The sequence below is a fragment of the Bufo bufo genome, chromosome 2 (genome assembly GCF_905171765.1).
Source record: "Bufo bufo chromosome 2, aBufBuf1.1, whole genome shotgun sequence".
In the NCBI taxonomy this organism is placed as follows: domain Eukaryota; kingdom Metazoa; phylum Chordata; class Amphibia; order Anura; family Bufonidae; genus Bufo; species Bufo bufo.
The window spans coordinates 105,969,543-106,113,721 of record NC_053390.1 but is presented as its reverse complement, the minus strand read 5'-3'; the positions used below and the strand labels follow the sequence as shown (position 1 = coordinate 106,113,721).

The 144,179-nt window shown below is 45.4% G+C and overlaps 1 protein-coding gene and 1 long non-coding RNA gene across 2 annotated transcripts; one reads left to right on the top strand and one right to left on the bottom strand.

Annotated features, from left to right (window-relative positions):
- The first annotated feature begins 62,044 nt into the window (after window positions 1–62,044).
- Window positions 62,045–127,669, top strand: SCAMP1 (secretory carrier membrane protein 1). The gene is made up of 9 exons (XM_040421393.1): window positions 62,045–62,490; window positions 90,143–90,220; window positions 92,967–93,068; window positions 97,554–97,665; window positions 99,176–99,304; window positions 112,296–112,455; window positions 124,068–124,169; window positions 124,744–124,861; window positions 126,246–127,669. The coding sequence occupies exons 1-9, from the start codon at window positions 62,434–62,436 to the stop codon at window positions 126,408–126,410; spliced, it is 1,023 nt and encodes a 340-aa protein (XP_040277327.1). The 5' UTR covers window positions 62,045–62,433; the 3' UTR covers window positions 126,411–127,669.
- Window positions 127,670–130,364: 2,695 nt separating this feature from the next.
- LOC120992418 lies at window positions 130,365–131,573 on the bottom strand. The gene is made up of 2 exons (XR_005776970.1): window positions 131,204–131,573; window positions 130,365–130,949 (listed from the first exon to the last, which is right to left on the bottom strand). It is a non-coding gene; the product is annotated as an uncharacterized LOC120992418 (long non-coding RNA).
- Between the last annotated feature and the right edge of the window lie 12,606 nt (window positions 131,574–144,179).

Here is a 144,179-nt window from a genome sequence, read left to right as displayed (position 1 = left end):
GGTTCAACGGTACAAACAATTTCTCTGAGGGGTAAGAGACCGGGGCGTCCCCCTGGGCCTCTAACACCTTCCCCTCCAGAACAGAGTGTACCGCAGAAACAACCACTCCTCTTTGAAGAATGGGCACCGGATTACTCACATTACCCCCTCCAGGGAAACAACGAGATAGTGCATCAGCCTTGGTATTCTTTGCCCCAGGACGATAGGTAATCGCAAAGTTAAACCTGGTAAAAAATAGCGACCACCTCGCTTGTCTAGAGGTGAGACGCTTAGCTGATTCGAGGTACAGAAGATTTTTGTGGTCCGTAATCACAGTGACGGGGTGGACTGCCCCCTCTAAAAAGTGATGCCATTCTTCAAACGCTTGTTTAATAGCTAATAGTTCCCTATTGCCAATATCGTAGTTCTTTTCTGCTGCAGATAGTTTTTTAGAAAAGAAATCACAAGGACGCCATTTGCCAGAAGACGGACCCTGAGACAGCACCGCCCCCACTCCCACCTCTGACGCATCGACTTCAACAATAAAAGGCTGAGAGACATCAGGTTGGACTAGTACAGGTGCTGAGGTAAACCTCTCTTTTAGAGAGCAAAAAGCAACTTTAGCGGCGTCAGGCCATTTAGAAAAATCTGTCCCCTTCCTAGTCATGTCAGTAAGGGCTTTTACAATAAGTGAATAATTTTTAATTAATTTCCTATAGAAATTCGCGAAGCCCAAGAACCGTTGCAGTGCTTTGAGGTTCTCAGGAAGATCCCAATCTAAAATTGCCTGGACCTTCCTAGGATCCATACGGAAACCTGAAGCAGATAAAAAAATAACCTAGGAATTGTATCTCCTGAACGGCGAAGACACATTTTTCAATTTTAGCATATAATTTATTCGTCCGTAGGACCTGCAGTACTTGTCTGACATGCACCTCATGTGTTCTCAGATCAGACAAATAAATTAAAATATCATCTAGGTATATTACCACAAACCTGCCGATGAGATGACTAAAAATGTAATTAACGAAATGTTGAAAGACGGCAGGAGCATTGGTCAGACCGAAAGGCATTTCTAGATTTTCATAATGCCCCTCAGGGGTGTTAAAAGCTGTCTTCCACTCATCCCCCTCCTTAATACAAATCAGATTGTAGGCCCCCCTAAGATCAAGTTTGGAGAACCACCTAGCACCCGCAATCTGGTTAAACAGGTCAGGAATGAGAGGAAGAGGGTATGGACGATAAAAGAAATGCTCCAGCACCAGAAGGACGTAATGAAAAAAATTCCCGGTCTTTATTCAAATCACCAGCATATCGGTGCATACAGCGACAGTGACACAATGACCCACTTGTCCCCACGATCTACGCGTTTCGGACGATGTTGTCCTTAGTCATGATCTTCATAGTCATGAAGAGGGTATGGGTCTCGGATGGTTATCCAATTTAATTCGCGAAAATCTAGGCAAGGACGCAGGCCCCCATCTTTGTTTTTAACTAAGAAAAACCCTGCAGCCACGGGTGAAGAAGAGGGTCTGATGTGTCCCTTAGCCAAGCTCTCGGAGATATAATCTTTCATGGCTTGTCTCTCTGAAAGATTATATAACCTGGTCTTGGGTAATTTTGCGCCGGGAATAAGGTTAACCGGGCAATCATAAGGACGATGAGGTGGTAACTTCTGACAACCCTTTTCATAAAAAACGTCCTCAAAATCCGAAATAAATGTAGGTAGGGTAGTTATGGAGGCGACTAAGCAATTGCTATTTAAGCAATTTTCTCTGCACTGCTCACTCCACTCCAATATCTCCCTGGCCTGCCAATCCACCACTGGATTGTGCGCTACCAACCAGGGAAGACCCAGCACTACCGGAGTGGGAAGCCCCTCCAGAACATAACATGAAAGCATCTCGTTATGGTGGTCCCCTACCCGAAGGTGTAAATTATGAACAATGTGGGTGAGGTTTCTCTGAGACAGAGGAGCAGAATCAATAGCGAATATGGGAATAGGTCTCTGTAGCGTACAGAGAGACAAACCCATAGTGCGGGCAAAATGGGCATCTATCAAATTTACCCCTGCTCCACTGTCTAGAAAGAAAGAAATAGTCTCCGTTTTATCACCAAAAACAATAACCGCTGGCAACACAAATTGCGATGTACGTATGGAGGAAACGTATACCCCCCGGCTGACATCCTCCACACAGCCCGGGGTCAGCAGTTCCGACGGTCTTTTGTTTCTGAGGAAAGAAGGACAGACATCAATGAAATTACCCCTCTCCCCACAAAAAAACAAACCCCACGCCTATGGCGAGCCTCAGGAGGACGGACCTGACGAGTAGTTCCTCCTAGCTGCATAGGCTCGTCTAAGTCCGTACAGACTAACTGCTGCTTGGGAGGGGTTACCAATTGCTCCGGTTTTTTCAACCTGTCCCTAAGGCGTCTTTCTATTCGGATAGAAAGGGACATAACCGCATCAAGGGAAAAGGGGGTCTCATATAATGCAAGCGCATCCTTAACCCTTTCGGATAACCCAGAGCAGAACTGACTCCTGAGAGCCGGGTCGTTCCATTGGGTATCCGTAGCCCACCTACGGAAGTCAGAGCAATACTCCTCTACCGGCCGCACTCCTTGTAGGAGTCTCCGTAATCTTGATTCAGGCAGTGCGACTAGGTCAGGGTCGTCATATATTAGACCCAAGGCCCTGAAAAACTCATCCACTGACCGAAGAGCCTGGGAATCAGTAGGTAAAGAGAACGCCCAGGACTGCGGGTCCCCCTGCAGCAGGGAAATAACAACCCCCACCCGCTGTTCTTCATTACCAGAGGAGTAAGGGCGCAGTTTAAAATATAATTTACAGGCCTCACGGAATGTCAAAAACTTGTCCCTTCCCCCAGAAAATCTGTCAGGGAGAGAGACCTTGGGTTCCGCAACAACCTGGTTACCAGTAGCAACCGCTGGGCTTGCGGTCAGTTGTAATTGCTGCTGTTGCTGGAGGACCGACGCCTTCAATCCTACCACCTCCAAAGACAGGCCATGAAATTGTTTGGACAGAGCAGCAATTTGATCCATACTGGATTCTAAGTAGGTAAAATTATTATTATTTTTTTTTTACCTACACAAAATAAGGGCCAGATATAATGTAATGGCCGGCATCACGCACAGGGAGGGAAAAGGGAAAGCCCTGCCCAAGGGAGAGGGAAAGGTGGTAACCCCTTACTCACCTTGCGGCTGGCACCTGACTGCCCTGACGTCCCTAGACGGGTTCCTCACCCGTGCGGCGATCACGTGCCTAAACCCTGGCTTTCCCTAAAATGAGCCCTAGATAGTGAACGGGCCGGTGGGATTGCTAGTCCGCACCACTGACACTAAGAGGGAAACACCAGGGAGAGGACAGACAACACAGACAAACACATACACCCAGGTGGGCAACCACAGAAGACCAAAAAGGTCCAACAGGGATCCGGAGGGTAGCGTTCTGGACCAACAACCAGAGAACGCAGCAACACAGCTCCAGAGGGTCAGAATAGATGTCCAGGCAGGAAGCTCTATATCTGGCAACCAGAGAAGTGTGAGAGGGGAATATAAGGAGGTTGGGAGTGCTGGACAAGGAACAGCTGAGGAGAAAGAGCTACGGATCCCTGAGTGAGCCAAAAGGGTTGCAAAGCAAACCCAGAAAGCTACCATAAGGAAGCAGCCCTATCTTACATAGAGCGCGCAGCCAACCGCTGCGACTTCCTGACCCCGGGTATAACGGAGTCAGGCGTGGTTCTTGACACCCATTAAATAACATTAGATTAAAGAACAAACCATTTGCACAAACCTCCTGTTCTGGGGTACTGCACGGACAAAGTCAATATGGCCACTCTCATCATTAGAATCCTGACAGATGACCAACTTTCTTGTGATGTCATAATGGGGTATAAATTGAGGTGACGCACTGACCCCAGCCTCAGTCTACCGGGCTGGCTCTCACCATTAGGGGGACTCTGACAAGCAGCACAGGACCAGATCGGGTAAGTTTGTCTGCTTTTCTCCTCCCGTATGGGAACTGTTTTGCTGATCTTTATTTTCTTTCTTTTCTGTACAATGTGAGAGCTGCGTGTGACTCTGTCTGGCCCCCGAAAATCCAATGGAAGAATCCCAGGAGAAAGTGAAGAAGGAGCTTTCACCTCTCTTAAAGGGGCACAGCCACAGAAATCCAAAACCATTTTATAATAAATAAAGATTTTTGTGTGTGTTTCTTTAAAAAAACAAAAAGGATTGTTTTTTTTCTTAAATATTACATTTCACAATTTCTCCTGCCCCCTTGTTTTCTATAGGTATCCTAGGGGTGTATGGAATATGTACAGACTGAATCCCTTCATTCACTGCTATGGGACTTCCAAAAATTGCCAAGGAAGTGTGCTGCGTATCTAATCCCATCATGTGTGATACCGTCTGCTAATCTGCTGTATTTAATCCTATAACATGTGATACTGTCTTCTGAGCTGTATATGTAATCTTCTGACAGAGTGCCCTCAGTAATGGTGCCCAAAGTACTTACAATGCCCCTAATAGTTCCCCAGTATTAATAATGCCTCCCTATAGTTCCCCTGTAGTTATATTGTCCCTTGTAGTGACCCTAGTAGTTATAACAATCCCTATACTGCCCCATAGTTATAGTGCCCCCAGTACATTTTAGGGTGTTCTCAGGGGGAGGGGCATAGACGCTCCAAATTTACCAGTTAAAATGTGGTAAGTTATCTCCATGACTCCAAGGCCGGTAAGTGAGTCTCTTGCACAGCAATTACCTTTTTGTACACATGTCAGTGGGCGGAGCACACAACTAAGCCTGAGAGACATAAACCTGAGGTCATTTTACATCTATCCCTTAGTTCCCCCATACAGCAGAATGCCTTAGTGCCCCCCAACATTATCATCCTGCCAGGCAAAAAAGAAAGAAGGGGTCCAGCTCGATTAAAATGTTACCTTTATTTTTCAGTGCGGGTAAAAGCCAGTTACATGTTTCGGATCAGGAACAATAGCGATCCTTCCTCATGACATACACATACTGAGGAGGAGGTTGGATATATAGCGCCTCCACCTAGAAACAGGTGGACGCACTAACTACAAGCTCCTCCTCAAATGAAATTAACAACACATGCTGAAAGGCATGGTGAATAAAAACAAAAGAACACACATGGCTTATGGATCAAAAAATCAATAATGTAGCATCAAATCATGTTTCCGATTAAGTCCACTTGGTACAGTGGATCCCATTTTGAAGATCCAGAATGACTCACGGTTCAAAAGCTTCTTTTTATAATTACCACCCCTGGATGGTGGAGTAACCCTTTCCAAGCCTTGCACAATTAAACCCTCTGTATCACCACCATGCACCGCTGAGAAATGCAGGCTGACTGCAGACACATTTCTGGCATGTGAATGAGGAATGTCAGAGATGTGCCTGCACAGTCTAACCTTAAGGCCATCAGTGGTGCAACCAATGTACTGCCGTTATCCCTAATACTGTGCCCGCTGTGCTCCCCAATGCCCACAAACACAATACTGCAGAAACAACAGTACCATAGAGATAGTCCCACCATAATAATAGTGCCCCCTACAGTGACAATTCTCCCTGAGATTGCCCACTAGCAGGGGTGCACCACCAATGAGGCCAGGTGAGGCGATCACCTCAGGCAGCACCAGGTGGGGGCAGCGCCAGCACCATGTGGAATGAGCGCTTTCATTGGGGTGGCAAAGGGGTTAGGTTAAGAAATTGGCATTTGGGGGGGGGGGTGCCGTTTCAGCAGAAAGACTAGGTACACCCCTTCCCACTAGTAGTGTCCTCCATATTGTGCCCAATAAAAATAACCATTCCCGCACAGAACCCTCGTTAGTAAAGATGCCCCACAGTGCCCTCAGTAAGGATAAAGCTCCCAAAAGTGCCCCCAATAGTAATAAGGCCCCCTAAAGTGCCCACAGTAGTAATAAGGCCCCCTAAAGTGTCCCCAGTGGTAATAAGATCCCTAAGGTGGCCCCTTCAGTGCCACCAGTATTAATAAGTCCCTCTATAGTGCCCCCAGTAGTTATCATTTCTTTTATAGTGCACATGTAGCTATAATGCCCCCTGTATTGCCCTCAGTAGTTATAATGTCCTCCTGTTGTGCCCTAAGTAGTTATAATGTCCCCAGTACTTGTACTCTTCCTCTGTATTGTCCACCTCCTGTATTGCCCCAAAAGTGACAGAAAAAAAAATACTTTTCTGAGCCCCGCTTCTTGCGTCAGTGTGCTCAGCAGGCCTCTTCTGTCAAATGGCCTCACTTCCCTACATCCTGATGTGATGGCATCATCGCAGCCACCTGAGACCCGACGCAGGCGGTCGCGATGATCTAATCACTTAGCAACCATCTGCCCTTCCTCTTAGGTTTCAGGCCTAGCGGCCTGTGGCCTATGACAGGGAACAGCAAGGCTGGGAACCATTGGCTTCTGTGCCCCGCCGCACCATTCAACTGTATCACCGTAAGGAGGATGGCAATACAATTGTATTTGCAGTTGGGCACTACTTTTGGGGTCCTGGGCAAAACATCTGGGGCTCAAGCCCACTCCAGCTTGGCTTAGTGACACCTGGCTTAGTGACACCTGGGGCAACCCACTCCAGCTCCGGCCCATCTGGCATTTTCCAGATGGGCAGTCCAGCCCTGACTATGGCCTTGGGTCCTCAGAATTCATAGTCTCTTGGGAAGGATATTTGGCCTGGATTGGAAGTGGACAAGCAGGGTACTTCATGTGTCTGCACATTTGTGTGACTGTGCGGTCCTGTTTGGGACCACCAGAGTGTGACATCTGGACCAGCAGAGAAAAGACTGTGGCCTTGGGTCCTCGAGATACAGCTTCAGGGGTATGTTTAGCTTGATGGTTTTATTGTGGGGCTAGGGAGAAGCAGTACATCATGTCTTTAAACACAGAAAAGGATGCCTAGTGTATGGAGCGACTACAAAGGTGGCCACCTCCCATTTGTGATTGTTGCCAGGATTATTTTAAATTTAATTTCATTCCCGCGAATATCAAGAAGGACATACCTGAGGGTAGAGACGTGAATCTAGCTTCCTTACTGACTGCCACTCGAGAAATCTGACAACTGTATGGTCGCCGTACCAGTTTTGCAGACAAAAAACTAGAAAAACTAAAGCTCATAAACACCCAATTTATGAAAAAGTACTTTATTGTTACATAATAAATAATGTGTATAATACCATTAAAAAGGAGGGTAGGGAACAGAGAAAAACACCATCCCGGCACAATACAGATCACTAAATCCAAGTAGATGTATATACAGTCGAAAATTACAATTCATTACTCAATAACAGGATATGCAATACTTCCATATACAATGATACAGCGCAAAAATAAAATAAATAAACAATTAGATGAGCCATTATGCTGCAAAATTTCATAAATATATACGAATAAAATGAATTACATTCAATTCATAAATAAATAACCCGATAAAATGTGACATAATAAATATGATATAAGAGCAAAGATATTATAATAGTTAATTATGTGTGATTTTTGAATGTGATAAAGAAAAAAATAAAGAAACACTAGTGCAAAAAAGTAGTGTGGCAAACAATGTGCTGAAAATTGTAAAAATATCGGTGTATCACACCAAACAATTCAAGTGTTAAAGCAGAGAGAGATTTGAAATAAATAATGTGATGACATTATTGCCACATAAGTAATATAGACGTGTGTGCAAGGAAAAATACATGATTCATCTGAGTGAACAGAAATATGTGGGAGTAGGTGAAAAATAAATGAGACAGTCTCAAATGGACAAGTATGAAGGCCGATTTATTGGCCTGTATTTGTGGGAGTGGCGGCATCTGCCTTCATTAATCTGACAGGTGTTCCCCTCCGGGCTCAGTGTCGGTGCTGTGTACTCGTGTGCAGCCAGAGCCTCGGTGCAGCTCATGTGTTGAACCAGTCGCTTCGGTGTCCAGTCGGCGTCCAGGAACCAGCTGAATTCATTCCGGTCGGGTGAGTTCGCTGCAGGTTCGCGCAGCACCGTCTTCTTTCAGTCCAGTTGGTGTTGTGTCGGCTCCTTAGGTGAGGAGGAGCAGCACTGGAACGATTTGCCTGGCAGCCCGCGATTGGCTTCCACGCGGCAGTACAATTAGGGCGCAGGTTCCTCCTGTTTAATTTCCTACACGGGCCGCTATGAGAGAGGCAGGGTTGGGAGGGGGGTGGTGAGACGGGAAAGGTTTTCAGCCCGTGTTGCAGTGGTTCCTTTTCTGCGTCACGTAGCGGCACCAGCTGTTTTAGGTTATGGCAGTATGGTCCATGCTTATGTCCAAGCACGCCGCCGTGGCCCATGCTGCCCTACCACCACCCTCCCCGTTTGCTGGGGGATACGAACTGATAGCTTACCCAACTACAGCAGCATTGGTCCATGTTATGTAAGCTTTGTGGTCACATACGGTTCCTGTCGAGGTCTGCATGCTCCAGAGCTAAGGTGGTAATAGTATATCTTTATTTTCAGGTCAGCGCTCTATTTTCAGTTGATTATCAAATACGCCTTTGGATCAGGTAGAAGAGGAAAAAAAAAAATGGGTGGGGGGGAAATATTTGATGTTATTAGCTTACACGTTTTCTTCTTATGGGTGGGTTGTCTCATTAGGTTACTGGCCTACTTACCGTTTCTTCAGGTTGATTTACGTCAGGTTCCTGGTAAGCCTCATTTAGTTTCACTTACAGTGTCATGAGTTCGACTTGTCATGTCACGCCTGTCACCGCGGATTCGTCTTTTGCATGTTTCTCGGCAGCTCCGCTGCGCTCTCCAATGGCCGTTGGTAATTCACTTATGGTGGGTCACATGTTTGCTCACTCAAAAAAAAAAAACTTAGACAAAAAAATAAAAAATTACACAAAAAAAGGGATTTTTTATTTTATATACAAGCATATGCTCAGTGGTAGACAAGGTGTCACTCTGGTTCATCACTACACCCTCACCATATTCTATGCATGTCTCACTTCCACGGTTTAAACCGAGCCAGTGAGTAACGGTCACGGGGGCCCGCTGTAGTCGGGATCGTGTTATTTCAGGGCTTTCCTCCGCTTCCGTCGGTCAGCTTTCTTGGTGGCAAGTGGCACTTGTTGGTTTTCGTTAGTCACGCATACTCGAGTTGTCCAAAATGTCTGTTTAACATCAACAGTTGCAACATGTCACATGCGTCTGACATAGTGGAAGCTTCCGTGGATGAGAACGTCGCCAGGATGTCAGAGGGTGGCAGTGTTCCGTCGCTCTGAAGCTAGACATTCCCAGGCTCACGTCTGAGTTGTTTAAAAGGGGTATCCCTTTCTCGGCCACTGCTAGGAAGGCGGACCTGTACCGCTTGCTCGTGGCGGGTACAGCTGGTCCTAGCCAAGAGGAGGTATCTATGGCCACAGTACAGACTTCTCTTTCACAGTTGCATGTCATGGTCAATAACTTGACGTCCTCAATCACCAATATTCAGGCGAGGTTGGAGACAGTGGAGTCTCGGGGTGCAGTTGTCGCTCATCCTCCACCAGATGTACCTGTCGCTTCCACATCCTCCACAGGTTGCTCAGGTACAATGTCCCCTGTGCCCAACGTCACACCTGCTCATTTCATTCCCGTGAATATCAAGAAGGACATACTTGAGGGTAGAGACGTGAATCTAGCTTCCTTACTGACTGCCACTCGAGAGCTCTCCGTTTAAGTGGTTCTAAAGAGCCGCGACCAGAGGCTCAATCGGAAGCTAATGATTCCGGAATTCGTTCTGGCGTTCAGCTTGTACAGGGATGTAATTTGCTCTGTTCGTCCAGACAGGAGAGAGGAGTTGGATCTCTACTTTTATAGAGTCACTGATTTGGAGCATAAGTATAGCGGTGCTGTGTTTTACGACTATCACTGTTCTTTTTCTGCGAAAGAAGCAGCAGCACTTTGTTTCAGTTTACCACTAATTGGGCCAACATAGACACTGAGATCTTCTGCAGACACTTTGCAGGGCTTAAAGCCCCATCATGTTCTCTGTGTCAGTCTATATTTCATACGGCCGAATTGTGTCATAGTGCAACCGTCGGCTCGGAGTCGAGTTTTAAAGTCCCTGCAGCAGGTCCGTCGGATGCTCACAGGGGTACCGGCATGGTGGATAAGTTAGGTCGCCCTATCAAACATTTAGGGAGATCCCAGATTTGCAACAACTTCAATTTCTCTGCTTGTATTTACAGCCAATGTCGTCTGCTTCATGTTTGCACCAATTGTTTCAGAGCTCACCCTAAGGTAGCGTGCACATTAAAGTCAGATAAAGCTTACACAAGTGTCATAAACACTGATTATTTACAGTTATTTCTGCAAGGTCACCGTGACCCTAAGTTTATCAATTTCTTGATCACCGGGTTCGTGGTAGGGTTCCATACAGGACTGGTCGCCCTGCCAGTGCAAAAATTTACAGTCTGCTGAGAGGGCCCCAACTTCAGTGGACAATTTGTTAGAGGCTGAGTTAGAGAAAGGGTTTCTCATAGAGCCTTTTTCGATGTCTCCATTCGACTGCTGGAGGGCTAGCCCGGTAGGGGTAGTCACAAGTAAATTTAGCAGAAAGGAGAGGCTGATCTATGACCTCTCAGCCCTGCATGCTTCTTACATTGTCAGCCCCAATTCCCTCAATCCGTCAGAGGAAGTCATTATGAAGTATTCTATGATAGATCAGGCCATAGCAACCATCATGCAGTTAGAGCCTGGGACCTACTTGTCTAAGGCAGACATATCCGATGCTTTCAAACTCCTTCCCATCATGCCTGCCCTCTGGCAATGGCATGGTATAAAATGGAGGAGTTTGTACTATTTTGCCACAAAGCTAACGTTTGGCTCCAAGAGTAGCCCTGGATTGTTCGATCAGTTTGCGCAGGCCCTGCATTGGATTTTGGAAACAAAGTTCCACTGCGAACATGTCATCCACTATCTGGATGATTTTTTGCTGATTGAACGTCCAGGACGTACACCTCAGGGGCTGGAAACCTTATGAGCAGTTTTCTCCCAGCTAGGTGTGCCAGTGTCACCCAGGAAGGTTGAGGGCCCATCCACTGTTATCACGTTCCTGGGCATCGTGCAAAATTCATGTTAGCCAGACTGCCTGAAGACAAACTGGTGAGGATTAAGGAAGTCATCCACAAGTTCACAGTAGTGAGGATGGCGACGAAGGCGGACTTACAGTCGTTATTGGGGATGTTGAACTTTGCTATGCGTATTATTCCACAGGGTAGGTCATTCATTTCCCGTCTGTTGGCTCTTCTTCCCGCGGCACCACATCAGGATTGCCCAGTACAGCTAGATGGCCAGGCAGTGGCAGATCTACTCATGTGGGAAAAGTTCCTGAGTCAGTGGAACTGGATTTCTTTTTTCATCCCCACTGCTTCTAGTTCGTCTCCCATGGTCTTTCCTGATGCTTCCACTGTCACTGGTTTTGGAGCCATTTTTGGCGCCCACTGGATGGCCGGGACATGGCCCACAGAAGTTAGACAGATCCCGGATTTTCTACAGACTTCAGCCTCGTTTGAACTGTACCCCATAGTGGCTGCCGCATACGTTTGGGGTAGCTCATGGGCCAGTTCCACGGTTGTGTTCATTTCAGATAATTCGGCTACAGTGGACATTTTAACAAAAGGTAGATCTAAATCCCCACACGTTATGTCTTTCATGAGACGTTAAGTGCAGCTCTCGTTACAATGCAACTTTCACTACTGTTGTTCCCATGTCCGAGGTACACAGAACGTGGCGGCTGACGCGTTGTTACGGGCTAACTTCTCCCTTTTTTCACAAGTCATGCCAGAAGCGGACGTCATAGGGGCCTCGATTCCTCCTTACTCAGCGTTAGTTCTGGACTAGCAAACCATCTGGTTACTGCACACAGCCTGGTAGCCAGGTCACTGTCATCTAACATGGCTAGGAGTTACAACACAGGTTGGGATCTGTTTGGCAGGTTTCAGGAGAGATACCCCCAGGGAAATACTAGCTTTATAGATTATATTTTGGCGTTCATAGGATACTGCCACTCGGAATTGAAGTTGTCCCACAACACTGTTCGGTCCTACCTGGCTGGGGTACAACATTTCTCCGCCATTAGTCATCCGGAGCGGGGGTCCCTGTTTTCTGCTCATGTTCTCAAGGCGGCCTTGAGAGGTTTGGGTAAATGTAGTATGGGAGGTCAGCCTCGCAGACAGGCCATCACTGGTAAGATCTTTCGGGACCTGTCTGACATGTTGGATAGAGCCCCTTTCGGTGTACTCCCCAGTTTAGTGCTTAAAGCCATCTACTTAGCATTCTACGGGTTCATGAGGCCGAGCGAGTTTACGTGCACTTCCACCAATAGCAGGTTTGTCAGCCTCAACCAGTTGAGCCTGAGCCCCGACAGTTACAACCTGTCCTTGCCCATCACCAAGACATCTCAGACAGGACCCCCCACTCAGGTCATTTTCTTTCTGACGTCTCATTGGTGCCCGGTTCCGGTCTTTCAGCAGTTAATGACAGCCTTAGCAGACAGAGACCCAGACAGTCCTCTTTTGCCGTTTCCCACAGCACCACTCACCACCTCTCAGTTTGTATGTAATGTTCGTATGCTGGTGTCCAATTTAGTGTTGAACCGTGTTGGGTCACTCTTCCAGGATAGGTGCAGCATTCGCTGCCTCCAGGAACAGAGTTCCGGCCCATATTACCCGCAAACTGGCACTCTTCATGTTTTAATAGGTATATGCCTCAGCCCAATCAAGAGATGTTGATTGCATTTCAGGATTTGGTCATGTAGTGTTGGTTTGTAATAAAGTATTGCTAATCATTGAGTTGTGGTGTTTTGCCCTCTTTTAGGTGTCCCTCCTACTCAGCGGTTATGGCACAATTCAAGCCGCTTAGATCTAGCTAGTTAGGCAGGTTGATGGTCACATCTCTAGTTGCCTTCATCGCACAGGTAGCCATGACCACAAGTGGAAAAAGACAGGTGAAAACCGCATAGATGAAGTGACTCAACATTGTACAATTACAGAGAAAGAAACAGGTATGGTAAAAAAGTAGCAGAGCCCGAAGATATACAACAAATCTGAAATAACGCATAGCACAAAGAATGTGTATGTGTATCGCATCCCACGAAGAACACTTGCGGATAACATAAATGGGCATCAATGACTATCCTCACTGACCAATTACCTAGAGCAAGAAAAAAACTGGAAAATACCATAGTTAAAAACAATAATTGATTAGTTAAAAACATAAAGGGGGGGTATAGGGGGAAACCACAGTCGTGGTCCTGGCAATGAGAGGAACGACGAGAAACCCAGATTCTCATTTAGACCTCTTGGATGTAAAGTTCCAAGTGTCCATATCCAACGGCTCTCTTTTTGATCCAGTTTTTTTTTTAAACATTTCCTGCCATTAAATTCAACCCAATACAGTCAATCCCTTTCACTTTTAAAGGGAACCTTTCACCAGGATTTTGTGTATAGAGCTGAGGACATGGGTTGCTAGATGGCCGCTAGCACATCCGCAATACCCAGTCCCCATAGCTGTGTGTGCTTTTATTGTGTAAAAAAAACTATTTGATACATATGCAAATTAACCAGAGATGAGTCCTGTATGTGAGATGAGTCAGGGACAGGACTCATCTCAGGTTAATTTGCATATGTATCAAATCTTTTTTTTTTTACACAATAAAAGCACACAGAGCTATGGGGACTGGATATTGTAGATGTGCTAGCGGCCATCTAGCAACCCATGTCCTCAGCTCTATACCCAAAATCCCGAAGACAGGTTCTCTTTAATAATCTGGGGTTGCACGCATGGAACTCCTTAAAATGTCTTGCTATAGGTTTCAGGTCCTCGCTTCTTTGTGTATCATCTGCTGCTTTATCTCTTTGAATATTTTGTGTAATCTTTGTATTTTTCATATTTTTCATCCTTTCCTGCTCTCCTTTTCATGCTTTCTCCGCTCCTTTATTTATTTTTACCTTACCTGTTTCTTTGGCCTCATGCACACGACCATATTTTGTTTCCGTGTCTGTTCCGGTTTTTTTTGCGGATAGGATGCGGACCCATTCATTTCAATGGGTCTGAAAAAAACGCGGACAGCACACCGTGTGCTGTTCGCATCAGTATGTCCTATTTTTTTCTAGTTTGCGGACAAGGATAGGCATTATTACAATGGGTCTGCAAAAAAAATGGGTCTGCAAAAAAAAAACGGATGCCATACGGAAAGTCATCAGTTTTTTTTGCAGATCCGCAATTTGCGGACCGCAAAACACATACGGTCATGTGCATGTAGCCTTTCTCTGTGATTGTGCAATGTTGAGTCACTTCATCTATGCGGTATTCACCTGTCTTTTTCCACTTGTCCATTTGAGACTGTCTCATTTATTTTTCACTCCCACATATTTCTGTTCACTCAGATGAATCATGTATTTTTCCTTGCACACGTCTATATTACTTATGTGGCATTAATGTCATCACATTATTTATTTCAAATCTCTCTCTGCTTTCATACTTGAATGGTTTGGTGTGATACACTGATATTTTTGCACATTGTTTGCCACACTACTTTTTTGCACTAGTGTTTCTTTATTTTTTTCTTTATCAAGTTCAAAAATAACACACGATTAATTATTATAATATCTTTGCTCTTATATCATATTTATTATGTCACATTTTATCGGGTTATTTATTTATGAATTGAATGTAATTAATTTTATTTGTATATATTTATGAAATTTTGCTTATTGTTTATTTATTTTATTTATGCGCTGTATCATTGTATATGAAAGTATTGCATATCCTGTTATTAAGTAATGAATTGTAATTAATCTATTTTATTTATAATGTTGCCGTATAATAGTTTATCCATTAATTTATTTATTTGTGCGCTGTATTACGGCGCATTTAAATATGACATATCCGGTCATACCCATGTTATGTATTTCCCGGTGATGTTTCCTTGCCTGAACAAGGCGCGCACGGTGACGCGGGGCAGCACTCTGTGTCCTTCCTCCAGTGCGTCTCTATGCCAACCAGATGCATCACATGATGACCATCATGTGATCCACCGCATCATGGCATGACACCTGGGGGCGCGATCACAGAGCTCCGGCTGGCGTGCTCGGTGCGGCCACATGCATGCTCAGGTGAGCGAAACTATATATCATCAGGGCTCCCGTTGGCTAGAGGCAGGTTTAGATAGTGGTCTCCACAGTGTTGGCGTTACCCCCGGACGAAGGCACGCCGAAACGCGCGTCGGGGTAACGCCATCCCAGGCACTCAGATCCTATCATCAGTGGGTGAGTCTCTCGCATCTATACACTGTGTAGACTTTCAGTCTATCTTTAGGACACCAGGCCACACTATATTCCTCTGTGACTTGGACAGTATATACCCTAGCCAAAGGTGCTTTACACCATAAGGTGTCTTACATGAGGACTTCTGCATCGTGGGCAGTACTGCCATTTGTTGTCCTTTTTATGTAATTTATTATTGAGGGCTCACCTCTACAATTTATCATGATGCAATGTAATTGATGAATTTTCGACTGTATATACATCTACTTGGATTTAGTGATCTGTATTGTGCCGGGATGGTGTTTTTCTCTGTTCCCTACCCTCCTTTTTAATGGTATTATACACATTATTTATTATGTAACAATAAAGTACTTTTTCATAAATTGGGTGTTTATGAGCTTTAGTTTTTCTAGTTTTTTGTCTCTTATTTAGTGAGCTCTTCCAAGTTATATGTATATTGGGTAGTCCCTATATATAGCCACAATACTTTAGTGGTCACTGTTTTGTCAGGGACACCCATGGTCGAATTTGTTTTCATTGTTTTCCAGTGTTGCAGACAGCAAATAGTGGACCACAATAACCGTCTTCAGCCTTGTGAGCTCCATGATGAAGATGCGGACCCATTGACTTGAATGGGTCCACAATCCGCAAGATACGGCAAAAGATAGGACATGTTCTCTCTTTTGCAGTGTGGAGGCATGGACCCGAAAGCCCACGGAATGGGCTTCCAAGTCATGCCTTCACTCTGCAAAAGACACGGCGATCACACAGTCATGTGAATGAGCGCTTAGGCTAGGGCTACAAGACGACATTTGTTGCACGATTAATTGTCACAGTAATATCACACAACATTTTCTGTAATGATAGTCTATGGTGTTGCACTGCAACACGACAGTCACACAAAAGTCCATCCAAGTTGGATTTTTGTGTAACTGTCGTGTCGCAGTATGTCGCAAGTCACAGTGTGACACCTTATTGACCCTTATTACAATAAATGTCGCGCAACACATGTCGTCATGTAGCCAAAAGCCTTATACTGAAGTTCAGAATACCAGCAAATAATCACAGGGCATAGAAGAGTGGAAGCTGTAGGTTAGGCCTCACCTTCTTCAGTAGTATATTAGACAGTGGCACCGACCTTACCAAATTGGAGACAAAATTGGTATACTTGAAATAGTGGTACTTTAACACGTTCTTAGAGCCCATTAGCTGCCGTCCATTTGTTTTAGTGGCACAACTGATTGGATGAGAAGCATGTTCCTTTCACAGAGGTGGCAGGCAATGCCTCCTAACTCCAGGTCAGGGGTTAAAAGGAATTGGTAAAGGACAGGATTACCTATTCTACCTATTACCTAATAGGATTACCTATTCTAATTAATCATTAGAGAGTCCTTCAGATTCCCTAATGAATAATTATTTAGTTGGGTTGTTAGACATGCAGCCTCCACGCTGCATAATTTTCATTTTGATTTAAAGGTTAATTTCAGGGCTTCCCCAACATAATATTAACACTGCTGCCAGTTCTGTTGGTCTAAATTTCTGTGGCACTACAATTTCCATCTGTCTTTCTGCTTGTCCACTGCCCCTAGCTTCTAATGCAGTCACAATGCCTACCATGTGACCGAACCACTTTGGTTGGCAATCATGTTAGTACGCAGGTCCGGTGCAAGGATTTTTGCCAACACAAGCGAAGCTACATTTTGGCGCCGCCCACCAGAACTCGGTGGGGGTGATGTAAAAAGGAGGGGGTGATGTGACATGGAGGGGGAGAAATGTGACATGGAGGGGGAGAATTGTGACATGGAGGGGGAGAAATGTGACATGGGGGGGTGATGTGACATGGGGTGGAATGAGAAATGAGACACGGAGCAGGTGATGTGACATGGAGGGGGAGAAATGTGACATTGAGGGGGTGAAATGTGACATGGAGGGGGAGAAATGTGACATAGGGGGGTGATGTGACATGGGGGGAAATGTGACATGGGGTAGGATGAGAAATGTGACACGGAGCAGGTGATGTGACATGGAGGGGGGAGAAATGTGACATGGAGGGGGAGAAATGTGACATGGAGGGGGGAGAAATGTGACATGGAGGGGGAGAAATGTGACATGGAGCAGGTGATGTGACATGGAGGGGGAGAAATGTGACATTAAGGGGGTGAAATGTGACATGGAGGGGGAGAAATATGACATAGGGGGGTGATGTGACATGGGGGGAAATGTGACACAAAGGGGGTGATGTGACATGGAGGGGGAGAAATGTGACATGGAGGGGGAGAAATGTGACATGGAGGGGGAGAAATGTGACATAGTGGGTTGATGTGACATGTAGGGGGAGAAATGTGACTGAGGGGGAGAAATGTGACATAGTGGGTTGATGTGACATGGAGGGGGAGAAATGTGACATGGGGGTGTGATGTGACATGGGGGAAATGTGACACAAAGGGGGTGATGTGACATGGAGGGGGAGAAATGTGACATGGAGGGGGAGAAATGTGACATGGAGGGGAGAAATGTGACATAGTGGGTTGATGTGACATGGAGGGGGAGAAATGTGACATAGGGGGAGAAATGTGACATGGGGGGTGGTGATGTGACATGGGGAAATGTGACACAAAGGGGGTGATGTGACATGGAGGGGGAGAAATGTGACATTGAGGTTAAAAAATGTGACATGGAGGGGGAGAAATGTGACTCCCTCTATGTCCCATTTCTCCCCCTCCATTTCACATTTCTCCCCCTCCATGTCACATTTCTCCCCCTCCATGTCACATTTCTCCCCCTCCATGTCACATTTCTCTCCCCTCCTATTCACATTTCTCTCCCCTCCTAGTCACATTTCTCTCCCCTCCATGTCACATTTCTCTCCCCTCCATGTCACATTTCTCTCCCCTCCATGTCACATTCCCCCCCATCTATGTTACATTTCTCCCCCCTCTATGTCACATTTCTCCCCTCCCTCATCACCCCCCCCCCTCTATAAATGTTGTGTAAAAAACATTATGCTCACCTGGCCCTGGTCCCATCTGCAGCTGCTTCCCTTCTCCTCTGTGTGGTCCTGGTGTCTTCTCTCTGTGCTCCCGACAAGTTTAAGGAGCTTTCCCACTCAGCCAATCAGTGGCCGCAGCTGTGTCACGTGTCGGGCCAATGATTGGTTCAGCAGGAAATCACTGGCCTGACACATGACACAGCTGTGGCCACTGATTGGCTGAGTGGGAAAGCGCCTCAAACTTATCCGGAGCCCAGAGAGAAGATACCAGGACCACACAGAGGAGAAAGGGCGGCAAGTGATTTATTTTAAAAAAAAAGTTTAATTTTTCCGCCCCCCCCCCCCATTCCTTGGTTCAGCGTCTCTGCGCCCCTGCGCCCTAAGGCAGCCGCTTGATCTGTCTTATTATAGCGCCGCGCCTGTTAGTACAGCATATCACACCAATGGCATTGAGTGTCGGGAGATATAAAGGGGATATAGATCACACAGTCCCAGAAAAAAGATAGAACATGTCCTATTTTTGTCTGTTTTGCAGACATGAATAGGCATTGTTACAATGGGTCCGCAAAAAAAATGGATGCAACACGGACGACACAAGGATGTCATACATATTTTATTTGCTAAATATTTATGGTATGTGACTACACCCTCAGTAAGATTGCAGTATGTGTCTGGTGTGATGTACTGCACTCTGGTCACTGCTGGTTATATACGGAAAATGCTTCTGAACAGTTTTCTGAACTATTTAGAGGCATTTTATTATTAATTTCAATGCTTCCCAGTCCTTACTGTTGATCCATTCACTGCTTCCCGGTTCTTACTGTTGATCCATTCACTGCTTCCCAGTCCTTACTGTTGATCCATTCACTGCTTCCCAGTCCTTACTGTTGATCCATTCACTGCTTCCCAGTCCTTACTGTTGATCCATTCACTGCTTCCCAGTCCTTACTGTTGATCCATTCACTGCTTCCCGGTTCTTACTGTTGATCCATTCACTGCTTCCCAGTCCTTACTGTTGATCCATTCACTGCTTCCCAGTCCTTACTGTTGATCCATTCACTGCTTCCCAGTCATTATTGTTGATCCAATCAATGCTTCCCAGTCATTATTGTTGATCCATTCACTGCTTGAAAATTCTGATCATGTTTGTCAGGAAGTTTTGTCTCAAGGGTTTGACGAAAAGGCTGTTATCAAATATTTGTTTTTGAGGGTGTGGTTAACTGCAAATAGGAATCTCAGGTTTGTGTTACATAGCAAACTTTCTTTTAGTTGGAAATAATTTTTTGACGCTGTGTCTTAAAGGGGTATTTCATGAATAATGTAAAAAAAAATTTAAATGGGACATCACATAGAACATGACAATCTCTTCCTAACAAAGCTAGATCCAGCCCTGTACCTCACATGAATCCAGAGATCTACTGGATGACCGTTTATGTGAAGGGCCGGCATGCATAAAAACTATTATTTACAACCTTAGATTTGTTTCTTACAGCATGGAAGGGGGTTATTTACAAACAGATATATGCCACTTTTGTGGTGTATATCTGGTGCAAAGTCTGTCACACGCCATTTTGCAGCAGAATCTGCTACTTCTTCCCCGCTCGTGCCAGGTCTAAAAGAGGGCTGGACGGGGACGGGCTGGCAGGCTTTTCTCACTCATCATTTTCTATGCCTGGTTAAAGCAATTAAAATTGGTTTAAATGTAAGACATTTAGAATCGGCGGTGGATACGCAGAAGTTATGTAGACGCCGGCACCTTTAGATAACTTCAGAGATCCACTTCCAGCGCAGGGGCTTATTAAGACTGGCCTTAAAAGATGTGCCCCTTAGTCCCTAAAAATTCTGCTGATGGTAACTGTTGAGGGACGTGTTAGATTTAAATATATATGTATATATGCCCTTACATATATGCATGTATATTGGCCCTTTTGCATGGGCCGGTCCAGGTGGTATGGGTGTATACATGGAGATGTATGTATGCCCCCTTGTCAGCATACATCTCTATGTATAATATATCCATATGCAGGTGGGCTTATTACTGCCCATTTATGATATTGTGTATATGTACATGCATGTAGATGTGCCCCAAACATCTATATGGATGTATATACCTAAGTATCCCCAGGTTGTGTATATTGATCAGCCTGGTTCGTTTATGACGTGGGAGTGTGTGATGTTATGTTGTAGCAGCTGGGAGGCTTACAGCTTGGGCAGGAAGTCCTTTGTTTCAGTTCTAGCATTCCGTCACACGACCCCACAATGATGTCATCACCCTCCTGTTGAAGAAGGAGGAGGGGGCTGCTTTTGGGCTATATTAGGCCAAACCGGACAGAGGTGCGGTCTCTTGGATACCTGGACTGCAATGAGAGACACATGGGAGCTGCTCCCTGAAGGAAGAGAGGCCATATGACCCTGAGGTTGGCTGAGTAACCCTTTCCCTCCAGACCCCTAATCCCTGATTCACCCCTTCCCTGCCACCAACATACCCCTGTAGCTGCCCTGTAATCTTACCCCTTTACTGCTGCCTGCTTACCCCAGTAGCAGCCGAGTGTGTGTTTTGGGTGGGCTGCTAAGGAATGTATGTATGTGTATTGTACAGCTAGAGTGTGGGGTGGAATTGGGAATTGTCTAGTGTAGTGAGGTTTGTATTGTGGTGTGTGCGTCTATATGTATATATATTTATAACCATTGATCTATAAATATATATACTGTAGATATAGCGTATAATTAGACTTGTATTGTTGTAAGTGATCCCCCCCTGGTTAACCCCTATTTCCCCCCCTGGTTAACCCCTACATATCCAAACCCCTACTCCCCTCAATAACCCCTGGGCCTCACTGTACACTTGTAGGGTATTAACCCCTGCATTGCTGTACAGCCCTGAACACCCCCATTATCAACCCTTACCTACCCTGTCCCACCAACGATCAACCCCCCCCTATACCTCACCCCTATTTGTGTCTGTGGCCTGCATTAACTCCTGCAGTGCCACAATTGTGTGATTATACCCCTTGTACCCCGTACGGACAGTGAGTAGCCAGGCGGGTGGGTAACTGATATTTGTGTGTATGTAAGTGTATTATTGCATTGTATAGCTAGTGTGTGGGGTGGAACTTGGGACTGTGTTAGTGTAGTTAGAACCGTATTAGTGTGTTGTTATAGTGTGTTTACTTATATTGCTGTGTGCTGCTATAAATATATATATCTATTCCATTGATATAGATATATATAATTATAAGCAAATATTAGACTGTTATAGTGTGTTAATAAATACCTTATATTTAAGCACAGTGTGTAGTCTTTTGTAGTATAAGGCGCCGCAGCAATAGTCGCAGGTAGTTCAGTGGAGTGTATAGGTAACAGAAGTAGTTAGCTAGTTAACATAGCTAAATAGGTTAGGTAGTTTATTTATGTTATGATAAAGGTATAGATAGGCGGAGTCATCAATAGACGGCTCCTCCTATTTATGAATATTAATTACCGATATTTGCATAAATTTGTAGGGGGTTACATTTCTCCTAGACTCAATATTACCAGTGGGGGGTTGGAGGGGGGCTCACCTCCTCAGCAGCCTATTCTAGATGTGGGGAACCAAAGGCCTTCTGGATCTGCCCGCCAGATCTGCTATTTTAGCTACTGCAGTGAGCCCAGGAGGTGCTGGAGCAGAGGAAGTTGCTCTGGCTGTCACAGTCAATCACAGTGGCTTTCCTCACACTGTTCCTCCCTAGAGCCTTGCAGTGAAATTAAAGAAGGGCGCACCCTTTCTTCCCTCGGGGAACACCCTGGTTTTGGGGATCCTGTCTGATGGTAGTTAGGGTGCCCATGATGTTAAGTGTGTCACGGACGTACCGAGATATACGGATGTCCTGGCGACAGTGAGTCGAAGGAGATCTGTGAGACTGGTAACACATGGTTTGATCTGACAGGTTTTCCTTGTGGATCAATAGATGTCTGTGTTGTTTCTGGTAATGGTCACACCCCTTGCCTCCAGGTGTTGCTTATGTGGTCATTTAACCTTCCTTATTTATAGTTGCTTCTCCCACTGTGCTGTGCGTTTTATAGCTTCTATGCCTGTGGATTGTTTGTGGTTGGATCTCGGCTGAGTTCCTGGTGCTTCCATAGCCTCTTTGAAGTTAAGTCTTTCTTTTCCCTTTTGTATTTTGTTTGGGTTCTGTGTGTTGCATTTCCCTATTGTTTGTATTAGGCCTGAAGTAGACTCCCGTCCGTCCTTCCTTTTGGAGGAACAGGTAGTCTCGTCCCTGCCATTAGTACCAGGCTCCTATAGGGCTAGATAGGACTCTAGGTATTCCTGAGTATGAACTCACCTACCTTTGGGGTCTGTGCAATAGCTGGCGTATGGTGCAGCAGTCAGTAACCAGGCCTGATGTAGCAGAATAAACGTCTCTCTTTACTGAAGTGCAAAATAAGAGTTGTACATCCATCCATGGAAAAAAACACAGTTCCCACAATATACAGTGCAAATCCTCCCAGATAGTTTTGTATTGATTTGAGCAAGGATGGAAATTATCTTACTCTTTCCTCTCTTTCTCAAGTCTCTTCCTGCAGAATCTATAGCTGACAATATCACTTTTGCAATTGTGCCTGTAATACGTAACTGAGGCATACAGTTTTTTGTTTTTTTTATATATATATATATACAACTGGCCAAGTCGTGTGTAAGTGTGAAGGGTGTCTTAAAAGTATTCCTCTAACTGCAGTAATGTTAAAATAGCTTAGATAGGAGGATACCCTACTGACTCCAACCCTCCGCCATACAGATTTCTGAACCTTCGTGTCTTTCTCTCTTTCTATAGATCATCTAGAGATCTGTGAGTCTCTGTAGCTTTAGTCCAATTCTTGGAGAATTACACTGCGTGCAGAATTATTAGGCAAATGAGTATTTTGACCACATCATCCTCTTTATGCATGTTGTCTTACTCCAAGCTGTATAGGCTCGAAAGCCTACTACCAATTAAGCATATTAGGTGATGTGCATCTCTGTAATGAGAAGGGGTGTGGTCTAATGACATCAACACCCTATATTAGGTGTGCATAATTATTAGGCAACTTCCTTTCCTTTGGCAAAATGGGTCAAAAGAAGGACTTGACAGGCTCAGAAAAGTCAAAAATAGTGAGATATCTTGCAGAGGGATGCAGCACTCTTAAAATTGCAAAGCTTCTGAAGCGTGATCATCGAACAATCAAGCGTTTCATTCAAAATAGTCAACAGGGTCGCAAGAAGCGTGTGGAAAAACCAAGGCGCAAAATAACTGCCCATGAACTGAGAAAAGTCAAGCGTGCAGCTGCCAAGATGCCACTTGCCACCAGTTTGGCCATATTTCAGAGTTGCAACATCACTGGAGTGCCCAAAAGCACAAGGTGTGCAATACTCAGAGACATGGCCAAGGTAAGAAAGGCTGAAAGACGACCACCACTGAACAAGACACACAAGCTGAAACGTCAAGACTGGGCCAAGAAATATCTCAAGACTGATTTTTCTAAGGTTTTATGGACTGATGAAATGAGAGTGAGTCTTGATGGGCCAGATGGATGGGCCCGTGGCTGGATTGGTAAAGGGCAGAGAGCTCCAGTCCGACTCAGACGCCAGCAAGGTGGAGGTGGAGTACTGGTTTGGGCTGGTATCATCAAAGATGAGCTTGTGGGGCCTTTTCGGGTTGAGGATGGAGTCAAGCTCAACTCCCAGTCCTACTGCCAGTTTCTGGAAGACACCTTCTTCAAGCAGTGGTACAGGAAGAAGTCTGCATCCTTCAAGAAAAACATGATTTTCATGCAGGACAATGCTCCATCACACGCGTCCAAGTACTCCACAGCGTGGCTGGCAAGAAAGGGTATAAAAGAAGAAAATCTAATGACATGGCCTCCTTGTTCACCTGATCTGAACCCCATTGAGAACCTCTGGTCCATCATCAAATGTGAGATTTACAAGGAGGGAAAACAGTACACCTCTCTGAACAGTGTCTGGGAGGCTGTGGTTGCTGCTGCACGCAATGTTGATGGTGAACAGATCAAAACACTGACAGAATCCATGGATGGCAGGCTTTTGAGTGTCCTTGCAAAGAAAGGTGGCTATATTGGTCACTGATTTGTTTTTGTTTTGTTTTTGAATGTCAGAAATGTATATTTGTGAATGTTGAGATGTTATATTGGTTTCACTGGTAAAAATAAATAATTGAAATGGGTATATATTTGTTTTTTGTTAAGTTGCCTAATAATTATGCACAGTAATAGTCACCTGCACACACAGATATCCCCCTAAAATAGCTAAAACTAAAAACAAACTAAAAACTACTTCCAAAAATATTCAGCTTTGATATTAATGAGTTTTTTGGGTTCATTGAGAACATGGTTGTTGTTCAATAATAAAATTAATCCTCAAAAATACAACTTGCCTAATAATTCTGCACTCCCTGTAGAGTACATGAAGTTGCTTCCTCCCTCTTGCTCTCCTAGCTGTAACTCTCAAGACTCAACAAGGAGCAGATCCAGGATCATTTTGTCTGCGCACCCCATCCTACCTCCTCAATCACCACTGACATGGACCTTATAGTGCTATGTTGGATCATCCCCAATGACTTTAGTGATCTAACTATAAATCTTCACTTTCAGGGTGCACTTACTTCTCTTTCTTAGAGCACCTGCTAGATTTGACCTACTTTTGGATACAATCCATGTTGAACATAACCACTCTTTTCCATCCCGGCCAACTATAAAGTCTCAAACATATAGGCTCAACCACCATGGACCTTCATGTCATCTACTAACTCTGAAAGTGCTGAAAGTGTCAGACTGTCTTCAGTACACAAGCTGTTGAGGGGGGAAACGTAAACACCCAGTGGTCAAGTTATTCATACATTTCCAGGAGGAATATCAAAGGAACAACAAAGTGCAGAGTTCTAGGGAAATGTACCATAACAGACATGTTAATAGAATGAATATGAATCTGAGGTTTCTCTGTAAGTGCAGGAGTGTAACTGTCAGTCACAGCCCCTCTCCTGTGGGTGATCTTGTAGGCGCAAGCATTAATGACTTATTCTGGTTATATAATTATTAGATTGTGGGGGTCCTAAAGCTGGGATCCTCACCAATTGTGAGTATGAGGGCTATCTCCAGAACCTATAAAAATAAACGGAGAACCTGGTCGGGCATGCTCGTCGCCGTTCTATTAATTTCTATGGGAGTTCCGGAGATAGCCCTTGTTCTCATGATTGGTAGGGGTCCCAGCGGTAGGACCTCCATGATCTAATAGTTATCCCCACGCTGTGGATAACTTTAAGCCCTTTTAGGCTTTACTCTCACACCAAACAGATTATGTGACATAAGCTCTGTTTTAATAGTCATGCATGTACATATATATATGAACTGACATTAAAACCGAACAAAAAAATAATAATCTTTCAGAAAATCAACAATATCCATCTCCTCAAGTAATATGCAAAATAGTTGTGGAGCCCCAGTTATGGGTCTTCAACACAGTGATAGCCAGATATCCCTCAAAGGAAGTAAAACCAAGCAAAGGGGTGTCCTCATTACAGAGATCACCAAATCCACCCTATTAAGTGGCCCCTATGTCAAGATCCTTTCTTTTACAAGCTTTAAGGATGTGACAGGGAAGACCTAAGCCAGTTATCCATCCACAGACAGCTGTTTCAGGGTGTTGCCTCTCATCAGTGTGGCATAGGATTCTGGCTAACTGGGAGCAATGCTTTGGAGACTACTCAAACAAAACAATGGCTGATCCTAGGGAGACCAGCTACAGAAAACACTGTGGAGCCTCATCCAAGAGTCTCGACACAGCAATCCAAAGTGCAAAGCTCCCTGGGAAACAGTAATATGCAAAATAGTTGCGGAGCCCCAGTTATGGATCTTCAACACAGTGATAGCCAGATATCCCTCAAAGGAAGGAAAACCGATCAAACAGCTGTCTGTGGATGGATAACTGGCTTAGGTCTTCCCCAGTCACATCCTTAAAGCTTGTAAAACAGCGGTGATATTTGGTGATCTCTGTATTGGGGACACCCCTTTGCTCGGTTTTCTTTCCTTTGAGGGATATCTGGCTATCAAAGTGTTGAAGACCCATAACTGGGGCTCCGCAACTATTTTGCATATTACTGTTTCCCAGGGAGCTTTTCACTTTGGATTGCTGTGTCGAGACTCTTGGATGAGGCTCCACAGTGTTTTCTGTAGCTGGTCTCCCTAGGATCAGCCATTGTTTTGTTTGAGTAGTCTCCAAAGGCATTGCTTCTGGTTAGCCAGAATCCTACTCCACACTGATGAGGGGCAACACCCCGAAACAGCTGTCTGTGGATGGATAACTGGCTTAGGTCTTCCCCGTCACATCCTTAAAGCTTGTAAAAGAGCGGGCTCTTGACATAGGGACCACTTAATATGGTGGATTTGGTGATCTCTGTAATGGGGACACCCCTTTGCTTGGTTTTCCTTCCTTTGAGGGATATCTGGCTATCACTGTGTTGAAGACCCATAACTGGGGCTCCACAACTATTTTGCATATTACTGTTTCCCAGGGAGCTTTGCACTTTGGATTGCTGTGTCGAGACTCTTGGATGAGGCTCCACAGTGTTTTCTGTAGCTGGTCTCCCTAGGATCAGCCATTGTTTTGTTTGAGTCATCTCCTCCAGTGGAATTATTGTCTTCAGTTCTTTCCGTTGTTACTTTCCTCTTTGCTTTCTGCTGTTTCCATCACTGCCACAGAAAGAAATGGTGAGAACTGTGCACATTCAATCTCCACCTGGATGTGCCAGCCAATGACCACCACAGCAGGTGGGATAAGGATGGGGTCCCAACTCTAGAAATGGGTGCCAGCATTTCAAAGGTATAGATCATCAACATCGGATCAGCACACCACCGGTCAGCTGTTTAAAGAGTTGAATGGCAGAGGGTTCTGGTAGTCAGACCCTACTGATCAGATATTGATAACCTATCCTGAGGATCAATATCAAAATTTTGGATAACCCCTTTAACAGACAGTTATGGCATATCCTGTGGACATGCCATCCATAAATGTCTAATGTGGGAATACCTCTATAATACTACATTCACCTGTTTTGAGATCCAGCACAGGATCTCAAAACCACAGCAAAACGTTTCTGTAATATTAATACAATCGGCTGCATCCATTCAGAACGGATCCGGTTGTATCATATCGAAAATGGAGAAACTGGATCTGTCACCAAAAACTATTGTAAGTCAATAGGCGCTGGACACGAAAAAAACAGATTAGGCACCCATGACTTACATGGGTTTTGGTGACAGATCTGGTTTCTCCAGTTTCCCATGCCACACGCAAAAACGCTGCCTGCAGCGGTTTTGTGTATGGCATGGGAGCGAAACAAAATCGAAAGGAATTCGTTCTGGCGCACTCCGTTCCAGTTTGTTCAGTTTTGTCCCCATTGACAATGAATGGGGACAAAACAGAAGCGTTGTGCTGCTGTTTTGAAAGCCTGTGCCAGATCTCAAAACCAGACAGCACAATACAGATGGGAAAGTAGCCTAAGCTGTGTCCACACTTTGGGGCACATTTATTAAGACTGGCGTTTTAGACGCTGGTCTTAATAAAGCTTCATAGCCGGCTGGGGATCCGTATCTTCATAACTACGGCGGATCCTCCTAAACTTCTAAATGTAAGACAGCTTTCCCACCCACTGCACGCCCACTTTTTTAGACATGGCGTTAACGGGGAGAAGTCGTCAGTTGTACCGCAATCTGAGCCTGAAATACATCTAATATAGACATATTTCAGCATCATAAATGACCCCTTTGTGTTTTTTTTTTCTTTAACCACTTAAGGACCACAGGTTTATACCCCCCTAAAGACCAGGCCCTTTTTTACAAATCGGCACTCCACAACTTTAGCGGTTTATTGCTCGGTCATGCAACTTACCACCCAAATGAATTTTACCTCCTTTTCTTCTCACTAATAGAGCTTTCATTTGGTGGTATTTCATTGCTGCTGACATTTTTACTTTTTTTGTTATTAATCGAAATTTAACGATTTTTTTGCAAAAAAATGACATTTTTCACTTTCAGTTGTAAAATTTTGCAAAAAAAACCGAGATCCATATATAAATTTTGCTCTAAATTTATTGTTCTACATGTCTTTGATAAAAAAAAAATGTTTGGGTAAAAAAAAAAAATGGTTTGGGTAAAAGTTATAGCGTTTACAAACTATGGTACAAAAATGTGAATTTCCGCTTTTTGAAGCAGCTCTGACTTTCTGAGCACCTGTCATGTTTCCTGAGGTTCTACAATGGCCAGACAGTACAAACACCCCACAAATGACCCCATTTCGGAAAGTAGACACCCTAAGGTATTCGCTGATGGGCATAGTGAGTTCATAGAACTTTTTATTTTTTGTCACAAGTTAGCGGAAAATGATGATTTTTTTTTTTTTTTTTCTTACAAAGTCTCATATTCCACTAACTTGTGACAAAAAATAAAAGCTTCCATGAACTCACTATGCCCATCAGCGAATACCTTGGGATGTCTTCTTTCCAAAATGGGGTCACTTGTGGGGTAGTTATACTGCCCTGGCATTCTAGGGGCCCAAATGTGTGGTAAGGAGTTTGAAATCAAATTCTGTAAAAAATGGCCGGTGAAATCCGAAAGGTGCTCTTTGGAATGTGGGCCCCTTTGCCCACCTAGGCTGCAAAAAAGTGTCACACATGTGGTATCTCCGTATTCAGGAGAAGTTGGGGAATGTGTTATGGGGTGTCATTTTACATATACCCATGCTGGGTGAGAGAAATATCTTGGCAAAAGACAACTTTGTATAAAAAAATGGTAAAAGTTGTCTTTTGCCAAGATATTTCTCTCACCCAGCATGGGTATATGTAAAATGACACCCCAAAACACATTCCCCAACTTCTCCTGAATACGGAGATACCACCTGTGGTGACACTTTTTTGCAGCCTAGGTGGGCAAAGGGGCCCATATTCCAAAGAGCACCTTTCGGATTTCACTGGTCATTTTTTACAGAATTTGATTTCAAACTCCTTACCACACATTTGGGCCCCTAGAATGCCAGGGCAGTATAACTACCCCACAAGTGACCCCATTTTGGAAAGAAGACACCCCAAGGTATTCGCTGATGGGCATAGTGAGTTCATGGAAGTTTTTATTTTTTGTCACAAGTTAGTGGAATATGAGACTTTGTAAGAAAAAATAAATAAAAAAAATCATCATTTTCCACTAACTTGTGACAAAAAATAAAAAATTCTAGGAACTCGCCATGCCCCTCACGGAATACCTTGGGGTGTCTTCTTTCCAAAATGGGGTCACTTGTGGGGTAGTTATACTGCCCTGGCATTTTCCAGGGGCCCTAATGTGTGGTAAGTAGGTAAATGACCTGTGAAATCCTAAAGGTGCTCTTTGGAATATGGGCCCCTTTGCCCACCTAGGCTGCAAAAAAGTGTCACACATGTGGTATCGCCGTATTCAGGAGAAGTTGGGGAATGTGTTTTGGGGTGTCATTTTACATATACCCATGCTGGGTGAGAGAAATATCTTGGCAAAAGACAACTTTTCCCATTTTTTTATACAAAGTTGGCATTTGACCAAGATATTTCTCTCACCCAGCATGGGTATATGTAAAATGACACCCCAAAACACATTCCCCAACTTCTCCTGAGTACGGTGATACCAGATGTGTGACACTTTTTTTGCAGCCTAGATGCGCAAAGGTGCCCAAATTCCTTTTAGGAGGGCATTTTTAGACATTTGGATACCAGACTTCTTCTCACGCTTTGGGGCCCCTAGAATGCCAGGGCAGTATAAATACCCCACATGTGACCCCATTTTGGAAAGAAGACACCCCAAGGTATTCAATGAGGGGCATGGTGAGTTCATAGAATTTTTTTTTTTTGGCACAAGTTAGCGGAAATTGATTTTTTATTTTTTTCTCACAAAGTCTCCCTTTCCGCTAACTTGGGACAAAAATTTCAATCTTTCATAGACTCAATATGCCCCTCACGGAATACCTGGGAGTGTCTTCTTTCCGAAATGGGGTCACATGTGGGGTATTTATACTGCCCTGGCATTCTAGGGGCCCTAAAGCGTGAGAAGAAGTCTGGAATATAAATGTCTAAAAAATTTTACGCATTTGGATTCCGTGAGGGGTATGGTGAGTTCATGTGAGATTTAATTTTTTGACACAAGTTAGTGGAATATGAGACTTTGTAAGAAAAAAATAATAATTTCCGCTAACTTGGGCCAAAAAAATGTCTGAATGGAGCCTTACAGAGGGGTGATCAATGACAGGGGGGTGATCAATGACAGGGAGGGTGATCAGGGAGTCTATATGGGGTGATCACCCCCCTGTCATTGATCACCCCCCTATAAGGCTCCATTCAGATGTCCGTATGTGTTTTGCGGATCCGATCCATGTATCCGTGGATCCGTAAAAATCATACGGACATCTGAATGCAGCCTGACAGGGAAGGTGATCAATGACAGGGGGGGTGATCAATGACAGGGGGGTGATCAGGGAGTCTATATGGGGTGATCACCCCCCCTGGAAGGCTCCAGGGAGACGCCTGTATGTGTTTTGCGGATCCGATCCATCTATCAGTGGATCCGTAAAAATCATGCGGACGTCTGAATGGAGCTTTACAGGGGTGTGATCAATGACAGGGGGGTAATCAATGACAGGGGGGTGATCAGGGAGTCTATATGGGGTGATCACCACAGTCATTGATCACGCCCCTGTAAGGCTCCATTCAGACGTCCGTGTGCGTTTTGCGGATCCGATCCATCTATCAGTGGATCCGTAAAAATCATGCGGACGTCTGAATGGAGCTTTACAGGGGTGTGATCAATGACAGGGGGGTAATCAATGACAGGGGGGTGATCAGGGAGTCTATATGGGGTGATCACCACAGTCATTGATCACGCCCCTGTAAGGCTCCATTCAGACGTCCGTGTGCGTTTTGTGGATCCGATCCATCTATCAGTGGATCCGTAAAAATCATGCGGACGTCTGAATGGAGCTTTACAGGGGTGTGATCAATGACAGGGGGGTGATGAGGGAGTCTATATGGGGTGATCACCACAGTCATTGATCACACCCCTGTAAGGCTCCATTCAGACGTCCGTGTGCGTTTTGCGGATCCGATCCATCTATCAGTGGATCCGTAAAAATCATGCGGACGTCTGAATGGAGCTTTACAGGGGTGTGATCAATGACAGGGGGGTAATCAATGACAGGGGGGTGATCAGGGAGTCTATATGGGGTGATCAGGGGTGATCAGGGGCTAATAAGGGGTTAATAAGTGATGGGGGGGGGGTGTAGAGTAGTGTAGTGGTGCTTGGTGCTACTTTACTGAGCTACCTGTGTCCTCTGGTGGTCGATCCAAACAAAGGGGACCACCAGAGGACCAGGTAGCAGGTATATTAGACGCTGTTATCAAAACAGCGTCTAATATACCTGTTAGGGGTTAAAAAAATCACATCTCCAGCCTGCCAGCGAACGATCGCCGCTGGCAGGCTGGAGATCAACTCTCTTACCTTCCGTTCCTGTGAACGCGCGCGCCTGTGTGCGCGCGTTCACAGGAAATCTCAGCTCACGCGAGATGACGCCAAACGGCGTTAGCGTAGCTTGGGGGAGCCGCCGCAATGACGCCTTTCGGCGTTACAGTTGCGGCAAGTGGTTAAGGAGGTTTTACTGCAACTTGCGAACACTCTTATTAAGGTTCTGCATGCTATCCTAGTTGTATGGAGTGTGACACAGTGAGAGGTTTGGTCTGGGAAAACAGGTATTTTCCTCCCAGCATGTGCTTCTGGGCTGATTTACAGCCAGGTGAGGTCAAATACTGGATGGATTTTAAAGCGAAGTAGCGATGGACAGCTATATGGTAAGTATCATTCCAATATGGGGACTATAATGCAGATAATGGGGTTAGTGTTCTATAATGGTCAGTTTAGGTGAAAGACTCCCTTTAAATGCAGGTCCGGGTTTTGGCAACACCTGGCTGTCCTTAAATAGGCAGCTGGGCTCAGAAGTCATGTCTCTGTGTTGGGAACTGGGAGCCTTGTGTCTGGATGAAGGCTTGCTACCTGTTTGGCGTGAAAACAGGTTGGTGCTGCTATCAACAAGGACTCTTTGAGGAAGAATTGCCGCATGGTGTGAATTACCACCAACACTGCAAGGTGACTTTTTCAGTGGCGTGCCTAGGGTGTTTGTAGACCTTCTCTTTCCTCTTCTCCTCCGTTAGACCGCCATGACAAATTCTTTCAGCCGCATCTCGTCTCTAAAGAGTTTGTAATACAGGCACGTTAGATTTCTCAATTTTTCCATCAACCTCCCCATCCTGGTGTCCCCACAGTGTCATCCTGCTGCCACCCCCAATACTGTGCCCGTTGTGCCCCCCAATGCCCCAGGTAATATACTGCTGAAAAAATAGAGACATAATTGGGGTAATTTATCAAACTGGTGTAAAGTAGAACTGGATTTCCAAAAGAGCTGTCAAAATTGAAAGGTGGAATCTGATTGGCTGCTATGGGCAACTAAGCCAGTTCTGCTTTACACCAGTTTGATAAATTACCCTAAATGTCCCTATAGTGTCCACAGCAGTTATAATGTCCCCTAGAGTGCTCCCAGTAATAATAACACCCTCTATTGTGCTCCAGGCAATAATCCCTGTATAGTGTCCTCAGAAATAATATAATTGCCCCAACAGTGCCTCCCCAATAGCAAGGCCCCCCATGCTGCCCCCATATAGCAATTTCCCCCACACTTCCCCCACACAGTAATTTCCCCCACACTGCCCGCATACAGTAATTTGACCCACACAGTAATTTCCCCCACACTTCCCCCACACAGTAATTTCCCCTACACTGACCCCATACAGTAATTTGCCCCACACTGCCCCCACACAGTAATGTGCCCCACACTGCCCCCATACAGTAATTTGCCCCATACTGCCCCCATACAGTAGTTTCCCTCACACTGCCCCCACACAGTAATTTCCCCCACACTGCCCCCACACAGTAATTTCCACCACACTTCCCCATACAGTAATTTCCCCCACACTGCCCCATACAGTAATTTTCCCCCCACTGCCCCATACAGTAATTTCCCCCATACAGTAGTTTCCCCCACGCAGTAGTGTCCCCCACACTGCCCTCACATAGTAGTTTCCCCCACACTGCCCCCACACATTAGTGTCCCCCACACAGTAATTACCCCCACAATGCCCCCATACAGTAGTGTCCCCCACATTGCCCCCTACTGTAGTTTCCCCCACACTGCCCCCACAGTAGTTTACCCCACACAGTAGTTTCCCCTACACTGCCCCCCACAGTAATTTCCCCCACACTGCCCCCCACACAGTAGTTTGCCCGCACACAGTAGTGTCCCCCACATTTTCCCCACACAGTAGTGTCCCCCACACAGTAATTTTCACCACACTGCCCCCATACAGTAGTGTCCCCCACACTGCCCCCATACAGTAGTGTCCCCCACACAGTAATTTCCCCCACAATGCCTCCACGAAGTAGTTTCCCCCACATTGCCCATATAGTAATTTGCCCCCACATAGTAATCCTCCCATAATTATTGCCCCCACATAGTAATCCCTCCCATAATAATTTTCCCCCACACAGTATCCCACCATATTTTCTCCCCACATGTCCTCTTGTGTGCACCACCCTCATGTCCCCCAAAGCTGGCACATAAAATAAATAAATAAAAACCTAAAAGCTAAATACTCACCTGCGCTTGCTCGCAGAGTCCCGACACTGTGCTGCTGAGTCTTGGCATGTCATCGCGCGCGCCTGCGCCGGGATTTCACTACCGCATAGGCCTCAGGCCTACTAGGCCTAAAGCCTATGGCTGTGATCGGCGGCGGGGCAGGGAACTATGCGCTCCGCTCCCGTGCCCCGCCGCAGTATGTGGGTGTCAGTGCTTCAGCAATGTGCGCTTCCATCTGTATTGCTTCTGGGCCTGGCAGTGGCACCCCCATGAGAGCCGACACCCGGGGCCCCTGGACTTTTTTTATTTATTTATCTTATTCTTTATTTAAGCAATTTCAATAAAGACAAGAACAAGAGTCTCTTCATTATGATAAAACATATCAGACATATATCTGTAAGGCGAGTCGTCAGCAACTCAATATCTTCATTGACCTGATGGTATTAGACCTGTGTGAAGGGTCCTCTGTGACAAATCAGTTTCAGGGCTATTGTGCATTGTCCATCAGTGGCGGATCCAGAACCTGGTCTCGGGAGGGGCACTTCCAGATTATTTTCTGTCCGCCGCCACAAAACAATGGTGCTTATAGAACAGTCTACACAGTGTAGAGGTATACTATATATTGTGTGGCACAGTGTAGGCTATATGTGTATAACATAAACATATTTCACATGAAAACTTACAATTACTTGACTTGGCTCTTGGGGATCTCAGACACCACTTCAACACTTGGCTGGGGGGCTCGGTGGAGCTGATGTTGTGCTTTATCCTAATGAGAAAGATTTCATAATAAGGATTTAGAGAAGGGGCAGAGGAATAGCAGAGCAGAGAGAGGCTGGTGCTGCTACTAGGAGGTCATACCATGGGGGAGTAATAAAACCCACCATGATGCCCCCCCAATAGAAATAATTCTCCTTATAATGTGACAGTGCAAAAAATACCCCCTTGTAATGCCCCCAGTTGAGCTAATGTCCCCATAGTGCCTCCATAATGTGCCAGTATAAAATACCCCAATATAGTGCCCCTAGTAAATGCCTCCATAGTGCTCCTCTCCCCCCTTCCTCCTAGTGCCCCCCATAATGTACCAGTATAAAATGCCCCAGTAGATGCCCTCAGTGTCCTCCATTATTTGCAAATATAAAATACCCCTTCTTAGTGCCCCCCGTAGATGACCCCATAGTACTCCTCTCCCCCCTTCCTCATAGTACCCACCATAATGTGTCCCAGTATAAAATTCTACTGTACAGAGCCCCCCATATAAAATAACCCTTCTTTGTGGCCTCAATAGATGCCCCCATAGTGCCCCCAATAATGTGCCAGTAATAACAGCCCCCCCAATAATGTGCCAGTAATAACAGCCCCCCCTCATGTGCCAATAATAACAGCCCCCCCTCATGTGCCAGTAATAACAGCCCCTCCATCATGTGCCAGTAATGACAGCCCCCCATTATGTGCCAGTAATGACAGCCCCCCATTATGTGCCAGTAATGACAGCCCCCCATTATGTGCCAGTAATGACAGCCCCCCATTATGTGCCAGTAGCCAGAGACCCCCATTATGTGCCAGTAGCCAGAGACCCCCATTATGTGCCAGTAGCCACCAGTATTGTACACACACAAAAAATAAACACTTATACTTACCTCCTTGGCAGCGATGCGATGCAGGCCTCTTCCGGCCTGTGTCCCACGCTATATGGCTCAGGCGGCACTAGGCCGGCAGCCTATCAGAGGAAGGGAAAGGGACACGCCTCTCACTCCCCTGCCTCAGCACAGCCATCTGTATCACTGTCCTGAGGACGGCGATACAGATGACTATGGAGATGAACGCTTCCACAATGGAAGCGTTCATCTCCCTGTGCCCCGCCGCCGCCCCCCCCACTTCTGAGCAGCTCGGGAAAGGTGTCACGGATGGTGTTGCAGAAAACTGGAAGTTATAAATAAACATCCGACTGACTTGATCCCAAACTAAGGAACATATGGGTGAGCCCTATAAAACCCCTAGAGCTCTCCCTGACTGCTCTGCCCATGCAAAGATCTTTATGATAGATAATTGCATGCCCTCGTACCTAGACTGTGTGACACCTGAAAACCCTATAATAGTGAGGGGACACGACCACCGGCTCCCTGCACTTAATACGGAGGGAGTCAGGATCACCTAGAATCAAGCCAGCACGGAAACACAAATAAAGGAAAAGACTTATCTGAGGAACCAGCAGTTGCAGCATCTAGCAGTGAACACAATCCAGGAAGTAGTATAAACCGCAAAGTGAGGCAGTATGGGAGGGAATATAAAGGGAGGCAATCAGTGTAAATAGATGACAGCTGGGAGAAGGAACTGAGATGACAAAGTGAAACCAAAACAAAGAACATCATGCAAGAGGTACAGAAGAACGTCTACCAGAGTTTCTCAGAGAGCTGGCGGTGACAGTACCCCTCCCTCTACGAGTGGACTCCGGACACTCAGAGCCCACCTTCTCAGGATGGGACCTATGGAATGCCCTGATAAGACGAGTGGCCTTAATGTCTGCCACTGGGACCAACATCCTCTCCTCAGGACCATAACCCTCCCAATGAACGAGATACTGGAGAGAACCTCGGATAATGCGAGAATCCACAATCCTAGAGACCTGAAATTCAAGATTACCATCAACAACAATCGGAGGAGGAGGCAAAGAGGAGGGTACAGTGGGTTGGACATACGGTTTTAATAGGGACCTGTGAAAAACATTATGGATCTTCCAAGTCTGAGGAAGATCAAGACGGAAGGCAACGGGATTGATGATGGACAAGATCTTGTAAGGCCCAATAAACTTAGGACCCAACTTCCAGGAGGGAGCCTTCAGTTTGATATTCTTTGTAGACAACCACACCAGATCACCCACATTCAGGTCTGGACCAGGCACACGTCTCTTATCCGCCACACGCTTATATCTCTCACTCATCCTCTTCAGATTACCCTGAATCTTTTGCCAAATAAATGACAAAGACAAGGAAAATCTCTCCTCATCAGGTAAACCAGAAGACCCCTCTCCAGAGAATATCCCAAACTGCGGATGAAACCCATATGCACTAAAAAATGGTGACTTATCCAAGGACTCCTGGTGACGGTTATTTAAAGCAAACTCAGCAAGGGACAAAAAAGAACACCAATCCTCCTGATTCTCTGCCACAAAACAGCGCAGATATGTCTCCAGATTCTGATTGACGCGTTCGGTCTGGCCATTCGACTGCGGGTGAAAAGCAGAAGAGAACGACAACCGAACCCCCAAGCGAGAACAGAAAGCCTTCCAGAATCTGGAAACAAACTGCGTGCCCCTATCAGAAAATATGTCTGAAGGAATAGTAACATAGTAACATAGTAACATAGTACATAAGGCCGAAAAAAGACATTTGTCCATCCAGTTCGGCCTGTTATCCTGCAAGTTGATCCAGAGGAAGGCAAAAAACCCTGTGAGATAGAAGCCAATTTTCTCCACTTTAGGGGAATAAAAAATTTCTTCCCGACTCCAATCAGAATAACTCCCTGGATCAACGACCCCTCTCTAGTAGCTATAGCCTGTAATATTATTACGCTCTAGAAACACATCCAGGCCCCTCTTGAATTCCTTTATTGTACTCACCATCACCACCTCCTCAGGCAGAGAGTTCCATAGTCTCACTGCTCTTACCGTAAAGAATCCTCTTCTATGTTTGTGTACAAACCTTCTTTCCTCCAGACGCAGAGGATGTCCCCTCGTCACAGTCACAGTCCTGGGGATAAATAGCTGATGGGATAGATCTCTGTACTGACCCCTGATATATTTATACATATTAATTAGATCTCCCCTCAGTCGTCTTTTTTCTAAAGTGAATAACCCTAATTTTGATAATCTTTCAGGGTACTGTAGTTGCCCCATTCCAGTTATTACTTTAGTTGCCCTCCTCTGAACCCTCTCTAGCTCTGCTATGTCTGCCTTGTTTACAGGAGCCCAGAACTGTACACAGTACTCCATGTGTGGTCTGACTAGCGATTTGTAAAGTGGTAGGACTATGTTCATATCACGGGAATCTATGCCCCTTTTGATGCAACCCATTATCTTGTTGGCCTTGGCAGCAGCTGCCTGACACTGGTTTTTGCTGTTTAGTTTGCTGTTTATTAAAATTCCTAGATCCTTTTCCATGTCAGTGTTACCGAGTGTTTTACCATTTAGTATGTACGGGTGACTTGCATTTTTCCTTCCCATGTGCATAACCTTACATTTATCAGTGTTAAACCTCATCTGCCACTTATCTGCCCAAGCCTCCAATCTATCCAGATCCCTCTGTAGTAGTATACTGTCCTCTTCAGTGTAAATTACTTTACACAGTTTAGTGTCATCTGCGAAAATTGATACTTTACTATGCAAGCCTTCTACAAGATCATTAATAAATATATTGAAGAGAATAGGGCCCAATACTGACCCCTGAGGTACCCCACTAGTGACAGTGACCCAATCTGAGTGTGTACCGTTAATAACCACCCTCTGTTTTCTATCACTCAGCCAGTTACTTACCCACATACAGATGTTTTCTCCCAGTCCGAGCATTCTCATTTTATATACTAACCTTTTATGCGGTACAGTGTCAAATGCTTTGGAGAAGTCCAGATATACGACATCCATTGATTCGCCGCTGTCAAGTCTAGAACTTACCTCCTCATAGAAACTGATTAAATTAGTTTGACATGACCAATCCCTCACGAAGCCATGCTGATATGGCGTTATTTGCTTATTTCCGTTGAGATGCTCTATTATAGCATCTCTCAGAAAACCTTCAAACAGTTTACCCACAACAGATGTTAAACTTACCGGCCTATAGTTTCCAGGCTCTGTTTTTGGCCCCTTTTTGAATATTGGCACCACATATGCCACGCGCCAATCCTGTGGGACATTCCCTGTCAGTATAGAGTCTGCAAATATCAGAAATAAGGGTCTGGCTATGACATTACTTAATTCCTTTAGGATACGGGGGTGTATGCCATCCGGTCCTGGCGATTTGTCTATTTTAATCTTTTTAAGCCGCTGATGTATTTCTTCCTGGGTCAGACAGGACACTTTTAATGGGGAATTTATTTTTGCATTCTGCATGTCATCTGACAATTTATTTTCCTCAGTGAATACATTGGAGAAAAAAATATTTAACAGCTTTGCTTTCTCCTCGTCGCTCTCTGCGACTCCCCCCTCATTACTCTTTAAAGGGCCAACACCTTCAGCTTTATACTTTTTAACATTTATATAATTGAAGAACATTTTAGGGTTAGTTTTACTCTCTTTGGCAATTAATCTCTCGGTCTCTAGTTTGGCCGCTTTTATTTGTTTTTTACATGTTCTATTTTTTTCCTTATAGTTTTTCAGTGCTTCCGTGCAACCCTCCTGTTTTAGTGTTTTATATGCTTTCTTTTTGTCATTTATTGCTTTCTTTACAGTTCTATTTATCCACATTGGTTTCTTTTTGTTCCTTAACCTTTTATTACCATACGGTATGTACCTCTCACAATGAGTTTTTAGGATGTTTTTAAAGATATCCCATTTTGTGTCTGTATTTGTGAGGACTTTGTCCCAGTTAGTTTGGCCTATGGCCTCTCTTAGTTGGCTAAATTTAGCTTTTTTGAAGTTTGGTATTTTTGTTCCTCCCTGTAGAAACGCTCTTTTGAATGATAATTGGAAGGTTATTACTTTATGGTCACTATTTCCCAGGTGTCCCCCGACCTGCACGTCTGTTGTTCTGTCAGGTCTATTGGTTAATACTAAGTCCAGTATGGCCGTCCCTCTAGTCGGGTCCTGAACCAGTTGGGAGAGGTAATTGTCTTTGGTTATAGCCACGAACCTGTTTCCCTTATGCCATGCAATTTGACAATGTGATCAACAAATGCTTGCGCCAGCGTTTTAGCATTGGGTAACCCAGGAAAGGGAATGAAATGCGCCGTTTTGCTAAAACGGTCCACTACTACCAGAATCACAGTCTTCCCCGAGGAACGATGCAGGTCCGTAATGAAGTCCATGGACAGATGCATCCAAGGACGGGAAGGAATGGGTAACGGGAGGAGAGAACCCGATGGCCGTGAATGAGGGACCTTGGCACGGGCGCAGGTCTCGCAGGCTGCCACAAAACCCTCAACCGTCTTACGAAGAGCCAGCCACCAGAATCTTCGAGCAATGAGATCCACTGTGACTACTCCACGGGTGCCCAGCAAGGACAGTATCGTGGTGCTCCTTAAAAACCTTGTGTCGTAAAGCGAGAGGCACAAACAACCTCCCAGGATGACAAAGATCAGGAGCCTCTGCCTGGGCTGCCTGAACCTCTGCCTCCAAATCAGGATAAAGAGCAGAGACGACCACCCCTTCAGCCAAAATGGGACCCGGGTCTTCAAAGTTCCCCCCTCCCGGAAAACAACGCGACAGGGCAACAGCCTTCACAGAGCGGAACGTGACAACAAAATTAAACCTAGAAAAGAATAAAGACCATCTGGCCTGTCTCGGGTTCAGACGCTTGGCTGATTCCAAGTAGGCCAGATTCTTATGGTCGGTAAACACTGTAATAGGGTGTCTGGCTCCCTCTAGCCAATGGCGCCATTCCTCAAAAGCTAATTTGATGGCCAACAACTCCTTATCTCCCACATCGTAATTTCTCTCTGCGGAGGAGAGTTTCCTTGAGAAAAAGGCACATGGTCACCATTTGGCAGGAGAGGGACCCTGAGACAAGACCGTACCCACACCCACCTCAGAAGCGTCCACCTCAACAATGAAAGGCAGAGAGACATCAGGTTGTACCAAGATTGGAGCGGAAGCAAAACTCTCTTTAATACTAGAAAAGGCCTTAAGCGCATCTACCGACCAGGAGGAAAAATCTACCCCCTTTTTAGTCATATCAGTGAGTGGCTTAACAACAGAGGAATAATTCTAAATGAACTTCCTGTAATAATTGGCAAAACCCAAAAACTGCATCAGCGCCTTCTGATTCTCAGGAAGCTCCCAATCAAGCACAGCGCGGACCTTCTTAGGGTCCATGCGAAAACCAGAAGCGGAGAGAAGAAAACCCAGAAATTGAATTTCTGGAACCACAAACACACATTTTTCCAGTTTAGCGTACAATTTATTCTCCCGCAGAATGAGCAAGACCTGACGTAGGTGGTCCCTATGAGTTTTGAAATCAGGAGAAAAAAATCAAAATGTCATCTAGATACACCAGTACAAATTTCCCCATTAAATGATAAAAAATGCTGTTCACAAAATGTTGGAAGACGGCTGGAGCATTCATCAAACCAAAGGGCATAACCAAATTCTTGAAATGGCCCTCAGGGGTATTGAAGGCCGTCTTCCATTCGTCCCCTTCCCTGACCCTGACTAGGTTGTGTGGCGAAAGCCACTTCGCCACAGTGTTTTGGAGCTGGCTGTTTGCCCGCCTCCTGACCCTGGATTACGGCCCTTTAAGATACTTTTACTAACTTTTAAACCCCTGAACCTATTCAAGTGAATTTTGGATAGGTTTGTCCCTAAGTTATACTGTTTAAATTGATGTAAGTTATATGTATGGACAATGTAAACTCACAAAGTTGTAACAATTTATAATAAGTGTAACTTGTCAGCTTGGGAGGAATATGCTGGGTGTGTTTCTATTGTGCCATTGTCCCATTGTGTGTTTAAATGGTGATGTCTGTCCTGTTGTCTACACATGTGTATTGGCGATCTCCCTTTGTCCTGAGAGATAATTGGATTGCTTCTCGGTTGTCTCCAGGACAGAGAGGAGGAAACCATGATGCATTGTGGGGATATGTTGTATCTGTCCTGTGTCGCAGTCTCCCTTCTGGTCCTCTGGGGGCGTGAACGATTGGTTGCTGTACTTACATTGTACGTGTTGTAAATTACTGATTGGTTGTATTTCAAAACCCTGTGGGCAGTACTATGTTTGTGGTTTATGAATAAAAGAGGCTGTACTTGAAGTACAGTCAGTTCTGCTTGACCTAAAAACGAAGTGCCGTCTCGTTATTGGGGGAATTGGATTGTGTGCTGATTGCCAGGAGTGTAAGCCGATTGTATGCTTTTCCTGTTCCGCGGTTTCCAGTGTTCGTGTAGTTTGCAGTTCGGCAGACTGGTGCTTGCAGTAGCTGCCTGTGCATGGAAAGGAGAATATCGTCGGAACGGAGTTGTGTGCTGAACGATCCGTTACAGGTTGTATGCCCCTCTTAAATCCAACTTAGAAAAAACTTTAGCCCCAACAATCTGGTTAAACAGGTCCGGGATCAGAGGAAGCGGATATGGGTCACGAATGGTGATACGGTTCAGCTCCCTGAAATGCATATATGGTCTTAAAGAACCATCTTTTTTCTTAACAAAAAAAAAAAAACAGCGACAACAGGTGACTTCGAGGGTCGGATGTGTCCTTTCTCAGGCTCTCAGAGATATAAGTACGCGTAGCGACCCTTTCAGGTTGGGAGAGATTGTATAAACGTGATTTTGGCAGCTTGGCGCCTGGGATGAGATTAATAGGGCAATCGTACTCCCGGTGAGGGGGCAGCTCCTGGACACCACTCTCTGAAAACACATCCGAAAATTCAGAGAGAAAAGATGGTACAGTCTTGGTAGAAACCTCTGAAAGAGACACCGTGAGGCAATTCTCTCTGCAAAAGTCACTCCAACCATTTATTTGCCTTGCTTGCCAATCAATGGTGGGGTTATGTTTAGTGAGCCAGGGTAGCCCCAACACTAGAGGAGTAGGTAATCCGCTTAGGACGAAACATGACATATCCTCAACATGAGCATCACCCACAGTCAAACGGATATTGTGAACTATGCCCTTTTTTGAGAAAGTGGAGCGGAATCGATAGCAAAAACAGGTATATCCTTTCCCAAAGTGCATACCTGGAAACCATGTGTTATAGCAAATTGATTATCAATGAGATTGACAGCTGCTCCACTATCTACAAAAATCTCACAAACAATGTTCTTGCTATCTAGCGCCACCCTGGCAGGTAGGACAAAACGGGAACTACAAGCAAACGGCAAACCTTCAATTTCCGCATCAACCTTGCCAATAGTAACAGATGGAAAGTTTTTAGAGGTTTTTTTTTGTTTGTTTCTTTATTACCCTCAGAAAACTCCCTGAATCTCCTAGAGGGGCAAACATTTGCCAAATGATTTATACCTCCACAACAGAAACAAACCCTCCTCTGAGAGCTGAATCCTCTACTATCAGAGGCAAGCAAACCCAGCTGCATGGCCTCCTGCTCAGAGGGGATTGAGAGAGACTGAGGCCCCTGCGCACTGAATGAGACCGCCCCACTGTCCTTGGACTGAATATGACAGGAAAGAGTGATCTCTCCTCTCTCTCTAAGACGCCTGTCAATACGAACAGCTCGAGACATGGCAGACTCCAACGAGGCAGGTCTCTCATGAAAGGCAAATGCATCTTTCAATACCTCCGAAAGACCATGGCAAAAATGACTTCGGAGTGCAGCATCATTCCAACCAGTATCAGCTGCCCATCTCCGAAATTCTGAACAATATATCTCTGCGGACTGTTTACCCTGGCATAAAAGACGCAGTTTAGATTCAGCCAGAGCAATACGATCCGGGTTATCATATATCTGCCCCAGGGCTACAAAAATTCATCCACCGATCGAAGGGCCGTGCCCCCACCGGTAGCGAAAAGGCCCAAGACTGAGCGTTATCCCTGAGCAGCGAGATGATGATCCCCACCCTCTGCTCCTCATCACCAGAGGAATGGGGAAGTAGGCGAAAATGGAGTTTCCAAGCCTCTCTAAAACGAACAAAATTCTCACTACCCCCGGAGAACGTATCCGGAAGCGAGATCTTAGGCTCGGAACAAACTCCATGAAAGCAAGCAGAACCGGTCACCTGAAACTGAGACACAGTTTTACGGAGATCTGCTACCTCCAGTGAAAGACCCTGCATGCGGTCTATCAAGGCTGAAACCGGATCCATGCTTAAGACGGTTTTGGCGGTTTATAATGTCACGGATGGTGTTGCAGAAAACTGGAAGTTATAAATAAACATCCGACTGACTTGATCCCAAACTAAGGAACATATGGGTGAGCCCTATAAAACCCCTAGAGCTCTCCCTGACTGCTCTGCCCATGCAAAGATCTTTATGATAGATAATTGCATGCCCTCGACCTAGACTGTGTGACACCTGAAAACCCTATAATAGTGAGGGGACACGACCACTGGCTCCCTGCACTTAATACGGAGGGAGTCAGGGTCACCTAGAATCAAGCCAGCACGGAAACACAAATAAAGGAAAAGACTTATCTGAGGAACCAGCAGTTGCAGCATCTAGCAGTGAACACAATTCAGGAAGTAGTATAAACTGCAAAGTGAGGCAGTATGGGAGGGAATATAAAGGAAGGCAATCAGTGCAAATAGATGACAGCTGGGAGAAGGAAAAAAGATGACAAAGTGAAACCAAAACAAAGAACATCATGCAAGAGGTACAGAAGAACGTCTACCAGAGCTTCTCAGAGAGCTGGCGGTGACAGGGGGGGGGGGGGCAATTGCCCCATTGCCCCCCCCCCCCCCGATCCGCCAGTGTTTTCCATATGATATACAGTACCTTGCAAAAGTATTCACCCCCCTTGACTTTTTTCGTATTTTGGTGCATCACAACCTGGATTAATATGGATTGTTTGAGGATTTGCATCATTTAAGTTACAGAACATGCCAACAACTTTGAAGATTTTTTTTGTTTGTTTTTTATTGTGCAGCAAACAACAAATAGGACAAAATAACAGAAAAAGTAAATGTGCATAACTATTAACCCCCCTAAAGTCAATACTTTGTAGAGACAACTTTTGCGGCAATCACAGCTCCAAGTCGCTTTGGATAAGTCTCTATGAGCTTGCCACATCTTACCATTCTGATTTTTGCCCATTCCTACTTGCAAAACTGCTCCAGCTCCTTCAAGTTGGATGGTTTGCGCTTGTGAACAACAATCTTTAAGTCTGACCACAGATTTTCTATTGGATTGAGATCTGGGCTTTGAATAGGCCATTCCAACACATTTACATGTTTCCCCTTAAACCACTCAAGTGTTGCTTTAGCAGTGTGTTTGGGGTCATTGACCTGCTGGAAGGTGAACCTCCGTCCTAGCCTCAAATCACGCACAGAGTGGTACAGGTTTTGCTCAAGAATATCCCTGTATTTAGCACCATCCATCTTTCCCTCAACTCTGACCAGTTTTCCAGTCCCAGCTGCTGGTGTTCTTTGGGTGATGTGATGTGTTGGGTTTGCGCCAGACATAGCATTTTCTTTGATGGCCGAAAAGTTCAATTTTAGTCTCATCCGACCAGTGCACCTTCCTCCATACATTTTGGGAGTCTCCCACATGCCATTTCGCAAACTCACAATGTGCCTTTTTGTTTTTAGCTGAAAGTAATGGCTTTCTTCTGGCCACTCTGCCATAAAGCCCAACTCTATGGAGCGTACGGCTTATTGTCGTCCTATGTACAGATACCCCAGTCTCTGCTGTGGAACTCTGCAGCTCCTCCAGGGTTACCTTAGGTCTCTGTGCTGCCTCTCTGATTAATGCCCTCCTTGCCCGGTCTGAGTTTTGGTGGGCGGCCGTCTCTTGGCATGTTTGCTGTAGTGCCATGTTCTTTCCATTTGGTTATGATAGATTTGATGGTGCTCCTGGGGATCATCAAAGATTTGGATATTTTTTTTATAACCTAACCCCGACTTGTACTTCTAAACAACATTGTCCCTTACTTGTTTGGAGAGTTACTTGGTCTTCATGGCAGTGTTTGGTTAGTGATGCCTCTTGCTTAGGTGTTGCAGCCTCTGGGGCCTTTCAAAAAAGGTGTGTATATGTAATGACAGATCATGTGACACATGCTACTTTCACACTGGCGTTTTGGTTTCCGTTTGTGAGATCCGTTCAGGGATCAGTTTTGCCCTTAAATCATGCTGAATGGATAAAATCCACTCAGAATGCATCAGTTTGGCTCCGTTCCGCCTCCATTCCGCTTTGGAGGCGGACACCAAAATGCTGCTTGCATCGTTTCAGTGTCCGTCTGACGAAACTAGGCCAAACTGACACACTATGGCACAGTAGAAAACGGATCCGTCCCCCATTGACTTTAAATGGAGTTCAAGACGGATCCATTTACAAACGGATCCATTCTGAACGGATGCATACAGTTGTATTATCTGAACGGATGCGTTTGTGCAGATCTATGTCGGATCCGCACCAAACGCGAGTGTGAAAGTAGTCTTAGATTGCACACAGGTGGATATTATTTCACTAATTATGTGACTTTTGAAGGTAATTGGTTGCACCAGAGCTTTTTATGGGCTTCATAACAAAGGGGGTGAATACATACGCACATGCCAATTTTCTATTTCTAAACAATAATTTTATTTATATATTTTTTTCATTTTCATTTCACTTCACCATCTAAAATTCAGATTAACAAAACATTAATCTTAAAGGGAACCTGTCACCGGGATTTTGTGTATAGAGCTGAGGACATAGGTTGCTAGATGGCCGCTAGCACATCCGCAATATCCAGTCCCCATAGCTCTGTGTGCTTTTATTGTGTAAAAAAACCGATTTGATACATATGCAAATTAACCTGAGATGAGTCCTGTCCCTGAGATGAGTCAGGAACAGGCAGGGTCGGGCTGGGGCAGGGGTCAGGGAGGCAATTGCCCCCCAGGCCGCCCTAAATAATTATATATTTTTTTTAAAATTCCTCAGGGCCGCACCGCTGATCCCCACAGGCAGCGCGGCCCTGGATGTAATTGCGGGTGGTGGCGGCGGACAGTAGGAGATGAGCACTTCCATTGTGGAAGCGCTCATCTCCATATTCATCTGTATCGCCGTCCTCAGGACAGTGATACAGATGGCTGTGCTGTGGGGCAGGGGAGGGAGATGTATGTCCCTCCCCTGTTCTTCTGATAGGCCGCAGGCACTAATGCCTGCAGCCTATCAGAGGGCGGCTCAGGCGGTGCGATGACGTCATTATCATCGCACCGCCTGAGCAAGGCAGCACACAGCGCGGGACACAGGTCAGAAGAGGCCTGCATCGCATCACTGCTGATGGAGGTAAGTATTAGTGTTTTTTTCTTTTTTTTTCTTTGCAGGGGGAGCTGCCACTATGGGGAGAGCTGGCACTATGGGGGGCTGGCACTAGGGGGGGAGCTTGCACTATGGGGGGGCTTTTTTTTATTATTGGCACATTATGGGGGCACTATAGGGGAGAGCTGCACTATGGGGTATCTGGTGTCACTATAGGGGCATTATTTGGGGGCTTTAAAGGGGCCTTTTTTATTGGCACATTATGGGGGGCATTATGGCATCTGGTGGCACTAAGGGTGCATTTTTTACTGGCACATTAAAGGAGGCACTATAGGGGAGAGCATTATTTAGGGGCACTATGGGGGAGTGGAGCACTATTGGGGCATATAGTGGCACTAAGAAGGGTCATTTTTTTTACTGGCACATTATGGGGGAGAGGAGCACTTTAGGGACATCTGCTGGGGGCACTAAGAAGGGGCATTTTTTTACTGGCATATTATGGGGGACACTATGGGGAAGGGGGAGAGGAGCACTATGAGGGCATTTACTGGGGCACTATATAGGGGTATTTTATACTGGCATACATTATGGGGACATTAGCTCAACTGCGGGGTATTTCATGTGCTGTCATATTATAGGGAGAATTATTACTACTAGGAGTTATTATGCAGAGCTTTACTACTACTGGGGGGCTATGAGGAACATGATTACTAGTATGGGCACTATAGGGGCATTATTGCTACTAAGTGTGCTCTGGCAGAGAATTATTTCTATTGTTGGGATTTTGGGGAGGACTGTTACTTTGGGGGGCACCCTGGCATAGTATCAGCTTAGCACAATTATTTTTGGGGGACATTATCTTATATACTATTAGTGTCTGGGCGCAGTTATTTTTTAGAGCACTGTGTGCTCTAAAAAAAGGGGGCACTATCTGTGTGGTAGTAGTATTTCCAGGGGGACTGTTTCTGCAGTATAGTATTGGGGGTGGCAGGAAAGGGTGTTCAGAAAATGTGAAGATGATGGAAATGTGGCAAACTAATGTCTGTTTGTCAATCTCTGCAGAGATGGCTGAAAAATCATCATGGCTGTCTGGTCTGAATGGAGACGATGAGGAAACAGAACGTCTACAACAAAGGTGACATCACTGGATGTAAGAGGTATGGGGTGCTATGTAGGAGAGGAGATGCTCCGGCTCCTCCCCCTGCCATTTGCAGAAGGAGAATACAGAGCTGGGTGAGGACGGCCAAAGGGGGCAGCAGGCCACGGGCGGGTGGCAGATGGTGGGGGGAACCACAAGCCTTGAGCAGGGTCTGGGGAGGGAGGAGAGCGGAGGAGCTTCCTGGCTGTAGCCTGCTGTTTATTGTATAATGTGAAGCAGGCAGTGCAGCCAGGACACGCACTCCCCTCTCCATATGATGTGTAGAGACAGGCCTCAACTATAGAATTTCAGCTGTACAGTGTTTGTTGGGAGTGGCCTATTATATGTAGGAGGGGCTTTTAATAATGGGTGGGGCTAAAAATCTTTTTTTTTTTTACACAATAAAAGCACACAGAGCTATGGGGACTGGATATTGCGGATGTGCTAGCGGCCATCTAGCAACCCATGTCCTCAGCTCTATACACAAAATCCCGGTGACAGGTTCCCTTTAACCTGTTTGGGACACATGACGTACCGATACGGCATGTTGTCCCGGTACTTAAGGACACATGATGTACCGGTATGTCATGTGTATTTCCAATCACCGCCGCCCGGCGGGCGGTGATAGGAACAAGGTGCCTGCTCAAATCATTGATCAGGCACCTTGGCTAAATGCGTGGGGGGGTCCCGTGACCCCCCCGTGTTGGCGATCGCCGCAAACGGCAGGTCAATTCAGACCTGCGGTTTGCGGCTTTTTATGGTGCGGCGGCGGGTGCAGGTGTCATCGGGTCCCCGTGGGGCTGTAGGGGGGACCCGATGGCATGGAAGGCATCGCGCTGCCTTCCAGTGACGAGCCTGTGAGATCCAGCCCCCTCGATCTCACAGGTAGGAAGCTGTATGAGTAATACACACTGTGTTACTCATACAGCCAATGGATTCCAATACAGAAGTATTGGAATGCATTGTAAAGGATTAGACCCCCAAAAGTTGAAGTCCCAAAATGGGACCAAAAAAAAAGTGAAAAAAAGGTGAAAAAATCAAGTTTTCCCCCCCAAAAAATTAGAAGTTTCAAGTAAAAATCAGTTTTGAATACCTTGAGGGGTGTAGTTTCTAGAATGGGGTAACTTTTTGGGAGTTTCTACTCTAGTGGTGCATCAGGTGGGCTTCAAATGGGATATGGTGTCAAAAACCAGTCCAGCAAAATCTGCCTTCCAAAAACCGTATGGCATTCCTTTCCTTCTGCGCCCTGCCGTGTGCCCGTACAGCGGTTTACGACCACATATGGGGTGTTTCTGTAAACTACAGAATCAGAGCCATAAATATTGAGTTTTGTTTGGCTGTTAACCCTTGCTTTGTAACTGGAAAAAAATTATTAAAATGGAAAATCTGCCAAAAAAATTAAATTTTGAAATTGTATCTCTATTTTCTATTAATTCTTGTGGAACACCTAAAGGGTTAACAAAGTTTCTAAAATCAGTTTTGAATACCTTGAGGGGTGTAGTTTCTAGAATGGGGTCACTTTTTGGGAGTTTCTACTCTAGGGGTGCATCGAGGGGCTTCAAATGGGACATGGTGTCAAAAAAACAGTCCAGCAAAATCTGCCTTCCAAAAACCGTATGGCATTCCTTTCCTTCTGCGCCCTGCCGTGTGCCTGTACAGTGGTTTACGACCACATATGGGGTGTTTCTGTAAACTACAGAATCAGAGCCATAAATATTGAGTTTTGTTTGGCTGTTAACCCTTGCTTTGTAACTGGAAAAAAATAATTAAAATGGAAAATCTGCCAAAAAAGTGCAATTTTTAAATTGTATCTCTATTTTCCATTAATTCTTGTGGAAAACCTAAAGGGTTAGCAAAGTTTGTAAAATCAGTTTTGAATACCTTAAGGGGTGTAGTTTCTAGAATGGGGTCATTTTTGGGTGGTTTCTATTATGTAAGCCTCACAAAGTGACTTCAGACCTGAACTGGAAAGTGGGTTTTTGAAAATTTCAGAAAATTGTAAGTTTGCTTCTAAACTTCTAAGCCTTGTAACATCCTCAAAAAATAAAATATCATTCTCAAAATGATCCAAATATGAAGTAGACATATGGGGGAATGTAAAGTAATAACTATTTTTGTAGGTTTTGGCAAATTTGGTATTTTTTGTAAATAAAAAAGATTTTTACTCCATTTTACCAGTGTCATGAAGTACAAGTACAAGCAGGGCCGGTACAAGGCAGGGGCCGAAGGAGCGGGTGCCCTGGGCGCTACCATTTGCGGACAGGAGGGGGGCGCAGCAGGGCCGGACTGGCCTGCCGGGATACCGTGAAATTTCCCGGTGGGCCGGCAAGCCTGAGTGCCGCAAGGCCACGGCCCTGGTGACAAGTGGGGGCGGCCGCGGCCGGCGGCAGGGCAGAGCAGGAGATGAGCGCTTCCATTGCGGAAGCGCTCATCTCCATAGTCATCTGTATTGCCGTCCTCAGGACGGCAATACAGATGCCTGCGCTGCGGCAGAGGAGGGAGAGGTGTGTCCCCTCCTGTTCCTCTGATAGGCTGCCGGCCTAGTGCTGGCAGCCTATCAGAGGCCGGTGCAGGCGGCGCGATGACGTCATCGCGTCGCCTGACTGCCGTATAGCGAGGGACACAGACGGAAGAGGCGGCCTGCATCGCATCACATTGCTGGAGGTAAGTATAAGTTTTTTTTATTATTTTTTTTATTTATATAGGTACAATACTGGGCTGGGCTGGCACATAAGGGGGGACTACTGGGCTGGCACATGATAAGGGGGGACTACTGGGCTGGGCTGGCACATGATAAGGGGGGCTACTGGGCTGGCACATGATAAGGGGGGACTACTGGGATGGGCTGGCACATAAGGGGGGCTACTGGGCTGGCACATGATAAGGGGGGACTACTGGGCTGGCACATGATAAGGGGGGCTACTGGCACATGATAAGGGGGGCTACTGGCACATGATAAGGGGGGCTACTGGCACATGATAAGGGGGGCTACTGGCCCATAAGGGGGCTACTGGCACATAAGGGGGGCTATTGGCACATAAGGGGGGCTACTGGCCCATAAGGGGGCTATTGGCAATAAGGGGGGCTACTGGCACATGATATGGGGGGCTACTGGCACATGATATGGGGGCACTCTGGCTACTGGCACATGATATGGGGGCACTCTGGCTACTGGCACATGATATGGGGGGGGGGCTCTGGCTACTGGCACATGATATGGGGGCACTCTGGCTACTGGCACATGATATGGGGGCACTCTGGCTACTGGCACATGATATGGGGGGGGCCTCTGGCTACTGGCACATGATATGGGGGCATCTATGGGGGCACATCTTACTGCAGATTATTTAGGGGCATCTACTGAGGCTAAAAAGAAGATATTTTATATGGGGGGCTCTGTATAGGGGCATTTTATACTGGGACACATTATGGTGGGTACTATGGGGAAGGGGGGAGCACTATGGGGGTCATCTACGGGGGCACTGAGAAGGGGTATTTTATGTTGGCACATTATGGGAACATTAGCTCAACTGGGGGCATTACAAAGGGGTATGTTTTGCATATTATAAGGAGAATTATTACTACTGGGGGGGGCATTATGGTGGGCTTTATTACTCCCCCATGGTATGACCCCCTAGTAGCAGCACCAGCCTCTCCCTGCTCTGCTATTCCTCTGCCCCTTCTCCAAATCCTTATTATGAAATCTTTCTCATTAGGATAAAGCACAACATCAGCTCCGCCGAGCCCCCGGCCAAGTGTTGAAGTGGCGTCCAAGATCCCCAAGGGCCAAGTCAAGTAACTGTAAGTTTTTATGGGGGTTCTACAAAAGAGCTATCGTGGGGCAAAGTTCATATTCGTGTTTACACACGTGTTTTAAAATGAATACTTTCAAAGTCCCACAGTCCTTTGTTCTATTGCTTTAAGTATATTCTTGTTTTGAAACAACATTGATTCTTTCTTAAAAACGGGGGGGGGGGGGGGGGGGGGGGGGGGCGCAGTTTGCCATCTTCGCCCTGGGCACCAAATGGCCTTGTCCCAGCCCTGAGTACAAGTCTCAGAATGGCCTGGATAAGTCAAAGCGTTTTAAAGTCATTCACACATAAAGTGACAATGATCAAATTTGCAAAAAATGGCCTGGTCCTTAAGGTGAAAATGAGCCCGGTCCCTAAGGGATTAAGGCTGTAATGTAACAAAATACGAAAAAAGTAAAGGGGGGTGAATACTTTTGCAAGGCACTGTAGTCTAACAGTGCTTGAAACTATCAATCTTATCTTAAATACTGTATAATCAGACAGTAGGAGGGAGACAAATAGCAATATAAGGGGAGGTTTGTGGGGAAAGGGGGAGGAGAGAAAATAAAGGGGGGGGGGGAAGCGGAAGAGGGATGAGTAAAGTAAGAAAGAAGGTGTCCATTATGTTAACAGAGTGTGGTATTCTAGTGTGTCCTGGTAGGTGAACCACAGAGTCCATGACGAGACAAATGCCTCATGAAAGTTTTTCAAGGTGGCTGTTAGTTCCTCCATTCTCCGAATGTCCTCTACCTTGTTGACCCAAAGGTGTATAGCAGGTGGGGATGGTGATTTCCATCTGGCTGGGATACACGCCCTCGTAGGCGGTTAGGTAGGTCTGAAAGGAGTAACAAAAAGAAGCTCAGAGAATTTGGAATGGGAAAGGAGAAGATCTGTGTCATGGTTTTATGTACCGACTCCCAAAATTGTCTGATTCTACTACAGTGCCAAAAGATATGAATCAGTGTGCCTGGTGCTGACTCAATCTCCAGCATAGTGGAGATACTGAGGGGAAAATTTTCTGTAGGCGGGTCGGGACATAGTACCATCTAGAGAGTATCTTGAAACTTGCTTCTTGAAATTTACAGGCGATGGATGATTTATGCATTATGTGGAATAGCTTTGGCCATTGGTCGGGGGAATGTCTGTCCCAGGATCAGAGCTCCATTTATCAATATATGGAGGGCAGAAGTCCGGATCCGAGAGTATCTTGAAACTTGCTTCTTGAAATTTACAGGCGATGGATGATTTATGCATTATGTGGAATAGCTTTGGCCATTGGTCGGGGGAATGTCTGTCCCAGGATCAGAGCTCCATTTATCAATATATGGAGGGCAGAAGTCCGGATCCGGAGCTACGAGTGCTTTATAAAACTCTGAAAGAGAGTGTCGGTAGACTCCTGAGCCGATACAGACCTTTTTGAATGAAGTCAAGGATCTGTCAAAGCCCAGAGACGAGGGGATCGAGGAGAGGAAGTGAGATATTTGTCTATCCCTCCAATGCCCCAGGACACATGGGTCCGATAGGTTTCGTTAGCCATAGCCCTGCAGTTCTAAAGAAAGAGGCTCTGCACTTACCACTCATATGCCATTGTAGGTATGGCCCTGAGGAACAGCTGACTAAGAAATCCGGGTGACCCAGGATTGGGAACAATGGGGAGTGTGAAGGGGATAGTGTGTTCACGGCAGCATACTTGTGGAATTGGAACAGGGTGGGGCCTATGGTGGGATAAGTGAAAAGCGCGGTCGGTGTCCGCACCATTGCCCAGGGCAAGAGAGCTAGAGGGGTTTGAGAGCAATGCTGTTCAATGGTGACCCATTGCTTAAAGGGAGCATGTCGACACCAGTCCATCACCCGCTGAAGCATGGTAGCTGCATAATATTTTCTAAGGTCTGGGATCCCCAGTCCCCCCCCGTTCCTTCAGGATTTGAAGCAGAGAGCGGGCCAGCCTCGGACTCTTGCCCGCCCAAATAAAGTTGAATAGGCCTCGGTGTATTTTGACAAAGAAATTGTGAGGTAGTTTAACCCTAAGTTCAGACTTGCGCGTTTTACAGCGCGTTCCTACTCGCTGTAAAACGCTCAACAAGGAGAAACCAATGCTTCCCTATGGGAATGGTTCTCACCTGGGCGTTTTACAGCGCGTACGATCGCGCTGTAAAACGCCCGACGCTCAAAAAAGTTCTTGAGCTTCTTTGGGGCGTTTTGTCGCGCGTTCCCGTACATAGACTTTCGGGAACGCGCGACAATGGGCGTTCGCTTGTCTCTGTATGCGCGATTGTAAACGCTGGTACAATCGCGCATACCGAGCGCTCCATCGCGAGCGCTCAGGTCTGAACCCAGGGTAATTGGGAGAGTCTGAAATTGGAACAGTAGGCGCGGGAGGACATTCATTTTAAAAATGGTGCAACGGCCAAACCATGTGTACATACCCTTTGCCCATTTCCTGAGGTCTCCTTTAATCCGACCTAGCAAGGGGGTATAGTTTCTACTGTAGAGTTCACTAAATTCTTTTGGAATCCAAGTTCCTAAATATTTAACCGCTCCAGCTGACCATTGGAACGGGAAAGAGGTCCTTAAGTTGGATTCCAAGAAGCTAGACAGCGAAATATTTAAGGCCTCTGATTTTTTAAAGTAAATTTTTAGATTAGTCATCGTCTGGTAAGTATTTAATTCGGTAATCAGATTCTGGAAAGGTGTCATAGGCTTTGTGTTTGTAAACATTAGGTAATCTGCATATGCCACAATTTTATATTCCTGTACCCCTACTGCAAGACCCGTGATATTAGGGTTCAACCGTATTGTTCGGTGTAAAGGCTCTAAGGAGAGTACAAAAATCAAGGGCGATAGGGGACAACCCTGTCTGGTCCCATTTTATATTTTAAGCGTGGGTGATAAAATCCCAATCGCCGACGTTTCCGCGGACTGGCTGGTATATAAGGAGCGGATCCAGGCCATCATTGAGCCGTCTATGCCTATATAGTTTAGGACTTCAAATATCCACTGCCAGCTCACCCTATCAAAAGCCTTTTTAGCGTCTGTGTACAAAAGGCTACCCGTGAGCCTATTGAATAGTTGGTGGTCCCCAAGGCTTATCGCAAGCTTGTGTTAGATCTAGCCCGCCAACACGTTCTCGGGGGTCACCTGGGGCTACAGAAAACTCAGGATCATATTCTACCACGGTTTTACTGGCCCAGCATATTCAAAGAAGTGGAGGAGTTTTGTAAGTCTTACCCGACCTGCCAGATAACTAGACCCCAGGCACATTTCCGTAGTCCCCTAGTATCTCTCTCGATTATCGAAGTACCGTTTGACCGAATAGCTATGGACCTCATAGGCCCAGTACCGAAGTCCGCCAGAGTGCATCAACACATCTTAGTCATTCTAGACTACGCCACTCGGTACCCGGAGGCGGTACCACTGCAGCATACTTCGGCCAAACTCATAGCTAAGGAGTTAATGGTTGAACGGTTTAACCAAAACATTAAAAAAATATGTTGAAAAAGGTAGTGTCTAAAGATGGGAAGTATTGGAACCTCCTTCTGCCCTACCTCATGTTCGCAGTGCGAGAGGTACCCCAGGCCTCTACTGGGTTCTCGCCCTTCGAACTCCAATATGGCAGACACCCTTGCGGTCTCTTGGACGTGGCCAAAGAGGCGTGGGAACAACAACCCACTCCACATAAGTGTCATTGAGTATGTTACCCAGATGCAAGATCGGATAGAGACAGTGTTGCCTCTTGTTAGGGAGCATATGGAGGCAGCTCAGCGAGCCCAGAGTCGGGTCTATAATCGGAAGGCTCGGGCCCGGAACTTTAACCCAGGTGATCGGGTATTGGTTCTGGTACCAACCGTGGACAGTAAGTTCCTGGCTAGGTGGCAAGGGCCCTACGAGGTACTTGAGAAAATTGGAGATGTAAACTACAAGGCACACCAGCCAGGGCAGCGAAAGCCGGAGCAGGTTTACCATGTGAATTTACTCAAACCGTGGAAAGATAGGGAAACCTGTACAGAAGACAGCCCGCTGCTGGGTTTTCTAGGAGAAGAGGTACCGGCCCCTCTGTCTGATGCAAGAGAGGCGGCTGCCACAGTAAAAGTTGCTGACAATTGCAAAAATTGGTGGCTCACTCACTGTTCCACTAATGGAGAGGTGCACTGCCCCACAGCACTCCCTATTGCTGATAGAGTGAAAAAGGAGAAATGGATTGGATTGGGCGTCACTCAATATCAAGCAACCATATAGACAAGTTGGATTGTATCAGATTAATTTTTATGTCACACTCAAATTACCTACAACATGTTGCATAAATCATATACATTAAAAACGCATATATTAAAATCTTAAAATTAGCTAAAATTCAATAGCACTAAAACCCTAAAGTCCAATAGCACTAAAATCCCTGAGAGGGGCTGTTTTTCGATAGCACTGGAACCCTTGGAGGGGCTATTTAGCCGTAACTGTTATCGAGGGGCCCCAAACGCTATAGTCCAAAGACAATTGTAGTTATAAATTCCACAGTTATAGAAGAGTCATTAATATATCCACATTATAGCAGTATTTAGATTTGTATTTGTACAGAGTACTTTACCGCTCCTGTGGTCGGTCCGCTTGTACACCAAGATTTTCAAGTGTAGTGCTCTGTTGTAAACTGCAAGGACCTGTGGATAGAGTCTATATATGAAGTTCCCCACGCTCCTGGATATTCGTTGTAGCGGTGCCGCTTAATATCACCGCTCTGACCTTCCAGGACCTGTGTGGCATCCCACGTGGTTTGCTTGGCGGTCAGGTAATCTGTAATTCCAGGCGGGGTTTTCAAATTACTTTAGCGTGGATGGTTTATTCCATAGTTGCTTTAGGTCCAGGTGTGGATATACGATTGTAGATGCTTCTTCTTAGTATTCCCTCACTGTCATTCCCAGTTGCTGACAGCCTCTCCTCTAAACAGACTCAGGAGGCCAGGGAGTTCGTAAGTCGGAACACAGATGTGTTCTCGGACCTCCCTGGACGCACTTCCATAATCCAGCATGACATTGTCACTGAGGCTTAGGCAAAAGTCCAAATAAAACCATAACGGGTGCCCGAGGCTCGGCGACAAGCCATATAGGAGGAGGTGCAGCGAATGTTGCAGCTAGACATCATTAAGGATTCAAAAAGTGAGTGGGCCAGTCCTATAGTACTGATACCCAAGCCAGACGGGACGTGGCGGTTTTGTAACGACTTTCGAAAACTTAACGAGGTTTCCAAATTCGATGCGTATCCCATGCCCTGGGTGGATGAGTTCATCAAGAGGTTAGGACAAGCCCGGTATTTTGCTGTTTTGGACCTCACGAAAGGATACTGGCAGGTGCCCTTAATGGAGGCTGCCAAAGAGAAAACTGCCTTCATCAAGCCTGAGGGGCTGTATCAATATAATGTCTTACCCTTTGGTCTGCATGGCGCCCCCGCCACTTTTCAGCGACTAATGGACATTGTGCTTCGTCCACATCGTCGGTACATTTCGGCTTACTTGGACGATATTGTCATCCACAGTACCGACTGGGAAAGTCACCTACCCAAAATGCAGGCTGTAGTGGACTTCCTTCGGAAAGATGGCCTAACCGCTAACCCCAAAAAAATGTGCGATAGGGTTAAAAGAGACTAAGTAACTGGGGTATGTCATTGGGCGCGGAGTCATCAAACCCCAAGTGAACAAAATAGAGGCGATATGGAATTGGCCCCGACCTGTCACCACTAGGCAAATAAAGTCATTCCTGGGAATGGTGGGCTATTACATGAGGTTTGTTCCCCACTTTGCTACTCTAGCCGCTCCCTTGACAGGACTCTTGAAGGGACACAAGTCAATGATGGTTCGCTGGGATGATCGGGCGGAAGAGGATTTCTCCGCTTTGAAGTCGGCTCTGTGCGGGTCCCCGGTTTTGGTGACGCCCGACTTTAAAAGGAAGTTTACAGTACAGACCGATGCCTCCGAAGTAGGCCTTGGTGCTGTACTGTCTCAGGAAGTCAACGGGGAGGAGCATCCCGTTGTCTTCCTCAGCCGTAAGCTCACCCCAGCAGAGACCCGGTATAGTATAGTGGAGGGAGAGTGCCTGGCTATCAAGTGGGCACTAGAATCTCTCTGCTATTATTTATTGGGGAGAAAATTCCACATGGTGACTGACCACTCCCCTCTCAAGTGGATGAGTCAGGCCAAGGACAGAAATGCCGGGTCACCCGATGGTTTCTCTCCCTACAAAACTTTACATTTTCGGTGGAACACAGGGCAGGCCGGTTACAGGGAAACGCAGGTGCCCTGTCCAGGGTACACTGCCTGGCGTGTGTTCACCCCCTCAGGGTTGAACAAAGGGGGGAGGGTATGTGACACAATGAGAGGTTTGGTCTGGGAAAATAGGTATTTTCCTCCCAGCATGTGCTTCTGGGCTGATTTACAGCCAGGTGAGGTCAAATACCGGACCAGATTTTAAATTCCGGTCCGGGTTTTGGCAGCACCTGGCTGTCCTTAAATAGGCAGCTGGGCTCAGAAGCCAGGTCTCTGTGTTGGGATCTGGGAGCTTTGTGTCTGGATGAAGGCTTGCTACCTGTTTGGCGTGAAAACAGGTTTGTACTGCTATCAGCAAGGACTCTTTGAGGAAGAATTGCCGCATGGTGTGAATTACCACCAACACCGCAAGGTGACTTTTTGTTTGAATATGACTGTTTGTTTTGTCACGTGCCTAAAGTGTGAATAAAACACTGAACTGTTTGATCCAAAGAACCTGTTGTTGCCTTTATACTGCGTCCGCTAATCCTGTCTACCAGAGCGAGTCCCCACAGGAGCAATAATATGACGTGCACCCATACAAGTGTATGGGTTCTCAACACACCTCTGACTGAAGTCTCCAACGTATGCCACTGGATTGCAATACAGTGACATCTATCACCCACTGGCTCCAGTTATAAAAAGCAGTCTATCTTGGAGTCTGCTGCACTTTCCTATACAGAAAAAAATAATAGCAATACATGCTACCACGATGGAGGCCACAAGAACACGGGTGAGTACTAAATTAATACAATTTATGTATGTGCTGGGAGCTTTTCCTGACATATATATCAAATATGGGGCTTGAACAGTTTTTTTTAATCAAAACTAGTGTAAAGGAAAACTGGTTTAGTTGCCCATAGCAGCCAATCAGATTCCACCTTTCATTTTCCAAAAGAGCGCAGAAAAATAAAAGGTGGAATCTGATTGGTTGCTATGGGCAACAAAGCCAGTTCTACTTCACACTAGTTTTGATAAATCTCCCTCATAGTCTTCACAGAAACTATGACAAAACATTGGCCTGGATCAGGCTTTAGAGGAATATGATTTTATTAACAAATATACTGTATTTTATTGGCAAGACACAAATATATTTTAAAATCATTCAAATTCACAAGGATGGTGCTCTGAGAGCGGGGGAAAAAATATGTAAAGTGCAAGTGCCTCAACAGATTAAAGTTGCTATTGCCAAAAGCATAGTGTAAAGATAATAGTAGTTCAAAAATGTACCAGATACACAAAAAATGTATATGGCCAAATGAAAATAAATATAGTATTAGAGATATATATCACAAATAATGACCTTGAGTTGTGAATTGATAATAAGTCAAATAGTAGCAAATGCATAAAGTAGATATAACAAGGTCAATACAGAGTATAATGATAAGGAATATCAGGCAATAAGCATACTGACCAATAGTAAATCCCACGCTAAGAGAAGACCACCAATCCACTCCCCGACGCGCGTTTCGCTGTCTGCTTTCTGAAGGGGTAGTGGCTGATGGGATGGCTGATTGAAGTATAGGACCACAAAGAGGATATTGGACAATAAGACTACTTTCCCATTAGCGTTAGCAGGGTTCGGCAGGCCTGCCGGATCCGTACTAACGCTAGCCCATGTGTGCGGCCAGAAGTCCTATCCGGCCCCGTTCACTATAATGGGGACGACCGGAGGTCCAGCCGCAGCACTGCAAACATGCCGAGAGGTGGCCGTTCAAAAACTGCAGCATGCTGATGTTTTTTGGGCCACCTCTTGGCAAGTTTGCCGTGCTGTGGCCGGACCGCATACCTGTTGATTATAAAACGGAGGGTGCCGCTAATTATATGGCGCGCCATAGCCCTGCCATGCGATCGGCCGGGGGACGCGAGCCACGTCACCTGGAAGACATGGGGCGCGCAGTCCATATCATCACTGAAAGAGGGGAGCGTGCCACCGGCCGACACATGCGCAGAGCCAAGCGCGCACTGCGGCAACCATCTTAAGAGTGGTATGTGGTGGGTTATAACATGATGATACAAAAGAATATGATAATTAATTAAGCCAGGAAACTATTCAAATGTTGCAATGCATAATTAGAAAATGTGAGTATTACAAGCATGATTGGGCAATATAATTAATGGAAATGATTGGAGTATTCATAAAACAGATAGTAAATATTAATTATGCATCAAGATATAAGTGTATGTGCAATAAATCTTGAATAATTGTAAATAAATAGACTGAAATGGTAAATTCATAGAATGGTAAATAATGAGATATAATGTCAATTTTTCATAAAATAAAACAAGAAAAAAAAAAAATATATCCACAAGTGAAAAAATGTGTATAAAGATATATAAACAAAAAAAAGGAAAAGGGGAGACGAAAAACGCAAAAAGCTCGAAAAGATTTCGAAATAAATTTGAAAAGTGAAATGTCAAACACTATCATGATGAACTTATGAAAAATAGACGGAGTGCTGTGATGTATGGGAAGTATGAGTAATAATTAAATTAAAATGTGAAAAATTATGTTTATAAAAGGTGTGAATTGAGCGAATGAAAATCATGAAAAAAATGATGACGAGTGATGTGGGATGATTGAAAGAATAATTTGAGAGAGGGTATGAAGGATGATGACATGAGATATGTAGCATCCTGATGAGATGATATGTACTCCCAGGTGATCAGTTCTGTGAAAAGATGGTGTAAGGAAGTCTCTCTTTACTAAGTGCAAAATAGGAGTCATAGTACATCCAGCAGTAGTTTGTACACAATGCACAGATGATGAGGTATGGTGGCTGGATACGTGGCAGATAATGGCACTAGGGATGAGCGAATCGCCTTCGGATGAAACATTCGAAGTTGATTCGCATAAAACTTCGCTCTAATACTGTACAGAGCAGGAGCTCCGCACAGTATTAGAATGTATTAGCTTCGATGAGCCGAAGTTATTGCTGTGCAAAGTCTCGCGAGACTTTGTGTAATAACTTCAAAAATTTGATTAATAACTAATTAATTTATGAAGTTATTATGCGAAGTCTCGCAAGACTTCGCGAAGCAATAACTTCGGCTCATCGGAGCCAATACATTCTAATACTGTGCGGAGCTCCTGCTCCGTACAGTATTAGAACAAAGTTTTATGCGAATCGACTTCGAATGTTTCATCCAAAGTCGATTTGCTCACCCCTAAATGGCACCTCTGTCTTGCTGATGTCTCTCTCATGAACTTTTGGCTAACAGCTGAAAGCTGGTACATGCTGCTGTAGGTGTTCACTGTGTAATGAAAAAAAAATATATAAAAATCGGGCTAGTCAGCACATCCCAACATCCACTGTGTAATGTGGGCTTTTTTTGAGTTGACCTGGGCTGGATGTGATCTAAGGTGATAGGTGTCTATGCCATTGTCCCTCACCTGCAGCAAAGTCTATGAAGTCTCTCTAGAGTAGTGGTCTCACAGATGAGCTGGTTCTCTGGTCCCTAAGGCCCTTGCAATAGCACGTGCTTCCTCACTCCTCACAGTCCCTCTCCTGGCAGGAAATATTTTCCATCAGTGTAAGCCAAAACCAGGAGCGGGTCCTAAACACAGAAGAGGCGCATATCTTTCCATATACCTTTTTCCTTAGGACCCCTTGGCCCACAAATACTGGTGCGTGAAGTGTACAGGTATGTACAGCCCAGAGATAAGAAGGCTATAGGTGCCATGTTTGTGATCCATGTGATGCAGATCCCTGTCGGTATGTTCACCTGACATTTTTGCCATGTTCCTGACACATATACAGTGTGATCATGCCCTAATACAGGCGTGTGCACGGAGACAAGTGTAAATAAAGTTTATTATGTCACCATCATAACAACCTGCGCAATAAACTTGCAACAAAAATAAAGTTGGGAACTTTATTCCTAAAATGTCAGGACTCTCCTCATCATAACATCCCTCAGGTACAATTTATGACAGGTGTGATACTGAGAACCCCCACAAGAGGCAGCAACAGCAACCCTTGCAGCCGACCGTACCACATGACGCCGTGGGGGCGGAGCCACAGAACTTCCTCGCTGAGTCGGATTCCCTAAGATACTTCTCCCAGGTGCTGACGTCATATCCGGAGTGGCCATTTCTCTAGTTAGGATAACGGTTCGTGCGGGTCCGTGCTCCCGGAGCTGGCCGTGACCCGCCACTGCCATGTCAGACTTCGATAGCAATCCGTTTGCGGACCCGGACCTCAACAATCCATTTAAGGTGAGCTAGGTGTGAGCGGTTACTATGGTGACGGGTCTGCACCATTCATTGACAGGTCTCCGCTGAAAGGCTAGCTGTGTGGCACATCCCCGGCTCTCCCTGTGTAATGAAATGGTATCTCCCTACTGGCCACTAGTGCGGAGGCGGCGGTGAGATGTGCTTGGCTTTGTGTCTGGGACCTAGAAGGCTCCACAGCAGACTGTGCTCTTAAAGGGGAGCTCCATCTCTGACATCTTACCAGTTTTTCTCCAGAATGTATCTAATAGTGGATCAATAAACCTCTCTGCAGGTGACATCATCAGAACTCGGGCCCCTGTGTTTTCTGTGTGATGTCATGTGCGTCTCCTGAGGACAGGCTTTGTCTGCTTTGTAACTGATCCCTACACATCCCAGTGAGGTCCATGAGGTTTCTGTTGGGAGTTGGGGATTTTTTTATTTTTTTTTATGAAATCCTGACAGCAGCTGATAATGCCAGTGTGAACAGCGCCTGTGTCAGTGATATACTGGGCTGTACATCTAGGGCCCCAGTGTATTTACAGTGGCCCCACTGCGTCCAGCAGCCGGGGGTTGGGCGTTCATCGCTGTGACTACCTGTATGGCGCGCGCCCGATCTCGGACCGTGTCTACCACGTGTAGTTTTACTTTACACGCTGCAGAGTTTGTCTGAATATCGGCGCTTGCAGAAATCCACCTGCTTCCGAGGAGAGGAACTGATTTTTCGGCTCAGAAATTTCCTGCTAGGCGCCCTTATCCCGTTCTAGTATCCCGCAGAGATGCCTGGAAGTAGTCGTCATCCCCCCGTGAGTGCCGCTTTTATTACCAACCTGCCTGTGAAAGAATGAGAGTTGCAATCTGACGACTCATTCGTCTTAGGGCCTCATTCACACGTCAGTGTTTGGTCAGTGATTTCCATCAGTGTTTTTTGAGCCAAAACCAGGTGCGGCTCCAACCACAGAACAGGAGCTGATCTTTCCCTTATACCTTATGTCTGTGGAAGCTCCAATCCTGGTTTTGGCTCACAATCACTGACCAAACGCTGACCGTGAGCCTACTTTCACGTGCATGGTAAAGGCTGGCTGGAAATCGGCTGAATCCCTACCTGATCCCATTATAGTCAGGGGGCTCCGGTGGTGCACGGCAGTGTCCGGCCAGATCCGGTGATCTCCGGCAGGCTGTTCCTCTACCAGATGGATATCTTTACCACGGGTATGAAGATAGCATAACACAGGACAGTCAGTAACAGATCTCACCAATTTCATCCATTTGTATGGTGGTACTGCGAGGGTCACTTTTCTAGACCGCTGTTCCCGTAAGCCAGTCTTGATGCCTCTTAAAAAAAATTAGGCGGATTTAGGGCGATCCGTGTGCCAGAAACTGAAGCTATGACGTAGGCCAGTTTCTGTCGTAAGTTGGGGCTCATGCACATGACTGTTGTCCTCCTACAGTCCGCTTTATTTGCAGTTTGGATGCGGACCCATTCACTTCAATGGGACCGCAAAAGATGCAGACAGCACTCTGTATGCGTCCACATATGTATGTCTATTCGGTGGTACCAGTAAAAAAAAAAAAAAAAAAAACATAGAACATGTCCTATTCTTGTCCGTTTTACAGACAGGTGTAGGACCGCTCTTTAAATGGCAGGACGTTCCGTTCTGCAAAATGCGTACCATACACAGCGATTATCGCTAACGGTTGAGTGCACGAGCCCTTATAGTAAATGTGGCATGAACTCATTAGTAAATGCCCCTCACCGTGGGCCGGGGGTCTGAGAAGCCCAATCTCTGCATTGGTTCTCTTATTGTGATGAGACAAACCTTTTAAAGGGTTTGTCCCATTCCAACAACCTATCCACAGGGTAAGGGAGTAGTGTTTGATCGGCGGGGTGTCTGACTGCTGGGCTCCCCGCTGATCGTGAGCACAGGGGCCCGTTTTCCCCCATTTAAATGCAGTGGACAGACATGCACTCCAGTCATCTATATGGGGCTGCCGGAAATAGCTGATCTCTGGCGGTCACCATGGCGTTGGACTGTTGGGCACAGTCTATTGAGGGACCCCGGGGCCCTGTTCTCATGATCAGCAGGAGCCTTAGAAACCATTTAGATGCTGCAAGGAGCAGCCGATTGTTGGGAAGGAAGCGTTTGTTCCTGGTAGTTGGCTGCTCATTGAGTGGAGATGAAGCTCTGATTTCCATGCAGCGATCTCCTCCACAGTATGAGGAAAAGCGGCCACTGCTGCTATCGCTCCCAGCAGGGAACGAGCATTCGTAGGAACGATCAGAAGTTGTTCTAATGGGACAACTCCTTTAGGAAACCATGTTGTAGATTACACATGGTTTTCCATGCGGATTTTCATGCTGAAAAACCACAACATAATACAGCACCAGCAAAGTGTATGGGGTTAGACAGGTCGAGAGCTGCAGGTGAATGAGACTTGCGTATGCGCAGAGAGAGGAAAGCGGCCGGCTGAGTACCGGAGACGGGACCGCGCAGTGACAAGGAGCGCATGCGCGAGACTTGTACGATCCCAGCCTCACAGCAGGATGTCAATCACAGTGAAGGGAGGACGGGTGAGGGGCGGCTTAGCTGTTTTAATAAAGTATACTACAACCAGTGGAGGAATGAAAAACATGATTAGGAACACATTGGGGGCTACTGTAAGGTGACGATGTCGGTTTAAAATGTCTTTTAGAGGTGACAGGTTCCCTTTAAGGGCTCCGTCACACACATTTGCTTTGACCTTCTTTTTTTTAATGATTTTCTTCAGTGGTAAAAAAAAAAAAAATCCCTTTGCAGTTATTTCCATACTGCATGTGGTTTTTCAGCCTTATAAACTGTAACAATAAATTTTATTTGCGTACAGTATTCAAAAAAGTTATGAAGACATATAAAACTTGATCGACCGCAGATAAGAAGATAGATAAGTCTTTATTGTCATTTATAACTTACGAGCTTTGTTTCGTAGCGCTGTACTCGGCTTTTTCTGGGACTCCCATAGAAGTGAATGGAGTGGCCGCACGCATTTCCGACCACCCATGGTTGTATAGATTATCTGGGCTGGGAGTACATATATAGCCTCAGATAATCTATACAGCCATGCTTCTGCATACATAACTACAGCGCACAAATAATAGCTCATGGGTAGGGAGGAGCAAACTTGTGTCTTACAAGTTCGGGTTTTGTTAAAATTCCAATATGGATTCCGTTCCCACGGGCCATAACGTTATTCTAGGACTGAATGCATAAAGCCCATAAGAGGCGTTCTGTTTTGATCCGTCACAATAGAGATCTATGGGCAGCATAAAGCCCCTTTCACACGGGCGAGAATTCCGTGCGGCTGCAATGCGTGAGGTGAACGCATTGCACCCGCACTGAATCCGGACCCATTCATTTCTATAGGGCTGTTGAGATGAGCGGTGATTTTTCACGCATCACTTGTGCGTTGCGTGAAAATCGCAGCATGTTCTACTTCTATATTCTGCATTTTTCATGCAACGTAGGCCCCGTAGAAGTGAATGGGTCTGCGTGAAAATAGCAAGCAAGTGCGGATGTGGTGCGATTTTCACGCATGGTTGCTAAGAGACGATAGGGACCCGATCTTTATTATTTTCCCTTATAACATGGTTATAAGTAGGGGTGCACCGAAATTCCGGCGGCCGAAAATATCGGCCGAAAATGGGCCTAATCCATTTCGGCCGATATTGGTACATATCGGCAGAAAATATGGGGTTTGGGATTTGTGGGATTTGTCACCCGCGCCGGGCGGGCGGTTTACTTTAAGTCACTGCATCTTTATTTTACCTTACAATCGTGACGCTCCAGTAACAACTCTGCAGGCAGAGCGGAGGGCGGCGTAACGTCACTTACTCACGTGACGCGCCTGCTCCGCCTCCTTCATTCATAAAGTGGGCGGAGCAGGTGCGTCACGTGAGTAAGTGACGTTACGCCGCCCTCCGCTCTGTCTGCAGAGTTGTTACTGGAGCGTCACGATTGTAAGGTAAAATAAAGATGCAGTGAGTGATTAGTCTGCTGTGAGCAGCAGGGCCGGGGCTGTTATGGGTAGGGGGATCGGTCTATGGCACTGTTATGGGGAAAGGGATCTGTGCACTGTTATGGGGAAAGGGATCTGTGCACTGTTATGGGGAAAGGGATCTGTGCACTGTTATGGGGAAAGGGATCTGTGCACTGTTATGGGGAAAGGGATCTGTGCACTGTTATGGGGAAAGGGATCTGTGCACTGTTATGGGGAAAGGGATCTGTGCACTGTTATGGGGAAAGGGATCTGTGCACTGTTATGGGGAAAGGGATCTGTGCACTGTTATGGGGAAAGGGATCTGTGCACTGTTATGGGGAAAGGGATCTGTGCACTGTTATGGGGAAAGGGATCTGTGCACTGTTATGGGGAAAGGGATCTGTGCACTGTTATGGGGAAAGGGATCTGTGCACTGTTATGCCCATAACAGTGCACATATCCCCCCCTCCATAACAGCGCCACCCACAGATGAATTTCATTCATGAAAAAGAATTATTAATAAAATCATTAAAAAAAAAGTATTTTAAAAGTATTTGGGCAAAAAGGCAGTTTCGGTTTTCGGTCAAGGGCATCCTGGATTTTCGGTTTCGGTTTCGGACCAGAATTTTCATTTCGGTGCACCCCTAGTTATAAGGGAAAATAATGGCATTCTGAATACAGAATGCTTAGTAAAATGTGGCTTATAGGGTTAAAAAAATAAAATAAATTTAACTCCCCTCATCCTGTTGTTCGCGCAGCCGGCATGTCTTCTTTCAGGACCTGCAAAAGGACCTTTGACGTCTATCTACAGTCGTGGCCAAAAGTTTTGAGAATTACATAAATATTGGAAATTGGAAAAGTTGCTGCTTAACCACTTTCCGTCCGCCCATAGGATATAAACGTCCTATGGGTGGACCTCTATTTCTGAAAGCATGTTTTAAAACGTCCTTTCAGAAATCGCAGCTGCACGCTAATCGTGCAGCTGCTGATCGGGTTGCCCGCTGTCAGTGACAGCAGGGCAACCCTAAGACAAGGCAGGGACAGTGCCCAGGTGTCCCTGCCTTCTAGATCGCTGCAGACACAGCGCTCGCCGAGCGCTGTGTATGCAGAGCAGGAAGCGCTATGCGCTTCCTGTTCCGGCCCGGCGGTCACATGACCGCCGGGACCGGAGAGTGCAGGAGCTGTGTGAGGTCTTTCACAAAGAAAAAGTGAAGTAAATGTCCCCCAGAGGTCTTGTATGACCTTATGGGGGACGAAAAGTGTAAAATAAAAAAAATAAAAATAAAAGGTTGAAAATAAAAAAAGTTTCACATGTAAAAAAAAAAAAAGTCCCCAAGTAAGGAATGAAAAAATAAAATAGACATATTTGGTATTGCCGCGTCTGTAAAAACCAGCTCTATAAAAATATCACATGACCTAACCCCTAGGGTGAACACCGTTAAAAAAAAACAAAAAAAAAAAACTGTCAAAACAAGCAATTTTTGTCACCTTGCATCACAAAAGGTGCAACACCAAGTGATCGAAAACGCGTATGTCCCACAAAATAGTACCAATAAAACCGTCGCCTCATCCCGCAAAAAATGAGCCCCTACATAAGAAAATCTCTCAAAAAATAAAAAAAACTATAGCTCTCAGAACATGGACACATTAAAACATTATTTTTTTGTTTCAAAAATGCTATTATTGTGTAAAACTTTAATAAATGAGAAAAAGTATACATATTAGGTATCGCCACGTCCGTAACAATCTGCTCTATAAAAATGTCACTTGACTGAACCCCTCAGGTGAACGCTGTAAAAATAAATAAATAGAAACTGTGCTAAAACAACCAATTTTTGGGTCACCTTGCCCCATAAAGTGTTATGAATGATCAAAAAATCATATGTACCCAAAAATAGTACTAATAAAACTGGCACCTTATCCCCTAGTTTCCAAAATGGGGTCACTTCTTGGGAGTTTCTACTGTAAGGGTGCATCAGGGGGCTTCAAATGGGACATGGCATCTAAAAACCATGTGGAGTTCCTTTTCTTCTGCGCCCTGCCGTGTGCCCATACAGCAGTTTATGACCACATGTGGGGTGTTTCTGTAAACCGCAGAATCTGGGTAATAAATATTGAGTTTTGTTTGGCTGTTAACCATCGATGTGTTAAAGAAAAAAATTGATTAAAATGGAAAATCTGCCAAAAAAGTGAAATTTAAAAATTTGATCTCCATTTTCCTTTAATTCTTGTGGAACGCCTAAAGGGTTAACAAAGTTTGTAAAATCGGTTTTGAATACCTTGAGGGGTGTAGTTTCTACAATGGGGTCATTTATGGGGGTATCCACTATGTAGGCCCCACAAAGTGACTTCAGACCTGAACTGGTCCTTAAAAAGTGGGTTTTGGCAATTTTCTTAAAAATTTGAAGAATTGCTTCTAAACTTCTAAGCCTTCTAACGTCCTAAAAAAATAAAATGACATTTCCAAAATGATGCCAACATAAAGTAGACATATAAAATATTTATTACTTAACATTCCCCATGAGGTATCACTTTCTGTTTTAAAAGCAGAGAAATTGAAATTTAGAAAATTGCGAATTTTTAAAATTTTTGGGTAAATTTGGGATTTTTTCATAAATAAAGGTGAAATATTTTGACTCAAATTTATGACTATCATGAAGTACAATGTGTCACGAGAAAACAATCTCTGAATGACTTGGATAAATAAAGGCGTTCCAAAGTTATTACCACATAAAGTGAGATATGTCAGTTTTGCAAAATTTGGCCTGGTCAGGAAGGGGGCAAATGGCCCAGATGGCAGGTGGTTAAAGGGAACCTGTCATGTGGATATTTGATTATAATCTAACTAATTATATACAATCATTAACTACTAAAAAGTACCTTAGATGTATTCACTTACTGGTGTGACAGATGGTTATCTCATAATATACACACAAACATGCCGCATGCTAATGAGCTGATTTGAGTCCAGCGTGATGTCATTGAGTCCAGCGTATATTTAATTCAGAGCTATAGCCACTCCCCTGCCCACCTGCTGCTGATTCATATGGAAACAAAATGTCATTCAGCAGCAGGTGGGCGGGGAGAGTCAGGAGCTCATGAATATTCAGGACTCATCATTATCAGCTGGAGCTTTTCAATACAAGATGTTGGCAGATTGACTGGGGCAATTAAAGAAAGTGACCCAGCATTGTGCTAAGAGAATCAGTCACTTATTTATGTTGCCCTTAGTTAGGACACCATAAAACTGGTGACAGGTTCCCTTTAAGTTTTTATAATAGCAATTTGCATATACTCCAGAATGTTATGAAGAGTGATCAGATGAATTGCATAGTCCTTCTTTGCCATGAAAATTAACTTAATCCCAAAAAAACCTTTCCACTGCATTTCATTGCTGTCATTAAAGGACCTGCTGAGATCATTTCAGTAATCGTCTTGTTAACTCAGGTGAGAATGTTGACGAGCAAATGGCTGGAGATCATTATGTCAGGCTGATTGGGTTAAAATGGCATGTTCTCTCAGCAGCACAGGGGTGAAGGAAGCAGTCTTCCCCCCCCCCCCCCCCCCCCCTGTGCTGCTGCTGCCACCAATGAGAAGAGAGGGGCAGGCGCACTGCGCCACCAATAATAGGACTTTTCCTGGGTCCAGACTTTAAGTATTAGGCTACACAGAGCGGCACCCAGAGATGTCCCAGCACTTACTATTATTCCTGGGTGCCGCTCCGTTCGCCCGCTGTGCCCTGTTAATGTCTCCTGCTCCATATGCTAATTACTATCGGAGCAATGGGAAGGTGAAATCAGCTTCTCTAGTGGGCGTTCCTTCGCGCTGCGATTGGACAGTGCTAGAGTCTCCTCCCCATTTCTCCAATAGTAATTTAGCATATGGAGCAGGAGACGGTAATGGGGCACAGCGGGTAATAGTAAGTGCTGGGACATCGCTGGGCGCCGCCCTGTGTAGCCTGCTACTTAAAGTCTGGACCCATATAAGGTCATCTTTAACACATAATACAGGAGGCAGGTGCCGGCAGCAGAATTGCATAGACGACACCCTGCCTCTGACAGGGAGCTGTGATCAGCGGCAGTTAACCCCTCAGGTCCAGCACCTGAGGGGTTAACTACAGCTGATCTGCTGCCAGTACCCGCCTCCTGTATTAAGGGTTAATTATCATTGGTGGCGCAGGAAAAACGGAAAGGACGGATTCGGCACATAACGGAGCCTACGGACCCCATAGACCCCCCATAGACTATAATGGGGTCTGTTAGGTTTCCGCCCAGAGGAAGATTTTTGAAGCGGAGATAAAAATCCTGCGTGCACTACTTTTGTCTCAGCTCCAAAATCATCTTCTGAGCGTAAACCTAACGGACCCCATTATAGTCTATGGGGTCCGTAGGCTCAGTTCGGCTCAGTTATGTGCCGAATCCGTCCTTTCTGTTTTTCCTATAATGGAGTAAGAGAACGGAAAGGCTGAACACTGATGTGAACCTAGCCTAACCCTGCTCAGTAGGGCATGAACATGTGTGGCCCGCAAATAGCCGTCCACAATGCATGGGCACCGGCTGTGTGCCCGCCGTTTGTGGATGTGGATCCATTCATTAGAATAAGTTTGCAAGATTGAGTCCACACCGCAAAAAAATGTGTTCTATATCTAGATTAATAGGGTTGGTCCTGCTTGACAGATGCACTTTCTATTCCTATGGAAAGAGCGGATGTTTAAATGAATCTTTCTCCATAAAAAGATCTATATATTCTGCTCTGTCCTGCGTTCTCATGGAGACGGCTTGTGTGCCCTGCATTTTATGTTTAACATAGTTTCATCTAGTTTTCTTGCAAAAAAAAAATCTGTGTGCGCATCCGCCCTGGCGGTGTACCTTATGTGCATTTTTCCGCCCAGATTTGCACACCGAAATCCTCTTGTGTATTTGGCCTGTGTGTTTTTTTTTTTTTTTTTTTAAATACACGGATTTGCCCCAGATCTCACCATTTGCATTGCACAGGGTGAAATCTGCACAAAAAACTTCTGCGCTGAAAATGTTAGCACTGTGTACTTAGAAAATCTCATCCGCTCGGCTGGTACTGTATTAGGGTCCATTCACATGTCCGCAAAATGGGTCCGCATCCGTTCCACAATTTTGAAAATGAATGGGGCCAGAATGTGCTGTCCGCATCCGCGGATCCGTACTTCCGGATCTGCCAAAGATAGAACATGTCCTATTCTTGTCCGCAATAGCGGACAAGAAAAGGCATTTTCTGTGAGAGTGCCGGTGATGTGCGGTCCGCGGAATGCACATTGCCGGTGTCCGTGTTTTGCGGATCAGCAAAACACATACAGATGTGTGAATGGACCCTTACGCTGCAGATATTTGCACAAAAATTTGTGCCCCTGAGGCCACCTGCACACAGGTGCGGGTGAACACACATAAGATCGGCACAAATTTCCATGTGTGTTTATGTGCAGCATTTCCGCACCAAAAACCGCAGCGTGTAACAGCGGTTTTTGGCGCGGATTTGATGCGGTTTTGCCGCAGATCTTTCCATTGAAAAGGGTGACATCTGTAGCCAACACCACAAACCTAACTGACATGCAGGTCAGCTTCTGCATGTAAAACATCAGCAAATTATACCTGACATTAGTGTCATCTCCTACACTTTGCTGGTTTTGTAATACACTGCACGTGAATCCGCATGTAATCCGCGACGTGTACCGGTGGCCTAAGGGTGAAGCACATGCTTCTTGTGGCCGTGTTTGTGCCAAAACCAAAAGTTGGTTGAAAGAGAATGAGAATTCTTCCTGCTGATTCCACTTCTGGTGGGGGCTCAGCCGAGCAGCTTTGAGCGTAACTTAGTAAGGCCTCATGCACACGGCTGTTGTTTTGGTCCACATCCGAGCCGCTGTTTTGGCGGCTCGGATGCGGACCCATTCACTTCAATGGTGCCGCAAAAGATGCGGACAGCACTCCGTGTGCTGTCCGCATCCGTTGCTCCGTTCCGTGGCCCTGCTAAAAAAAAAAAATATAACATGTCCTATTCTTGTCCGCGCTTTGCGGACAGGCATAGGCATTTATATTGAAGGCTGTCCGTGCCGTTACGCAAATTGCGGAACGCGCACGGACGCCATCTGTGTTTTGCAGATGCGCGATTATGGACCGCAAAACACACCACGGTCGTGTGCATGAGGCCTAAGGCTAGGGCTACATGGTGACGTGTCGCGCAATGTTTTTTTCTAATGATAGTCCATGGTATCGCACTGCCATTTCGAAGCCACCAGTTTCCCATTCACTACAGTTGGATCTGACGGGAATAGGGCCTTTTTCCGGCATAAATGCTGGCTTTCACCTGCATGCCGAGGTTTTTGTCCAGCCACCATTTATGCCGGATTTCTGCACCTTAGAACTTGCAGGAGTCCTGGTCTTCCTTGGAAGTTCTTGTCACCTTTTGCCTCCTTATACAGTGTAGGCGTTTGTGTAACCTAATCAGATGTGAGCCGGCCGGGTGTACGATGATTGGCGCTGGTCATTTCATTAGTGCGGTGTCTCTTGTATTGGGTTACGTGCAGCTCTGGTGTCGCCCATTATTAATGAGCTGCGAGATGCCCCCAGTTACGTGTGGAGCTTTTTTTCGTGCATCTCCCCCTTTTGGATAAGTTTCTTTAGCTCCTGAAATATAAGGATGCAGTTTCAGCGTGTGATTGTGTAGTCTGCAGATTGGGCTTCTATTCTGTGCCCACTTACCTGTGGCATCGCCTGCACCTCATGTACCACTCTGCTGCACACTCTTTGCTGGGTGAAATACAGTTTTGCATTTAATCTTTTGATAGGCCCCTGCGTGAGAAATGACGTTCAGGATTTGCATTTTCTGCTGCTTTCACACATTTCAAGTTTAGTATAGGACGGTCAGTCCTTTGGTATTTCGGATTAAAGGGAGGCTCCGCAACCTGGAGTTTGATTCAGTGCTAAACTGAAGTAGAGTAGCTGAGTGACACACTGGTACGGGGGGACGGGACCCTGCCTGCTCGGGCTTACAGTCTCTGGAAGGGGGCTTCATTCATTCATACATACTGTACGTTAGGAATTTCAGACCACCAGAGGAACCATCTAATTTACAATGAAATGCATAAATTAGACACCTCCTCCGGCAGTCCGTGCGCCTAGATTGAAATCTACTCCAGTCCTTTAGTTGGGGTAAATTTCAGCTGTCATTTACGCAGTGGAGGCCACTCCCCAGTGGCGAGGGTGACGTAGAAACCACGTGTGCCTAAATTGAGGCACACGGGCATTCAAAAACGTGCAAAATGTAGGTGTGTGGCTTTTTTTTATTTTATTCCAGTTTTTGGCATACGGTCATCATAAATGACCCCTGGTGTTTTTTTGAATGATGGTATTCAGGGCTCCCAAGTGTGTCAGTGACTTAGAGGACCTGTCATCTCTCCTGACGTGTTTGTTTTAGTAAATTCTTCCATTCCCCATGTAATAATTCTGAAGCATTTATTCATATAACTCTGATGTGCAATTCCACAGTTTTTCCTATGTGAAATACCAGCAGTCTGCAATAAAGGTCCAGCTGGGTGTTACCAGTTGCAGGAGTGTCCCTGCACAGTGTGACACTATCCAGTTAGTGCTGCCAGTGTAAGGCTGTGCAGGGGCACCCCCTTCCCACACACCTGGTTGCTTACTATAATAACATGTTTGTGGTACAGCAGTGATTGGCATCATTCTACTTAGGGCTGGGTGATTATGATCAAAATTGTGATTAATTGAACATTTTACCTTGATTATAATTTAATGATTTTTATTTTTATTTTTTTTGCCTTCATAGTTTATGGTCAGCAGTCGGTGGGGGTGGGCATTTTGCGAGATGGTCGCGGTAAGGAGCGAATTTTGTCAGGGGATGGCGTGGTCGGAGCGGAAGGGGGTGAAGGCGGCTGTGGTTGGCGCGAGTGTGGAAGAGGGCAGGCGGCTGTGGTTGGAGTGAATGGGGGAGCCTGACGGAAACATCCAAAGGGTAGAGGAGACTCGGAGTAGAGCAGCTTCAGCTGCAACCAGAATAATTGAAATGATTGACATGGGAAAGATTGTCGGTGAATCGGGCTGCATTTTGGTTCTGTTTCGTTATCGATTAGTGGCCCGGCCCTAGCTGTACCTCTGGGCTATGCACTCGGCTGGATTATTTGCACAGTATATTTACTTTGCAGAGACTGAGCTGAATCCATAAAAGCGGTCATTGTGTGCTGCGGATACCTGTTGTGTTGCGGTATAGTATAGTTCACAGCCCTGCACTGAGAGATACATTGTGGTTTTATGTGATAGTCGGCAGATAACACTAAAGGATGTGGTCAGGAGCGTCGGCTCGGGTGTAGCAGCCATGCAGTGAGATTACAGCACATTTGTACTTTGCCTTTACCCTTAAGGCTGTATTAGTCAGCCCGATTCTGCCGGCAAGTGTCAGGAAGGAAGTGTTCCTTACTGGCAATCGCCTGCTCACTAGTGGAGGAGACCGCTGCTATTACACGCAGTGATCTCCTCCACAGCATGGGGAGGAGTGATCGGTATACATCGCTCGTCCACATGCTGTATAGTGGTTTGCCGCGGTTTTTAAACCGCTTGCTCAATCATCAGGTAATCAGCGGCAGTATTCCACTGCTAGATCATCGCTAACGAGCATTCCTACGAACGCGTTAGCAATGATTGGCCCAACAATTGTCTGGTGTAATAGTCTTTACGTGACAGGGACCTAATGTTTCATGGCCTGTGTGGTGCGGGCATGTAGTCACAGGGCCGGGCTGTACAGGACTTGTCATTCTTGTTTGTACCCAAAGGCCGACCATGCCTGCTGCTCCACTCATCTCTATGGGAGTTGTGGAAATAGCCAAGCGCTGTCCTCTGCTGTCTCCAGAACTCCCTCAAGCCTCTTTCACAGTGGCGTTAGGATTGTCCAGCACGCCGGATGCGTACTAACGCTTGCACATGTGTGCTGCCAGAGGTCCGGCCTGGCCCCATTCACTATAATTGGGAGATGCGGCCGCAGCGTGCTGAGGTTTATGTCCATCCGCCCCTCAGCATGTCTGTCGTGCTGCGGCCGCATCTCCCGTCCCCAATATAGTGAATGGGGCCAGGCCGGATTTCCGGCAGCACGCATGTGAGTGCATTAGTACGGTTCTGGCAGGCTGTTAACCTGCAGGAACTGCCTCCTAGACAAGTCTAACGCCAGTGTGAAACGGCACTTAGAGATGAATGGTGCTTTCCTCAAGACTGCAGGTGAGTCAGAGTTGGATTGCTGCGCTGAGTAGGTACAGTCATGGCTGAGTCTGGGCAGGTAATCGTTCCCACCTCTGACACATTGTGGTAGCAAATCATCAGCCGAGGAGACACGTTTGACTGTAAACATTGCAGCAATCCATCAGCTGTGACAAATATTAAAGGAGTTTTATCACTAGCAAATGACATTCATCATGCAACACACTCCCACGGTCCCAGCCACGAGAGAGGCAGGCACTTTTTCTTGTGGTGTGTGTGTGAACACGACCACCTCTGCTGGATTGCAGGGTGGTCATAACCTCTGGACTGAAAAATGAATCACAACAGCCAAGTAGACAATAAGGACAATCACAATACATTAGTAAGTGCCTTGTGGTAACTTCCTCTACATGATAAACGCCACTTGCTGTAAGACATCCGCTTTAAGGCTTGTTTCACATCTGCAGGCTGCTCCGGTCAGGAACAGCCCGCTGGATCCATTACTGCCCGGAGCTGCCGGAATTCCATCTGGCCCCATTCACTATAATGGGGACCGGCGGAGGTTCGCCCGCAACCTAGCAAATATGCAGAGAAGTGGCCAGATAAGTACAGCTGGATGCAGTGGAATTTGTCTGTCCGCTTCTCGGCACATTTGCCGGGTTGTTGACGAATCTCTACCGATCCCGCGGCAGACAGAATTTCGGCAGTGATTGGTCCAGCAGGCTGTTCCAGACCAGAACCACCTGCCGGATCTGCTTAACGTGGATGTGAAAAAGGCTTAAAGTATAGAGAACGCAAAGGAGAAACGGTTATGTGAAAGGAGCCTTAATGGAGCGGCAGGACGAGCATTCTCTGTGGGACTGCTGGCTATTGCCTTTCAAGCCTTCCCTGTCCTCATCCTACTGAGCGTCGGAGGCAGTGATCTCTGTGAGGCCGCTCTGACATCCATTAGTCTTATTCTCTATCGTGTTGCGTTTTGACCTTCCATTATCTGGAATATAGTGCCCGTCCTGCCGCAGCGTTGCACCCATTGTCAAGTGTGACATCAAACGGCTTCAGTATGGCTGCAGAGACCATTCAAGTAAGTGCACAAGGCATCTTCTAGAATCTGTTTCGCAGCACATAGTGGCTTTGCTATAAACCAGGAACCCAGTGCTGCAAACAGCCTGCAAAGGGACTCGTGCACATGACCATATCCGTTTCACGGTCCGCTGAACACACATCACGGCCGTGTGCATGCCACCTTTTTTTTTTTTTTTTTTCAGACTCCTTTAGAAATGTCCTATCCTTTTCTACAAAATGGACAAGAATAGGGTATATAATAGGAGACTCCATCACAATGAAATATCAAGATCTCAGACGTTTATTGTAGATGCGGCTGTACAATTCCTGTGACGTTTCAGCCGATGTGTCCTTTATCAAACTACTGCAGAAATAAAATACATATACCGTAAGTAGATATTTACCTGGTGCCGCTAGAAGAAATCTGGAAAATAGTGGAAGATGTGTTTGGTAGGAGGTATGTTCCACGTGGGTACCGTGTGGCGTGCTTTTTATAGTGCACACCAGCTGACGGGGAGAGCAAGCGCATTGCTGGTGATGCATCCCAAGCCTTTGTTCTGAGATGGAAGATGGAACGCGTTTATTTTGGCTGTTGCGGTTGCCCCAATAGTCACACATGTATAGTGGTGATAAACGGAGGACAATTGATGTAATAAGTATATTTGAATCCTATTTTGATGTCTAAAAAAGGAAGATGGATTAGCGCATGCGCAGAGGAACAAAAGTTCCATCTCTGGAAGCGTACTAATGGCTAGCACTACGGAGTGTGTATGATGATGAATACACCAATTATTTATTATGCACTACATTTAATCAATTATACCATATACATTCCCTCAATATTATTTCATTTTCATCAGCCGCATCTACAATAAACGTCTGAGATCTTGATATTTCGTTGTGCTGTAGTCTTCTATTAGATTTGTCTGACGAGGTGGGAACCAGACTCCAAGCAATAGCAGAGTGCCACAAAGTCTTTATAGCAAGAATAGGATATGTTATCTTCTTTGCGGGAAGGTGGAGCGGACATACGGATGTGGACAGCACACCAGTGATGGCTAGTTCGCAGTGTTCGCCAGCGAACACATGCGGGCTGCCATCTTGACTCACAAGTCCGGCGATGCACAGGTAAGTCCTTACATTTGCCTGTGCCGCGAGCCGGTCTGAAATGAAATGCGGTCACCGGGAGCAGGCAGTTCTGAGAACATCCGCCGGGGCCTTCATCGGGCTGTTCTCGGAATTGCCTGCTCCCGGTGACCGCATTTGTTTCAGACCGGCTCCCGACACAGGTAAGGGCTTACCTGTGCATCGCCGGATGGGTGGGTCAAGATGGCAGCCCTTATGTATTCGCTGGCGAACACTGCGAACTGGCCATCACTGCTGTCCATATCTTTTGCAGCACCGTTGAAATAGATGGGTCTACATAGGAACCGCCAAAAATGCGGATAGGATGCGGCCCGAACATACTGTCGTGTGCATGAGGTCTAAGAGAACCCATGAAATCTGAAGCTCTTCTAAAAGACTCTTGTAGTGCAGGTGGGCGAGTAGGCCTGTCTGGTTTGATGTGTAGCGTCAGTGACAGCTCTGCTATACAGACCCTCAAGCAGTAGACGCATATGGACATCTACTGAACATAATGGCTGTGAGTCACCGGCAGCTGGAAATATTCTACCGCCAGAAATCCAGAAGGCTTCCTGTCACTTATCTGCTCGTCTGATGAGAAGACTATTGTGCCTGAACGGTTGGTCTCTGGAAGGCAGACATATAATGGAAATACTGCTCAAGACGTCTTCTAGGTAACAGGCAGGATCACGAAGTTACATACAGGGTATTCAAATAGGCCTAGAAAACCATAATAATAGGCACATCCAGAGTATAAAATCAATCAAGTAATTTTATTAGACAACATTAACATACAAACACCTTAAAAATGGTATACAATACATCATGTGCTGGTACAGGTAGATCCAGACACAAACACGCTAGAACAACCCACACAAGTGGCTCAGGTAGTGCAGCTTATCCAGGATGGCACATCAATGCGAGCTGTGGCAAGAAGGTTTGCTGTGTCTGTCAGCGTAGTGTCCAGAGCATGGAGGCGCTACCAGGAGACAGGCCAGTACATCAGGAGACGTGGAGGAGGCCGTAGGAGGGCAACAACCCAGCAGCAGGACCGCTACCTCCGCCTTTGTGCATGGAGGAACAGGAGGAGCACTGCCAGAGCCCTGCAAAATGACCTCCAGCAGGCCACAAATGTGCATGTGTCTGTTCAAACGGTCAGAAACAGACTCCATGAGGGTGATATGAGGGCCCGACGTCCACAGGTGGGGGTTGTGCTTACAGCCCAACACCGTGCAGGACGTTTGGCATTTGCCAGAGAACACCAAGATTGGCAAATTCGCCACTGGCACCCTGTGCTGTTCACAGATGAAAGCAGGTTCACACTGAGCACATGTGACAGACGTGACAGAGTCTGGAGACGCCGTGGAGAACGTTCTGCTGCCTGCAACATCCTCCAGCATGACCGGTTTGGCATTGGGTCAGTAATGGTGTGGGGTGGCATTTCTTTGGAGGGCTGCACAGCCCTCCATGTGCTCACCAGAGGTAGCCTGACTGCCATTAGGTACCGAGATGAGATCCTCAGACCCCTTGTGAGACCATATGCTGGTGCGGTTGGCACATCTGGGACATCATGTCTCGCTCTATCCACCAACGTCACGTTGCACCACAGACTGTCCAGGAGTTGGCAGATGCTTTAGTCCAGGTCTGGGAGGAGATCCCCCAGGAGATTGTCTGCCACCTCATCAGGAGCATGCACAGGCGTTGTAGGGAGGTCATACAGGCACGTGGAGGCCACACACACTACTGAGCCTCATTTTGACTTGTTTTAAGGACATTACATCAAAGTTGGATCAGCCTGTAGTGTGTTTTTCCACTTTAATTTTGAGTGTGACTCCAAATCCAGACCTCCATGGGTTGAAAAATTTGATTTCCATTTTTTTATTTTTGTGTGATTTTTGTTGTCAGCACATTCAACTATGTAAAGAACAAAGTATTTCAGAAGAATATTTAATTAATTCAGATCTAGGATGTGTTATTTTTGTGTTCCCTTTATTTTTTTGAGCAGTGTATATAATAAAAATCCCTCTGGCACCCATCTTTCAGTCAATAGAGGAGTGGTGCCCAAAGAGAGAGAGAGAGAGATACACACAAATACAATGATGTGCTTATGGCGTCCAAGACTGTGGACTGCGCTTGCGCAAGATGGCCGCAAATCGGAAATGGCAGAGTGTGGGGAAGAAATGCATATTTCCGAAATGAAACTCATTTGCGTTCCGAATAAAAGGAAGTGTAGAAAGCGTAGGAGACCTAAATAAGGCGTGCTGTTAATAAGACAAACAAATATACACGTTAGGCCACAATTGGGGATGAGCGAATCGACTTCGGATGAAACGCGTACCCTTAGACTTATTTGTAGTTTTTTACCATTAGAATTTTAACATTGGATAGAGCAGGATGATTAAAAAAATCCACAATGTCTTCCTTTTTCACCTTTATGTCTTGCCTATTAACCTTCCCCATGCCAGGTGCCAGCCTGTAGACATCTGAGCCACTCACAAGCTCTGCAGATTATTGTTCTGTATAGTAGGTGTTCTGTTAGGTGGGGGCCCCTTACACAGGGCTCTGTGTTCCCTGGATCCACGTGATGCAGGATTTGTGCAGTGTCATCTTGCGTTCTTAGCGGAGATCTCATCTAAAAGAGGTTAGCCGGCAGCTGCACCCTAGTGAAGAGAGCAGGCCAGGAACCCTGGAGACCCCGGATCCCCCCTCCATCCCTGTCCCAGGAGATGGCGTTACTATCGGCAGCAGGACCGTGCTGCATACGGTATGTAAAACGTATGACATCTGTGCTTTCTCTTGGCTGTAAGCGTGTCTTGTAATCTCTAAGCAAGAATACAGCAGGGGGAGGGGTGTGTAGATATATGCATACATGGACTATTAGGATCATTTATGATGGCAGTACTGCCGTATTGCTATACTATATAAATGATGTGCGGCTGCTGTTACTGCAGAGCAGATGCGGCATTGTGGTGTCAGGGGGCTGATAACTTTCTGCCTTGTATTATAATCACTGGTCAGTACTGGGGCCGATCGAGCTGTCGAAAGATGAAAAGTCATCTGTCAAGTTCAGTGTGATTGGACTGGTGGCCTTATTACTATAGGACAGACGGCGCTTATACTGTAGGAGCTGCTGCATCGGGGCTTGTTGTGACGGGCAGGGGTTATGGATCAGTCCAGTGGTGACTGTGGGCAGATTGTTTATCCTCGTGCCTCTATATTATTGTCTTAAAGCGAGAGTCTCATTGTCTGCAGGACGGTAGGTACTAGGTATTAAGGCTTATTGCACACGAACGTGTGCGCTCCGTTGCCGTATTGCGGACCGCATTTGCAGATCCGCAATACACGGGCACCGTTTCCGTGTGCATTCTGCATCACAGATGCGGACCCATTCACTTCAATGGGTCCGGAGATGCGGAACGGAAGCACAGCACGGAACCCTACGGAGTGCTTCCGTGGGGTTTCCTCCCGTACTTCCGTTCTGCAAAAAGATAGAACATGTCCCATCTTTTTGTGGAACGGCCAGATCGCAGACCCATTCACTTTAATGTATCCGCTGCGGCTGCCCCACGGTGGGTGTTCGTGCATTATGACCCGCAGCACGGCCATGGGGCGGGTTTGTGTGCAAGAGGCTTTACACGTGGGGCGGAATTTCCAAATTTGCTTCTAAACCCACATGTTACATGCGGAATTGTTAAATGTGATGTCCTGTTACCACTTATCCCCCTATCCACCGGTTAGGGGATAGGTGTCTGATCAGTCGGGTCTGGCTTTCAGGGCCCCTGCTGATCACTAGAACGGGGCCCATGTTCCCCTTGCATGTCCGATGCCATTTAACTCTATATGGGACTGACGGATACTTCAGTAAAAGCGCTTTCTCCAGCAGCCCCATAGAGTTCAATGGAACGGCAGCGTGCATACGGGTCAACCGCTCCATTGTAACGAGGAACACGGCCCCAACAGTCAGGCTCCCTCCAATCAGACTCTAATCTCCTATCCTGTGCACTGGGGTCAACTTGTTGTCATGGTTCATCCCTGGGAAGGATGGTTTTCCGGTGTGTATATTGACATGCTATAGATTTAACGTCCGCGCCGCACATTGATTTCTGCTGTAGTTTTTTGCATGAGATTTTGCAGAACCCCTTCCACTGTTCTGGTAGCTAACACACTGCTGACTGGGAAAAGGGCGTCCGTGCAAAGATCTTTAGATGTTCCAAAAATGTGAAAAAAAAATAAATAAAATCTTGTTTAGCAGGTAGTGTGACAAAGCTTGAATATGTCATAGGTAGAGATTTTCTACAGATTATGTAAAATTGATAGTAAAGCTCACATCCGTGTTGGAGACGCTGTGTACTGGGCTTCCATTGCAATAATAGCGCCACATACATGTTCTTCCTTCAGAGCAGAGGACGACCCTGGTATAAGTCAGTGTGGTCGTGTGAAGGAGCCGGCTGAGCATTGTGGTTTCTGTTCATAAGGGTTAACACTGCCTAAGGGTCCATCCACACTTCCGCAAAAGCGGTCCGGATCATTCCGCAACGTTGCGGAACGGATCCGGACCCATTCATTTTCATGGGGGCCGCAAAAGATGCGGACAGCACACAGTGTGCTGTCCTCATCCGCACTTCCATTCTGCAAATAAATAGAACGTGTCCTATTCTTGTCCGCAGACACGGACAAGAAAGGGCATTTCTATTTAAAGTGCCGGCCATTTGCGGTCCACAAAACGGTTGCGGACGTGTGAATGGACCCTAAAACTTCACAAATTGTAAAACTGGTCTGTAGCATCTTACCTTGGAATTCTGCTTCATGCCATTCCTCAGTTACTCCTCCTGGAAAACTATGTATAATGACATGCTGTCACCTTTCTCCTTGTCGGTAGCATGTGCCTCTATATGGTCTGACACGCTATTCAATATTTGATTTAAATAGTAGTTAAAAGCCCTTTAAAAGTTCAGGTCCTGAGACTTCAGCTGCCATGATGATCTGCTCTGCTCTGCTCAGGTGGTGGGTGGGGGGGTGGTGCCGTCATCTCCCGGGCGTTGTGCTTCTGCTGGCAGTGCCGAGGCAGCAGACAGACTAGTATGTCTCATGGCACCTGCGGAGTGCCAGCATACAGGATAATGGGGGGACAGATGTCTCAGTTGTCTTCAGAAGGGGACGGTGAAGAGACCCCTAGATTTTTGGCACAGGAGACGTTGGTAAGTTGACCAAAGCGGGGTGTTGGTGCAAGTGACATCCGTCTGTGGTGCTACGCGGATGTTTTAGGTCATTTATGTCTTGTATTATTATATGTAGTATATAAAAACACGACATTGCAGGAATATATTCTGTCCTGTCACTCAGGAGATCTTGGCTTTAGGTGGTCGCTTGCTTTCTGCTCAGGTTTTTACTTGCGCCAGGCTTCTTAGTCGTTGACAGCAGGTAGCATTTTCCATTGCGTTTTCATATTAGTCCGTATGTCCGCTGGTTGTCAGATGCCAGGCTCAGCACTTCATATAACCCTGCACGGAAACTTGTGTCGCCATCCAGGTGAGACATGAGAAGGCCACTGCACTTATGTGGAAAATGGCACCTTGCCAGCGACTCTTCTGTGCTGGCTGTAAGGTTAGACAATGGAGTCTGTAGTTTGTTTGCTAAATTTACAAGAAATGTTAGGACCCTGTAGGTCCAGGTCCTCCCAGCCCCACACAGGAGTGATTGCTGCCTCCTTCCTGTAGCGGTGTCCACCCCCCACTACTGCCTTTGCCTATGTCACACAGTGCGCCCTCTGTTGGCAGGAAGCCATATATACGAGCTGCCTGTCCATCCGCTGTGCTCAGCCTCCTGGATGAGTGTCTGACAACACTTTTTCACCTTTTGAACACAAATCTAGTCTTAAAGGGTATCCCCATTTTATAAAGGGATGTGTATGGCTAGAACATGCCCTCACTTAATGACGGATCCCCAGGATGAAGGTACTGCAGTGATGATCTAGTGCTGTGTCCCTTGCTACCTTTTTCCTGCAGAAGTCCAATTTTGACAACCCAGCGTACAAGGAATTGCAGTGCAGCTCCATTCAAGAGCAAGTGACCCTCTGGTTCAAGAAAAAATAAATCGCGTTAACTGGGGAACAAACAGAACACTTACCTGGTGACACCTCCTTTTCATCTTTAGTTAGAAATCTGCTAATTCCTGTGATCCTCTTCTACCGTCCAAGATGGCCGCACCCCTTCTCAGATACACTGTGCATCAGTAGCCCAAGACACCTCCTACTTGTCCTGCGCTGCTTTTGGATTGGCCAGCATTGTTCATGTGAGCACTGCTGGCCAATCCAAGGGCAGCAATAAGTGCCTGGGCCCACCAAATGCACAATACTCATCAGGCGGTCAGTGCGGCCATCTTGGATGTCAGAAGAGGGGCCCAGGAACTGGCAGATCTGCAGCTAAAAGGATGAAAAGGAGGTCACCAGGAAAGTGTTCTGTTCCCCAGTTAATGGGAATTTATTTTCTTGAACTGGCGGGTCACTTTAATGGGGTGATCAGTTGGGTTGGTCTAGCATGTGGCTGTGCAAGGAAAACGTAGGAGGGGCACAGCGTTAAATCTGCCGCCCTTCCATTGTCTTATCAGATGGGAATACCTCATTAAACTACACTAGTTGCCTACAAACCTGCCTATTCACAAATTGCAGTGATGTCTCGATGAATGAGCCCTTACAGCCCATTCACACGGCAGGTTTTACAGCGTAATTTTGGCGCGCACAGCTGTGCTGACACTCTGCCAAAAACCCACCAACAGCCACGTCCTTTCTGCCTCCCATACGTATCAATGGGAAGCAGTGCTGAGATTCGCAGAGTGGCAGCACCACACGCAGACATGTCCCTTCTCGTCATGGCCATGACTATAAGCCGCTGCTGCCTCCCATTGAGATGTATGGGAGATAGAAAGGACGCGGCTGCTGGCAGGTTTTCTGCACCATTTCGGCGCTGCTGTCCGCCGCGTGAATGGGCCCTACTCTTTTCATGCCACGCATTGCCAGATCCTGCCATGAATTTGATGGTGGTGTGTAGGATGGGGTATGGAATCCCGGTCCAGAAGTCTTTGCTGTAACGTATAGAGGCTGTGGGCTGCGTTTTCTGCTTTCTGAGCCATATATACGCAGCTCTGCAGGGTGTGGTGCTCGTTAAAGGGGCAGGGGCCAGACGAAATCCCGCGCCTGCGCCGTTCACTTCTGTGTTTGGCGCAGGAGCAGTGAGTGAATGATGCTCTCCTGGTGCCGGATTCCTCACGGCGCCTGCGCCGACTACGTCACAGTGAGGAAGCCGGCATCAGGAGAGCGGCCTTCACTCGTTGCGCCGAAGACAGAAGTGAACGGTGCAGGCGCAGGATTTCGTCAACGATGCGGTGGACCGTGGTATCAATCAAGAGGAGCGGGGCGGGCAGAACAGGGGACCTGGGCGGGATAAAGGGTGAGTAGACGGAGCCTCTAGGTGCTGATTTTACGCCCACATAGCACCTAGAGGCTCATTAGTATATTATAAAAGTGCTTTTTGTACCAAAACGGCTGCAGGGAGAAATGTAACAAACATACTGTTATGTAGTGCTGACATTAGCGCATCGTATTTCTGGTGGTAGAAACTCTTCAAAGTGGCGTGCAGATCACTGTTATGGGGGATACTGTCTATCTTTTAACGACACACACAAACATTAAATAGACCTGATTTCGCAGTGGTATATATGTGTATGTATGCAGGGCTGTGGAGTCGGTAGATAAATGGTCCAACTCAGACTCCTCAGTTTTTGGTACTTCCGACCGAACTTCCTCTGTATTTAATATGCAAATGTATTTTATACATTCCTTGAAGGAAAGAAAGGCAACACACATGTCATTACCACAGAACTACTGGCGAGGAGCTGCTGCCTTCTCCTTTGTGTGCTGATCTTCTGCTGAAGAAGGGGCAGGGGAAGGGGCATTTATTGTAAAACACGATTTCCCTAGTAGAATCCCAAAGTCATGTTTAAAGTTTAAGCTAACAATCTGAGTTTACAAGTTTTTATAGCCTTAGCTGAATGACAGCAGTTTTTCAAATGGTTTACAGCTTCAGTCTTGAGCTATTGACTATCCATTCCCTTCACTTATACAAGTGTCTCTAGTCCTGCAAAAAACATATTTACTTACCGTATTTTTCCCTTTATAAGACGCACTTTTTCCCCCCCAAAAGTGGGGGGAAAATGACCGTGCGTCTTATAAAACGATGGTTGACTTTTTTACAGGGCTGACACTGATGTATCGCCGGCCGCTATGCTGCACAGTGTGGCCGGCGATACATCAGTCACAGTGCGGGGAGGGAGGAGGGGCTGGAGGCAACTCACAGCAGGGCCCGGTGCAGTCACTGTATTACACCGGGCCCCGCGCACAGAAGTCTCTTTGTATGTAAAATCTTTCATTAATCCTGAATCCATTGCTCTCCTATTGATAAACTAGCCTAATCGCCTGCATCAGTACTCACTATGAATGTAGCGTGTGGTCCGGCCGGCGTGTGACTGACGTCACTCTCCTCCCACTTCACTAATGAAGCAGGAGCAGGATGAAGTCACACGCCGGCCGGACCGCACGCTACATTCATAGTGAGTACTGAGGCAGGCGATTAGGCTAGTAAAGTTTATCAAAAGGAGAGCGATTTATGGTATAAAGCATTAATGAAAGATTTTACATACAAAGAGACTTTTGTGCGCGGGGCCCGGTGTACTACAGTGACTGCACCCGGCCCCGCTGTGACTTGCCTCCAGCCCCTCCTCCCTCCCCGCACTGTGACTGATGTATCGCCGGCCACACTGTGCAGCATAGCGGCCGGCGATACATCAGTGTCAGCTAGTTTATCAAAAGGAGAGCCATTGATTCAGGATTAAAGAAATATTTTACATACAAACAATAAAGTACTGTAATGCTGTGAAACATAGGGCCATGAGGGGGACCAGCATAAGATGCTATATGTGTGTCACCCACACATATAGCATCTTATGCTGGCCCCCCTCATGGCCCTATGTTTCACAGCACACATCCCCCATAACAGTGCATCATCCATAGATCCCCCCCATAACAGTGCATCATCCACAGAGCCCCATAACAGTGTCATCCCCAGACCATTAGTTCAAAATCCACCAAAAGCACACCTTTTGGTTCAAAATATTTTTTTTCTTATTTTCCTCCTCAAAAACCTAGGTGCGTCTTATAATCAGGTGCGTCTTATAAAGCGAAAAATACGGTAATCAGTTACCAGTGAGAGGCGAGGTTAACCATGGGCGTTGCGTTCCCTGTAACAGCGGAACACAACACAATGGAAAGTATAAGTATTGCCGCTCCTTAAAGGGCTTCTGTCACCCCACAAAACTCTTTTTTTTTTTTTTTTTTGGATAGTTACATTCCTTATAGTGCGATATAGGAGAATATAATCTTATCACTTTCATGCGGCCGTTTCTTTAGAAAACGAAGTTTTATAATATGTAAATCCGGTCTCTACCAGCAAGTAGGGCGTCTCCTTGCTGGTAGCCGCAGCAGAAAACCGCCCCCTCGCCGTGTTGATTGACAGGGCCAGCCGTGATCTCCTCCTCCGGCCGGCCCTGTCAGTATTTCAAAAATCGCGCGCCTCTGTTCATTCGGCGCAGGCGCTCTGAGATGAGGCTCGTCTCCTAAGAACTCCCTCAGTGCGCCTGCGCCGATGACATCACCGAAAGAGAAGACGTCATCGGCGCAGGCGCACTGAGGGAGTTCTGAGGAGACGAGCCTCCTCATCTCAGAGCGCCTGCTCCGAATCAACAGAGGCGCGCGATTTTTGAAATACTGACAGGGCCGGCCGGAGGAGGAGATCACGGCTGGCCCTGTCAATCAACAAGAGGAGGGGGCGGTTTTCTGCTGCGGCTACCAGCAAGTAGACGCCCTACTTGCTGGTAGAGACCGGATTTACATATTATAAAACTTCGTTTTCTAAAGAAACGGCCGCATGAAAGTGATAAGATTATATTCTCCTATATCGCGCTATAAGGAATGTAACTATCCAAAAAAAAAAAAAGACTTTTGTGGGGTGACAGAAGCCCTTTAACTGTGCGTTGCGTGCCATATAGTGAAGCATATGAAAAGCATGCTTCTTCATGGTCACTTAACGCGTTCGTTTTGCGGTAACGTGACGCACTGCCATGCATTGGCCTTTATTCTTACAATAGAGAAGTACCGTATTTTTTGCAAAAGTGGGGGAAAAATAGCAGTGCGTCTTATGGGGCGAATGCTGCGACCGTCCGATGAATAGGCTGAGAGGGAGGAGGGGCTGGGGGCCGGCATCTGTTTCTGTAATGGCAACGGGGCCCGGTGGAGTTGCTGTATTCTACTACACCGGGCCCCTCTCACTGTAGTATACGATAATCATATCTAACTTGTGGGTATTGTTAAAGTATTCCAATCATCTTAAATCTAGCACTGTACTACTTCTTGGCAGTCAGGAGGCCGGGTGGGCGCTCGTAGCGTAACTCACTACGTCACGCACCTGCACCGCCCACTTTATGAATGAAGCAGGCACCGGGCCCCGCTGCCATTACAAAAACAGATGCCGGCCCCCATTCACTACACAGGGACACTGTTATGGGGGGGATCTGTGGATGACACATAAGATAAGATGCTATATATGTGTCATCCACAGATGCCCCCACAATGATCCCCCATAACAGTGCCACCCACAGACCACTATTAGTTCAAAACCCACCAAAAGCACACTTTTTGGTTCAAAATATTTTTTTTCTTATTTTCCCCCTCAAAAACCTAGGTGCGTCTTATAGGGCGAAAAATACAGTAATTAATTATAACTTTTTGTGAATTGGGACATTTAAACTTGCGTTTTTTTATTCCAATTTAAATCTAGTAGGAGTCGGTTCATTTTTTTTTCCGACTCCAGGTACCCAAAATTGTCTCAGACTCCACAGCCATGTGTATGTATGTATATTATTATTATTTATTATTATTTATTATTATTATTTATTATTATTATATATATATATTTTTTTTTTCCCCTGAAATGTTTCTGCCGTGATTCGAACTCCCAACCTTGTACATTAGAGGCAAGGATGTTAACCACTATACTATAGAGCTACTTGTTAACCTGAACAGAAATATAAAAAAGTCTTCTGCTGAATAGGAATACTCACTACATCAGAGACTACTACTATGAAGTTCTTCTGATACAGTTTTTAGCATTCAGATTTATAGCTGAGTGGATAAGGTCCTTGCCTCAAATGTACAAGGGGTTGGGAGTTCAAATCCCAGCAGAAACTTTTCAGAAATAGATGCTAAATTACATTTACGGGTAAATACTGACTCGAGCATCGCGGTCGAGCACACACTATGTTCGGCTGAACTCCGCGATGTGCCGAGCATAGTGATGCTCGAGCCGAACTAATCTACACATCTTAAAATGCATCCAGTTTTTCAAGAGTCCAGAAAGATCCCCTAAAGTAATTGGTGCTTCTCCTTTAGATTCCGCAGGGAGATGAGGATTTAGACGAAAAAAACTGCTGATATTATATAAAATCAAAATGAATGTATGCAGGATTTTTTTTCTGTCTAAAGTAACGGATCTCTGATAGAAATGGGTAAAACTGATTCCAAATGTGCATAACAGATGCTTGAAATACAGGATCCGTAGAACTGAAAACTAAATGGTGATGTGAACTCCGCCTAGTAGGTACTTTGTATAATGTGCTAATTCACTAAAGACCTTTCATGGCTGAGATGGGAATAATCCTTGTAAGCGGCATTCAAACGGTGTGGCCGCAGCCTGCATTGCTGTTTATGTAGGTCCTGCCACCCCTGCCTACTGGTTTGGCTCCATTCACGCATCCAATTCATTTCTATGGGGCCGCACGTTGTGCGCCGCCGATTCGGAAATGCAGACCCGCACTTCCGGGTCAGCATTTCCTTTCCCCAAAAAAATAGAACATGCCCTAGTCTTGTCCGTAATTGCGGACAAGAATAGGCATATTCTATTAGTGCCGGCGATGTGCGGTCCGCAAAATGCGGAACACACATTGCCGGTGTCCGTGTTTTGCGGATCCGCAAAACAAACACGGATGTGTGAATGTACCCTTTTGCGGGTTATTCCAGTCTGTCATGTAAGGCTGTGATAGGATTAACCCTTTAACCCGGCATAGGCTGATAGTTCAGCTCTTCTCATAGCTGCACTGTATTGATTGTTTCATGTTTCCTGCAGGATCCTTCAGTCACACAGGTGACCAGAAATGTGCCCCCTGGGTTAGAGGAGTACAATCCCTTCTCCGATTCCAAAACAGTAAGTGTCCCCTTGTGTCATTTGGGCGTAAACAGGGTTATTATATTATATTATTATATTATATTAGGGGGAGGGGGGGACAACTCCTCGGGATCCTCATCTTCTGACCAGTGTGGAGAACAGTTATAAATCCCCACCCTGGAGCACCTGTTCTGCCCCAAATTACACAGACCGCTCCTTGATTTGTAAGGATAGTCTAATGCTTAATTTCCCCTGTGATGGTGCTATAGGGAACTTCAAGACTGCTAGATTTCCCCTCAAATAACTACTAATGTCTGGGGCCCTCAGCCGGTGAACACTCTTTTTGATAAGCTTATTGTCAGTGGATTTCCCAAGTGGACTATCCCTTTAAGACAGATGTTTTCTTTATAAACACTATTTGTAGTGTACATATAAAAATAAAATAATTGCAAAGTTTATACAATAGAAAAAAAATAACATTTTAAAGGGGCTTTGTCATGATGAGAACCCCTGCCCATATGTCCTTGTAGAGCATATGGAGATCATAAAGGACGCCCCTCTTTGATCCGGAATAGAGAGTACCTCTTTACGAGTGGCTGCTATTCTGGAGGATTTGAGTCTTTTTGGATTACAGTGACGGGTATTGACATGTGATAAGACACCGTCACTGTGGCGGGAATGCCACCACTTATAGCCGGGATCTAAGGTAAGCCTGAGTGTGATCAGTGAGATCCACGTCAGTCAGCGGTCATATCACTGATGATGAACCCCCAGTAACAGCCACAGAAATATAAAACTCTTAATCCAGAAAGGTATCCTATCTCTGCAGATTGGTAGTCTGCTCTGCACGTGGGGTTCTCAGACAGATGCTCAAAAGACGAGAGAAAGATGGAAATCAATCCCCTTATTTTTACTTATGCAGGACATCAGGTATCTTATTTTAGGCAGAAATTGGTTTTTAATCGTATTATGAAAGTGAGAGACAGAATCGGACCCGTCACCGTTGCTCTTTTTGCAACCAAACTCCACTCCTCTCTGTGGTCGGTCCCTCCCTCACTGCTTTGATTGACAGGGCCAGGCGGTGGCAAAGCAGCCAGGGATGAGCTGGACATAGAAGTGAGGGGAGATTGGGTGCAACAAGATCAATTATCGTGCCCTCATTGCACCAAAGACCTAATTTGCTTATTAAGAAAAAGTATCATGACTAGGAGCCTTGGATAAAAAAACAAAGTTTTAATCAGGTGAACCACAGCTATGTGTCTATGCAAACAGCTTGATAGGGAGGTCGCTGTTGACAGATTCCCTTTAAAGGGTTTCTGTCACCAGATTTAACCCTATTAAGCTAGCTAAACCTAACTAGCCTATTCCTACTTTTATCTATGCCCCCGTTACTACAGAAATCTAACTTTTATAATATGCTAGTTAGCATCTAGGAGCGGGGGGGTGTTCCTGCTCCCAGAGGCGGTGAGGAAGCTGGCAGCAGCCTGCGAGCGTCTTTTCCTCACCGCGCCGAATGCTGAACGGCGCGAGATTTCACCAGAGCACAGGGCTGGCAGACAGATGCGAGCGCTACCTGGCCCTGTCAATCAGGACTTGGAGGGAGGAGACAAAGGTGGGAGAACGGAGCCTCTAGGAGCAAGAACAACTCCCCCCCCAATCCCCCCCCCCGTTCCTCCCCGAGGCTAATTAGGGTATTATAAAAGTTAGATTTCTGGAGTAACGGGGGCAGAGATAAAAGTAGGAATAGGCTAGTTAGGTTTAGCTGACATTAGCACATCGCTTAATAGGGTTAAATCTGGTGACAGAATCCATTTAAAAGTGTTTTCCAGGATTTTACTACTGATGACATATCCTCAGGATCGGTCATCAGTATCTGATCGGTGGAGGTCTGACACCTGGGACCCCTGCTGAACACACGCACATGAAAACACTGATATGATAATTAAATGATATACATATGATACACAACAACCCCTTGTTGTTGTGTATCATATGTATATCATTTAATTATCATATCAGTGTTTTCATGTGCGTGTGTTTGTCTGCGTATTTTATCCACTAGGTGGACCCTGTACCTCCTGGCGATTCGTCACGAGGGCCTTATACAGTGGACACCTCTATTTCTCTTTCCTTTTTTGTGCTAGTCATCCGTTGGGGGGGCCACTCTGATACTAGTTTCTCTCCACCTGTCACCTTATCAGGGTTAGACAGGAGGTTGAGGCTAGGCACGAGGACAGGGAGTCCCCACCACCAGGAGACGTCCCTGGGCAGAGGACCAGAGTAGGGTAGCAGTGGTAGGGACATCTCCCCCACCACTCACCCAGTGTGTCTTACTGTGTCGTGGCCCACCCGATCGACTATGTAGAGGTTTGTTTATTTCTTTCATTAAATTTAGTTATCTAATCTTTTAACAGGGTACAATTGCTGGACTGTTTGACCTCTCAGCTCACCAGCACAGCGCCGTACAGTGGCCGTGCTCAGTATTGCACTCTGCCCCATACACTTGTATGGGGCTGAGCTGCACCTTGGCCGTGTGAATGAACGTGTCGTCACTCGGCCTAGGTAGAGCAGAGAAAAGGCCATGGTGCTCACAGGAGCGCCACTGTCTTCTCAAGCATCTGATCGGCAGTGGTACCAGGTGTTGGCCCCTACAGATCAGATACTAATGATCTCTCCTGGGGATAGATCATCGGTGGTAAAATGTCCGAAAACCCCTTTAATTTATAGATTGGGTCGCACTGTAATTCTACTAATTTCTCATATTTTCTTTCCCTTATTCTCTCAGCCACAACCAGCAAAAGTGAAAATGCCGACCTCAGCTCCTAGCACCCAGCCGGCTATAATGAAGCCCACAGAGGAACCTCCTGCTTACTCACAGATTGCAAAGGTACTGTGTTGTCTAGTGCGTGGGATCTTCAAGAAAAGGCATATTCTATGTGTAATTTTCTATTATACTCTAAGATACCCCCAAAAAAGCAGACAGTGGCTTTAGAACAGGGGTGCACAACCTGCGGCCCGGGGGCCACATACGGCCCTCGATACCATTCTGTGCAGACCCCAACCATCTGGTAACAGACATATATGTCTATGCCTTGTGGCTGCTCACATGCATCTTTCATGTATTCTCCCATTAGATGGGAGTCTTGGAACTGTAACTAGACATTGTTGATATATACTATATGTTCAATATGCCATAAATATAGTATTTCAGTTGGTAATACCCCTTTTAAGTTTTGTTTTCGGCCCTTGGAATTGGTTCAAGCTGACAATGTGGACTCCAACCAGAAAAGATTGTGCACCCCTGATTTAGAAGTTGTTGTTTTTTTTGTCCATTTCTTGTACATAGAAGGTGCCCAGGGTTATTTGCCAGGTGCCAGTGTACAGAACACCACAACCCCTAAAGGGGTATTCCCATCTGGGCCACACACTGAACACAGGAGGGAATGGGAACAGTAACTGGGCCTGGAAACTAGGGAAGAAACAGGTCACCTCCTAGACAACTATAATCCGGGCCCTGACTACCTATCAATATGAATAGACCTTGAAGGTAGGACTATTAATAAGCAGGATACCTAGGCCCTGATTTCCCTATATGGCCCTGGAATAAGTATAGGACCAGAGACAACCCATTCCTCCCCAGATGGACGAATGGAAGTCTCTGTCTCAGGCCCAGATACAAACTACAGGGAATATAGCAAACACAAAACAATAAGAACAGACAAGACTTATCTGAAAGTTGAAAACTGGCAACTCCAGAAGCACCACAGAGTGCAACCAACCAGCTAGTTAGAAGGCAGGAAGAAAATCTCTAAACCGCACCTCCAAGAGTGAGAAGCTGCTACTTATGGGAAAGGTAGTTTACCAACAAGCAACACCTGAAGCAAGGGGTGTGGCATTCACCAAAACACAGACACAATAAGATCCACAGTGAACTTGTCAATTTAACCCACGAGTTGCCAGTCTCCGATCTCCTGGTACCTGCCACGAGAACGTCCGTGACAGTGTCTCTTCAAGCTATGAGCTAAAACGTTGCGACTAGTGTTGAGTGAACTTGTATTTCTTGGCCTGCACCTCCACCTGACACTGCACACCTCTGTATTCTCCACCAGCACTGTCCTACATGGAGCCTGTGGTTCTCCTAACTCCTCCCACACACATGGCTGATCACATGACTGTGACATCACCACAGGTCCTGTAACCACAATGTAGTCTGGAGCTGCTCCTGGTGAGAGATGTCTGAGGGGTGGGGCTTCTTTGGGAGGAGGAGGGAGAGTAAGACAGTGTGTGCTCACGTGTGCACACAGGAGTTAAGCTGGGTTCACACCAGAGTGTACTGAATGTACGCTCTGTATGCGCGTTCCTGGAAGTCTATGTACGGGAACGTGCGACACTACGCCCCAAAGAAGCTCCTGGACTTCTTGGGGCGCCGGGCGTTTTTACAGCGCGATCGTACGCGCTGTAAAACGCCCAGGTGAGAACCATGCCAATAGGGAAGCATTGGTTTCTCCTTGTTGAGCGTTTTACAGCGCGTAGGAACGCGCTGTAAAATGCTCAGGTCTGAACCGGCTGTTAAAGTAAATCTGTCAGATGACTAATTCTCTGTAAACTCACTGGGAGCAGCCTGCTGTGCATAGGAAGCACAGCAGGTTGTAGAGCAAAAATGAAAAAAGATAAATAGAACCAATTGGAGAAAATAAAGAATTGAGTAACGTAGAAAATGGCAAACAAAAACAAAAAAAACACTCACCCTAAGGGCTCATGCACGCTGCCGTTGCCCGGCTGTTCCATGCATTGGGGGCTATAATTTGCGGTTCATAATTCACGGGCCGCATCCGTGCGGCTACTGCAAATGGATCTAGCCCCACTCCACTTGAACGGGTCCATGATCCATTCTAACCCTTGTGGAGCCACGGAGAGAAACCCCTTTTGAAGCACTCCTACACAGGAGTCTATGTAGAGATGAATATGGCAAACCGAGCAAGTTACAGATTGACATGACTCCAACAATTAGATCAAAGAAAAAGGAAAGAAGACATTATAAGAAGTGTCATTTAAAAGCTATAGTGCCACGTTTTTAATTTTTAAGAACTGCACCATATTTTGGAGATGAATGCGCCGCCCCCCCCCCCCCCTTATACAGTCAGGTCCATAAATATTGGGACATGGACACAATTTTTGGCTCTATACACCACCACAATGGATTTGAAATGAAACGAACAAGATGTGCTTTAACTGCAGACAGTCAGCTTTAATTTGAGGGTATTTACATCCAAATCAGGTGAACGGTGTAGGAATTACAACAGTTTGCATATGTGCCTCCCACTTGTTAAGGAAAAAAAAGTAATGGGACAGAATAATAATCATAAATCAAACTTTCACTTTTTAATACTCTGTTGCAAATCCTTTGCAGTCAATTACAGCCTCAAGTCTGGAACGCATAGACATCGCCAGACGCTGGGTTTCATCCCTGGTGATGCTCTGCCAGGCCTCTACTGCAACTGTCTTCAGTTCCTGCTTGTTCTTGGGGCATTTTCCCTTCAGTTTTGTCTTCAGCAAGTGAAATGCATGCTCAATCGGATTCAGGTCAGGTGATTGACTTGGCCATTGCATAACATTCCACTTCTTTCCCTAAAACACTTTGGTTGCTTTTGCACTATGCTTTGGGTCATTGTCCATCTGCACTGTGAAGCACCGTCCAATGAGTTCTGAAGCATTTGGCTGAATATGAGCAGATAATATTGCCCGAAACACTTCAGAATTAATCCTGCTGCTTTTGTCAGCAGTCACATCAGCAATAAATACAAGAGAACCAGTTCCATTGGCAGCCATACATGCCCACGCCATGACACTACCACCACCATGCTTCACTAATGAGGTGGTATGCTTAGGATCATGAGCAGTTCCTTTCCTTCTCCATACTCTTCTCTTCCCATCACTCTGGTACAAGTTGATCTTGGTCTTATCTGTCCATAGGATGTTGTTCCAGAACAGTGAAGGCTTTTTTAGATGTCGTTTGGCAAACTCTAATCTGGCCTTCCTGTTTTTGAGTCTCACCAATGGTTTACATCTTGTGGTGAACCCTCTGTATTCACTCTGGTGAAGTCTTCTCTTGATTGTTGACTTTGACACACATACACCTACCTCCTGCACAGTGTTCTTGATCTGGCCAAATGTTGTGAAAGGTGTTTTCTTTACCAGGGAAAGAATTATTCGGTCATCCACCACAGTTGTTTTCCGTGGTCTTCCGGGTTTTTTGGTGTTGCTGAGCTCACCGGTGCGTTCCTTCTTTTTAAGAATGTTCCAAACAGTTGTTTTGGCCACGCCTAATGTTCTTGCTATCTCTCTGATGGGTTGGTTTTGTTTTTTCAGCCCAATGATGGCTTGCTTCACTGATAGTGATCGCTCTTTGGATCTCATCTTGAGAGTTGACAGCAACAGATTCCAAATGTAAATAGCACACCTGAAATGAACTCTGGACCTTTTATCTGCTCATTGTAATTGGGATAATGAGGGAATAACACACACCTGGCCATGGAACAGCTGAGAAGCCAATTGTCCCATTACTTTTGGTCCCTTAGCAAGTGGAGGCACATATGCAAACTGTTGTAATTCCTACACCGTTCTCCTGATTTGGATGTGAATACCCTTAAATTAAAGCTGACAGTCTGCAGTTAAAGCACATCTTGTTTGTTTCATTTCAAATCCATTGTGGTGGTGTATAGAGGCAAAAATGTTAGAATTGTGTCAATGTCCCAATATTTATGGACCTGACTGTATATGTATGTGTGTGTGTATATGTATATATATATATATATATATATATATATATATATATATATATATATATATATATATATGCATTTGCATTCAAGGAAACCTGTCATCACCTTTATGATGCCCATACTAACGGCCGCATAAAGTAGAGATAGGTAAGTTGTTTTCAGCAGTCTGTCATTTAAAAGTTAAATGTAAGTGGTTACCAAGAACCAACATCACAATCATTGCAGACCGGGCCTGGAAAAGAGTCCCGGCCACCTGAGAAGAGTCCTGGTTATTCATGAAGTCCTGCTCTCCTGCCCACATACTGGTGACTGACAGGCTTCTACCTAGTTTTCTCCTTAGAAGAGAACTGCCAATCATCAGCCGATGGACAGGAGAGCAGGAGATTAGGAATAACCAGGACTCTTCTCAGGTAGTTTTGACTCTTGCCCAGGCTGCAATGGTTATGAAGCTCGTTCTCAGCAACCACTTACTTTTAGCTCCTGAGTGACACACCGCTGACATCAGCATTTCTGTCACTAATTTATGCTGCCCTCAGTACAATCAGCATAAAGTTGATCACAGGTTCCCTTTAAACCACTCTTCTCTTTAGGAACATGCTATAACCCAGGCTGAACTTCTGAAGCGCCAAGAAGAACTGGAAAGGAAAGCCGCAGAGTTAGACCGCAGGGAACGGGAGATTCAGAGCCTGAACCAGCCAGGAGGCGAGTATGGCTTTTGTCTGTGTAGGATCGTTGGTTATAACTGCCATGTCTGCTAATGGGTATAACAGAGGAGAAAATCTCATTTTATGTGTCTGCCTTAAAGGGAATCTGTGACCCTGTTTTGTACTGTTATCTGCGGTAATTCATGAGTAGTACTGCAGACACGGAGTCCAGATTACTATTTTTTTTTATCTTCAAACTGCCACCAGTTTCCCTGCTGTAAGTACTCAGAACTGTGTTGAAATAGTCAGGATGCCGTGCATGTGCACAGGAGTCCACGCCATTACGTTAGAAGAACGTGGCAGTCCAGACAGTGTATTTTAAGGGTATCTGTCAGCAGATTTGTACCTGTGACACTGGCTGACCTGATTCATGTGCGCTTGACAGCTGAAGGCGTCTGTGTTGGTCCCATGTTCATATATGCCCGGTTTTCTCAGATTTAAAAAAATATATATGCCAATGAGCCTCTAGGAGCAACGGGGGCGTTGCCATTACACCTAGAGCAGGCATGCTTAACCTGCGGCCCTCCAGCTGTTTTTAAACTACAACTCCCATCATTCCCGGACAGCCTACTGAAGGGCATGGTGGGAGTTGTAGTTTTACAACAGCTGGAGGGCCGCAGATTGAGCATCCCTGACCGAGAGGATCTGCTCTCTTTGCAACTGCTGCGCCCTCTGCACTTTAACAGGGCCAGGAAGTGAAAATGTCATCACACCTGGCCCTGTCAAAGTGCAGCGGGCACAGCAGTTGCAGAGAGAGCTGAGCCTCTAGGTGTAATGGCCACACCCCCATTGCTCCCAGAGGCTCAACTGCATATAATTTTTCTCAGCAATACAGATGCATCTGAACATGGGACCAACAGATGTCTTCAGCCGTGAAGCGCACATTGTCAGCCACTTTCATAGGTGCAAATCTGCTGACAGATGCCCTTTCGGTGCAGTTCTGATTGCTGACAGTGTGGGAACCAGAGGCAGTAGGATCTGGACTCCACATCTGTATTTATTTGTATGATAGTCTAAAATTGATACGCCAGAAAACGGTCGTCAAGAATTGCACAGTTTGGTGTAAGATTTGGTGACCTTTTGGGAGTTTTCAGCCCCACTCTTTACTTTTCCAAAAAAGGGGGCGAAGCAGGGCAGTGGGTGGGAAGTCAAGCACCTTACAGGGACACTCAATGTAAATGGCAAGATAAAGGTACTGCTTGCCTCTAGAAAGAGCCCCACTTTTGTCCATGATATTTGTTGAATTGCAGCTCAGCCCCTTTACACAAAGTGTGTCTGACCTGCAGTACCTCGCACAGCCCTACAGACAAGAGTGGTGCTATTTTTGAAAAACATGAATCTGTGTTTTTCTAATTTTATAAACCTGCCATGACTGTTTCTTCTGGAAATATCAGCAGTACACACAAGTACTAGCTTAATCCGTAGTTGGGATATGATTATGTTAACCGCATTGTGCTTTACCGAACATCAAATAACACTGTTTGTTGTTGCATCTTTTGTTTCTCCAGGAAGAAAGAACAATTGGCCTCCCCTACCGTCAAATTTTCCTGTTGGCCCCTGTTTTTACCAAGATGTCTCAGTGGATATTCCTGTGGAATTTCAGAAAACTGTAAAGATTATGTACTATCTATGGACGTGTAAGTGTTCTATTCACATGATATGTAAACTGGCCTGCATGCCTCCTACAAACAATGGACAATGTGTTTTTGAAAGTGGGTTTCCGATTTTTGAGGTATTTTCCAAATCTCCCTAATATAGAGTTGTGAGATGAATCACTCCTGTTAGTAGCAGGAGATCTTAAAATAGAGCAACGCGCCAAGGGGAATATCCGATACTACTGGCTTCCAGCTTAGGGAAAAAACACTGTCACAGTAATTTCCAGTGGTTCCTGTTTTATTGGGTTAAACAAAGATTTCTTAAAAATAACTAAGGCAGACCCGTCAGATGATTTCTACTACACTCCTAGGAGAGTCCTGCTTACCCTGCCTACATGGGATGTACATTGTGGGTGTGGTAATCAGGACTCTCTCTGCCCCTTTTAGGAGTCCCGTCACGATTTAATCTGCTTTTTACTCAAATACTAGTTTAAATATAAACCCATATATCTGAGCTCAGCTTCTCGCCCTCTATCATATGCTTTCAGCATAGCAGAAATCGCCTGACAGTTATATTAAACCAATGCTAAAAGGGGTGTTTTCAGCTCATAATGTTATGGCAGACCACTAGGATTTACCATAAAAATTGGTTTGAAGAGCATCCATCCCCTGGGTCACACAGATCGTAAGGACCAAGCGATGAAGGTCCCTTAAAGGATTTCTGTACTTTTATTTTAAATTTTTATTACTGATCTCTCCTTTGGATAGATAATCTGCATCTAATTGGCAGGGGTTCGACGCCTGGGACCCCCGTCGATCAGCTGTATGAGAAGTCTGTGGCGCCTCAATGGGGCTGAGCTGCGCTCAGGCCGGTGAAATAGTTGTGACGTCTGCGGGAAACAGCGAGAAGGTCGCGAGCGTCGCTGCCTTCTCATGCAGCTGATGGACTCGCCGTGATCAGATGCTGATCTATTCAAAGGATAGGTCATCAGTAATCAGGTACAGAACCCCTTTAATCTCATTTCTTGAACAGCAGCCCAGGAGCGTTATTCTGAGAGCGTCAGCATTTCACTAGTGCTGTGGCTCCTTCATTCCGAGGATTGTGGGGATCCCAGCAGTTGTACTCTCAGATCAGTAGGTCATGGCCTATCCTGGTCATCTGAGTAGCCCAGGAAACGCAGTGTGCCTGTTATAGGTCTCGCCAATGTGGAGCCTGCACCCTAGGAGGTCCATTTCTAATGCCTGTGAAGAAGTAGAACACTTTCATTAGGTAGATTAAAATTTACAAAGCTGTATTGTTATAGTAAATTGACTAATCTCTCATTGCCTTCAAAAAGGTAACTGTGGTTAGACGTCGGGTCTGCTCATCAAATTCTCAAATTAGGCAGTTTCATATATTTAGCATCTATAGGACATATTTACTAATGCCAATACCACCGAGCGGTTCAGCAGTACATGCCGACATGCTGCTTGTAGATGATGGGGTAACTGCTGAGCCATGCCAGGTTATACGTAATAATTTTTGTCACTTTTCAGGGTGGTAACGCCACACTCCCTATTTTACTTTTTAAAAAATTGTCTTGGTGGTGACAGGGGCTTGATAAATATGCCATTCATCCAAAACATTGTTCTGTTATGTTCCCCATTAATTCAGATTCCACAATATATTTCTAGTTATAATGGTTGTATCTTGATAATTCGGGGTTGCAGTGCTTAGAGGGGTTATCTAGTTCATTAAAACTTTGTCAATCACATGAAACATAAAATAACTGCATTTACTAATATACAGTCACTGAAGGTAACAGCTGCACTATGGCTGTGCGGCTTGAATTTGCTGAGAAGACATATGAGTGATCCTCCCGCGCTGGTCCTGTGATGCCAAGGAAGTAATGCTGGATTTACAAGGCAGATTTTCAGGATCGAGTGTTTCTGTAAATGCTCTTTCTTAGGGTCCATTCACACGTCCGCAGCATGTTTTGTGGATCCACGAAACACGGACATCGGCAATGTGCATTCCGCATTTTGCGGACCGCACATCGCCGGCACTAATAGAATATGCCTATTCTTGTCTGCCATTGCGGACAAGAATACAACATGTTCTATTTTTTTCGGGAACGGAATTGCGAACCCGGAAGTGAGGGTCCGCAATTCCGTATCCGGGCAGCACATCATGCGGCCCCATAGAAATGAGTGGGTCCGCAATGCGGACGTGTGAATGGGGCCTTATCCGTATCATTGGGGGACACAGGCTTGACCATGGGTGTAGCTGCTGCCACTAGGAGGCGGACACTAAGCACAAAAGTGTAAGATCGTCCCCTTCAGCTATACCCTTCCTACAGGGACTAAGCTAAATCAGTTTTAGCTTAGTGTCTGTAGGAGGCAGACCTCCCTGCGTTGCAGGTCTACTTTTTTTTTTTTTTTTCTAGCAGGATTTTCAGGTAGTCTTTTAAACTGCCTGCACTTCCACCCAGGAGGTCCCCCAAGCCCCCTGCTCCTTCCCGTTCTCCAGAAGTAAAGGAGAACCAGAGGTTCCTACAAAGCCTCTGTTTCCTGCCAGCGTTCGGATCACCACCGCAAGTCCCCTCTGTTCCGGTGTAGCGTCCCTCCCCAAGGGGCCGCACACCGAAGGTGGTGAACCAGCAGGGGGGCAGAGGACGCTGGACAGGTGAGTATATAAAAAAGAAAAGAAAAAAAAATAATCCAGAAATGGAAGGCGGGCGCTGAGGGCTGGCATGGCATCATTTTGGGGGCGGGGCCCATTCTCCCCGCACCCATGTCGGCAGCTGAGCAGAGGGAGAGTGGGCTCCGCCCACTTCTAGGATTTAAAGCACCTGGTGGGACACTGATGAGCTGGTCTTGCTGCTTGGAGAGACACAGGCTGGGTAAGTGCTGTTTGTCCCTTCTCACAGGACCTAACCTTCCCCTCTTCCTCATTTAGGTGACAGGGTTGTCATTAATTCTGAGACCAGGCCCCGACGCAGGCGGTCCCTTAGGTGTCTGATTTTGCCTGTGCGTTGTCGCGCAAAATTTCCAGTCAGACTCCCTCTGCTTTGCGTGTGCTGCGTCGCCATCAAGTGGCTTGGCCCTGGACCCGATGGTTCCTGCTGCCCAGCCTATGGTAGAACCGGAATGGGCGTGTTCCCTGTCTAGGGTGGTATAGGATTTCTCCAATACCAACAAGTCCATTGTGGAAATATTTGTTTGTTTGTCGGCAAGGCAGTCCTCTGACCGGTCCGACTCTGGGGATCATGGGGCGCATGTCTATCGCGGCCGTCCCGTAAAACGGGCCAGAACATCCTCCCCCAAAAGGGTGTCTGTGTCCCCTGTTTCCTCGGTCTCTCCTCCTCCTGCTAGAGAGTCTCACTCCGTGTCCTCAGTGGAAGAGGCATGTTCTGAGGAAGGGGGGGGGGGGGGTGTTATCTCGCCGGAGGGTCAGTCGTCTAAACTGTCCTCCATGGTGGACAATCTTATTACAGCAGTTATCGAGATGTTGCAGGTTGAGGACCCCGCACTGTCTGCCAGCTCGGGTTTTTCCTTTTTGGAAGGAACTGTCGCTCGCACAAGTGTTTCCCCGACCCCCAGGAGTTTGATTCCTCTCTTTCCAAAGAGTGGAATTTCCCTGATAGACGTTTTACCTTGCCAAAACGCTTAAACGTCCTTTATCCTTTTCTGGAGGATTTGACTAAGAAATGGTCGTCCTCACCTATAGTGGACCCGCCAGTTTCCCGCTTGGCTAAACATACTACTTTGCCGATGGCGGATGGGGCTTTTTCCGTGGATATCAGAGATAAGAAGCTGGTAGCGTTGTCAAAATCTGCCTTTGAGGCAGTGGGCACAGCACTGCAGCCGGTGTTTGCCTCTATATGGGTGAACAAGGCTATGGGGGAGTGGGCGAGTAATGTACGTCAGGGTCTCTACTCGGGAGTCCCTGCGGGGGAACTTGCAGATGTGGCCCTGCAGCTCTCTCATGCCAGTGCATATATTTGTGAAGCATCTTTGGACGCGGCCAGGATTATGGCTCGATCGTCGGCTCTGTTGATAGCTATTCGCTGTACCCTATGGCTCTCCTGCTGGGCGCCAGATAATGCTTCAAAGCGGGTCCTGACGGCCCTCCCCTTTACCAGCAGCAGACTTATTGATAAGAGCCTGGATGTGATCGTTTCGGATGCTACAGGTGGCAAGAGCACGTATTTACCACAGAACAGGAGGCGGTCTAATAGTTCAAAAAAGCGTAAGCCTTTTTTTCGCCCCTTTCAAAGTTTTTCCAAGTTTTATAGATGCACACCTTTGCGTCTGCTGACGATTCTCTGGGGCGTAGAGTTTTGCAGACTGCGGTTCTCTAACAGGAGGGGTTCTTGTTATGCCCACCCTTGGGGACTGCTCTGTAATGTCCTGTGGTCAAGCCCAGGTTCCCCTAATGATATGGATGAGAAAACTAGATTTTTGTACTTGCCGTAAAATCTATTTCTTTTCCATTTATTGGGGAACACCGCTCCCACTCATTTTAATTTTTTGTTTAGGGGCCTTTTCGGACCTGTGGGTTTGTATGTAGTGTGTTTTTTGTTTTGCTTCTCCTACTGCTTTTCACTAACTGATTTAGCTTGGTCCCTGTAGGAAAGGTATAGCTGAAGGGGAGGAGCTTACAATTTTAGTGTCCGCCTCCTAGCGGCAGCAGCTATACCAATAGTCAAGCCTGTGTCCCCCAATGAACGGAAGAGAAACTGATTTTACAGTAAGTACAAAAATCTAGTTTTCCCAATAATCTGCCTGTGTAAATGTGCTGCCAATGAACGAGCAAAACAGCTGAGCAGCGGAGGTGCCGGAACTCTGACCCCCGCTGATGTGATATTGATGACCTATCCTGTACAACCCCTTTAAATCATCGTTTCCAGACAGCAGATCGTGCTGTGTTTCTAGACAGGAGATCCCTGTTCACAATCTATACAGTTGTAATATGGCTGTATGCAGATTGCCAGGACCTGGAGGAAAAATGTTACCTTGTGTGTCTGCATAGGGTAAAAGGAAGCAAGTAAGAGCAAGAAGAAAAATCGCAGCCAATTTATCGCGATAATGATATATATTGCGATAAATACCCATTTAGAAGAAAAAAAACACTTGTGGCCACAAGGAAAACGTTACACTGTATGGGGGTTGTCATTACTTCAGACCAGGCCCCGACGCAGGGGGTCCCTTCGGTGAGACCTTTTGCCTGTGCGTCGTGTCGTGCAAAATTCCCAGTCAGACTCCCTCTGCTTTTAGTGTGCTGCGCCGCCATAAAGTGGCTCGCCCCTGGACCCGATGGTTCCTGCTGCCCAGCCTATGGTAGAACCGGTATGGGCTGGCAGCCGCAAGGAGACGTTATACGGTATGGGCGGGCAGCCTCATGGAGACGTTATACGGTATGGGCGGGCAGCCGCAAGGAGACGTTATACGGTATGGGCGGGCAGCCGCAAGGAGACTATACTGTCTGGACTTAGGAACTATACTGTAAGGGGGTGACATTTGTAACCTCTCCGCCATCAGTATAATAATGTCTTGTGGCCGCCATACAGTAATGTAGTCTTGTTGCACCTGTATTGGTAGAACAGGAAGACATAGTTTATCAAGTGCCTTCACCATGTGCAGTGCAGTGCAGCTTGCAGGCGTAGGGACCGCTGTATGGAAGGAGTTGACAGGGAGGGAGCTCCCTCCCTCTCCCATCGGGGCTGCTGTTCCTTTTCAAAGCCCCCGATTCTTGACTGGATCACAGAGGGAGGGGGGCCCCCTCCCTCCCCATCACTCGCTGCTCTGTTGTGGCAGCGAGTGATTGTTACCATGGCAACTGGACGCCTTCACAGGCTTCCTGCTGTCCATGGTGCTGATCACACTTCTGCTAAAGGCAGAAGTCTGATCAGACGTTAAAGTGAAAATGCAGTACAGTACACTATATAGTGTACTGTATTATACAGACATCAGACCCACTGGATCTTCAAGAACCAAGTCGGTCTGGGTCAATTTTTTTAAAAAAAAAGTGGGGGGAAAAAGTTAAACTAAAAAAACACATTTATCACTGATTAAAAAAATAAAATGCACTATACATATTAGCTATTGCCGTGTCCGTAATAACAGGATCTATAAACATATCACATGACCTAACCCCTCAGGTGAATACCGTAAAAAAAGCTATTTTTTTTTGTCACCTTACATCACAAAGTGTATTAGCAAGCGATCAAAGTCATATCCACCCCAAAATAGTGCCAATCAAACAGTCATCTCATCCCGCAAAAATCATACCCTACCCAAGATAATCGCCCAAAAACTGAAAAAACTGTGGCTCTCGGACTATGGAGACACTAAAACATGATTTATTTTATTTTGTTATGTTTTGTTTTGTTTCAAAAATGAAATAATTGTGTAAAACGTACATAAATAAAAAAAAATAACCTGCTCTATAAAAATACCACATGTTCTAACCTGTCAGATGAATGTTGCAAATAACAAAAAAAAAAACTGCCAAAACAGCTATTTCTTGTTACCTTGCCTCACAAAAAGTGTAATATAGAGCAACCAAAAATCATATGTACCCTAAAATAGTACCAACAAAACTGCCACCCTATCCCGTAGTTTCCAAAATGGGGTCACTTTTTTGGAGTTTCTACTCTAGGGGTGCATCAGGGGGGCTTCTAATGGGACATGGTGTCAAAAAACCAGTCCAGCAAAATCTGCCTTCCAAAAACCGTTTGGCATTCCTTTCCTTCTGCGCCATGCCGTGTGCCCGTACAGTAGTTTACGACCACATATGGGGTGTTTCTGTAAACTACAGAATCGGGGTTATAAATATTGAGTTTTGTTTGGCTGTTAACCCTTGGTTTGTAACTGGGGAAAAAATAATTAACCACCTCCGGACCGCCTAACGCAGGATCGCGTTCCGGAGGTGGCAGCGCTGCGCACAGTCACGCATATACGCGTCATCTCGCGAGACGCGAGATTTCCTGTGAACGCGCGCACACAGGCGCGCGCGCTCACAGGAACGGAAGGTAAGAGAGTTGATCTCCAGCCTGCCAGCGGCGATCGTTCGCTGGCAGGCTGGAGATGTGTTTTTTTTAACCCCTAACAGGTATATTAGACGCTGTTTTGATAACAGCGTCTAATATACCTGCTACCTGGTCCTCTGGTGGTCCCCTTTGTTTGGATCGACCACCAGAGGACACAGGTAGCTCAGTAAAGTAGCACCAAGCACCACTACACTACACTACACCCCCCCCCCATCACTTATTAACCCCTTATTAGCCCCTGATCACCCCTAATCACCCCTGATCACCCCATATAGACTCCCTGATCACCCCCCTGTCATTGATTACCCCCCTGTCATTGATCAACCCCCTGTAAAGCTCCATTCAGACGTCCGCATGATTTTTACGGATCCACTGATAGATGGATCGGATCCGCAAAACGCATCCGGACGTCTGAATGAAGCCTTACAGGGGCATGATCAATGACTGTGGTGATCACCCCATATAGACTCCCTGATCACCCCCCTGTCATTGATTACCCCCCTGTCATTGATTACCCCCCTGTAAAGCTCCATTCAGATGTCCGCATGATTTTTACGGATGCACTGATACATGGATCGGATCCGCAAAACGCATCCGGTCGTCTGAATGAAGCCTTACAGGGGCATGATCAATGACTGTGGTGATCACCCCCCTGTCATTGATTACCCCCCTGTAAAGCTCCATTCAGATGTCCGCATGATTTTTACGGATGCACTGATAGATGGATCGGATCCGCAAAACGCATCCGGACGTCTGAATGAAGCCTTACAGGGGCATGATCAATGACTGTGGTGATCACCCCATATAGACTCCCTGATCACCCCCCTGTCATTGATTACCCCCCTGTCATTGATTACCCCCCTGTAAAGCTCCATTCAGATGTCCGCATGATTTTTACGGATGCACTGATAGATGGATCGGATCCGCAAAACGCATCCGGACGTCTGAATGAAGCCTTACAGGGGCATGATCAATGACTGTGGTGATCACCCCATATAGACTCCCTGATCACCCCCCTGTAAAGCTCCATTCAGATGTCCGCATGATTTTTACGGATGCACTGATACATGGATCGGATCCGCAAAACGCATCCGGTCGTCTGAATGAAGCCTTACAGGGGCATGATCAATGACTGTGGTGATCACCCCCCTGTCATTGATTACCCCCCTGTAAAGCTCCATTCAGATGTCCGCATGATTTTTACGGATGCACTGATAGATGGATCCGATCCGCAAAACGCATCCGGACGTCTGAATGAAGCCTTACAGGGGCATGATCAATGACTGTGGTGATCACCCCATATAGACTCCCTGATCACCCCCCTGTCATTGATCACCCCCCTGTCATTGATTACCCCCCTGTAAAGCTCCATTCAGATGTCCGCATGATTTTTACGGATGCACTGATAGATGGATCCGATCCGCAAAACGCATCCGGACGTCTGAATGAAGCCTTACAGGGGCATGATCAATGACTGTGGTGATCACCCCATATAGACTCCCTGATCACCCCCCTGTCATTGATCACCCCCCTGTCATTGATTACCCCCCTGTAAAGCTCCATTCAGATGTCCGCATGATTTTTACGGATGCACTGATAGATGGATCGGATCCGCAAAACGCATCCGGACGTCTGAATGAAGCCTTACACGGGCGTGATCAATGACTGTGGTTATCACCCCATATAGACTCCCTGATCACCCCCCTGTCATTGATCACCCCCCTGTCATTGATCACCCCCCTGTCATTGATCACCCCCCTGTCATTGATCACCCCCCTGTCATTTAGCACCCCTCTGTAAGGCTCCATTCAGATATTTTTTTGGCCCAAGTTAGCAGAATTTTTTTTTTTTTTTCTTACAAAGTCTCATATTCCACTAACTTGTGTCAAAAAATAAAATCTCACATGAACTCACCATACCCCTCACGGAATCCAAATGCGTAAAATTTTTTAGACATTTATATTCCAGACTTCTTCTCACGCTTTAGGGCCCCTAGAATGCCAGGGCAGTATAAATACCCCACATGTGACCCCATTTCGGAAAGAAGACACCCCCAGGTATTCCGTGAGGGGCATATTGAGTCCATGAAAGATTGAAATTTTTGTCCCAAGTTAGCGGAACGGGAGACTTTGTGAGAAAAAAATTAAAAATATCAATTTCCGCTAACTTGTGCCAAAAAAAAAAAATTTCTATGAACTCGCCATGCCCCTCATTGAATACCTTGGGGTGTCTTCTTTCCAAAATGGGGTCACATGTGGGGTATTTATACTGCCCTGGCATTCTAGGGGCCCCAAAGCGTGAGAAGAAGTCTGGTATCCAAATGTCTAAAAATGCCCTCCTAAAAGGAATTTGGGCACCTTTGCGCATCTAGGCTGCAAAAAAGTGTCACACATCTGGTATCGCCGTACTCAGGAGAAGTTGGGGAATGTGTTTTGGGGTGTCATTTTACATATACCCATGCTGGGTGAGAGAAATATCTTGGTCAAATGCCAACTTTGTATAAAAAAATGGGAAAAGTTGTCTTTTGCCAAGATATTTCTCTCACCCAGCATGGGTATATGTAAAATGACACCCCAAAACACATTCCCCAACTTCTCCTGAATACGGCGATACCACATGTGTGACACTTTTTTGCAGCCTAGGTGGGCAAAGGGGCCCATATTCCAAAGAGCACCTTTAGGATTTCACAGGTCATTTACCTACTTACCACACATTAGGGCCCCTGGAAAATGCCAGGGCAGTATAACTACCCCACAAGTGACCCCATTTTGGAAAGAAGACACCCCAAGGTATTCTGTGAGGGGCATGGCGAGTTCCTAGAATTTTTTATTTTTTGTCACAAGTTAGTGGAAAATGCTTATTTTTTTTTTTTATTTTTTTTTCATACAAAGTCTCATATTCCACTAACTTGTGACAAAAAATAAAAACTTCCATGAACTCACATTGCCCATCAGCGAATACCTTGGGGTCTCTTCTTTCCAAAATGGGGTCACTTGTGGGGTAGTTATACTGCCCTGGCATTCTAGGGGCCCAAATGTGTGGTAAGGAGTTTGAAATCAAATTCTGTAAAAAATGACCTGTGAAATCCGAAAGGTGCTCTTTTGAATATGGGCCCCTTTGCCCACCTCGGCTGCAAAAAAGTGTCACACATCTGGTATCTCCGTAATCGGGAGAAGTTGGGGAATGTGTTTTGGGGTGTCATTTTACATATACCCATGCTGGGTGAGAGAAATATCTTGGCAAAAGACAACTTTTCCCATTTTTTTATACAAAGTTGGCATTTGACCAAGATATTTATCTCACCCAGCATGGGTATATGTAAAAAGACACCCCAAAACACATTCCTCAACTTCTCCTGAATACAGAGATACCAGATGTGTGACACTTTTTTGCAGCCTAGGTGGGCAAAGGGGCCCACATTCCAAAGAGCACCTTTCGGATTTCACAGGTCATTTACCTACTTACCACACATTTGGGCCCCTAGAATGCCAGGGCAGTATAACTACCACACAAGTGACCCCATTTTGGAAAGAAGAGACCCCAAGGTATTCGCTGATGGGCATAGTGAGTTCATGGAAGTTTTTATTTTTTGTCACAAGTTTGTGGAATATGAGACTTTGTATGAAAAAAAAAAAAAAAAAAAAAAAATCATCATTTTCCACTAACTTGTGACAAAAAATAAAAAATTCTAGGAACTCGCCATGCCCCTCACGGAATACCTTGGGGTGTCTTCTTTCCAAAATGGGGTCACTTGTGGGGTAGTTATACTGCCCTGGTATTCTAGGGGCCCAAATGTGTGGTAAGGAGTTTGAAATCAAATTCAGGAAAAAATGAGGAGTGAAATCCGAAAGGTGCTCTTTGGAATATGGGCCCCTTTGCCCACCTAGGCTGCAAAAAAGTGTCACACATCTGGTATCCCCGTACTCAGGAGAAGTTGAGGAATGTGTTTTGGGGTGTCTTTTTACATATACCCATGCTGGGTGAGATAAATATCTTGGTCAAATGACAACTTTGTATAAAAAAATGGGAAAAGTTGTCTTTTGCCAAGATATTTCTCTCACCCAGCATGGGTATATATAAAATGACACCCCAAAACACATTCCCCACCTTCTCCTGAGTACGGAGATACCAGATGTGTGACACTTTTTTGCAGCCTAGGTGGGCAAAGGGGCCCATATTCCAAAGAGCACCTTTCGGATTTCACAGGTCATTTTTTACAGAATTTGATTTCAAACTCCTTACCACACATTTGGGCCCCTAGAATGCCAGGGCAGTATAACTACCCCACAAGTGACCCCATTTTGGAAAGAAGAGACCCCAAGGTATTCGCTGATGGGCATAGTGAGTTCATAGAAGTTTTTATTTTTTGTCACAAGTTAGTGGAATATGAGACTTTGTAAGGAAAAAAAAAAAAAAAAAAAAAATCATCATTTTCCGCTAACTTGTGACAAAAAATAAAAAGTTCTATGAACTCACTATGCCCATCAGCGAATACCTTAGGGTGTGTACTTTCAGAAATGGGGTCATTTGTGGGGTGTTTGTACTGTCTGGGCATTGTAGAACCTCAGGAAACATGACAGGTGCTCAGAAAGTCAGAGCTGCTTCAAAAAGCGGAAATTCACATTTTTGTACCATAGTTTGTAAACGCTATAACTTTTACCCAAACCATTTTTTTTTTACCCAAACATTTTTTTTTTATCAAAGACATGTAGAACAATAAATTTAGAGCAAAATTTCTATATGGATGTCGTTTTTTTTGCAAAATTTTACAACTGAAAGTGAAAAATGTCATTTTTTTGCAAAAAAATCGTTAAATTTCGATTAATAACAAAAAAAGTAAAAATGTCAGCAGCAATGAAATACCACCAAATGAAAGCTCTATTAGTGAGAAGAAAAGGAGGTAAAATTCATTTGGGTGGTAAGTTGCATGACCGAGCAATAAACGGTGAAAGTAGTGTAGGTCAGAAGTGTAAAAAGTGGCCTGGTCTTTCAGGGTGTTTAAGCACTGGGGGCTGAGGTGGTTAAAATGGAAAATCTGCCCAAAAAGTGAAATTTTGAAATTTTATCTATTTTCCATTAATTCTTGTGGAACACCTAAAGGGTTAACAAAGTTTGTAAAATCCGTTTTAAATACCTTGATAGGTGTAGTTTGTAAAATGGGGTCATTTTTGGGTGGTTTCTATTATGTAAGCCTCACAAAGTGACTTCAGACCTGAACTGGTCCTGAAAAAGTGGGTTTTAGAAATTTTTTGAAAAATTTCAAGATTTGCTTCTAAACTTCTAAGCCTTGTAACATCCCCAAAAAATAACATGTCATTCCCTAAATGATCAAAACATAAAGTAGACATATGTGAAATGTAAAGTAATAACTATTTTTGGAGGTATTACTATGTATTATAGAAGTAGAGAAATTGAAACTTGGAAGTTTGCAAATTTTTCTAAATCTTTAGTAAAATGGAGTCAAAAATTTCCAGTGTCATGAAGTACAATATGTGACGAAAAAACTATCTCAGAATGGCCTGGATAAGTAAAAGCGTTTTAAAGTTATTCACACATAAAGTGACACTGGTCAGATTTGCAAAAAATGGCCTGGTCCTTAAGATGAAAATGAGCCCGGTCCTTAAGAGGTTAAAATCGGATGTGTATTTCAGCTGCGGAAATCCAAGGCTGACACTGAATCTGGTGAATCTAGTGCAGATCCGCACAAAGATTAGCTCCTTTGTCATTTAATAGGGCTAATCCTCTGTTTCTGTCTGAAATAGTTTTTTTCTGCCATGCAGTCATAAATCTGCGTGGAGATTCTATATTGAATGTAAATGGATTGCCAAAAAATCTGTGTGCAAGTTTGGTATGTGTGGGTATATTATTAGTGTTTTTATTGTTTACACAAACCATTACTTTTTTTTTTTTTTTTTTTTAATGCAAAATTGCATGAAGGCGCACATGGCTAAAGTTTATTGAACTGTATTTAGTGACCCTATTGTTTTTCTCTTCCACAGTCCATACAGTCACGCTGTTTGTAAATATCTTTGGTTGTCTGGCGTGGTTCTGCGTCGATACAAGTCGAGGCGTTGACTTCGGATTGGCCATCCTGTGGTTCTTGCTTTTCACACCATGCTCCTTTGTATGCTGGTATCGACCATTGTATGGAGCCTTCAGGTAAGGTCTTTTTAGTTTCAATAGATTTTTATTGGATTATAAACCTAAGCAACAAACCAATACTTATTGTATGGCGCTGAGTACATGTATGCATAAAGATTTGCATATTTCAAGGATTAACAATATCGAGCACGTGTGTTGCACAAAAAACATAAAAAATAAAGTACAACATTAACACAGGCCTGTTCAGAATATTGTTCTAGCAGTGACTAACATTAACTGGTGGATCCAGTTAGGTGACTATAAATAATGAAGAACAAGTATTTGCTCAGAACATAGAGCCAATGAACCGGAAACCTCTATCACTGACTAGTTTGAGTGCTATAGCCAGGTAAGGTCTTTTTAACCTCTCACGGACGCGCGTTCCTCCGTGCATGCTCGATTAGTACAGGGGCCTGTCTGTAAAGGACTGCTGGGCCTCTGATATATCTCTGGCATCGCTGAAAACTCCAATGCCGGTAGATGAAATCCTTAGAGAAGAAACTCTCTCTCAAACTCCATCAATTCCCTGTGATGCGATCACCAGGTGCCTTAGGGTCCATTCACACGTCTGCAAAATGGGTCCACATCCATTCTGCAATTATGCGGAACAGGTGCGGACCCATTCATTTTCAATGGGGTCGGAATGTGCTGTCCACATTTGTGGATCAGCACTTCCGTTCCGCAAAAAAATAGAACATGTCCTATTCTTGTCCGCAATTTCGGAGAAGAAAAGGCATTTTCTAGGAGAGTGCCGGCGATGTGCAGTCCACAAAATGCGGAACGCACATTGCAAGTGTCTGTGTTTTGCGGATCCGCAAAACACATACGGACGTGTGAATGGACCCTTACAAGAGGCCTACCATGTACCGAGGCCTGTGAGGCCCAGCCCTGGTCTCATTGGTGAACTGTTAGTGTAAAACTGCCAATTCCAATGCAGTACCATACAGCATTTACAGTAATGCATTGAAACAGGAATCGGGGACTAATAAAAGTAAAAAAAGTTTCAAGTGTAAAAAAATAAATAAATGGCATGTACAATTGTAAAAAAAATTAACATATTTGGTATCACCTCAGCGCTATTGACTGACTCTATAAAAATATCACATGCTCTACCCTGCCAGGTGAATGCTGTGTTAAAAAAAGACTGTGCCAGAACAGCCATTTTTTGATCACCTCGCCCTCCAGAAATCATATCAAGCGATCAAAAAATTGTTTGTACCCTGAAATGGTGCCAGTGAAAACATCACCTCATCCTGCAAAAAGCAAGCCCTCACACAAGACCATTGCCAGAAAAATAAAAATGATGGATGTCCAGAAATAGTGAAACAATGTTTTTTTTTTTGTTTGTTTTTTTAAATGCTCTATTATGTAAAACTGAAGAAGGAAAAAAAAAAACAAAAAAAAACATATTTGGTATCGCTGCTTCCATAACGTCAAATCTACCCTGTCAGGTGAACGCCATAAAAACTGTGCCAGAACAGTCATTTTTAGGTCATGTTGCCTTGCAAAAAAACATATCAAGTGATCAAAAAAAATCTATGTACCTCAAAATCGTACCAATCACAACCTCAATTCATCCCACAAATAATGAGCCCTCACACAAGACCATTGCCAGGAAAAAAAAAATGCCTCTTGGGAAATGGACACAAACATGATGTTTTTCCCCCCCAAAAAAAATTGTGTGTAAAAGTAGCAAAACATAAAAAAATATATATAAAATTGGTATCTCTGTAATTGTAGGGACCAGATAACATGACATTTTTCCTTCTTGTATGCCGCAATAATAAAGCACTGGCAGAATTGCTGCCTTTTCTTTATTCTGCTTCCCAGAAAGTGAAATAACGTGATCAAAAAATCATATGTACTGCAAAATAGGACTAATGGTGATGGCAACTTATCCTGCAAAAAATATTCCCTCACACAGCTCCACTGAGCTCCATCCAAAAATCATATGGGGTAGATTCATCATTCCCTATGCGCCTGAAAAGTGGTGTTAAGGAGTCACAGGTGTGACTTATTAAAAAAATGTGGCATCTGCCATTTTCCACCGTCCCCTGCTCTTTTCTAAAAGGGAGCATGGTCAGTCACTGTGACAGATTTATCTTTATCAATAGAATAGAGATGCTCACTGACCACCACTCAGTGATATAAGTAGACACCAAAAATTCAGAAAGATGGCTCACAGTGATTTGCATATAACTTTACTAATTCATATATAGAATACAACACACTAAAGAACTGTACATAAGGACCGTATTTTTCGCCCTATTAGACGCACCTGCCCTTAAGACTCACCTAGGTTTTACAGGGGCAAAATAAGAAAAAAAATATTTTTCATTATACCTCAGGTCAGACCACCAATCAGACCCCCAATGTTAATCAGACCTCAGCTAACCGCCCCAATGTTAAGACCTCAGCTCAGACCCCCAATCAGACCTCAGCTCAGACCCCAATATGAATGACCCCCAATCAGACCTCAGAGAAGAGCCCCATGCCTCTCCAGCAGCCCCCAGTAGCGTCAATCAGCCTCATAAATATAAAATAAATATAAAAACACTTGCCTCACCTGCTCCTGGACGCCGCTGCTCCTCTCCTCCAGCGCTATCTGCATCCTCCGGCTGTGCTGTGCTGTGCAGCCGACAGCCGAGGACCAGGAAGCGGTGAGTACAATGCCTTCACCGCTTCCCGGTCCTCTGGTACTAATGAGCGCTTCCATAATGGAAGCGTCTCATTAGTATTTGCCCCAAATTAGTATTTCCCCACACACACACACTTTTGGACTGCAGAAAAGTGCACCTAATTCTTCTCCGGCAGCGCATCAGAAATCATGACGGGCGCAGAAAGTGCCAGTCTTGATAAATCTCCCCCATAGTTCCCAGAAAAGATCTGTACTTGTGCCTCAGAGGCTGTTAAATAGCAACATGGCGGCTGTAAACCAATCCATCAAAATATGCGCTGCAAAAGCCAAAAGGTGGTCTTTAAATTCTAAATCCTGCAGTGTACCCAAACAGCAGTTTATGGCATATCAGTACCCAGTAGAACCCGCCTAACCTCCAGTGGCTCTATAAATGTGATGTAGCACGCAATAACGATTCCAGCAATATCTGCAATGGGGTGTTTCCGCATTTAGGAAAAAGATGCTTAACCACTTACCGCTACTGTAACGCCGAAAGGCGTCATCTCTGCGGCTCCCCCAGGCTACGCTAACGCCGATTGGCGTCATCTCGCGTGAGCCGAGATTTCCTGTGAACGCGCGCACACAGGAGCGCGCGTTCACAGGAACGCATAGTGCACAAGTTCTTCTGCAGCCTGCCGGCCGTGATCATCGGCTGGCAGGCTGTAGATTTTTGAATGGACAAATGAAATGCTTATATCAGACGCTATTTTGAAAATAGCGTCTGATATAAGTGCTGCCTGGTCCTCTGGTGGTCCCTTTCGCTTGGATCGACCACCAGAGGACACAGGCAGCTCAGTAAGTAGCACCAAATCACCACACTACACATTAGACATTACCCTGTCATTTATTTAACCCCTTATTTAGCACCTGATCGCCCATATTAGACTCCCTGATCACCCCCTTGTCCACCCCCTGTCACTGATCACCCCCCCGTAAGGGTCCCTTATCACCGCCAGTTAGTTAGCCACTTGTTAGGTAGTTTAGCGCCCACCGCACCGCAGTCACCGATTAGTCGCTGATTAGCGTCATCGCTGTCGCTAATCAGCACTAGTACTATATAGTATCTGTAAGTGATCAATACTGATCGCAATCAGATCTATATCAGTACATTAGGGTCACCTTAGGTTCTACAAAAAACGCAGTGTTCGCCCGATCAGGCCTGATCTTGTGCCCACACTTGCGTTCAGTCCGCCCCACCGCAGTGACAGAATTTTTTTTTTCTGATCACTGCAAAAACACGGTAAAATCGCTGCGCCGCTATAAAGATCACTTTTGAGCTTTTTGGATCTTTATTAGCGATCGCAGCTTTACTTCGCAAGCACTCCTTTTTGCTAGGTAGGTTTGCTCTTTTTCCTGGGTAGTCTCAGAGGAATACCCCCTAAATTTAGTGAACCCAAAATGTCAAACAAGGGGTATTCCGCTGAAGAGGCCTACAGGATTCTGGCCCTGATGGATGAAAGCGATGGGGACGCCTCACCCGCTGAATCCAGTGGTTCAGAATATGAACCTGTAGACAGCAGTGGCACTCTAACCGCTAGTGAGGATGACGAGGTAGAGGTCCCTGCTACGGCCAGACGTACCCGATCCCATGTCAGGGTTCTGCCTACCCTGCATGATGACCCTCATTTGCAGCAGAGTGGTGCTAGCGCTGATCTTGTTTATGGTGCGGCATACACCAGCAGCGCAGCACATCCTGGACCTTCTACCAGCACTGCCGTATTCCCTGGTGAAGTGGCGAGCACCAGAAGGGCAGTTCCAGCTGGTACGGTGGCACATGCAGTAACTCCCCTGTCGCAGCCACCGCGTTCACAGGCCCGTAGAACCCTTAGTCTCCCAGAGGTGCTGGCAAATCCCAATTGGCACTCCCCTGCTTCCGCCGCACCCGTATTGCCCCCTTTTACCGCCCAGTCTGGAGTTCGCGTGGAGACGGCTCATTTAGGATCGGCCCTTCAGTTTTTTGAGCTGTTCTTCACCGCGGATCTCTATGACCTAGTTGTGGCAGAAACCAACCGCTACGCCACACAGTTTATTACCGCCAATCCGGAAAGCTTCTATGCCCAGCCTTTCCAAGAGGCCACCCTGCTTATGACCGGCTCCACAAAATTCGGCCCCTCATAGACCATTTGTCATCCAGATTTGCAGATGCGTATACCCCTAATCAAAACATCTGCATAGACGAGTCCCTAGTACATTTTACCGGGCGCCTTGGCATAAAACAGTACATCCCCAGCAAGCGCGCCCGTTATGGGGTCAAACTGTATAAGGCTACTTTCACACTAGCGTTCGGGTGTCCGCTCGTGCGCTCCGTTTGAAGGGGCTCACGAGCGGCACCGAACGCATCCGCACGGCCCTAATGCATTCTCAGTGGAGGCGGATCCACTGAGAATGCATCCGCCTGCCAGCGCTCAGCCTCCGCTCCGCTCAGTGAGCGGACACCTGAACGCTGCTTGCAGCGTTCGGGTGTCCGCCTGGCCGTGCGGAGGCGAGCGGATCCGTCCAGGCTTATAATGGAAGTCAATGGGGACGGATCCGCTTGAAGATGACACTATATGGCTCAATCTTCAAGCGGATCCGTTCCCCATTGACTTTCAATGTAAAGTCTGAACGGATCCGCTCAGGCTACTTTCGCACTTAGAAAATTTTCTAAGTTTATAATGCAGACGGCTCCGTTCGGAACGGATGCGAACGTCTGCATTATAGGAGCGGATCCGTCTGATGACACATCAGACGGATCCGCTCCGAACGCTAGTGTGAAAGTAGCCTTAGCTCTGTGAAAGGGCCACAGGCTATACATATCGTTTTAGGGTCTATGAGGGAAAAGACTCAAAACTGGAGCCGGTCGGATGTCCTGACTACCTGGGGAGCAGTGGCAAGATTGTCTGGGACTTGGTGTCACCCTTACTCCACAAGGGGTACCACTTATACGTGGACAATTTTTACTCAAGCGTGGCCCTCTTTCGGCACTTACATCTAGTCGGAATTCAATGCTGTGGCACCGCGCGACCTAGTCGCCGGGGCTTCCCCCAACGGCTCGTTAGTACCCGACTTGCACGGGGGGAGAGGGCTGCCTTGTGTGACCAAGAACTGCTCGCGGTGAAGTGGAGGGACAAGAGGGACGTTTACCTTCTGTCCACCATTCACGCAGACACGACTGTCCAAATTGAACGGGCAACTGGAGTCATTGTGAAACCCCTCTCTGTCCATGACTATAACCTTCACATGGGAGGGGTGGACTTCAATGACCAGATGTTGGCTCCCTATTTAGTTTCCCGACGCACCAGACGCTGGTATAAAAAGGTGTCTGTATATTTAATTCAATTGGCTAAGTATAATAGTTTTGTTCTCTACAGTAAGGCTGGGAGAACAGGATCCTTCCTAAAATTCCAGGAAGAGATCATTTCGGAACTCCTGTATCCAGGAGGGTCTGTGCCCCAAGGCCCTGATGTAGTGAGCCGGCTACATGGCAGACACTTCCCGTCTGTCTATCCTGGTACCCCAACTCAACGTTCCCCAAGAAAAAGATGTTGTGTCTGCAGCAGGGGTGGAATAAGGCGTGACACCACCGTTTTTTGTCCTGACTGTCCTGACCAGCCTGCCCTATGCATAGGGGAGTGTTTCCGCTAGTTCCACACTCAGGTACACTATTAGTGTAGGGATCGCGTGACACAGGACAGGCACACAGGGCTATTAGGGCCCTTTCACACAGAGCTGCTACAAACCTCTCCTTTCACCTGGGACAAAGTGCATAATGTACTTCGCCACATCTCTGGGCGATTTGCGCTTTGCACATTGTCCCATGGGGAAGGAGAGGTTTGTCCTATAAAGGTAAAAAAACAAAAAATCACCGGTAAGCAAAAAAGTTATTGTTCTGTTTCAAAAGTTTATAAAAGTTAATGTTCTCTAAAGTTAATGTTAATAAATTTATTGCATTGCGGCCTGTTTTTTTTTTTTTTTTTTTTTACCTTCTAGGTGGACCAAGCGATCGACTAGCTGCAGCACTGATGTGCATTCTGACAGAAGCATTGCGCTGCTGTCAGATTACACAAAAGTCGGTGTATGCGGCGCTGCAAGACTAGATTTCTCCTCTGCAGTAAAAGATATGTTTGCCGAGGCATATGAGCTGAGGATGCGGCGGTGTTTATGTACTTTGGCAAACACTTTGTATATATAAAAAAAAATTATAAAATCCCGGCAATGATTTATTTATCCACATCAATTGATGTGAATGGATAAATCTGGTTTGACAGGGCATACGGGCTAAGTGGGTATGGATGTTGGGCGGAGCTCCTATGTCCTGGCAGACGCCTTTCCCCTCCTTTTTCTTTTTTTGGCAGAGATTTTTTCATCCACATTGATCGATGCGAATGAAGAAATCTGTGCCGTTAATTTTTTCTTTCAGCTCAGAGGCTGAACGGAAAAAAAAAATCTCATTACCCGTATGCTCAATATAAGGAGAATAGCAGAAACTCCTAATGCTGGCCATACATGTAATGATTGCGGAGACCCTCAAATGCCAGGGCAGTACAAACACCCCACAAATGACCCCATTTTGGAAAGAAGACACCCCAAGGTATTCTCTGAGGGGCATATTGAGTCCAGGAAAGATTGAAATTTTTGTCCCAAGTTAGCGGAAAGGGAGACTTTGTGAGAAAAAACGAAAAAAATCAATTTCCGCTAACTTGTGCCAAAAAAAAAAAAAAATTTCTTTGAACTCGCCATGCCCCTCATTGAATACCTTGGGGTGTCTTCTTTACAAAATGGGGTCACATGTGGGGTATTTATACTGCCCTGGCATTTTAGGGGCCCCAAAGCGTGAGAAGAAGTCTGGGATCCAAATGTCTAAAAATGCCCTCCTAAAAGGAATGTGGGCCCCTTTGCGCATCTAGGCTGCAAAAAAGTGTCACACATGTGGTATCTCCGTTCTCAGGAGAAGTTGGGGAATGTGTTTTGGGGTGTCATTTTACATATACCCATGCTGGGTGAGAGAAATATCTTGGCAAAAGACAACTTTGTATAAAAAAATGGGAAAAGTTGTCTTTTGCCAAGATATTTCTCTCACCCAGCATGGGTATATGTAAAATGACACCCCAAAACACATTCCCCAACTTCTCCTGAGAACGGAGATACCACATGTGTGACACTTTTTTGCAGCCTAGGTGGGCAAAGGGGCCCACATTCCAAAGAGCACCTTTCGGATTTCACAGGTCATTTACCTACTTACCACACATTTGGGCCCCTAGAATGCCAGGGCAGTATAACTACCCCACAAGTGACCCCATTTTGGAAAGAACACACCACACCCCAAGGTATTCCGTGAGGAGCATGGCGAGTTCCTAGAATTTTTTTTTTTTTTGTCACAAGTTAGTGGAAAATGATGATTTTTTTTTATTTTTATTTTTTTCTTACAAAGTCTCATATTCCACTAACTTGTGACAAAAAATAAAAACTTCCATGAACTCACTATGCCCATCACGAAATACCTTGGGGTGTCTTCTTTCCAAAATGGGGTCACTTGTGGGGTAGTTATACTGCCCTGGCATTCTAGGGGCCAAATGTGTGGTAACAAGTTTGAAATCAAAATGTGTAAAAAATGCCCTGTGAAATCCGAAAGGTGCTCTTTGAAAAGTGGGCCCCTTTGCCCACCTAGGCTGCAAAAAAGTGTCACACATGTGGTATCTCCGTACTCGGGAGAAGTTGGGGAATGTGTTTTGGGGTGTCATTTTACATATACCCATGCTGGGTGAGAGAAATATCTTGGCAAAAGACAACTTTTCCCATTTTTTTTATACAAAGTTGGCATTTGGCCAAGATATTTCTCTCACCCAGCATGGGTATATGTAAAATGACACCCCAAAACACATTCCCCAACTTCTCCTGAATACGGAAATACCAGATGTGTGGCACTTTTTTGCAACCTAGGTGGGCAAAGGGGCCCATATTCCAAAGAGCACCTTTCGGATTTCACTGGTCATTTTTTACAGAATTTGATTTCAAACTTGTTACCACACATTTGGGCCCCTAGAATGCCAGGGCAGTATAACTACCCCACAAGTGACCCCATTTTGGAAAGAAGACACCCCAAGGTATTCGCTGATGGGCATAGTGAGTTCATGGAAGTTTTTATTTTTTGTCACAAGTTAGTGGAATATGAGACTTTGTAAGAAAAAAAAAAAAAAAAATCATAATTTTCCACTAACTTGTGACAAAAAATAAAAAGTTCTATGAACTCACTATGCCCATCAGCGAATACCTTAGGGTGTCTACTTTCTGAAATGGGGTCATTTGTGGGGTGTTTGTACTGTCTGGCCATTGTAGAACCTCAGGAAACATGACAGGTGCTCAGAAAGTCAGAGCTGCTTCAAAAAGCGGAAATTCACATTTTTGTACCATAGTTTGTAAACGCTATAACTTTTACCCAAACCATTTTTTTTTTACCCAAACATTTTTTTTTTATCAAAGACATGTAGAACAATAAATTTAGAGCAAAATTTATATATGGATGTCGTTTTTTTTGCAAAATTTTACAACTGAAAGTGAAAAATGTCATTTTTTTGCAAAAAAATCGTTAAATTTCGATTAATAACAAAAAAAGTAAAAATGTCAGCAGCAATGAAATACCACCAAATGAAAGCTCTATTAGTGAGAAGAAAAGGAGGTAAAATTCATTTGGGTGGTAAGTTGCATGACCGAGCAATAAACCGCTAAAGTTGTGGAGTGCCGATTTGTAAAAAAGGGCCTGGTCTTTAGCAGGGTATAAACCTGTAGTCCTTAAGTGGTTAAATAGTGGAATTATTTTTTTTAATTTAATTTGATATGGAAGGATACGCGATCAATATCAAATTTGGGGGTCCAAAACCTAGATTCTCCCCACCCCCACGGTGCTGTAATAAGTAGTGCGGCCTCCTCACAACTTACCAAACATTGTATAGTGGCTGTTCTTGGTACTGCAGCCCAGGCCTATTGACTTGAATAGGACTGAGCAGCAAATAAGCCAGGTGACTGAATGTGACCTCTCTGGTTTAGAAAGCCAAGCAGCTGATCAGGGAGGGTCCTGGGAGTCGGAGCCCCGCTGATCTGATATTGCTGACCTATCCTGAGGCTAGACCATCAATGTCGAACTCCCTGAAAACGCCATTAATTGGGCACAAGTTACATTCTTTACATTTTGGGATTAACATGAGCAAATCTATCTAAAAATGCACTTCCATCCAAACTTTTAACATAGACACTTCAAGATGTATGTCTCCTGACAACTCCTTCCTATAAATCCGTGGCTTCCTGTGTGTAACACTCGTTCTCCATGTATGGCACATAGACGGCACACTTCATAGAAACTGGAACACATTTTATTCTTTGCACGTGAAATGTATTCATTTTCTTGCTTTATCACACGGCTCACATCCATGTATATAAAGCGTTTAACAGGCTGCATATATTACAGAAGACTTTACTGCTGAGGCTACTTTCACACTGGCGTTTTGGCTTTCTGTTTGTTAGATCCGTTCAGGGCTCTCACCAGCGGTCCAAAACGGATCAGTTTTGCCCTAATGCATTCTGAATGGAAAAGGATCCGCTCAGAATGCATCAGTTTGTCTCCGTTCCGCCTCCACTCTGCTTTGGAGGCGGACACCAAAACGCAGCTTGCAGCGTTTTGATGTCCGTCTGACGAAACTGAGCCAAACGGATGCGTTCTGACACACAATGTAAGTCAAGGGACGAATCCGTTTTCTGACACAATCTGGCACAATAGAAAATGGATCCTTCCTCCATTGACTTTCAATGGTGGTCAAAACGGATCCGTCTTGGCTATGTTACAGATAATATGAACAGATCCGTCTGTGCAGATCCATGACTGATCTGCACCAAACGCGAGTGTGAAAGTAGCCTGAGCTTTTCATGTCATTGATGCAAAGTCTGCAAAGCTTAAACAATGGGGGCATATCGCTAGGATATGCACCCATTGTCTGATAGGTGCAGGTTCCACCTCTGGGACCCTCACCTAAAACGAGAATGGAGCGGGGAGAGCTGTGGCTGGACGACCTCGGATTTCCCAGGGTCCATCCACCACCAAGCGCTGCTCCCATAGAAGTGAATGGGAGCGCACCGCGCACGTGCAGCCCCTGATCCCATTCATTTCTATGGGGTAGACGGAAATAGCCGAGCCAGCACTCGCCTATTTTCGGCGGCTCCATAGAAATGAATGGAGGGTGCATGCGCAGGGGAGTCCAATAGCTCCAAGCCATAAATCACTCTTATAGGTCACTAGGCTTGAAGCCTCTTAGAGGTTGCCTGCTTCCCAGCGCAGGCTGTGCAATGATGTTATCATGAACGCCTGCACAGGGGAAACAGGCAGTGAAAGCCGGAAAGCATTGCGGGTGCCAGGAGGAGCAGAACTGAGGTGAATATTTTGATGTTTTTGTTCTTTGTCACTTTGGGAGATTATTGGAGATGTATTCGGTCAGGGGCATTATAATTGCTTTGGCATTACAATGGGTACTACTGGTGGAAGAGGCATGAGAGTTGAACTTCTACCAATCTAATCTTGATGGCCTATCCTAAGGGCTCATACACACCAACGTGTGCCACCTGTTCCATCCATTGAGGACTGCAAATTGAGGACCGCAATGCACATACACTGTCCATGTGGCTGCACAGACATTGCAGACCCATTCAGCTCGAATAAGTTGTATTTTTTTTTTTTTGTGCGGAGGCACGTTGAGAAACCCACGGAAGCACTCCGTAGTGCATCCATGGGGTTCCGTGCCTCCGTTCTTCACCGCACCTACCGGTTTGCGGACCCATTCAAATGTAAGTTAGCTTGCTTACTATTTTAGAAACCCCCTTACAAGTCATGGGGCCCTGTTCGCCACCTCTGGAACCCGCATCTATTGGACATTTATGGCGCATCCTGTGGATAAGAATGTGATGCTCACATATGTCCTTGTCTTTACAGGAGTGACAGTTCCTTCAGGTTCTTTGTGTTCTTCTTCGTGTACATCTGTCAGTTTGCAGTACACGTTCTGCAGGCTGCTGGCTTTAAAGGCTGGGGTAACTGGTAAGTTAAACATTATTGCTTAGTTCTAGTGGATAGTACCAAAATTGCATAATATAACGCCTAAAGGAGTTATCCAGCCTTTATCCTGAGGATAGCCTATCACTAGCTGATCGTTCTGGTGTAGCTATGTTATCAGAAAGTCTGCTCCAGAACTACAGCTCCATCATCCTTGTTGTGGAGGGAGCTCATTACTACAGCGCTAATTCCATCGGTGACGGAGCTACACCCAAATAGCTGATTGGCACCCCAGGGCCATCACAGTAAAGGCTGGACAACCCCTTTTAAATCACTTCATTAACAGCTGGTGGAAAAGCCTCAGCGGGAGTAATGATTATGTGGTTTACACTGGGCAGTATTGTGGGAAGGATACCGATGACCAGAGATGGACAGGGTTTTGCGGCGCATAGTTAAAGATTGTCGTTAAGAAAGAGTAACAGGAATTTATATTTCTAATGTGCAGATTTACTTTTCTATTACTTGTATATATCGTGGTTTGCCATCGGACCAATAAAGCCTGTAGTCCTCTGGCAGTTGTTTTGGATTCAGTGACATAATGGTTGTTGTTGTTTTGCAGCGGTTGGATTTCTGCACTAACTGCGCTCAATGAGAATATTCCTGTGGGGGTTATGATGATCCTGATAGCCGCCCTTTTCACAGCGTCTGCGGTAGTATCACTAGCTATGTTTAAAAAGGTATGTGTGCAAAAGTGAAGAATAGAACTGGGTATGTCGCACTGCAATCGTTTTGTATAGCCAGCTCATCATTTGCAACTTCAAATCCCCTCTCGCCTTATATTATGTCCTGACTAGATGTAATAGGGATTGTAAATTTTCATATCAATATGTTACTGCACTTTTACCCTATCAGCAGGTGTGTTCAGAATACTCGCACTGCTTCCATGTAAAACTGGCTATATAAGGCTGAGTTCACATCACCGTTTAGCTTTCCGTTCTTCTGATCCGTCGGAAAAAGAGAAAAAAAAAACAGGGTCCTGTTGCATCAGTTGTCATCCGTTTGAGCCTTTTCCATCTGAGATCCGTTTTTTTTTTTTAGCCGGACATTTTCCCTCTAAAAAAACGGATCTCAGATGGAAATGGCTCAAACGGATGACAACTGTTGCAACAGGATGCGTATTTTTTCTCTCTTCTGACTTATCTTAAGAACGGAAAGTTAAACGGTGATGTGAATGCACCCTAGTTAAGGTAAATGTCATCTAAACCCATGGATGATCTGTTGTGTATGGGGGAAGCGTTCACCCTAAGGGCTCATGCACATGACCGTGTGCTGGCCAGGCCTGTGCTGTGGACTGCAATTTGCACGGGCACCCACCGTGGGGCCCCCGCATGCGGATGCGGACCCATTCATTTGAATGGGGTCCAGGATCTGCATCCGACAGTCTGCAACGCAAAAAAGTAGTGCATGCACTACTTTTTTGCGGTGCGGAGGCACGGACAGAAACACTACGGAGTGCTTCCGTGGGCTTCTGATCTGTGCCTCCGTTCCGCATCTTCCGGATTGCGGACCCATTCAAGTGAATAGGCCCGCATCCGTGATGCGGGGTGCACACAGCCAGTGCCTGTGTATTGCAGACCCGCTGTATGCAGGCTGCAATTCGGCCGGGCAATGGCCATGTGCATGAGCCCTTAAGCTGCTATTAGGATGGTATAACATATGGCATTTTTGTGACAGTTTTCTGCCACAAAAAGCTGTGTGTGACCTCACCCTTAAAGGGATTGTCCAAAAGTTTTGATGATTTTCAGGGGAGTAGAGAGGCGTATAAAACACATTCTCCCCTGCCCCCTTCCCCTTTCCAGTTACTCCTATGTGCAGCATATAATCTGATCCTTTAGTCAGTTTACCGTCCAGTCTCGTCTGTAAAGATGATTCATCAGAGAATGTTAGTTTAGGGTGGGTGAGAGAGATGTTTATCCTTGATAAGATGTATTATAAAGTTTCTTATATTCACTTGTACTATTTATTTTAGGCCATGTTTGTTGAAAGGTTGGTGACCCGTTATATATAGTGTTTAGATCTTGATTTATCTTGTTATTTTACTCTTGGTTATGTGTCTCACAGGTGCATGGACTGTACCGGACAACAGGTGCCAGCTTTGAGAAGGCCCAGCAAGAGTTTGCCACAGGCGTGATGTCTAACAAAACCGTGCAGACTGCTGCAGCCAATGCAGCCTCTACAGCTGCCACTAGCGCTGCCCAGAATGCTTTCAAGGGTAACCAGATGTAAAGGCTCCCACCCAAGGCAACCATTACCACTGTCATCTCTCTTCAGTTACGCTCTATTCCTCCAGCCGTGTTTGCAACACCCACAAAAGACTTTAAATTGCACTTGCCATGTGTATCTGTTACATAGAGCTCATTCTGTGCCAGGAATAAAAAGGCTTTCCTGGCACATCATGGGTCTGTTGGTTGTGCATGGTGAAAATAATGATGCTGTTACAGGATCTCTTGTCCCATTATCCCAGCCCTTTCTTTCCTTGAGCTGAGAATGCTCGGCCCCAACTCCTGTCTAAATACCCGGTGGGTAACTGTAGTGTGAGTTTGGCGTAACTAGATCGCGGTCGTCGTGAGGTTCTGAATGCAGAAAGTATTTGCTATCTCTTAATGCTCAAAGTGCACATTTTTATGTAATTTTAAGATACACATTTTTTTGTTGGTACTTAGTCTATTTTAATTATAAAAAGCATAAATTTCATGTCTGTAGAAAGTGTTCACTCGGTTATTAGAGAAGCCAATGACAACTCTCCATACCTGCACAGAATTAGTAGTCAGTGTCTGATTTTATGTGCATTTTAAGGATAAAGCACCAATTGTATTTTAGTCTGATATAGTCCATAGATGTGTGATAAATGGCCGTTGTAACCCTTTATTCCTGGGGTTCTATGTAATCAGAGTACCTCCACAGGATGGCGGTATACTTTCGGATTGTCTGTGCTTGAAGCAAGACTTAGTGGTTCCTGTAAGGTCCACTGTGGCTGAAGAAAGGGAAGTCGTATCAGTGTTTGTGCTGGGTTTCTTCATAGCCTTTGTGTTTTTGTGTGTTTGTGATGTGTCTTTAATCACTTCTGTTTTGCTGTTATTTAATGCAGTGCATTGTTCTTTTGCTTGGATTTTTTTTAATGTAACTTCTAGAGGAAGTACTTTGAAGCAGTCTTTAACAGTAGCCATGACTGTTTCTGATTGTGTAGTTAATGCATTTACAGTCTGAACTACCCCTGAAAATGTAATGCTGGTATCAAACTTTTTGTATTCCATCTGGCCAGCCTGTGCACACAGTTGGTTTTAACTATTTTATTTTCCGTTCAATAATAGACTATTTTTATTTTATTTTTTTAAATCTAAGGTTTTATCCTGCTTTAAAGGTATGTACTAATGAAGGACTTTCCTGACATAATAATGAGGACCAGAGGGGCCCAAGGATCATCTTGAAGGTGACCATAAATTGAGGCTGCCCCACACAGGCAGGTGGACAGTTTCACCACACACCCAGATACAGATACAACTGAGGGCTATTGCTGTGTACTTGCATCATGTGAGTATACTGCAGTAGCCCCATGATCAGATTGAGATTATCATGAATTGTTATGATACAGTCTGTTCGGGTCGGGGGAGCCGCACTCAGCCCCGGAGATGTGGCTGACACGTGGCCCACTTGCGGTCATCTGCGTTAGCCGTTCAACTATATCAGGGCTGGCCAACCTGCGGCTCTCCAGCTGTTGCAAAACTACAACTCCCAGCATGCCCAGTCTGCCTACAGCAGGGAATAGTGGGAGTTGTAGTTTTACAACAGCTGGAGAGCCGCAGGTTGGCCAGCCCTGAACTATATGAAGAGGCTGCATGAGCGCTTTGGCCTCTTCGTAGGCCATGTGACATCACATTGGTCACGTGGCCTAGGTGCAGCTCGACTCCATTCAAGTGAATGGGTCTGAGATGCAATACCAAGCACATCCACTATACAGTGTACGGCGCTGTGCTTGATAAGCTGCTAGTCGGCCACGGCACTCAAAGGAGCACTGCGGCCTCCTCAAACAGCTGATTGGCGGGGTTGTTGGACCCCCACTGATCTCATATTATTAACGACCCATCCTGAGGATGTCATCAGTTTGTAAATCCAGGGGACCCCTACATTGTACTTGTTGTATTGTAATTTACATTAACTATATATAGAACCCACGTGTTCCAGTATGAATTGGATGTCTTACTATAGGTGTCATTTAGTTTTGTGCTCTCTGGGCCCTGAAACCTGTTAGTCCCCGCTCCAGCCTTCTGTATTATATATGAGCAGTGGCAGAAAGCAAGATGAGGAGCATACAGTATAGATAGAAATAATTGATGAAATGATGAGCATTTGCTCTGCTGAGCGCTCTTGTTTGCAGTAAGGGCTGCACCTTGGCATCCATCTATTATATCTGTAGCCTCCTCTGTATGATTAGGGGCTGATGCCTGATGTGTACAGGATCACAAGAACCACTAGGTAAAGTAACCTCCTGAGCGGACCTCCCTATTAATGTACGTTCTTTGTGCTGTCCTGCAGGACGAATGCATTCTGACATCCCATATCATCAGTATAAGAATGTCCTGTTGCAGAAGTAGGCCTCACACACCGTGAAGTCAGGATAGACCCTGTGATGATCAGTGCATGAAATGTTATGAAGTTATGCTTTCTTTTCTTTCGCTTTAGTAACCACCACACAGATGGTTGTAAGATTTTTCTCAGTCATTGCAAAATCATTAATTGACTATGCAAAGTATGCGTACAATGTAGGATAAACGCTGCACTGTAGGATAATTCCTGTGCAGCCGCATGCTCTTCATTACCAGCTTGAATTTCATTGAAAAAGAGCCACACAATTTAGTCTTGTCACGGCAGTAATATTGGTAACATTTGATGGCCATTGTTCTGTGTCACACAGACCTTCAGAATCATTAAAGGGAAGCGTACAGTAGGGAAAAATCCACCACACAAAATTCCACTTAAATTTCTAGCGATCAGTGGGGTTCTTAAAGGGATTATCCCATGACTAATGTAAAAAATAAAAATCAGACATCATATAAGACATGACAACCTCTTCCTAACAAAGCTAGAACCAGCCCTGTACCTTACATGGATCCAGAGATCTCCCCATTCATTGCTCTAGGGGAGTTTCTCTTCTGCTACAGCTCAGGGGGGCGTGTCCATCCTCTCCCTATCACAACTCAGGAGGCAGCTGAAGGAGGAAACTGAGCATGTGCGGCCATCTCAGTGAGCAGGACAGAGAAATAAGAAAAAGAACAAAAAGCAGGTGGCGCTATACAGATACGTTTTATTGAATAACTCAGTGGCTATACTAAAGTTTTAATTACATGCAATTTCCAAAGTATTCAGCTCTAGGTGCTGGTTTGAAAACTAGAATATTTTTTGTGGGACAACCTTTTAAAGGAAGACCTTAAAGAGGAACACCATAGATCTTCAGGAAAGAGATTATTAAATCTTGGGGTTGGACACCTTCACTTTGGATTTCCAGCTTTTATATCAGGTGTCACTATAGTGAATAGTTCTGGGGGATTTTCTTAAAGGCTATATACACCTTCGGTCCATAAAAAAAAAAAATATCATTATTGCATTGTAACCATTTGGGCAAAAAAAATCATTTTCATAATAGGCTTTCATTAAATATTTTGCTCCATTTATCTTTAGCTGCTTATATTCACACACACACTGCAGCCTGGGCTGTCCCCTGTTAAGAGCAATCCTTTAGCTTTCTGAAGGTTCACTCTGTAGCTCTTATCTCTGTTCTCCTAAGTGGTTATATACACTCATTTAAGCTGAAATCTTCTCAAACTGACCATAATTTCAGCTTAAATGAGTGTTTATAACCACTTGGGAGAACAGAAATCAGAACTACAGAGTGAGCCATCAGAGAAGATTTCTCTGAACAGGGGAAAGACCAGCTTGCAGTACGTACTGACTGGTATTTCAGGAATCCTCCCCTTTATTCCCTTTTTATTAATGTTCTTATTCATGGACTGAATGCTTGATGTTTGTTCCTGGTTTTTCAGATTATAGTTGTAAATTAAACTTCAAAAAATCAATTGAAGAAAATCTATAAAAAAAAAAAGAAAACAAGTAGTTAGAGAAGACAAACCAGGTAAAATGTTAATGAAAACCTATTAGGAAAATATATATTTTTTGCCTATAATATATGCAATGCAATAAAAAAAAAAATGCACAAAAAGGTGAAAGTATACCCTGACAACTGATGGTCATGCTTTTACTGGTAGCTGATGTATCTGCTTTATATCCTGCACTGAATTTCTAAAATCGAATTAATACTGTAACTGTTGTATGAGACTGAGCTGTCAGTCCTCGCCATTATGGTCTATGAGCCCTATCCGATTGCTGCAAACACCTTGCCATTCTAAGAAATTGGATCCTTCAGGTTGGGGATCCTTGCACAGCTCTATTTTCAACTCAGGTTAGTTGTCTGCTCTCTCTGGATCTTCTAGGGTAGGACCACACAGCATTGTTGTGTGGCCCCTGTAACGCGGACATGGTACATTTGAGTACCCTACGGCTATACAGGCTGCTGTGGGCTCAAATTAAACTAAAGAAGACTGTTTAGTCATCCATAAACAATACTGACAGACTAAACGGTGCGTTCTTAATTGGAGCCCGGGCCGTGGGGTACTCTAGTGCAGCACAGCCACGTCATAAGAGCCTCATGACCGTCCCTTGTGGTTGTACCCTTAGGCCAGTTTCACACTAGCATTGGACATCTCCAGCAGGCTGTTGGCAGGGAGCAAAAAAGCAAGTGGAGATCATATATCCAAAATAATGTCAATTTTATTATATATTAAAATGTGTAGAAAAAGGGCAGGATGGAAAACATCCTGCCCTTTTTCTACACATTTTAATATATAATAAAATTGACATTATTTTGGATATATGATCTCCACTTGCTTTTTTGCTATGATATTGGATGTTTTTCCAAGTGGAATGTTGTACTGTCAAGTATAGAGAGAGAGGTTTTGTAGGTTTACACGTTGGCAGGGAGCAGTCTGCCACAGATGTCTGGATCCGGCAGCAGCTTTCGTCTGGCCGATTCTCTGCATATTTGACGGGTTGCACCCAGATCGCTGCTGGTCCCCATTATAGTTAATGGTCCCGGACAGCAATGACAGATTCTGGCAATGCACAGAGATATGGCATGCTGTTCCCTGCCGGATACCAAAGCACTAGTGTGAAACTTGCCTTAGACTTTTCTTTTTTTTTTTTTTTTGGGTAAGCTGTATGTTGTGCTATAGGATAAGACTTCACTCTGCGGCCGAGCACCCTGAAGATTCAGCCTAATTGTTCTTAAGGCCGTACAGAACAGATTAATGTCAGTCGAACCTGCCATTTTCAGCAGTAACATAATGTGTATGGGGCATGCTGGCTCTAGTCTGACGGCACATGCCTACTAAAAGAAGGGTTCCCATGTTGAATTTTAACATGCCCAATTTTTTATTTATTTTTTTGTTTCTCAAGGCAGAGGGCCTTTTTTAGTCTTTTTTTTTTTTCTACTCTTTGGATGTGTGGATGAATATGATGGTAGATAGTTTGCTTTTGTATAACGGACAGGTGTTATCTAAAGGTGCCCATACACCTTCAGTAGCTATCGACTGAACTCTCGTTCAGTGGACAGCTATCTCTCCCACCTTCCACGTAACCCTTGGCTCAGTGTGTATGTGTTCTTGACGGACACCTACTAACGGCTTATCACCTGAGAGAACAAAAGGATTGAAATTCATCATCCCGCTAAACCTTGCCTGCCGTGCTGAAAACTGCAGGTTTGGCTGACAATATTCTGATGTGTGTAGGAGTTTTTATACCATTTTCATTTCCTCCTTTTGTAGGTGAAAAAGTTTAAAAAAAGTTACCGTACAGATGATAGTTTGCCTTAAATGACTCCTAGTATAGCTTGATCACACTTTACTCCTATCACCCAAGGCACATCATAAAAGTCCTTCCCTTCAATGAAGCTCAACCAGAAATGTTTTTTCCAAACTCCCTGGTCTCGTGGACTCCTATGTGAACAGATTGGGCGTCTTGTACCAAGTGGTATCCTTTAGGGTAACTTTGGCTGAAAGAATAATGACTGATCATTTTTCATCTGCTGTGGCATCAATGCACCTTCCATAAAGCATGAAAGTCTGGCTAAATCTGAGACTCGCTTCTTGGGAGAAGGTAACTGAAGTGAGAGACCTCTCCGCCTCGCCCTACATTCTGCACTCCTTTAATGACACAGACTGGTGAAACATTAGTTGTGTTGGAAGATTTTGGTTTTCTGCACTGTTTCAATTCTCAGTATGCATTACAGCGGGCCTCTAGGGTGCACACAGCGGCGGTCGCCGCTTTGTCAGTGGAACCAGTATTTCTGAACGCGTGACACAGGTATCGGTGGCTTCCTGCACTGTGGGGCTCCTTTAATTGACAACCATTGATATGGAATCTAAACACTGGAATGTCTGCACTCTACAATATTGCTGTAATGTAAAGCTTGAATTTAATTTATCTGACATCGGACGTTTGTATATTTTGTAAATGACTTAATTCTGCTTTCCCATCACAGATCTCATCTCCCTGTACAGATGTACGCCCTCCCACTCTGTGTTGCATGTCTGAGTAGTTCAGATGTTTTGTATATTTATTGTATTAACACAGAGTGTCATAGAATAAAATGAATATTTACCAATGTGTCGTGCTTACTGGGGGGCCACACCACTGGCCATGCCAAGCGTCTGCAGCTGTTCTGAAATGTCCTGCTGACAGTTTGTTCATCCCTGATGGGCATTTGCATAAATGAGTGAAATCTCAGAGCAATCTCATGCTTTCACAAAGAGGTTCCCCATCATTTTTCCTCACTGCCCGTCTTAATACAAATGCAAGAAAAAGGGGGTCAGTCAGCACATCCCAATGGGCAGGTGCACGCCGCCATGGCTAAAAACACGAAGAAAAATAAACCACAAAGCAACAGCACTCTGCAAACACACACTACGTACAATAATGCCATAGTTATAGAAAATATTCTGGTGCGACTGTTGTGCTTATTTTGTAAATTTGAGATTCTTGGCAAATTCAGGGAGTGCAGGTTCCACATGCATGTTGGCAGTGATGGCCAGTTTGCCCGCCAACACATGCGGGCTGCCATCTTTTCTCACAAGTCCGGCGAGGCGCAGGTAAGCCCTTACCTGTGCAGGGAGCCGGTCTGAAAACAAATGCAGTCAGCGGGAGCAGGCAGTTCCGAGAACAGCCACCGGGGGCCTTTATCGGGCTGTTCTCGGAACTGCCTGCTCCCGGTGACCGCATTTGTTTTCAGACCGGTTCCCTGCACAGGTAAGGGCTTACCTGCGCCTCGCCGGACTTGTGAGAAAAGATGGCAGCCCGCATGTGTTCGTTGGCAAACTGGCCATCACTGCATGTTGGGTCCACTCTGCCTTTTACCATTTTTTTTCAATTAAATCCAGGGAATGCAGGTCGAGCCCACTCTATACCTCTCCTGGTACCAGACTGCTTCCAATGAATGCAGGCAGAGTAGGCTACAGGTTTATACTTGGGGCTCATGCACACGACTATATGTATTTTGCAGTCCTCAAAAAATACGGATGACATCCATGTGCATTCCGTATTTCACAGAACAGCTGGGCCTTCATAGAACTGTACTATCCTTGTCCGTAATGCGGACAATAATAGGACATGTTCTCATTTTTTGCGAAACAAACGAAATACACAAACTTTTTTTTTTGGCAGACGCATTAAAGTCAATGGTTCCGTATACGGTTCACAAAAAAAACGGAACGGACACAGAAAGAAAATACGTTTGTGTGCATGAGCCCTTACACTAATTAAAATCAGCCTATGGGGCAGACAGGCTGGTCAGGGGTGCAAGACTAACAGGAGTCAGCTGCACCTCCAGCTCAGTACAACTGCAAGAAAAAGGGGGTCAGTCAGCACAGCTGCCATGACTAGAAACACGAAGAAAAAAACACAATACAACAGCACTCTGCAAACACAAAGTACATTAATGCCGTCTGCCAGTGTCAAGGTGATCTCTATAAGGCTACTTTCACACTGAAGTTTTGGCTTTCCGTTTTCCTAATGCATTCTGAATGGAAAAGGATCCACACCAAACGCGAAATACTACCTGTTATGTGCCATACTGGCCACCATAAAATGAGATTCGCCATGATGCCGGTAGATGGGCCCGAATAATTTTGTACAAAAATGTATTTTGTCAGGAATATAACATTTACAAAGTAAGCATAACATTAGCACCAGAATATTTTCTGTAACTATGGCATTATTGTACGCAAATTGTTTGTTTTTTCCCTTCGTCTTGCTACAAATCCATCTCTTACTTTCTCCTCTGTGGTAATTTATATGAATCTTCCTCTTTTAGAAGATATTGGGCAGCAGCCGGGTCACTACTATATGAACAGCTCAGATTTCAACACTCTTTGAAATGGTTTGTTCGACTTGGATTTCCAGGTGCTGCAGAACCCCTTTAGAGGGAATTTGTCATCAGAAAATGACTTATTGTTTAAATTGCGTTTTTATGTTTCACATTTTTTTTATAATTTTTGGTGGTTATTTTAAATTTTCCATGTCAATATCTAGATTTAAACTAAAACCATAAAATCCTGTTTTCATACTGGCCACTAAGACTAATAATAGGTACCAGTTCTTAGTTTGTGTAGTTAAATGCTTATCTGTCATTCTAAACCTGCCTGTAATGATATCACCTCTGTATATAGATAAGACAGGATCCTCCATTCACAATAGGTGATTGTTTCATCTTCTCTATTCTTCCCTTGTACAATGTTCTCTGCACAGGTCACAGAGCCTGCCTAGAAAACTCTCCCATAGAAGTCAGAGAGGTCTCCCCCTGACCATTGTGTCTATGGACCATGTGGCTGCCGTAAAGAAGTTTTATTTTATTTTTAAAGGGAGTCGGTCACCACCATATGGCCATATACAGTGCTTACATTGTCCTATAGCACACCTATACATGAATGTAATGGCACCTTTTGTCTTTTTCTTTACACTTGCAGAAGCTGGAAAAACGAATGGGCATGGCAGTGCGCATGCTCCGGCGAGGCAGTGCACAGGCGCAGGATCTCGGCCAGACCGAAGGATGATGCAAGGGAATAGAAGGGCGGGCAGAGGCTGGGGCAGGGAAACAATGAAATAAGGCAGAGCAGCCTGGGCTTCTGCAAGTCTAAAGAAAATAACAAAGGTGCCATTACATTCATGTATAGGTGTGCTATAGGACAATGTAAGCGCTGTACATGGTCATATGGTGGTGACCGACTCCCTTTAATGCTTTTTAAATGCTGTTAAGAACAGCTCAAGCAAGTTGGCCGCCCCCATAATCATGTTCAGGAATCTATAATCGAAAAATAAAACCAGGTTAGAGACGAGGATATGTTACTATCTGGTTTTGACTGGCAGTTACAATTTTTGGTGACGTATTTCCTTTAAGGCCTCATGCACACGACCGTTTTTTTTTTTTTGCGGTCCGCAAAGCGGATTTCCGTTGTTCCGTGATCTGTGACCGTTTTTTCTTCCGTGGGTCTTCCTTGATTTTTGGAGGATCCACGGACATGAAAAGTGAAAAAAAAAAAAAAGTCAAGTTTGCATTGATAGGAAAAACGGATCACGGACGCGGATGACTATCTTGTGTGCATCCGTGATTTTTCACGGACCCATTGACTTGAATGGGTCCGTGAACCATTGTCTGTGAAAAAAATAGGACAGGTCATATTTTTTTCACGGACTGGAAAAACGGATCACGGACGCGGAAGCCAAACGGTGCATTTTCCAATTTTTCCCCGGACCCATTGAAAGTCAAAGGGTCCGTGAAAAAAAAACGGAACAACGGCCGCGGGTGCACACAACGGTCGTGTGCATGAGACCTAAGGCTAGCTGCAGACGTTGCAGATTACATGTGTTTTTCTCATGGATTTTTGTGCAGAAAACCCTCAGCATAAGATATTACCAGCAAAGCGAATGAGACTTGCCAAATCGTTGCCTATTTCTGGGCGGAGATTGACCTGCTGCGTGGATTGTGGATCTCAAATCTGCAACAGCACAAAAAGTCTGCAAAACTGTAATAAATAACCGTTTTCGTGCAGATTTTCTGCATACAAATATTCAACGTGTGCGGTTAGCCTCAAGAGGTTGTCTGGTTTCGGGAGGGAACTGCACAACACAGGGGATCCTCCAGCAAATAAGAACTGAGCGTTCCATACCTGACAGCTTCCACACTGCCGCCTCGGTTCTTCCAGCTGAGCTATGTTTACCCGACTGCATCAAAACGACAACACGTGACCGCTGCAGCCGAGCACTGGCCCCTTCAGAGCACTACTGAGGCCAGTGATTGGCTGCCAGGTGACATCACCACTGCAGCCAGGTAAATGGAGAACAGCTGGGAGAACCTGAGCTATGGCATGGGATCTTCCAGGTATGTAATACAAATTTTTTTTCAGAAGGATCCTGTGTTTTTTTTTGTTTTGTTTGTTTTTTTCTGATTGGTTGGGGTCCGACTCCGATCTTCATACTGTACCAAGCACAGCACTGTACTTTGTGTAGTGGCTGTTCTTAGTATTGCAGCTCATTCACTTGACTAGGACTGAGCTGCACAATGGACAGGCCGTCACATACCTGATTACCATGGGTGTCGGGAGTATAGAACATTAATATTTAACTCCTTTAACATGAATTTACCATTATTACTAATGCTTGAACAAGCATTGACATAAAACATCCATCTTTAGGTAAAATGGAGGAGAGGGTGGGCATTGATGCTAATGAGATGTGTATAATAAAGCATCATCTGCCCTCTGTATGAAGAATATTGTAATTCATGTCGGAGGTCTTGTGCTGGGTGAAAAGATGCTGACTACGGCAGTAAGTGGACATCAGTCTGCTTTATCCCACATACAGTCCAATCCATGAATGTCTACTGTGTAATACTTCACATCCACTAGAGGCCGCTAAAGAGCACATGTTCCAATCCAAACTATAGGTTGATGTGAAATGATTGTATCTAGCTGCTCCAAAAAGACTGTAAAATAAAAAAAGTTAATATTCTGGAACATCTATACATACAGTGTTAGGCCTCTTGTACACGAACGTATTTTCATTCCGTTTCCATTTAGGGTTTTTTTCAGACCGTATAAGGAACCATTTATTTCAATGGGTCCCCCAAAAAATGGAAGGTACTCCGTGTGCATTCCATTTCCGTTCCGCTAAAAGATAGAACTTGTCCTATTCTTGTTTGCATTGCGGACAAGGATAGTACAGTTCTATGAAGGGCCAGCTGTTTCGTTCCGCAAAATACGGAATGCACACAGATGTCATCTGTATTTTTTGAGGACTGCAAAATGCATACGGTCGTGTGCAAGAGGCCTTATTCTAAAATGACCAAAAATCTGGAGTATTTATGTTGTTTGTATAGGGCCAACATATTGCTTGTATAAATCCCTGCCATCAGTGGTGCTCCCAATCTAATTTCCCATAGTATACTGAGGAAATGTACAGACTCAATACAGATATTGAGGGTCATTTCCACTCCAGTTTTTGGTGTAAAAATGTTGCATTACACCAGGCATGCTCAACCTGCGGCCCTCCAGCTGTTGCAAAACTACAACTCCCATCATTCCCGGACAGCCTGCAGCTATCTGCATACAGAAGGGCATGGTGGGAGTTGTAGTTTTACAACAGCTGGAGGGCCGCAGGTTGAGCATCCCTGCATTACACCCTTTTTGCAACTGAACACCTGTGTAATGAAATATTTTTGCGCCGTGTTCAACACACAGGAGTGTCGAGGGTGTGTCGGAAGCTGGGACTTTGGCGCCCAACAAACCGGTATAAATGTTGACGAAAAACTACTCAAGGCAGGGGCTGGTCTAGTTTTTCCGCCAGGCGCATGGACTGCTGAACGTGCACACGCCTTGCGATAAATTGGGTGCATCTTCCTCCAGCATAGCCAGAGCAAAAGCGGAAACAAAAACCAGTGTAAAAAGCAGATATTTGTAAATACCCTCCATTGTCTCTATGAAATATTTTGACTATGAGCATAAAAAGTACAGGGAGGGAGACATCACAGAACTGAACACCCATAGAGTAGTAACATTTTCTGTGTGGTATAAGGTGTTTGATATACACATGACTTAACACTGCGATTGTGCTGTTGTGGGTTTTAGGGTAACAAATCCACAGCGTTGTACAGTAGCAGCAAAATAGATGGTATTAAGAAATCTCACCTACAAAATGAATTTGAAATCCGCGGTATGTCCGTTTAAGTTGAAAATCTCCACCAATGATTTTGCCCTTTATGAAGGTCTCATGCCCATGAATGTAAAGTCTCCATACCCGTTTTATAGACTGCAAACAACGCGTCGGCAATATATAGGCACTGGCCTTGTGCACTCCGATCCAGATCGGATCTTTTGTGGAACGGAGGCATGGATTGGAAGCCCATGGAAACTGTTTGAAGAGCTTCCGTGGGCTTTAGGGTCTGTGTCTCCGCACTGCAGAAGATAAGACTTGTCCTATCTTTTGCCATATCTTGCGTATGGCTGACCATTTAAGAGTGCACACAGCCAGTGCCCGTGCATTGCTGACCACTATTTGCGGTCCACAGCACGGGCACGGAGCCCTTACGTTGTTTTCCCATTGTATGCTCCAAACCTGCAGTCCAAGGCTGTTGTGTGCCCATACACATTCAAAATCTGTTGGCTGAAAGCCTGTCTCTCCTGATTTCCCCAGACATTATCACCTTGGCCAAATGTGTGTGTATTCAATGGTGGAGAGCAGAGAAAGCCACTACCGGCCACTTCTCACGCCAACTCATCTCCCGGGAGAACAAAAGGACTGGCCAAAAATATTACCTTTGTCCAATCCTTCTTTCCCCCGACATCATCTCTCAGGAGAGAGTTGGGAGCTCCTCTCGCACATTACACTGTCTGATGAACCCATCCTTCTCTGCCAGTTCAGTCGACAATACCCTAAAGCAGGGAACGGCAACCTCCAGCTCTCCAGCTATTCAGGAACTACAACTCCCAGAATGCTTCATTCACTTCTATGGGAGTTAAAAGCAACAGACAAGCATGCATGCTGGGAGCTGTAGTTTCACAGCAGCTGGAGTGCTGAAGGTTGCTGTTTCCTGACCCAATGTCTATGGAGCATTTAATGCTACCTCCACAGGTTGTGGATTATGTGTGGTGTTTCAGCGCAGATTTTCGTGCAGAAAAACTACAATATAATACAGTACCAGTAAAGTGTATGAGATCAGACAAAATAGCTTTTTCGTTCTGTGCAAAATTTTGCAATGCATAGCACGACAATTCTTTGTGCGGATTTCACCCTTTTCAATGCAAGGGTCAGATGTACTTCAAAACCGCATAAAATCAGCACCAAAAACTGCAAGTAAGGCCTCATGCACACGACCGTATGTATTTTGCGGTACGCAAAAAACGGATCCGCAATAAATACGAATGACGTCCGTGTGCATTCTGTATTTTGCGGAACGCAACAGCTGGCCCCTAATAGGACAGCACTATCCTTGTCTATAATACGGACAATAATAGGACATGTTCTATTTTTTTGCGGAACGGAAATACGGACATATGGAAACGAAATCGGAATGCACACGGAGTAACTTCCATTGTTTTTTGCGGATCCATTGAAATAAATGGCTCCGTATACGGTCCGCAAAAAAACCTAGAACGGACACAAAGAAAATACGCTCGTGTGCATGATGCCTAACACATGGTTTTTGGTGAAGAAACACACAAGAATCTTGGTGGACTTTCTGTTTGTGACCTCTTTCATATGGTCAGTGTTTGTAAGCCAAATCCAGGAATGGATCCAAAACAGAGAAGAGGCACCTAACCTTCCGTAATTCTTTTAATACCTACCTCATTCACACTATCGGTGATTGTGAGCCAAAACCAGGTGCGGCTCTAAACACAGAACAGGAGCAGATCGTTCCCTTATACCTTATGTCTCATATGTGATAAAGAAGACCACTTGTAGGATAACAGGTCAAACTGCATGGACAAATGTCTTTTTTTTCGGTCTTATGTACTATGTTACTATGTAATGTCAATACACTGGAAATCCCAATATCGCAGCCTTATTGGTAAAAGATCTTGAAAACTCACGAACCTGCAAATGCAGGAAAGTGCTGAGAAGGACTGGGAATGCTTCCGGAACATCTTGCATTCGTCTGCACTTAAGGCTCTCGAACCCACATGTAGGAAACAGCGGGATTGGTTTGATGAAAGAGATGAGGAGATGAAGACATCTTCACCGTGCTCATCAAAATGACCCGTCGTCAACTGCAAAGAAAAATGTTTTTATCAACACTCTCAGGGCTATACAGAGTAAACTCCGTAAGATGCAGGACTCCTGGCTGAGTGCCAAAGTAGATGAAATTCAGAAGTTTGCTGATGGAAACGATACCAAACATTTCTATGAAGCCATCAGATCCCTGTATGGACCTCAGTCTTCAGGAAGCTCTCCTCTACTGGATTCGTATGGTGCAACTCTCGTCACTAAGAAGCGATACAAAGATACACTGAAAGCCTCTCTCAAGTCCCTGGATATCAACATCACCTCGTGGCAATCTCTGGCGCATGATCGTTATACATGGCATTCCCTGATCCATCAGGGTTGCCAGACAAACGAATCCAGAAGGACAATCCTAGCACAGCAGAAGCGCACACTTCGTAAACATTAAGCTGCAAATGCTGAAACAAAAACCTCCATATTTGTCTGTTCAGTATGTAACAAAACATTCAATGCTAACATAGGCCTCATTAGCCATCTAAACATACATCGCTAATGGCCGAAGATCTGTCTATCAGATGTCAAGGTCCTCATCGAAAACGATGGACAAACAACAACTTACTGTGTGAAAGTGACCATAAACTAGGTTCAAATCCGCAGTGGAGATTCTGGCTTGCAGCAGTATCAGAATGATGGAAATCATAAAGGAGCCCCATAATGAACTCCAGTGGGTTCCATCATGAGCAGCTGGTGATCATTTCATGCTGGATCCGGTGCTTCTGTTTTTTTTTTTTCTTTTCTTTCGATACTGTAACATAGAAACGGAAAATTTAAAGTGTGCTGCAGATGTGAATGTAGCCTTATACAAGTAAACCCTGTCAAAGAGCGAGAGGGTTGACCTTCATATCGGATATCTCACTCCTGGGGTTGTTTAGTCAACTTGCTAACACTTCACACCCATAAAAAGATTAAATGGGAATTTTCCCCTCTCTCAGCACTCAGGGACATTGTTTGCATTCTGGGATTTAACACAATCTTATCCATTGTGAATTAATCTTCTCTTCCTCCAACTACCTGACAAAGAAAACACTGCTGTTGTCCAACATGTCATCCAAATCTAACAGCTTCCGTTTCATGCCTATATGTGCAGGCACAGAATCAACTGTTCTGTTCTTATATAGTATTAGGCCCAATTCACATGGGTGCATCCCAGGATATATGATGGGGGAGAGGGGGCCCCTAGACCCCTGGTCGGTCTTTGATTTCCACCAGTCCTGTGCCTCCTGCCACCCCAGTACACATGCACACTCTGCTTGTCCTCACAAGGGAGAGGGGAGTATTTTCCAGCAGAGTCCTCTGGCAGCAGCTCCCTTAGGCCCCTTTCACACGGGCGAGTATTCCGCGCGGATGCGATGCGTGAGTTGAACGCATTGCACCCGCACTGAATACCGACCCATTCATTTCTATGGGGCTGTTCACATAAGCGGTGATTTTCACGCATCACTTGTGAGTTGCGTGAAAATCGCAGCATGCTCTATATTCCGCGTTTTTCACGCAACGCAGGCCCCATAGAAGTGAATGGGGTTGTGTGAAAATCGCAAGCATCCGCAAGCAAGTGCGGATGCGGTGCGATTTTCACGCACGGTTGCTAGGAGACAATCGGGATGGAGACCCGATCATTATTATTTTCCCTTATAACATGGTTGTAAGGGAAAATAATAGCATTCTGAATACAGAATGCATAGTTAAATAGCGCTGGAGGGGTTAAAAATAAATAATAATTTAACTCACCTTAGTCCACTTGCTCGCGCAGCCCGGCATCTCCTTCTGTCTCCTTTCCTGAACAGGACCTGTGGTGACGTCACTCCGGTCATTACATGATCCATCACATGATCTTTTACCATGGTGATGGATCATGTGATGACCGGAGTGACGTCACCACAGGTCCTGTTCAGGAAAAGGAGACAGAAGGAGATGCCGGGCTGCGCGAACAAGTGGATTAAGGTGAGTTAAATAATTTTTAATTTTTTTTAACCCCTCCAGCGCTGTTTTACTATGCATTCTGTATTCAGAATGCTATTATTTTCCCTTATAACCATGTTATAAGGGAAAATAATACAATCTACAGAACACCGATCCCTTGCATTGCAATGTTTTGCACTCGCGCGGAAAAATCGCGGGTGTTCCCGTAACGCACCCGCACATTTTCCCGCAACGCCCGTCTGAAAGAGGCCTTAGGGTATGTTCACATGCATATTGGCACATTAAGGAGCAATTTAGGAGAAAAAATTGTATCAAAATTGCACTTGTTTTCTGCAGAGTTTATTTTTTTATGTGTTTTTCTGTTTTAAGCGGATTTTGATGTGCAGAATCGAGGTCAAGAATGAACATGTAGTTTGTTTTCTTTTTACAACACAGATTATTAATCATTGCTGGGAGAAAACCTCTCCATGTGAACTAGAGCATATACAACCCACTGAAAATGGGAGGTGGATTTTAGTGTGGAAAGTCTGCTGTATAAACATGGTGGATCAGACATGTTGAAATCCAACAACCTCACTTTCCCCCTGACGCTGTCAGTATTTGGAACTGTAGGATCCAAAAAGGGGTTTCTTCCTGAAACAGTGCCACTTTTGTTCATGAATTGCAACTCACCTTCATTAACTGGAGCTCCTTGGCTTTTATAGCATTCTGAAAAACATGGTTATATTAAGGGTAGTTATGCAGAGGTTTGAATTTTTTTTACATTTTTTTAAGTAAAAAAAAATGCCTTTTCAAAATGTTCTATGTTGGCCAATAGTAAACATGGTATAACTAGTATATGGGATACCGCGGACCTCCTCTCCGATAAACACATTGATTCCCCCACTACAGGCAGCCTCTAACACATGTCAATCCAAATCCAAGATTACCTTGCGGTTGATACTGTATCCGTGGCTAATATTCTCTTTATCCTTCTCTGTGGGTTTTAATTCAGGGGGTATCAGTCAGGAATCTATAGCATGGAGCGCGCCCCGGCCGGTGGCCCGTGCTCCGTATGGTTCAAAAGATCACGCTCACGTGGACCAACTAGTGACTTCACTATTAGAGCTACGGATAGTCGTGAGTGCGAAATCCCAACGCGTTTCGAACAGTGCGCTGTTCTTTTGTCAGGGAATCAATCTGGCTCCCATAGATACCTTACTTAAATACTCCATCGGACTTCCTCTCTTAACCCTTCACTCTCCGTCTCGAATGATCACATATTTAAAACACCAACGATCCTATTATCCATTTATGACAGCATATAGCTCAATTTCTACATCTTACTGCAGTCACCAATCAAACGCAAATAGCTCTATTTCAGCATTCAAACCCGTAGGTACTAATTAGGGATGAGTGAATCGTCTTCGGATGAAACATTCGAAGTCGATTCGCATAAAACTTAGTTCTAATAATGTACGGAGCAGGAGCTCCATACAATATTAGAATGTATTGGCTCCGATGAGCCGTAGTTATTGCGAAGGGGGGCGCGGTTACCTTGACTTGAAGCAAGGAGGCCGCTGCCCCCTTGACTTCAAGCATGACTACAAAATCACACGGGCAGGGGATAAAAACGTTTTCTAAACTTTTGCTTCATCTGCCTTCAGGAAGAAAACAATCGTCTGAAACACGCTGCTGGCTACTCCCAGGTACTGCTGG

Excerpts from the sequence above, each read along its gene's own strand:
- SCAMP1 (XM_040421393.1), top strand. The coding sequence starts at position 62,434 with ATGTCAGACTTCGATAGCAATCCGTTTGCGGACCCGGACCTCAACAAT. Across the intron at positions 93,069-97,553 it reads CTTACTCACAGATTGCAAAG|GAACATGCTATAACCCAGGC; the intron begins GTACTGTGTTGT and ends TCTTCTCTTTAG. Across the intron at positions 124,170-124,743 it reads TTTAAAGGCTGGGGTAACTG|CGGTTGGATTTCTGCACTAA; the intron begins GTAAGTTAAACA and ends GTTGTTTTGCAG.